This window comes from Cherax quadricarinatus, chromosome 35, assembly GCF_038502225.1.
Source record: "Cherax quadricarinatus isolate ZL_2023a chromosome 35, ASM3850222v1, whole genome shotgun sequence".
NCBI lineage: Eukaryota > Metazoa > Arthropoda > Malacostraca > Decapoda > Parastacidae > Cherax > Cherax quadricarinatus.
The window spans coordinates 10,522,436-10,666,614 of record NC_091326.1 but is presented as its reverse complement, the minus strand read 5'-3'; the positions used below and the strand labels follow the sequence as shown (position 1 = coordinate 10,666,614).

The following is a 144,179-nucleotide window of genomic DNA, read 5'->3' as shown; positions in this document are numbered from 1 at the left end:
TATTACCACCTCTATAGCTGGACTGGGGACCCTCATCCTCAGAGAAGACAATAAACGTACTTCAGGGAAAGCTCAAGGTTCTCCCTGGAGCTGTTTGAATATTTTCTTCTCCTACCACCCCCTATATATTTTATATTCTATGTGAACATTTATTAATAAACAGAATACATTTACAGAAAAAACAAACATGAATACAATGGCACAATGTATCAAAGATCATGAATTTCCTCGAGCTCCTCCAAGGCTGGATGCGAGCCAAGTATGCAGCAAGCATTTCCCCTCTGGATGGCTACTCTGAGGCGCTGGAACATGAAAGTGGCTGCCCTTGGGTCCCTGGTGGTGTCGATGAGTCTGGAACCCAATTCTTTAAGGAAACGTGTGGCATTTTTTCCCTATGATCCCAAGGTCTCTGATCTCACTGGGACAAATTGATACTGTTGGCTTATGTCTCTGTACTTTCTGATCTTGCAGCTCCTCCCTGTCACCCCACACTGTGATGGATATAGGTGTCAGCCAGTGTGGACACACAGGTATAGTCCCATGCTAAGAGCTTGTCATTCTTCCAAGGATAGATGGTGATCCCGTCGGGGCGGGTTGCTGAGTTGTGGGTAGTTGACTGCTAGTGATCGGGGCTCCCTCTCGGCTGGGCATCCAGCTGTAACAAGGGTTCTCTTGATGATGTCGTTGACCTCATTGTGTCTTGCATGCCAGCCCTTGGTTTTGGAACAGTTAAGACCATGTAGACCGTATTGGTCTGCTTGTGCTTCGCCGCAAATACACGTATTTTCTGTGTGAATTGGGGCAGCAAGGCGCAGAGCCACTGCAATAAGGAGGGTCTTAGGGTCGAGTTGCGTTCCCATTGCCGATATTGGAACTGTTTGGAGGAAGTCCCCGGAGTGAAGTGCGCTCACAGCCTGGAGACGGGCAATCTCCCTATCTGATGTTGCAGCCCTGAGCATGTTGGCAAGCACCTTTTCAGCGATCGGGCCATCCCAGCTTGAGTGTTTGTGAGCCAGTGCTGCACTAGGGTTTGGTGCTGGAGCAGCAAGAGTCTCCCATTCAGTGATGGCACTGGCATAGCTAGGGTCTTCTATTCCTGCTGAGTCGCTGAGGGTATCAGGAAGAATTTGTCTTATCAACTCGTTTGATGCTATGGAAGAGGATAGGAAAGCTGGTAGAGCAATCTGGGAGGATCTGCATACTCCCAGCCCTCCAAGCCTGACCGGAAGTGAGGCTTGCAACCACTGTCCATCTTCAAGGGAAAAATTCAATACACTCTCTAGCATGGTCTTAAGAAGTGAATCATATTCCTTGAGTTTTGGACTGCTGAAGGCTGGGGAGCATAGCCGAAGAGGCAGAATCTGCGATCTTGGCTTAATTAGCAACGTTCATCTTGCCATATAGGACATGTGAAAATTTGTGTATGCAATAATTTCGCCAAAATCATTCTGAACCTAACGAAAAAAATATATTTAACTGTGTTTAGTATTAAATTACTGTAAACAAATCTAAAATATAATTAGTTGAGTTAGGCTAAAATAAATTGCTCTTGTTATAATAAGGTTAGATAAGTTTTCTAAGATTCTTTTAGTGCAAAATTAAAAAAATTTACATTAATATTAATGAAAAATATATATCTTTAAACGTATAAGAAATTTTTTAGAAAGGGCTTAATTTTAAATGAGTTCTTGCTAACTGACCAGTTTTCCCTATTCGGCACGACATGTATATATATATATATATATATATATATATATATATATATATATATATATATATATATATATATATATATATATATATATATATATATATATATATATATATATATTATTTATTTATTTATTTACAACAAGTACATGTACAAGGTATACAGTCCTAGCTGACATCAATGACATACTACTATATAGAAAGCCCTTCGTTATGCAGAGCATTTCGGGCAAATTAGGTCAGTTTTGTCCCAGGATGCGACCCACATCAGTCAACTAATACCCAGGTACCCATTTTACTGATGGGTGAACATAGACAACGGTGTAAGAAAACACGTCCAATTTTTCCACCCCTTCGCCGGGAATCGAACCCGGAGAGCTTTTGCCACCAGGCCACGGGGCACCTTTCTCTCCCTTATTTCCTTTTTCTTTCTCTAGCACATGATATCCTGTTGGAAAAAAAAATATGTATCTGCTATCATCTCGGTATTGTCTCTGTGAAGGTTATGACGTCTGGGATGTCCTCGGCTATTCGTTCTTTCACGTCACTACTTTGGTTTAATATTTTGTCTGCATTCAAGTACAAAACTCCGAGCTTATTTTCTCTCACTGTTTGATTTATAATGCCCTGACTCCATGTTTCTTGTTCACATGTTACGGGAGGGGGGGGGGAGGTTGGTGAGGTAATGGCGGATGGGTGGGGGAGGTTCTGGAGACTGGGATGGGTTAGGTTATTGGTGCTAGGGTTCGAGATATGGGGAATAGGGATACCTGGAGTCTACCTGGAGGGTATTCCGGGGATCAACGCCCCCTCAGCCCGGTCCACGACCAGGCCTCAGGGTGGATCAGAGCCTGATCAATGAAGCTGTTATTGCTGGCCGTACGTAGTCCAACGTACGAACCACATCCCGGCTGACCCGACACTGACTTTAGGTATCTGTCCAGCTCCCTCTTGAAGACAACCAGAGGTCTATTGGTAATTCCCCTTATGGCTGGTGGGAGGCTGTTGAACAGTCTTGGGCCCCGGACACTTACTGTGTTTTCTCTTAGTGTACTAATGGCGCCCCTACTTTTCACTGGGAGTATGTTGTATCGCCTGCCAAGTCTTTTCGTAGGGAGTGATTTCTGTGTGCAGATTAGGGACCAGTCCCTCCAGGATCGTCCAGGTGTAGATTATGATATACATCTTTCGCCTGCGCTCCACTGAGTACAAGTCAAGTGCTTCCAAGCGTTCCCAGTCGTTAAGGTGTTTGATGGAACTTATATGTGCCGTAAAGGTTCTCTATACATTCTCTAGATCTGCAGTTTCACCTGCCTTGAATGGAGCTGTTAATGTAGAGCAGTATTCCAGCCTAGAGAGAACAAGTGATTTAAAAAGGAGCATCATTGGCTTAGCATCTCTTGTCTTGAATGTTCTCATTATCCACCCTATCAATTTCCTCGCAGATGTGATAGTGGCACTATTGTGATCCTTGAAGGTGAGATCCTCAGACATTACCACTCCCAGGTCCCTCACATTAATTTTCCGCTCTATTGTGCGATTAGAGTTTGTAGTATACTCAGTCCTAGTTATTATTTCCTCCAGTTTTCCATAACGGAGTAGTTGGAATTTGTCTTCATTGAACATCATATTGTTCTCCGTCGCCCAATAGAAAACTTGGTTTATATCTTCTTGGAGATTTTCCGTGTCCTCAATGGATGACACTCTCATGCAGATCCTAGTATCGTCTGCAAAGGATGATACGGTGCTGTGGTTTATATCTCTATGTCTGATGTGAAGATGAGGAACAGGATAGGGGCGAGTACTGTGCCTTGGAGGACAGAGCTCTTCACTATGGCAGCTTCCGATTTAACTCTGTTTACCACTACTCTTTATGTTCGATTGGTTATAAAGTTGAAGATCCGTCTACCTACTTTGCCAGTTATTCCTTTAGCACGCATCTTGTGTGCTATTACACCATGGTCGCACTTGCTCAAGGCTTTTGCAAATTCTGTGTATACTACATCTGCATTCTGTTTGTTTTCCAGAGCATGCAAGACCATATCATAGTGGTCCAGTAGTTGCGAGAGGCAGGAGCGACCTGCTTTGAACCCATGTTACCCTGGTTTGTGCAATTGTTGGGAGTCACGGTTGTTTGCAATCCTGCTTCATAGATTTTAATGATGTGGGACGTTAAAGCTATTGATCTATAGTTCTTAGCTATTGTTTTGCTGCTACCTTTATGGAGTGGGGCTATATCCATTGTTTTTAGTGACTGAAATCTCACCGTGTCTATGTTCCTTCTCCATAGCATACCTAGGGCCCGTGAGAGGAGTTTCTTGCATTTCTTAATGAACACAGAGTTCCACGAGTCTGGGCCTGGGGCTGAGTGCATGGGCATGTTGGAGTTAGGATTATGTCAGAAATTTGACATACATTGACAGAGTTTTGAGGCTCATTCATGAAAAAATTATTTGGGTTGTCTATCTTTAGACTGGTTAGTGGCTCGCTGAACACAGAGTCATATTGAGATTTCAGTATCTCACTCATTTCTTTATTGTCATCTGTGTAGGATCCATCTTGTCTGAGCAAGGGCCCCTTACTAGATGTGGTTTTTGCCTTGTTTTTGGTATATGAAAAGAAATATTTCGAATTTCTTTCAATTTCACTAATCGCTTTTAGCTCCCCTTGTCTCTCCTGGATCCTGTATGATCGTTTAACTTAAGTTCAATATTTTCTACTTCCTTGTGGTGGTGAGGTTATGGGGGCTGAAGTGGGTGGGGTTACAGCACAAGTCTTGTATTTAGTGTGTGCATATACAAGGGAAAATGTAGTATGTAATAGTAGTGGGGGGGGGAACGATGATAGTTTTGAGTTATTATGCTTGTCTGGGAGGGAGGGGAGAGACCTTGAGGTGGTCTAGCCGAGGGGGTAGTCAAGTGGGTGGGGGAGGTGATACAAGGAGAGGGGATTTCTGCTGGCTGGGTTTCCCCTCTTATCGTTCCCCTGTTTCTCCTTCCTGTGTTTGTCGATGATTTATTCGATTCAGTATGTGTGTGCACTCACCTATATGTGATTGCAGGGATAGAGTCACAGCTCCTGGCCCCGCCTCTTCGCTAATCGCTAATAGGTCCACTCTCTCCCTGCTCCAAGAGCTTTATCGTATCTCTTCTTAAAGCTGTGTATGGATCCTGTCTCTAATACTGTGTGTGTGTGTGTGTGTGTGTGTGTGTGTGTGTGTGTGTGTGTGTACTCACCTAATTGTGGTTGCAGGGGTCGATTCAGAGCTCCTGGCCCCGCCTCTTCACTGGTCGCCACAGGTCCACTCTCTCTCTGCTCTGTGTGTGTGTATGTGTGTGTTTGTGTGTGTGTGTGTGTGTGTGTGTGTGTGTGTGTGTGTGTGTGTGTGTGTGTGTGTGTGTTTGTGTGTGTTTGTGTGTGTTTGTGTGTGTGTTTGTGTGTGTTTGTGTGTGTTTGTGTGTGTGTGTATGTGTATGTGTGTGTGTTTGTACTCACCTAGTTGAAGTTGCAGGGGTCGAGTCCGAGCTCCTGTGTGTGTGTGTGTGTGTGTGTGTGTGTGTGTGTGTGTGTGTGTGTGTGTGTGTGTGTGTGTGTGTGTGTGTGTGTGTGTGTGTCTGTGTGTGTGTTTAGTGTTTGAGAAAAGTGAGAGATAAATACATCATAAAAATTTTTATGAACAATCTCACTGACTGACATGATGGTGACGTGATGGTGATGAATGATCACTCGTGACGTGATGGTGATGATCACTGGTGACGTGATGGTGATGATCACTGGTGACGTGATGGTGATGAATGATCACTCGTGACGTGATGGTGATGATCACTGGTGACGTGATGGTGATGAATGATCACTGGTGACGTGATGGTGATGATCACTGGTGACGTGATGGTGATGAATGATCACTGGTGACGTGATGGTGATGATCACTGGTGACGTGATGGTGATGAATGATCACTGGTGACGTGATGGTGATGAATGATCACTGGTGACGTGATGGTGATGAATGATCACTGGTGACGTGATGGTGATGAATGATCACTGGTGACGTGATGGTGATGAATGATCACTGGTGACGTGATGGTGATGAATGATCACTGGTGACGTGATGGTGATGAATGATCACTGGTGACGTAATGGTGATGAATGATCACTGGTGACGTGATGGTGATGATCACTGGTGACGTGATGGTGATGATCACTGGTGACGTGATGGTGATGAATGATCACTGGTGACGTGATGGTGATGAATGATCACTGGTGACGTGATGGTGATGAATGATCACTGGTGACGTGATGGTGATGAATGATCACTGGTGACGTAATGGTGATGAATGATCACTGGTGACGTGATGGTGATGATCACTGGTGACGTGATGGTGATGATCACTGGTGACGTGATGGTGATGAATGATCACTGGTGACGTAATGGTGATGAATGATCACTGGTGACGTGATGGTGATGAATGATCACTGGTGACGTGATGGTGATGAATGATCACTGGTGACGTAATGGTGATGAATGATCACTGGTGACGTGATGGTGATGAATGATCACTGGTGACGTGATGGTGATGAATGATCACTGGTGACGTGATGGTGATGAATGATCACTGGTGACGTGATGGTGATGAATGATCACTGGTGACGTAATGGTGATGAATGATCACTGGTGACGTGATGGTGATGAATGATCACTGGTGACGTGATGGTGATGAATGATCACTGGTGACGTGATGGTGATGAATGATCACTGGTGACGTGATGGTGATGAATGATCACTGGTGACGTGATGGTGATGAATGATCACTGGTGACGTGATGGTGATGAATGATCACTGGTGACGTGATGGTGATGAATGATCACTGGTGACGTGATGGTGATGAATGATCACTGGTGACGTAATGGTGATGAATGATCACTGGTGACGTGATGGTGATGAATGATCACTGGTGACGTGATGGTGATGAATGATCACTGGTGACGTGATGGTGATGAATGATCACTGGTGACGTGATGGTGATGATCACTGGTGACGTGATGGTGATGATCACTGGTGACGTGATGGTGATGATCACTGGTGACGTGATGGTGATGATCACTGGTGACGTGATGGTGATGATCACTGGTGACGTGATGGTGATGATCACTGGTGACGTGATGGTGATGATCACTGGTGACGTGATGGTGATGATCACTGGTGACGTGATGGTGATGATCACTGGTGACGTGATGGTGATGATCACTGGTGACGTGATGGTGATGATCACTGGTGACGTGATGGTGATGATCACTGGTGACGTGATGGTGATGATCACTGGTGACGTGATGGTGATGATCACGTAACAGTGTCGACCTTCCCGTATTTTTTGTATATTAACCCAAAACTCTACTTTGTACACAATAAGAAGAGTTAAAATTGACTCTTCCATCTAACTTACGTGACTTCTATCTTGCCTGACTATGCAGTACAGAAAGATAAAGATTATAAAAACAAAACTGAGAGCCAGAGATGTGTTTTCTCTGTCTCTGGACATGACCACAATACTGTAATATTCTATGTATTTTACTGGGCAGTACTCTTGGGTTTGCATAATAAAATCTTTGCCTCAAAACTTGTATAAACTTGTACCGTGGCCTGAAGGTAATGTATTATTATTATATTAGCATTATTACTATTATTACCGTTATTATTATTATTATATTCGTGGTGAAGCGCCTGAGAGATAATAATTTTTGATCCTAGGAAAGGAAGTGCAGCTCCAATTCCTTGGATCAAGAGCCCTTCACCAGCCTTAATAAAGCGTCCTGCTTGAAAGTCGCGGTGATAGCCCCTGAGATTCAGCAGGGAGTCAGCAGGCTGTCATTATTCCTCCGCTGTCATCACTTTTCACAACCTATCCTCGTTTTTACTTACGTCAATTCTTTGACGTTTAACTCAACATTAATTTCCTACAGATTCCATTTTTACTGTTATCTATATTTTAAGTTGAACTATAAAAAACTTATAAACTAAAAAAAAAAAGGCAATTTAAAAAATAGCCCGTGACAAGTCTGTCAACGAGGCGGCCTAAAATAAGCACTCAAAATTGAGATTCGTACGATTATCACTGGTGGAGAGAGAATGGATGCTTTTGGAGAGGTGATCATTGATGTGTCTCCAGCAGCGGTAACCAAACCTTCATCAGCCTCGGTGTGACCTAACTAGGATAGTGGAAACCCATGATGAACCGTTTAAAGCTAATATATTTAGTATAATTTTGTCTTAAAGCACTCATGATTAACACCCAGATTTATTATTATTATTGTTTTTGTACCGAGAAAAGCGCAAATATCCCCTAGATTAAAGCCCTGTCCTGCCTAGCATGGGCCACCAACCGGACTATGCTAGGCAGGTCCTAGTCACACTCATCACTAAGTTTATTCAGGTATACACAAATACAGTTACATAGATTATCATACATAGCAGCATATGTATAGAGAACCCAGGATAACCCAAAAAAGTAAAAATGACTTATTTCCATTGGGGTCCTTTTAAATTCCATTGAGGTTCTTACTCATGTATTTGTCTACCTTATTTTCAGAGCTACTTTAAGCATTTTGCTCAGTTAGACTACGTAACAACTCGTTCCACTCGTTTCTGTCCTATTATCAAAGCTTCGTTTCACTTTATCCTTTCTATATTCATCAAAAATAAATCCATAGTTCAGCTTTGTCACTGTTTTTTTTCTTTTCAGTACTTTATTTATATCCTCTTTATTTATTATTGCTTTTAATTTGTATTAGTCAATAATATTTTCTCCTTATCCTACGTCCCTCCAGAATCTAAAGAGTATAAATTTAATATTCCTAATCTCTCCTCACAAGAATTTATAATTATGTGTCGCCTGAGTGGCTGGTTCTTGGGCCCTCGCCAGCGGCAATTCATGGGGGAATCTCTAAACTTGTAGGGGCCATACAGGGTCTGGGGAATGAAAGGTAGTTAGGTTTAATCCGAGGAAAGGGAAGGGGGAAATCCATTTCCTTAGAGTATGAACTTTCCACCGCCCCGATCCGTTCCCTTGGAAGGGAACCACGTCACAAAAATAAAATGATTAGGTTAAATGATTTTTTGATCAGCTCGCACAGGTTAGGTTAGGTAAGATTTATCAGGAAACAGGACAAGTGTTTGCTGACGCGGGTCTTAGTTATATGATGACCCGCCACTGGAGCTTTTGGTCATCTGACTGAGACTTTTTGCTGGCTTACCGGTCCACCCCTTTAAAAGTTAAAGTTACAATGTAAAAGATCCAAGGGATATAGTTATAGTCTGAATATTACAATAATTTCATAGTTTTTTGTCCCCTTATATAGTTGCTAATCATCTAATTGTTACATTATGTGGATATTATTATATTCACAAAATAAGGCAGATACAATCTCAAGATTTCTGATATCTTATCACTGACACTGAAGTCATTAGGTAATTTCATAGATAACATAATTGTTGCATAGTAGTTATATCCAATTGATAGAAAAGGTGGATATAATCTCAAGAGTTCAGATAATAATAGTGATTTGCCTTTACGTGTATAAAGTTTTTTCGGATCTTTAGCTGGATGGATTATTGTGGATTATTGTGGATTATTGTGGATTATTGTGGATTATTGGTGGATTATTGGTGGATTATGTGGCTTTCTGTCCACACACTTAACATGAGCAGCAGTGATGAACGTAAGACCTGTAATCTTGACAATAAAAAAAAACACAAAACCATAAGAACATATAAGGTAAAATTAAGTAACAACAATATAAACTGCTAGTGCAAATAATAGCACATAAAAATACCGTCACACGGAGTTAAAATAATCAGTACAATTGTTTTTAATTCTCAATATTAAGAGAGTCTCGTGAACGTTCCCCAAGGTACCTACTGTCATCCCGGTAGTTAAAAACCACGACGTTACCCACAAAAAGGCCAAACCTGTGGACAAATATTTAAAATATGCTCCAGGGCTAGCTGCACGCCACAGGTCACACAGAGAGGAACAGAAACACCTGCAAACTGGTGCGCTTGGCAGTTTTCCTATGAGTATAACTTTTTCAGCCATTGAGGTCATCAGATAACCTGTCTTAAATTAAAGGTAGAGTCAGTAAGATTTTGTATTTTTAATCACAGGAGAGAGCTGAACCGGGAGGGTTGTATAGAGATTGGGAATTGGATTATTATACTTATGGGGAAGCGCTAAACCCGTAGGGGGTTAAGGAAAGTGAATCTTTCTAATTCCTTGGGTCAAGAGTTCTTCACCTGCGAACTTAAGGATGATTAAATTTGATCCAAGGAAGGTGATATGAGCTCTGATTTCTTGGATTAGGGAGATTCTTCACCAGTATCAGGTCGAGAACCTTCACCACCTTGAAGACGTGCTCTTAAGAGGCGCCGAGTTTCCCTGTCTCCTAATATCACGTTGATTTTCCCCTATAATCTATCTTGTCTATAGTTATTATTGCATATGCTTTGTCTGCTCTCGTAAGGTGAAGTCTAGGATCTTTACTTAATTCTACAACACAGTTGTCCTCAAAAATTTGTTATTTTATACCATGAATTAAGGAAAGATCCTAGACTTCACTTTACGAAAGTAGACAAAGCAAATGCGATAGTAATTACAAGGTAGATTATAGTGGAAAAATAACATTAGAAAACAGAGGAACTGACGTGTCCCTTAAGTCGTGTCACAGCTGGTTCTGCGAGGTCGAGATTATTATTATTATAATCAAGGGGGAAGCGCTAAACCCGAAGGATTATACAGCGCCTGGGGGGGGATGTGGAAGGCATTCAGGCTTAATTCGGGGAACTGGAGCACAGATCCAATTCCCTAAATCAAGAGCCCCTCACCAACATCAAGGAACCTTCCTTGAGGGGTGCGAGGTCGAGAGTTCCTTCCCCAATACTACTTTCGTGATTTCTAACTTCATGATACCGTATAAGACAGTATATTTATACCGACAGCAAACGAAAACACTTACACACACTGAGGAGACGTTTATGCCACAATCCGTGACGAAAACATTTGCTCAGTGACTTGAACTGTTCGTGTCTTTGTTTACATGCAGGTTGAGTTAAATTAGATTGGCCTAAAAAGGCAAAATTTAACGAATTATGACGCCAATAAATGCAATAATTGAATATGACAGAAACTTTTAAAGCATTAACAGAAAACGTGGATCTGCCCACAGTACATTACAATAGTCACATAACCACTTTTTAATCCTGTTGTTATAGTCACATCAGACTACCTAAGCCACAATAAAATACTTTGTCTAGGACGATGACCTGCGTATACAGACACATTGTGTTAATTAGACCAACACAGTGTATAAGAGTAACCACTGACTACACAATGTCAAGTTAGCATATGTATTATATCCGTATGGATCATACTGTGCCTAATGAATTATAAGTAATCAAATTTTGATTCGAGGAAGGGGGTTATTATTTTCATATAAGGCGCTAAATCCTTAGGGTTCCAATTATTATTACAGTCACAGTAAGAACGCACAACCCGTAGGGATTATACAGCGCCTGGGGGAATAACAGGCAATCAGGTTCGAACCAGAGGGGGATAGATCCAGTTCCCTGGATCATGAACCTCTCACTGAGGAGGATCTTTTGATCTAGGAGGTTAAATCCACTTTCTTTGATCAAGAGCTTTTTTACATTATTATTATAATCAAGGGGGAAGCGCTAAACCCGGAGGATTATACAGCGCCTGGGGGGGGGGGATGTGGAAGGCATTCAGGCTTAATTCGGGGAACTCGAGCACAGATCCAATTCCCTAAATCAAGAGCCCCTCACCAACATCAAGGAACCTTCCTTGAGGGGAGAGCTTATTTTACAGCATCAAGGCACCCCCCCTAATCCTAGAAGTGGTTCATCTGTACTGTAGTGTGAGGTCACGTCTAGAAAGCATGACCTATGACCCAGCCTTTCTAAAATCAATAGCTAATCTCCCACCAAACTTATTCAAAATTCCGCCAACAACTTACACGATCAGACGCATTCGAGCCATTTTCTATATCTGAAAAGCTGAATTTACAAAAAAAACAAAAAAAGGTGCTTAAGGCGCCTGAGTTTCCCTCTCCTAATATCATATTTATTTTCCCCCTATAATCTACCTTACCTGGAGTTTACCTGGAGAGAGTTTCGGGGGTCAACGCCCCCGGGGCCCGGTCTGAGACCTGACTTCATGGTGGATCAGGGTCTGATCAACCAGGCTGTTACTACTGACCTTGCCCATAATTGCTGTGGCATTTACTTTGTCTGTTTCATATTTATACTCACACCTCTACCACACAACTGTACTCAAGATATGTTAAGTTATACCAGGAATTAAGTAAAGATCCTGGACTTCACCTTACGAAACAGACAAAGCAAATGCAATAATAATTACTGATAAGAAAGATTATTATTGTTATAAATACGGGGAGCTTTAAACCCGTAGGGGTATACAGCGCATGTGGGTGGGGGGGATGGAAGGTATTCAGGCTCGGTTCAGGGAACCGGAGCACAGATCCAATTCCCTAGATCAAGAGCCCCTCACCAGCGTCGAGGAACCTCCCTTGAGGGGGGACAAGGTAGATTATAGTGGATTATTATTATTATAATCAAGGGGGAAGCGCTAAACCCGGAGGATTATACAGCGCCTGGGGGGGGATGTGGAAGGCATTCAGGCTTAATTCGGGGAACTGGAGCACAGATCCAATTCCCTAAATCAAGAGCCCCTCACCAACATCAAGGAACCTTCCTTGAGGGTCAATTATTATTATAATCAAGGGGAAGCGCTAAACCCGGAGGATTATACAGCCCTTGAGGGTCAAGCACTGTACAACACCTACTTAATTTTATACTTTTAATTACTGATATCACTGTCTAGCCTATGTAATATATTCTAGCCATAACGAAAAGCTAAACTCTTAGGATTTGTTGTCTGATTATTATAGTCAAAAGGAAGCGCTAAACCACCAGGGTCATACAGCCTGAGAAATGGGAGATAATCAGGTTTAACCCGAGAAATAGTAGCTTAAAATAATTGGATCAAGAGCCCTTCATCAGCATAAAGGAACCTTCCCCCCTCTTCCCTGAAGCTACGCAACAAAAAAAAAATAAACTGCCGAGACGAATTTGAGACAAAAAAAAAAAAAAAAAGGTCGAACTATTACAAGAGGAATGAGAGGCAGGACGCCAAGTTGGTACACTTGTGAATACTGAGAAAGGGTTTAGACATGACTCCCAACACACACATGTCTCCCAGGTGATGGCCGCAGCCAAGAAGACAGATAAACACCCAGATTATGAAGAGTAAATATGTTAAAGAAGAGTAGAGAGAGAGGGAGGAGGAGAGCAACATTTAAAGTCCAGGTGATGGGAGGGTTGTGACAGCGGGAATGACACGGCTAGCTTAGCTAGCGACACACTAGATTAACCAGCTAGGCGGCTATACAGTTATGGTTACCACAATGGCGGCAAGGAACAGCAGCCAAGGGCATTCTTATAAGTAACAGATCGAGAACATTAAGTGGAATAATAGGAGGAAGGGCAGTAGCAGCAGCAGCGGCAGTCGACCCACACACCACCGCAGCGCTGCCGCTACTCCCTGCCTCTCTCTCGCCTCCCCCGATCAATATGGCCGTACACACCTCACAACTTCCCGAACACTTAAATTCGCGACCTCGCAACTCTCATTTTGTCTGCTGCAATATGCGCTCTCTAATTTTCCAAATGAGTCTTAGGTGTTATATACAAGTATATAATGGATATATCAAGAGCTTCTCAATTTCTTTGAAGACAGCTTTCTTTCCTTATTGATTCGCGTCCGAAGCACCTAAATTTCTACAATAAACTCACCCATTCTGAGCTGTTCCTTTTACCTCCCCGCGGCGTTGCCAAGCCTGCATAAAAATAGATACACAAAATTGTTTGATCTTCCATAAGTTTCTTAATCATAAACATAACAAAGCGAATTAGTAATATTTTAACAAGCTAGATATTATACAAAATTTTGATAAGAATAGTTACTCAATGCACATATGACGCAATTGAAATCAAAGTAATAGTGACAACAAGTCATATAATTTTGAGACTGGTAACCCATGTTTCAGTGGCTGGTCGTCTTGATGCGTGTAAATTTTGACTTTCTGAAATACACAAATTCATGTAATGTTATGATTTTTTGACGAGATAAACAACTGATGTACTATATAATGAAAACAAAGCAATAATTTATTTCTTTTCATAGGACCGTCTAGTATCCAAACTTTTCCTAAACTTTGTGAAAAATCTTCAAGTCGACCCAACTGGAACAAAAAAAACGCGTGAAAATCTCCCCAAAGCGGAGGAAAAATAAGAACTTCTATAACCAGTAAGGTGCAATTGTTTCTTAGTCCTGGGACAGTAAACCTTATTGAATATTTGGTAGGAAGTGTTACTTTCTTAAATATTTGGTTATTTACCTTGATCCTAACGACATTTAATATATAAGAAGCAAGTCTTGATAAATATATTAAATGAACAATGTGCAAACCATACAAACACAAGTAAATAGATAAAAAAAAAATGTCGAATTAAATTACCTCTCACTATTCCAAGTTTTTTCTCTTCTGTAGCTACAGGAACGGAGCTACAGCCTCAATGACGCCCCATAATACATATTTAATGTCCTACAGAAGCGCTCTAACATATATATATAGTACATATCAAGAGTAATAGATCTGCTGTGATCTATTCTTGGCATGAAGCAGTAGGTGAAGAGTCACACTAGCACAGGTTTTATTATCAAAATTTGATACCTTGATCGATATGATATTTTACGAGGTTTTAAAGTAAGAGTTATATCATGAAGTAGGAGGTCAGGTATACTGGTGTTGTATGTGGATTGTGGTTCTTATGACAGACCACCAGGTTAAAGGGTACAGTTTGTACAGCCGGGTGCAATGCTCTATTCCAGTATAATGCTTCAGGACACCAGCTGTGTAGCCCTACATCATGTTGCAGTTATAGAGGATGAAAACACGTGTAGCCCTGCATCATGTGGCAGTGGTTATAGAGGATGAAAACACATGTGTAGCCCTGCATCATGTTGCGGTTATAGAGGATGAAAACACTTGTGTAGCCCTGCATCATGTTGCAGTAGTTATACAGGATGAAAACGCTTGTGTAGCTCTGCATCATGTTGCAGTAGTTATACAGGATGAAAACACTTGTGTAGCCCTGCATCATGTTGCAGTAGTTATACAGGATGAAAACACGTGTAGCCCTGCATCATGTTGCAGTAGTTATAGAGGATGAAAACACGTGAAGCCCTGCATCATGTTGCAGTAGTTATACAGGATGAAAACACTTGTGTAGCCCTGCATCATGTTGCAGTAGTTATAGAGGATGAAAACACGTGTAGCCCTGCATCATGTTGCAGTAGTTATACAGGATGAAAACACTTGTGTAGCCCTGCATCATGTTGCAGTAGTTATACAGGATGAAAACGCTTGTGTAGCCCTGCATCATGTTGCAGTAGTTATAGAGGATGAAAACGCTTGTGTAGCCTTGCATCATGTGGCAGTGGTTGTAGACGATGAAAACACTTGTGTAGCCCTGCATCATGTTGCAGTAGTTATAGAGAATGAAAACACTTGTGTAGCCCTGCATCATGTTGCAGTAGTTATAGAGGATGAAAACGCTTGTGTAGCCCTGCACCATGTTGCAGTAGTTATAGAGGATGAAAACACTTGTGTAGCCCTGCATCATGTTGCAGTAGTTATACAGGATGAAAACACTTGTGTAGCCCTGCATCATGTGGCAGTGGTTGTAGACGATGAAAACACTTGTGTAGCTCTGCATCATGTTGCAGTAGTTATACAGGATGAAAACACTTGTGTAGCCCTGCATCATGTTGCAGTAGTTATACAGGATGAAAACACTTGTGTAGCTCTGCATCATGTTGCAGTAGTTATACAGGATGAAAACACTTGTGTAGCCCTGCATCATGTTGCATTAGTTATACAGGATGAAAACGCTTGTGTAGCCCTGCATCATGTTGCAGTAGTTATAGAGGATGAAAACACTTGTGTAGCCCTGCATCATGTTGCAGTAGTTATACAGGATGAAAACGCTTGTGTAGCCCTGCATCATGTTGCAGTAGTTATACAGGATGAAAACACTTGTGTAGCCCTGCATCATGTGGCAGTGGTTGTAGAGGATGAAAACACTTGTGTAACCCCACACCGTATGGCAGAGGTAGAATATGAAAACTTTCGTAGTCCACACTGTGTAACAGTGGTTGTGAATAAAGCAACATTTCTGAAAGATCATACAAAAGTGTATATTTTCTGGGAAGTTGAAAAAATTGGGGAACAGACGAGGAAGCCTTGTTCAACACCCACAGATGAGGAAGCCTTGTTCAACACCCACAGACGAGGAAGCAACCAGACCATGTATGTCATGTATTAAATGCTCTATGACAAACATATTCAGTCTAGACAAAAGACTCCCTCGGTGCTGATGAAAATACAAAATGATATGTTCGTGAAAATGTTATTTAGTAAAGATATATGGAGTAAAACTGTGGGGTGTTTTCAATGTGACTCTGACAATGCTCGCAGCTGAGGTTAGACTGACGAACATTTTGACTACGCTTTTTTCAAAACAATGCAGCGGCGAATCTCCTGTCCACTTGCACGTATTTTATCATTTTTCTAAAATAAAATAGTCAGTGATATATTTTATGCGTGATACATCCTATGAACTTTCGTAGACGCTTGTCAGGAAACATATTTCACAATTACATGTGGAGTGCAAATGTACAGGTGAAAAGGTTCAGTGATAAATAACCTAAATGCTCTAATTATTTTTTGATTGAGACAGGTTTTTGCTCTTTCGGATTCCTGGCAGAAGCGGACCAACTACTGCAGCAGTTGTGTATAACTCAGCCTTAAGATACTCACCAGGGTAAGAGGTAGATAACATAATATGGCATACTCGTGTCAGGGACATCAGCCCATGGCTTATCCAAGTCCCACTAGCTAAAGACGAGGCTGCGGCCATGCGGTTACCCATCCATTTATCGGCCAGATCCAACAGCGTTTAACCTGGCCGAGTGATGTGTACTCATGCACGGTTCCATGCCACTGTTTGCTCTCTCTCTCTCTCTCTCTCGCTCTCTCTCTCTCTCTCTCTCTCTCTCTCTCTCTCTCTCTCTCTCTCTCTCTCTCTCTCTCTCTCTCTAGGTAAAGCGCTGGACCTGTCAATTTCGGGACTAAGGTTCGAGCCCTCCGTCGGCCTGTTTATATATATATATATATATATATATATATATATATATATATATATATATATATATATATATATATATATATATATATATACATATATAATATACATATATATATACATATATATATATATATATATATATATATATATATAGTATATATATATATATAATATATATATATATATATATATATATATATAGAATATATATATATATATATATATATATATATAATATATATATATATATATATATATATATACTATATTATATATATATAATATAGTATATATATATATATAATATATATATATATATATATAATATATATATATAAATATATAAATATATATATATATATATATATATATATATATATATATATATATATATATATATATATATATATATATATATAGTGCGTGTATATGTATGTAATAAGAACAAATGAGTAGTGTATAATGCATGAAAGACTAGAGAAAGAGAGAATGTACGTAGGTTAAGTTAGTAATATCATGAAGCCACTTGGCCTGCTTTCTCGTCTCCTGCCTTCAACAATTATCTCCGTTACCGAGGAGACTTATTATACTTTACCAACACAAGTATGGTATTGATCCACTCGTTGTCAGTCTGTCTGTCCCTGCTGCTCACTCTCTCTCTCTCTCTCTCTCTCTCTCTCTCTCTCTCTCTCTCTCTCTCTCTCTCTCTCTCTCATGCACTGCCACAGAGTTTCGCTCAGTTTCCCCTGAAGTTCACTCTCGCTCTCGCCTCTTTATCGCTCTCTGGCTCTCAGCATACCGTCCCGGAGGACCATGTATTGGTTCGCCCGCCCAGCTGTTGGTTTGTCAGCTTATCTATCGATCAAACGATCACAGTCGAACAGATACCTACCACCACCCACCCGCCGCCTCTCCACCCACACTTGTACCTTCCCTCCACTCACCCTCCTGTCCACCCACACTTGTACCTTCCCTCCACTCACCCTCCTGTCCACCCACACTTGTACCTTCCCTCCACTCACCCTCCTGTCCACCCACACTTGTACCTTCCCTCCACTCACCCTCCTGTCCACCCACACTTGTACCTTCCCTCCACTCACCCTCCTGTCCACCCACACTTGTAACTTCCTTCCACTCACCCTCCTGTCCACCCACACTTTCCTTCCTTCCACTCACCCTCCTGTCCACCCACACTTGTACCTTCCCTCCACTCACCCTCCTGTCCACCCACACTTGTACCTTCCCTCCACTCACCCTCCTGTCCACCCACACTTGTACCTTCCCTCCACTCACCCTCCTGTCCACCCACACTTGTACCTTCCTTCCACTCACCCTCCTGTCCACCCACACTTGTACCTTCCTTCCACTCACCCTCCTGTCCACCCACACTTGTACCTTCCTTCCACTCACCCTCCTGTCCACCCACACTTGTACCTTCCTTCCACTCACCCTCCTGTCCACCCACACTTGTACCTTCCTTCCACTCACCCTCCTGTCCACCCACACTTGTACCTTCCCTCCACTCACCCTCCTGTCCACCCACACTTGTACTTTCCTTCCACTCACCCTCCTGTCCACCCACACTTGTAACTTCACCTCTTCTGATCACCCACCCACCGACTCTACACCAACACCTGTACCTTGTCTTCGCTCAAACCCCGCCCACTGTTCCTCATGACCACTTACTTTCACCCAATGGAATTAGAAATAATTTTGCTTTGACCTTTTTGGGTTATCCTAGGTAATTTACACATAAGTTAAACTATGTGTATGATGATTGTACCTATGTGTACCTATACCTAAACAGACTTACTTCCATGCCTACCGAGTGACCTTGACCAACCATCCGACCTACCAGATTACATTGTCAAACCTTGTACCATCTTTACCTTAAGGATCAAACATAAAAGATAGTTTTCCCTCTAGTTAGTACTAGGAACAATGCGAGAGACCTACAACGTGTGGTAGATCTAACTTCTTACCTGTGTAGTATCCTTCACATTATGTTTAAATCTACCTAATGTATTTATTCGGTGACTACTCGGCAGTTTATGTGAAGCCATATTGACAATCTACATTTTAATCCACCGTTGAGTGTTCTATTCTTGTCATATATTCTCAGCACCTTTCTTTGTTTTCTCTTTTGTATATATATATATATATATATATATATATATATATATATATATATATATATATATATAAACACCGATCTCTGGCTGAAGGAGACTCGAACCTACGAACCTTGGAACAAGGTACGTATTGCTTTACCAATCTACCCACACTGGACCAATACCTTGGAGTTCAGCTTGCTGGACTCCAAGGTATTGGTCCAGTGTGGGTAGACTGGTAAAGCACTGCGTACCTTGTTCCAAGGTTCGTAGGCTCGAGTCTCCTTCAGCCAGAGATCAGTGTTTGTTTATATATATATATATATATATATATATATATATATATATATATATATATATATATATATATATATATATATATATATATTAGTCATTTTCCCCTACCCTTTATTTTACATTTTGTGCAGGGGACTCAATCGGTGTGTGTGTGTGTGGGTGTGTGTGTGTGTGTGTGTGTGTGGGTGTGTGTGTGTGTCGCTATATATATATATATATATATATATATATATATATATATATATATATATATATATATATATATATATGTTGTAAATCATATATATAACGGTGACAAAATGATGGTACGTTACAAGGTGTCAGAGTGGGCGCCTGTGATGAGCGGGGTTCCACAAGGACCAGTCCTTGTGCCAGTGCTGTTTCTAGTACATGTGAATTACGTAACAGAAGGGTTAGATTCAGAGGCGTCCCTATTCGCAGACGATGTGAAGCTAATGCGGAGAATTCAAACAGATGAGGATCAGGCAGAGGTACAAAAGGATCTCGACAGACTGCAAATCTGGTCCAACAACTGGGTCCTGGAGTTTAACTCCAGGAAGTGCAAAGTCATGAAGATTAAGGGAGGTCAAAGAAGACCGCAGACAGAGTACAGGCTAGGGGGCCCAAAGACTGCAAACGTCACTCAAGGAAAAGGATCTTGGGGTGAGTATAATTCCAGACACATCCCCTGAGGCACACATCAACCAAATAACTGCTGCAGCATGTGAACGCCTGGCAAACCTAAGAATAACATTTCGACACCTGAGTAAGTAGTCATTCAAGACACTGTACACCGTGTACGTTAGGCCCATATTGGCGTATGCAGCACCAATATAGAACCCATGCCTGATTAAGGACGTCAGTAAATTAGAGAAAGCGCAAACGTTTGCAACAAGAATAGCCCCGGAGCTAAGGGATTTGTCCTACGAAAAGAGGTTAAGGAAATTAACCTGACGACACTGGAGGACAGGAGGGATAAGGGGGACATGATAGCGACATATGAAATACTGAGAAGAATTGACAAGGTGGATAGGGACAAACTATTTCAGAGATAGGACACAACAACAAGGGGTCACAATTGGAAGCTGGAAACTCATATGAGTTACAGGGATGTTAGGAAGTATTTCTTCAGTCATAGAGTTATCAGGAAGTGGAACAATCTGGAGAGTGATGTAGTGGAGGAAGGATCTATACATAGCTTTAAGAAGATACGAGAAAGGTCATAGAGCAGAAAGAGAGAGTGGATCTAGTAGCGACCAGTGAAGAGCCTGGGCCAGGAGCTGTGAATCGACCCCTGCAACCACAAATAGGTGAGTACACATACACTGACCTATGGGCAAGGACCAGGAATCCAGGAGCCCATGAACCTGAGCACAGTAATGGAAAGGAAGCTGAAGATATGGTACAACAATGTAGATGGAGTAACAAGAATAAGAAATAGCATGAACGAATTATGGAGGCATCCCCAGACATTATAGCACTCACAGAGACAAAGCTTACTGAGATAACAGATGCACTCTTCCCCATTGGCTATCAGATTTTGAGGAAAGGCCAAGGAAACAGAGGGACAGGAGCACTGCTTTTCATAAACCCTTGGAGATTTGGGATGGAAAGACTGGACAGAGAAGCGGAGGACTACATAGCAGACACAATGAAGACCGGAGATACCAAGGTGGTGTTAGCAGTGATGTACAAAATCCTGCTAATCAGCAAATGCTAAGACAAGAATACGATGAAAGCAATAGAGTAGTGGAGGATGCACTAGCTGAAGGGGCCAGAGGGGCTTACATGAACAAGGCAAAGCTACTGGTCATGGGGGACTTTAACCACAGGGAGACTGACTAGGAGAAAATAGAGCTACAGGGGGATTAGACATGTGGAGGATTAAGATGCTGGAGGTGGTAATGGAAAAACTTCATGCACCAATATGTTAGGGATGCAACCAGAGAGAGAGAGAGAGAGAGAGAGAGAGATGATAAACCAGTAAGGCTAATCCTTTTATTCACTCTGAGTGGTTCCAACATAGGGGATATTAAATATGAAAGATCCCTTGGCGCTAGCAATTACACAGTCGTTAGTATGGAATACCTTTTGGAGTTCACAGTGGAGAGCGAAGCAGCACAGAAAGGAGGTAAGAAACTAAACTTCTGAAGAGTGGACTACACAGCCATGACGAAATTCCTGTATGATGTTCAGTGGGAATAAGAACTAGAGGGAAAGACAGCGAACATGATGATGAAGTATGTGGCTAGAAAGTGCAGGGAAGCGGAGGAGTTCGTACCCAGGAGCAATAGAAACAATGGGATGTCCAGAGTGAGCCCAGGGAAACAAGGAGTTGAGCCGAAGAGCCAGAAACGAGTATATATGGATAAGAAGGGAGGCTCAAACGTAATTTGAAAATGACATAGCACTGAAAGGCAAATCCAACCCAAAGTTGATATATAGTCGCATCTGCATTGTTAAGGTCGTCTGTTTTGGATTAAAATTAAGTCCTTTTTAAAATTTTCTCTTATATGTTTAATGATATATTTTTTTTTCATTTATGATAATGTAAAAATTAATAATTTTGTACCAAAAGAACATTAAAAAAAATAACCTAACCTTATCATAACAAGCACTATTTAATTTAGCCTAATCCGACTAAATATATTTTAGATAAGTTTACAGTAATTGAATAAGTGAGGCTGAGCTTGCTACCATCTGCAGCTCATAAGACTGCCATCCCCACGAGCCCATTTGAGGCGGGGTAGATGGCAGACCAGAGGCCTAGCTTCTCCCTACGAGCCCCGGGAGGCGGGGAATGTGGCTAGGCCTGGGGACACTTGGTCCCAAAGATGAGGAGGTACTGTACCTCCTCCCATGGGAGACTTAAGTCTCGAGACACCCCCCAGATAGGGAGCCAAGGCCGGGTCACCACTACTTGGAAAAGACCCGGGCCGGTAGAATACCGGCGAATAAAAAAAAAAAAAAAAAAAAGTAATTGAATAATAAACAAACACAATGAAATATATTTTTTTCGTTAGGTTCAGAATGATTTTTTGCGAAATTATTGCATACACAAATTTTCGCTTGACATTCGGCAAGAAGTGAGTTGCTATTTAAGCCAAAATCGCAAGTTTTACCTATTCGGCACGACATGAATATATTATGCAAATATCGCGAACAAGCGATACAAGATGCAAAACACCCACGAAGGGGGGGGGGAGTTGAATGATAGATCTAAACCTTTTGTGTTGCAGTCAACACATAGACCCTTGGTTGCCTTCAAGAGGGAGCTGGACAGATGCTTAAAGTCGGCGCCGGATCAGCCGGGCTGTGGTTCGTATGCTGGACTACGTGCGGCCAGCAGTAATAGGCTGGTTGATCAGGCCCTGATCCACCGGGAGGCCTGGTCGTGGGCCGCGCCGCGGGGGCGTTGATCTCCGGAATACCCTCCAGGTAGACTCATCAGGAGCTTGAATGATGCAGAGAAGAGGACGAGGTCCAAGCAGATGCTGTCACGGGAACGCAAGAGCGTGTGTGTGTACTCATCTATATGTACTCACCTATATGTACTCACTTATATGTGGTTGCAGGGTCGATTCATAAGTCCTGGCCCTGCCTCTTCGCTGTCACTACTAGATCCACTCTCTCCTGGCTCCAAGAGCCTTATGTACCTCTTCTTAAAGCTATATATGGATCCTGCTTCCACTGCTTCGCTCTCCAGATTGTTCCACTTCTTGATAACCCTAAAGCTGAAGAAATACTTCCTAACATCCCTTTGACTCATCTGAGTTTTCAGCATCCAGTTGTGCCCTTTTGTTCCTGTATCTCATCTCTGAAACATTCTGTCCCTGTTCACCTTGTCAATTCCTCTTAATATTTGTATGTCGTTATCATATCCCCCCTATCCCTCCTGTGTGTTTGGGGAAGGGGAGGGGGAGGGGACTCGCGTATGTATTTATGCATCTCGTAATATAAAGAGCAGAACCTGTACTGCATAATCTGAGTCCTTATCAACTACATAAAGTTGTAAAATGACTCCTAATACTTATACACTACCTTCACTGTGAAAACTTATGTTGTTGACATCTTTGCAGATTTCTTCAGACCACAACTTTGAAGTCATTTTTCACATCCGGTTTGAGTGAATTTTATACTATTTACCTAACAGGTTCTATTATTTTCCTTCCAAAGAATTATGACCTCACATTTGTCTATGTTGAACTGCATCTGTCACTTTTCGACAACAACACTGAACCCAATGATTCAGAAGCTTTATCGTGACCTTCTCACAGTTTACTTCTTTTGGAATGGTTTTGAACTCAGCAAATTTATGTTGGTATTTAATCTCTAATGTAAGTCGTTAATGTAGATTCTGAACAATAAGGCGGAACGCTGCTTGTAAGTAGTTTACCTTATACCATTTATACAGATCCTTGTTAATTAACTAAACCTCGTTTTAAGTGCTAACCTCTCTGATCAATACTGGAAGCTGTCACTTAGTTGTTGCCATTGCTTTCTTTTAGTATAGGTCGCCTTTATCATAATCGAAAACTTCAAATATCTTGGCTAAAAAATAGCAAATTTGTTAGGCAAGAACGCATAGTCTGTTTTGCATGATAGCCTAATCAATCTCCACTACCCGTTGTATATGATGAACCATCCTGAGAGACGGTCACGTCCACGTAAGAGTAACTCCAGCTCGGCTGGAATGAAACCTTTAAAGCTGCCTTAGCTACTGAACCCATAGTGGAATTTTACTTGATGATATCCTCATCGCCCTACTGAAGTCTCCAAGCTCAGGCTGTCACATTACATGTAAGAAAAACCCATCCTGTATGATGGAATGTGACGAGGAAACACCGTTTGCTCCCACAACCTAACACAGTGAATGTATGCAAGTGTGTAAAAAAAAATTCTCAACGACCGCCTGTAACCTATCTTTACAAGCAACTACCGACTTTTTTCCCTTCCTTTCCATCAACCTTCCGACATTTTCCCATCTCTTGCCTCCTTCATTTTTTTTTTTTTTGTTGGGTGAGGGGAGGATTGAATCCACTGGGTAGATTTCACTTCAAAATCAAAATCAGAAACTATAAAGCGTGACTGTAACATCAGGATGATGCATCCACTGTTTACCTACCTAGCTTTTAGCTCCCTTTCCATCCACCCAATGACCTTTTTTTCCCCCATGGACCTCTCCGCCTACTCACCGACCTTACCCTTCCTTTTCCTTTCATCCACCGACCACTCCACCCCACTGACCTTTCTGCTCCCCCCCTTACCCCATCGACATTCTCCCTGCTTTTACACCCGCCCATCGCCCTCTTCACCCACCCACCCACTGATTGCTCTTTCCACCCACCCACTGACCTACCTTTCTGCCTACCCACCAACCTCCCTACTTATTCGTCCTTTCTGGCCGTATCAATCATTCATGAAGACAATGCTCAGGAGATCACACTATGAAACACGAGTTGAGACTTGGCCACACTGACCTCCACACCCTAGGACTCCACTTAGGTCATGTTGAAACTGGAATGACTGAGCTCTTAACAAGGAGCCAGCGGCGCTTCGCACATCGGAATGTCATCCACATGAAGAGGAAGCACATTCTCACGGGCCAAGAAAAGGACAATTAAACAGGTCTGGACACTAATACCTAAAATATTTAGGTATACCTTAAGAAATCTGATAAAGATCAACTTTGACTTCAGCAATCATTTTTTTTACGCTACTGCTCATAGTATGAGAATGGGATACAAAATAAATTTAACTATTCAGGCGGCACCAAATGGTGTTATAAACAACTAGAGAAGCATGGCAACGCACCAGGAAATATGGTGTAGTAAAGTGTTGAAACACTGCCTTGTGTGATGGAGCCCAAGTGTAGGAACTCCAGGCTTCATGGAAGTATTTAAGTTGAACCTGCAAACACTGCAACGAAATCTGTGTGAGGGACTCTCCTGCCCGGAGTTTACCTGGAGAGAGTTCCGGGGGTCAACGCCCCCGCGGCCCGGTCTGTGACCAGGCCTCCTGGTGGATCAGAGCCTGATCAACCAGGCTGTTAGCGTGTTAATATTCTTTATTTAAAAAAACAAATTATACATAACCGTTAAAGATTTTTAAAAAATCACAGTATCTCCAGCTCTGGATTTAACCATATAGACGTTATATAAGTCAAGGTCACCGCACCGTAAGGCGTATCCAGGGCCGGATTTCCACACACTAAAAAAAAAAAAAAAAAAAAATCCCCTCCCCATACCTTATAATTATCTATTTCGACTTTCGATTTTTTTGAGGCGCCTTAACCTTGACATAGTTCAAGATCTCAAAGGGTCAAAGTCCGTTCGTGGGCGTATTCATTTTTTTTTGACATTAGGAGAAGAAAACTATCCCTTTGATACCGGAAAGGGGTTCTTGATCCAAGGATGCAGACCTGCTCTTCCCTTCTGAGAATCGAACCTGATTGTTTCCTATTTTCCCAGGAGCTGTATGCCCTATGGATTTAGCGTTTCCCTCTAAATATACTAGAAGTAATCGTAGTATTAGTATTAGTAGTAGTAGTAGTAGTAGTAGTAGTAGTAGTAGTAGTAGTAGTAGTAGTAGTAGTAGTAGTAGTAGTAGTAGTAGTAGTAGTAGTAATAGTAGTAGTAATAATATAGTATAGCCATGTCTCGGTTTTTGGGGAGGTAATATCCAAATTTAGAAGGTAATGAGAGAGAGAAAAGCAAAACGTCCCAAACTGGAAAGAAGGACCACCTGGCTTAACCCGGCAGAGCGAGATATTCAAACCCAACCTGAGTCAGTGACTGGGCTTTTCCATCTACTGAACAAGTATAAATTAGCAGGAAAAAAAAATAGGTGCAGCTGTTTACGGGCGCGACCAATGCGTCCGGCGGCAAAAGAATGAGGCAAATTAGTAACTGATGCTGAGGACAGAAGAGAAACGTCCACCCACCACCAAGGTCAACGCATAAGAAAACTAACCAAATTTGTCTTACATCAGTCACGTTATATGACGGACACTTTATATTAAGTGTCTAAACATACAACCTCTCAGAGGCACCTCCAAATCTCTGCATTGTTAATGATATTTGAAATCTTGAGAATATATCGACATTTTGTGTCGACGAGATGAATGAACTTATTTTAATAATAATAATACCTTTATTTACTACAAGTACATGTACAAGGTATACAGTCCTAGCTGACATTGACATACTACTATATAGAAAGCCGCTTGTTATGCTGAGCATTTCGGGTAAATTAGGTCAGTTTTGACCCACACCAGTCGACTAACACCCAGGTACCCATTATTACTGATGGGTGAACATGGATAACCGGTGTAAGGAAACACGCCCACTGTTTCCATCCTTTACCGGGAATCGAACCCAGACCCCTCACCGTGTGAAGAGAAAGCTTTTGCTACCAGGCCACAGGCCACCGTGGATGAGACTGTAATCCAGTAATGACCGAAATGTTTTATTGGCAATAAGTTGTTTTAGAGATTGCATCTCCACACTCTATTGTTTACATAAGCTATGAGAAATAATTGTAACATGTGAAATGACTAATATTTTTTTGTGATGTAACCATACTCAGTGGGCTTTGATAAAGGCCCATTACGACCTCTATAATCTTTTTTTTTTTTGAGCTGCCGCTCACAGGATGAGCATAAAGTGCACAATACTCTAGTTGGTTAGGCAGAACAATACACTCTGTGTAAGCGTTATTGGAGTGCAGACGTCTCGCTCTAATAATAATAATAATAATAATAATAATAATAATAATAATAATAATAATAATAATAATAATAATAATAATAATAATAATAATATCTTTATTTCTACAAGTACATATACAGTCCTAGCTGACATCAGTGACACTACTATATAGAAAGCCATTGGTTATGCTGAACATTTTGGACAAATTAAGTCAGTTTTGTCCCAGGATGCGACCCACACCAGTCCACTAACACCCAGGTACCCATTTAACTGATGGGTGAACAGGGACAGCAGGTGTCTTATGGAAACACGTCCCTAATGTTTTCTAGCCGTACTGGAGGAGATTCGAACCCCGGACCTCAGTGTGTGAGCTGAGTGCGCTAGCGATCGTGTTCCGGGACTTGAGCATCGGTGGCAAATTCCCTCGTTCCCTTCCCCGAACGTTTGTCCTCATCATACAAAGCCTGCTGTGCAATTGGTCTGGGACGCCATTCATCAGGTTCTCTTTTTTTTCCGCTCTGCGGATTTCCAAGTCTTGCGCTACCGTCCACAGGATGGATATGGGGTGCACAGTAAACTAGCCACTTCGGTGGTAAAATCTAAAATCCAAGGCTTGGGGGAGGCCTGTTCGCCGACTCGGAGAGGAGGGATGGGGGAGTGTCTGCCTCTGCTAGTGTTTAGACATTGGTTCCACCTGTTCCACTGTTCTGGCTGCGATGAAATGAGGACTTCTCGTTCTGCCCTTGCTTTGAGCATCAGTGACAAGGTTTCCATTTTCTTTACAGAGATGTTTGTCCTCATCATGCCCTTTGGGCAATCAGTTGGGGCACCAAACATCAGCTCGTGGTTAAAGACACATGAACAAACATTTAGACATTTTATTATGGACCACTACCCTACCTTTCTCATAATCAATCTAGGTAAATTACCCCAAGACACTACTAAAGTAACCTTCAGACTTCACAATGAGGCAGCCAATAATAACTTCACAACAACAATGACAAACATTGACTGGCACACTGAGCTAGAAATCTATACAGATACTGATGAATGTATTAATAATTTTCTAAAAAAACCCAATGCCTCTGTAACAAGCACTGCCCTAAAAAAAAAACTAAACAGATCATAGCTAAGAGACTGAACAGTCCCTGGCTAACACGCAGCATCCTCAAATCCATAAATATAAAGCACCTATATGAAAAACAGTACAGAATGGGTCAAATAACCAGAGACCAAACAAAACGTTACTCGTCAGTCCTAACCAGCCTGATAAGAAGGGCAAAAAAAATGTATTATGAGAATAGATTATCCAACTTAAAAGGTGATATAAAAAAGACCTGGGAAACCCTATCTGAAATTCTAGGAACAAAGAAGATACCAGGAAACAGAACAATCAAACTAACAAAACCAGATGAACCCCAACTCCCTCCTACTGAAACAGCAAACAGACTCAATGTTTTCTTCTCCACCATAGGAAAAAACCTGGCGGAAAAAATCCCAAGCTCAAATACCTCACCCAATGACTACCTCACTGGCACCTACCCGAACACTCTGTTCCTAGCTCCGACCAACACTGGCACCTACCCGAACACTCTGTTCCTAGCTCCGACCAACACTGGCACCTACCCGAACACTGTTCCTAGCTCCGACCAACACTGGCACCTACCCGAACACTGTTCCTAGCTCCGACCAACCCAACAGAAGTCTCCCTTATTATCAACACACTAAAGAATAAGGCAGGAGATTTAAATACCTTACCACTCTTTATATACAAAAAAGCTTCACAAGTACTGTCACCAATCATTGCAACACTCTTTAACAAATCCATCGAATCCTCTACCTTCCCTACAGTTCTCAAAATAGCAAGGGTCACCCCGATACATAGAGGAGGAGATCAAACAGAGTTGAATAACTATAGGCCAATATCCAACTTACCACTTCTCTCTAAATTCTTTGAAAAAACAATTCATAAGCGAATTTATTCCTACCTCATCTCCCACAACATACTCAACCCCTGTCAGTTTGGGTTCAGGCCTAATAAAAATACAAATGATGCTATTATACACATGCTAGAACAAATATACACTGCACTCGAGAAAAAAGAAGTCCCATTGGGGATCTTCATTGATTTACGTAAAGCTTTCGGTCCAAGTCGGACCGAAACGTCGTCGTAAGCTTCTGTCTTTTATGTGCGGGTTATTTGAGTATCGTTCCAGTCACGGTATTGTGCCTTTTTGTTATTTATTCAATTGACCATGATTTGTTGCACATAAATTTATCACAATATGGTATAAGAGGGCACTCCCTCAACTACCTCAAGTCTTACCTCAGCAACAGAAGCCAATATGTGTACACAAATGGAGCAAACTCTTCCACACAACCAATTACAGTTGGCATCCCACAGGGAAGTGTCCTTGGCCCTCTTCTCTTTCTCATTTACATAACCTACCAAATGCATTGCAACTACTCAAACCCACACAATTTGCAGATAACATTACATACGTCTTCTCTCACCCAAACCCAGTCATACTAGCCAATACCGTAAATACTGAATTACAGAAAATATCTACCTGGATGATGATCAACAAGCTTACTCTCAATATTGACAAAACCTACTTCATTCAGTTTGGGAACAGAACTACAGATGTTCCTCTTAACACAATGATAAACGGATCTCCTATCACAAAACTCACAGAGGGAAAATTCATAGGAATCCACCCTGATAATAGACTCAAATTTCAAACACATATACAACAAATTTCCGAGAAAATCTCCAAGAGCGTAGGCATACTATCGAGGATACGGTACTATGTTCCACAATCAGCCCTCCTGGCCCTATATCACTCACTCATTTACCCCTATCTCACCTATGGAATCTGTGCATGGGGCTCAACAACAATAAATCATCTCAGACCATTAATTACCCAACAAAAGGCTGCAGTCAGAATGATAACAAATTCCCACTCCAGGCAGCACACTCCACCAATATTCAAAAGTCTAAACTTACTCACTGTACAAAACATCCATACTTATTATTGAGCCTACTACATACATAGAACAATAAACTCGGATATTAACCCTCCCCTCAAACGTCTCCTTGCCAACCTCAACAGAACACATGACCATAACACAAGGCACAGATCACTCTTTGATGTTCCCCGTGTCCATCTCACACTATGTAACAACTCAATTCACATAAAAGGCCCAAAAATCTGGAATTCATTACCTGTGAATACAAAAGAAATACTGTATGTTTATCAATTCAAGACTCTTCTTAAAAACCACTTATTCACCCACAACTAAAATACTGAATAACTGTATTTCATAAAAGTGTAACCTGTGACCCTATCAAACTGTTTTTTTAATTACATTACCTAATAGAATAATCCATTCTCTTGAATGCGCAGTAACTTATTTAATGACCATATGACCTGTTTCTGCACTTCATATAGTGTATTGATCATTTTGTTATATTATACATTGTTATGCTACAAATTTGTACAACTATAATGCCTCTAAATTGAAATGTTAAAATTTCATTGTTTAAATTACTCATTTGTACTTCACGTTGTAATTTTTTTACTGTAATTTTTACAACTGAATATATCATTGCTTAGTTAATCTTAAGTTAATTTTAAGCTACCCATAATGCTCTGCATACAAGGGGCTTTTGGCATGTACACCCAACTATAATTCCTTGTACAACTATGTATCATGTCCAAATAAAGTATTGTATTGTATTGTAATGTTTCGGCCATTACGTACCAGGCTCTCACCAATCATCAGCTACGTCTAGGCCCAATGAAAGCCTGTTATTTTCGACTCGAATTTTTTTTGGGGGAGGGGAGGGAGAAAGAGTGAGGTTTTGCCTGGGTTTAGGCGAGGGGATTCATTGACCTAATTTGGAGTTAATATTCCCGTTTATCTTTCCGGAGGAAACTTTGTTTCCTTTATAATTCCCACCAGTGGAGTGCGGAGGGAAAGGGGCGAAGGGGCGGTGGCCCCGGGCACCCAAATGGGAGGGCATCCAATTAAAGAGGGAAATGAGATAGTGATTTTGAAATTTCAGCGGTGATAAATCAATTTTTGAAGGTTTACCGCACTACAGAGGCAGTGGGTAGCCCTTTATTCCTTCAACACGGTGTACCCTTTGTGCCCAGAGAAAATGGTGCCCCCAATTGAAGATGAACAAGAAAGAGAGATCGATACCATGCCTAACCCTTCTAGGGTAGGGCAGGTGCCTGAGCCCGAGCCTTTAGTTCATAAGACTGTCATTCCCATTTGCCCCCTTGGGGCGGGGATGGCAGACCAGAGAGGCCTAGCTTGTGGCTAGGCCTGGGGACAGTTGGTCCCAAAGATGAGGAGGTACTTGTGCCTCCTCCCATGGGAGACTTAGGTCTCAGACACTCCCTAAAGAGGGAGCCAAGGCCGGGCCACCACTTGGACAAGGCCCGGGCCGGGAGAATACTGGCGAATCTTTAATAATAAGAAGAAGAAAGAGAGAAATTAAAAAAAAGAAAAAAGAATGTTCAGACTTTGCAAAATGATTATGATAATGATGTGGCAAACATTCAATTATATGACGAAAATACTGATTTTGTGATGCTCCTTCGAGCTGGCGGGACCAGAATTCCCCGCTGATTCTAAAGATGTTGTGGAGTCTTTACTGCAGTATGGGAGGGATGTCTCTCCCACGCTGTGTGTGTCATACACATTACTGCTTACAATCACATTTTCAGTCGCTAGTTGTGAAAGGTCATTTTCAAAACTGAAATTAATAAAAACATATCTTAAGTCTTGAATATCACAAGAGCGACTGACCAACCTGGCTTTAATAAACACTGAAAAAGAATTTCTCACAGTTGATGTAAAAAGTGAAGTAGTTCAAGTGGAGGAATTATTTGGAGAAAGAACTTAATGAATTTCGTTGATTTATATTTAAATCGAATAAAATGTTTATTTCATGTTTCATTTGTCTTTACATATTCAAAATGTCTCCCTTTCTCATAATATTTCTCAGTATTAGACCTTATACTTGAGTCTTTGGGGCATACAATCAAGGAGTTGGCCCCGGGCATCACCAGACCTCTGCACGCCACTGAAATTTCCCACCCAGATTCGGGCAACATTTTTCCATGACTATTGGGAAGCAGTGCTCAATAAGGCATAAGCTTTAGTGACCCTTAACAACCCCGACCCCAAAAAACAACGTAATATATTAACATGTAAACAAATGATAGGGTAATAATAATAATAATGTCTTTATTTCTAAAAGTACATGTACAATGTATACAGGCCTAGCTGACATCAATGACATACTACTATATAGAAAGTCGCTTGTTATGCGGATCATTTCGGGCAAATTAGGTCAATTTTGTCCAAGGGTGCGACCCAAACCAGTCGAATAACACCCAGGTACCCATTTTACTGATGGGAAACATAGACAACCGGTGTAAAGAAACACACCTAATGTTTCTACCCTCGCTGGGAATCGAACCCAGACCCTCGCTGTGTGAAGCGAGAGCTTCAGCCACCAGGCCATGGGGTTAAAGGGATTTCCTCGCCAGCCTTCGTGGCGTGTGGACGTTATGTTCTTGCCTAAGCATCTGTGACAAAATGTTCCCATTCTCTCTAGGACATGTGTCGTAACCTTATTGTGCCCGCTGGGCATATTAAAAGAGGGTTTTTATTTATCAGGTCCATTTTCCCGCTCTGCGGATATTTTACGGTTTTAACAAGAAGCCGGTAACTAAACTCGTGTGAGCAATTTTTTTTGGAGTGACGCGTGAGCGGCTAGTTTACTGTTCACCCCATGCATTAAGACCACACTAGTAGAAACTAAATATATCGGTTGATTCAAGTTCAGTAGTAATAAAAATCATCCCATAAATAAATGAGAGCACTTGGCAGAAGACGCTGAGGGCTGTTCCTGTGAGCGGTAGCGCAAAAAAAAACATGAGGTCACAACTAGTCATTATCGGACCTCCACCGAGCATAGATACATCACGATAAAATATATTACCGTCAATTCATATAATACGCTTTCTTCATATAACTAATGAACAAGGTGCACTATGGACTTGTGGTGGGGGTGTCCTCGAGTGAACCTGAATGTAGCATGCTGGTGTATGAAGCTGGCACAGATATATATATATATATATATATATATATATATATATATATATATATATATATATATATATATATATATATATATATATATATATATATATATATATATAAATTATTAGGAAAGAAATTACAGTTAATATTTTGTGTATTTCCTCTCACATAAGACTGCAGAAGCATAACAAAGTTGGTGAATTATCTAAACAAGCATTAAGTACAGAGAATGTTGAGAACAATTTTGATATTTAAGCTGAAGTTTACGAATCATTGTCAGGGAAAAACTAGCAAACGAACCTGAAGACAGTAGAATAGTACAGCTAGGAACTAACATATCCATTATCTATCATAATGAAATATGTTACGTTAAACCCATCTATTGGAGAAAGTAAAAAGGAAATTTTTTACATAATTTCTTAAATGTAGAACATATTAATGAATAATACAATAATTGTGTTATAAAATATGATGCTATTTGGACCCTTCGAGAAATTTTAAGTGAAGGGGTGTGTAGAATAGCCATTAGGGATGTCGTGAGATACGCCATTTTGAATGTGTGAACACTAATTATAGTGAGAAATTCTGTTAATAATCGGGCGTTCTCGGAGGCCAAATGGGGTGTATCAGCCTCAACTCCTAATTTAGAAATTGCTGACAAGTTTCTGCTGAAAAATTGGGACAGGAAATTTGCGGGACCGCAAGAACTGCGTGTGGAGGACGAAAATGTAGGACTTTAATGAATCCTTCCCAACAACACACCTTAGCTAAGTGCCTACCCATAATGTACAGTAGTTTTTGCGTTGGCCATCGTAAATTGTAACTGCCAGGGGTTAGGTTAGGGCGTGTTCCATCAGCATTAAGTGTCTTCCAGTAATTAAATGGTAAATGAAAATACAAAGTTCTTTCTACTAATATGGTTATAAATTTGTGTACCCAGCAAGTAAACCAAAATACCATACAGTCCACTAAACTTCAATGTACTAGAGTAGCTGGTTTTAATATTATAATTTTTAATTTAATGTCAGGTCTAGCTTTTTGTAAGAGTGGTGAAGTGGGCAGTCGAAGGATTTGCAGTTCAGTGACCTACTGTGACTAAGTCCAACTTACCTCACCCAAATTACTTGCAGGTAATAATTCAGGTAATGCCCTATAAATTTACTCACATAATAATAATAATTTTCACACTATATCTCTGGCAGTACAGAATATGGCAAAAACCTCATTGTTAATGATATCTGAAATCTTGAGGTTGCATCCACATTCTGCATCGATTACATGACTGAACTGTTTTTGTAGAGGAGATAACCTAATTATGATAAAAAATTTTAGTAGTAACAAGATATCAGTTATTTTTAGATTATATTCCATATTATATTGTGTTCATTAATTAGTTGTATGAAGTAACTGTGAAATATGAAATGACTAATATTTCTTCTTTACTGATGTAAAAAATGACCAGAGGTGTCCGATAAAAACCCATTGTGACGGCTATAATCCTGCTTTTTGAGCTTAAGGGGCACAACTAACTCTATTGGAAACTGTTCATGTTTTTGTTTTCAAAGGGAACTCCTCCCCCCCGTTTTTTATTGCCCAGCTTTTGGAAATATTTCTTTCCCTTACATCTGGAAACGGCTCAATACGGCGAAAGCTTTCAGTGGTCCTTTAAAACCCCAAACACAAAAGACTTCAGCACCGCAGTAGGTGGAATGCAAACACACTTTCAGGGAGTGGATCTGCCGGTGTTTAAGCCTGGAATTCTTCTGACATAAGGACGTCTACGCTAGCCTTGGTAGAGTGCTGATGTCTTGCTCTAGGCCTGACTTAAACATCAATGATATTTTTCTTCCCTGGGGTGTCTGTCCTCGTCATTAGCCATCTGGCCCTTCAAGGGAGGTTCCTTGATGCTGGTGAGGGGCTCTTGATCTAGGGAATTGGATCTGTGCTCCAGTACCCTGAATTGAGTCTGAATGCCCTCCAACCCCCTCCCCCCACATGCGCTATATAATCCTATGGGTTTAGTGCTCCCCATGATTATAATTATAATAATTATAATTAGCCATCTGGGCAATTGATCGAGGCTCTGGTGGCTAAAGTTCTCGCTTCACACGGTGAGGGTCCGGGTTCGATTCCCAGCCAGGGTAGAAACACTGGGCGTGTATCTTTACACCTGTTGTCTATGTTCACCCATCAGTAAATGGGTATCTGGGTGTCGGTCTACTGGTGTGGGTCACATCCTGGGACACTGACCTAATTTGCCCGAAATCCTCAACATAACAAGCGGCTTTATATGTAGTAGTATGTCATTGATGTCAGCTAGGCCTGTATGTATACCTTGTACATGTACTTGTAGTAAATAAAGATTTTATTTTTTTTATTATCACACTGGCCGATTCCCACCAAGGCAGGGTGGCCCGAAAAATAAAAACTTTCACCATCATTCACTCCATCACTGTCTTGCCAGAAGGGTGCTTTACACTACAGTTTTTAAACTGCAACATTAACACCCCTCCTTCTTTATTTATTATTATTATTACCTCCTAGGCCACGGGGAAAGCCTGTTGCTGTTCCTATTTCTCTGTCGGGAGGAAACTTATTTCCTTTATAATTCCCGCCTATATTTGGGGAATATATTTTCCCGGACTTTTGGGAGGCGGGGTTAAAAAAGGCGTAAGTTTAGTGGCCCTTAAAACCCCAACAACATGTTGGAGCCGTTGCGGCCCTTAACAACCACAACCACAGAAGATTTGTGTCGGCGTTAGTAAGTTTATTTAAGCACAGGTATACATAAGCACAGTTGTCATATATAGTGTAAATTGGTTTAGAAAGACACGTAAGCAAACACTATGACATATTTATTAGAAAACGTTTCTGTCCTGGGACCGAAACTCTCCGCCTATATATGTCTTTCTACCTCTATGTTAGAAGTGATCAAGGTCCCAGGACCGAAACGTTTTCTAATAATTATGTCATAGTGTTTGCTTGCGTGTCTTTCTAAACCAACTTATCGGTATTTATTACCAAGGTTTATACCAAAGTGTAAATTACCTGGGATACTGCACTCGACCGCTATCGCACTCAGCTCACACACTGAGATCTGGGGTTCGAACCTCCGGTACGGCTGGAAAACATTAGGGACGTGTTTCCATAAGAGACCTGGATGTTAGTCGACTGGTGTGGGTTGCATCCTGGGACAAAACTGACCTAATTTGCCCGAAATACTCTGCATAACAAGCGGCTTTCTATATAGTATTATGTCATTGATGTCAGCTAGGACTGTATACCTTGTATATGTAGTAAATAAAGATATTATTATTATTATTATTATTAAAGTTTTTTATTACTCCTAAACATGATCCACTGACGTCTTGTTTTTTACTTGTGTGGATTCTATGCTTCATTTGTTGAAAACAGTCTGTATGACCCTTGTAGGTTTAGCGCTTCTTTTTGATTATAATAATAATGTTGAAAACAGTAGTCAAGATGGGTAGCTACGTACAAAATATGTGAAAAGCTGGATGAGTTAACGTGTCTTTGTATGTATTTAGTTGCATTTAATTTATTTATTTATTTATTTATTAATTTGAACATGATACATAGAAGTACAAAGAAATACAGTGGTTAAGTGTAACATGCTAAAGCCCCTTGTATGCAGACCATTACGGGCAGGCTTAAAATTAACTTAAGATTAACTAAGCAATGATATATTCATTGATAGACATTGTTGTAAAAAAATAACAATTAAGCACAAATGAGTATTTCAAAGACAGGTCATATGGTCATTTACTGTGTTGCTGTGCATTCAGTAGAATGGAGTATTCTGTTAGGCAATGTAATTAAAAATAACAAAGTTTAATTGGGTCACAGGTTAAACATGTATGAGATACAATTATTCAGTATTTATTTAGTTATGGTGTGTAAGTGATTTTGAATTTGTAAACAGACAGTGTTTCTTTTATATTCACAGGTAATGAATTCCAGATTTTTGGGCCTTTTATGTGCATTGAGTTTTTGCATAGTGTGAGATGGACACGAGGAACATCAAAGAGTGATCTGTGCCTTGTGTTATGGTCATGTGTTCTGTTGAGGTTGGCAAGGAGATGTTTGAGGGGAGGGTTAATATCAGAGTTAAGTGTTCTTTGTATGTAATAAGTGCAATAATAAGTATGGATGTTTTGTATGGTGAGTAGGTTGAGTGTTTTGAATATTGGTGGAGTGTGTTGCCTGTAGTGAGAATTTGTTATCATTCTAACTGCAGCCTTTTGTTGGGTAATTAGTGGTCTGAGATGGTTAATTGTTGTTGAGCCCCATGCACAAATTCCATAGGTGAGATAGGGGTAAATAAGAGAGTGATATAGGGCCAGGAGGGCTGACTGTGGAACATAGTACCGTATCTTCGATAGTATGCCTATGGTTTTGGAAATTTGTTGTACACGTGTTTGAAATTTGAGTCTATTATCAAGGTGGATTCCTATGAATTTTCCCTCTGTGAGCTTTGTGATGGGTGATCCGTTTATCATTATGTTAAGAGGGACATCTGTAGCTCTGTTACCAAACTGAATGAAGTAGGTTTTGTCGATGTTGAGAGTAAGTTTGTTAGTCATCATCCAGGTAGATATTCTGTAATTCGGTATTCACAGTATTGGCTAGCATGACTGGGCTCGGGTGAGAGAAGACTTATGTAGTGTCATCTGCAAATAGTGTGTGTTTGAGTAGTTGCGATGCATTTGGTAGGTCATTTATGTAAACAAGAAAGAGAAGAGGGCCAAGGACACTTCCCTTTTGACTATTTTTAAATCTGCTCCTACTTGTTGCACATATTTTAATGGTGGGTGGACTTTTGCAGAGTTGCCCTTTTACTTGACTATTTTTAACAAGACATTGTTTTTTGACACATTGTAATAACTCTTAATATGCATTATTGTATCCCATATGCTGAATCTTTCATTTCTTTCTTTTTTTAAATAGCAGTAAAAAAAAAAAAATACCCATTTCAGCTTCCCTTTTCCATAAATCTTGTGTATTCTGTAAATTTAATTATAAATATGTAATTTAAGATGTATTGGTAGTTCTATATACATAACACAATGTTGGTTCCAAAATGAATCATTGTGGTACTTAAATTATTTTGTTAGTTGTTGGCAAATTCTATTCCTTTTCTAATGAATTTGTTTCCTATGTTTGAATCATTGTTTTATCTATTACAGAGTATTACCAGTGGTCCCATAGCTGTGGGTTTATGGAGTCAGTATTTGTATAACATTTTTCCAGTTGCCTTTAAAAAGTTCACATAGCTCATCAACTGGAAAGTCTTGGTCAGTATAGTTGGTAACTGTTTCAGGATATGTGAACTAAGTTCTTGTGCAAGATTTGTTTTTCATAAATATAATGGTTTTATTACCGAATTGTTCAGTGGGAGATAGTCGACAGTTGCTTCTCTCAAGACGTAATGCTCGAGGAGTTGGCAGATATAGGTGGTAAGTTTTATCTGGTGTTTATACTTCTGCTTAAAGATTGGGTTGCTGTATGAACTTCCAGTCTTACTTGGTGCTTGAGCCAGAATTACCCTAAAGTATATACTGCATTTAACTTTTAATTGATATTTCCTTTCATTGAATTTCAGATCATTCATCCCTTTACACTATTAATTTGTTTTTTGCACTACAGTAATCACTGAAGTAATCACTAAAAATTTGCTTTTAAAACTTCAACATAATTTTGTTAACTTTTTATTTCTTGTAATATTGTGTTGCAGTTCATATCATTATGCTGATACTATTATTTTTTTAAAATGTACCTACAAGTTCAATATTTTTAAAATGTCTGAATTATTGTAACTCAATTTCACCTAGTTATCTGTTCTGGTAACTACTATATCTAATAAGCTTTAAATATAATTATAATATTGGTTATACTAGGTAATCCTCCTACTTTATAAGTACTGTGCATAACTTAGTATCAACTCAATGATGTCAAGTAACCTTTAATTTTTTAGGTTATTTTTTATTTTTATTATCACACTGGCCGATTCCCACCAAGGCAGGGTGGCCCGAAAAAGAAAAACTTTCACCATCATTCACTCCATCACTGTCTTGCCAGAAGGGTGCTTTACACTACAGTTTTTAAACTGCAACATTAACACCCCTCCTTCAGAGTGCAGGCACTGTACTTCCCATCTCCAGGACTCAAGTCCGGCCTGCCGGTTTCCCTGAACCCCTTCATAAATGTTACTTTGCTCACACTCCAACAGCACGTCAAGTATTAAAAACCATTTGTCTCCATTCACTCCTATCAAACACGCTCACGCATGCCTGCTGGAAGTCCAAGCCCCTCGCACACAAAACCTCCTTTACCCCCTCTCTCCAACCTTTCCTAGGCCGACCCCTACCTCGCCTTCCTTCCACTACAGACTGATACACTCTTGAAGTCATTCTGTTTCGCTCCATTCTCTCTACATGTCCGAACCACCTCAACAACCCTTCCTCAGCCCTCTGGACAACAGTTTTGGTAATCCCGCACCTCCTCCTAACTTCCAAACTACGAATTCTCTGCATTATATTCACACCACACATTGCCCTCAGACATGACATCTCCACTGCCTCCAGCCTTCTCCTCGCTGCAACATTCATCACCCATGCTTCACACCCATATAAGAGCGTTGGTAAAACTATACTCTCATACATTCCCCTCTTTGCCTCCAAGGACAAAGTTCTTTGTCTCCACAGACTCCTAAGTGCACCACTCACTCTTTTCCCCTCATCAATTCTCTGATTCACCTCATCTTTCATAGACCCATCCGCTGACACGTCCACTCCCAAATATCTGAATACATTCACCTCCTCCATACTCTCTCCCTCCAATCTGATATTCAATCTTTCATCACCTAATCTTTTTGTTATCCTCAGAACCTTACTCTTTCCTGTATTCACCTTTAATTTTCTTCTTTTGCACACCCTACCAAATTCATCCACCAATCTCTGCAACTTCTCTTCAGAATCTCCCAAGAGCACAGTGTCATCAGCAAAGAGCAGCTGTGACAACTCCCACTTTGTGTGTGATTCTTTATCTTTTAACTCCACACCTCTTGCCAAGACCCTCGCATTTACTTCTCTTACAACCCCATCTATAAATATATTAAACAACCACGGTGACATCACACATCCTTGTCTAAGGCCTACTTTTACTGGGAAAAAATTTCCCTCTTTCCTACATACTCTAACTTGAGCCTCACTATCCTCGTAAAAACTCTTCACTGCTTTCAGTAACCTACCTCCTACACCATACACTTGCAACATCTGCCACATTGCCCCCCTATCCACCCTGTCATACGCCTTTTCCAAATCCATAAATGCCACAAAGACCTCTTTAGCCTTATCTAAATACTGTTCACTTATATGTTTCACTGTAAACACATTTTTTAGGTACCTGTATATATTTTATACTTGCCTGAAATGGAATTTGCAATATGGACTTTGCAATGAATAGTGCTATTTGCTGTAATTACACTCCTGTAATAGAGTATATTAATATATAGCACTAGTGACCCTGCACAAGGTAACCAAATACAGTGGACCCCCGGTTAACGATATTTTTTCACTCCAGAAGTATGTTCAGGTGCCAGTACTGACCGAATTTGTTCCCATAAGAAATATTGTGAAGTAGATTAGTCCATTTCAGACCCCCAAACATACACGTACAAATGCACTTACATAAATATACTTACATAATTGGTCGCATTCGGAGGTAATCGTTATGCGGGGGTCCACTGTATCTTAATCTGGTGAGCAGGTCAAGGCATTCACAGATGTATTACCTGTGCATGTATAGTAAGTCCTCATTTAGTGTCATTATAACGATGATGAGAAAATTTTTTTATTCCCAGCCAGGGCCACTGTCTGTGTGGAATTCGCACATTCTCCCCATGTCTATGCGGGTTTCCTCCCACATCCCAAGGCTGTGTATGTTAGGTTAATTGATGTGTCTAAATTGTCCCAGTATGGGTGAGTGTGGGTGTGTGAGTGCTCCCTGTGATGGAATGGTGTCCTGTCCAGGGACACTAAGAAGGTGCTCCTTATGTTAAGGAGGTGCACTTTACAATTTTTTGCTTTGCAGACATTTATTCCTTGATTTAACCCTGTCACAATGCTAAAGGTGCATTGTGCACCCCTGATATTTATATCAATTAGCATATGGTAAAACATGTTTCGTTATACGTAGTTCACTTATAGTCAGTTTCCAAGAATCTATTGACAATGTTAAGCGAGGACTTACTGTATTTGATTTATGCAGCATCAGACTGATATATTGCACCCCTATTTTTTTTACCATAACCATTTCGCACTAAGGAGAGGTGACCCTAAGAAGGAAACACTCTCGTTAACACTCATTCAATAGCTATTTTGTCAGCTCTTGGATGAGTTAATATTTCAAATTTATGCTCATTTTTTTATCGTGTTGATTTTAATTCCTGACACTTTCAGATTTTTGGCAAGTGTGAACACAGGTTGTTTGCAGTTTTATAGTATATATGTTGGTAGAATTACTGACAATATGTAAAGTAAAAGGTCACAAGTGCAACTAATGTGACATTTTATTGTGGCAACGATTTGCTCTCCAGGAGCTTTGATTTAATTTTAACTGTTTTGTGACTGAATATTAGCTTTGTAACAGTCAAAAATGTATGAATCATAACCTTGTCATAGCATCTTTGAGTCAAACTCGTTAATGGTATAAATAAAAGTGCCCAACTGTATATGCATACTGATACTAGTCAGACATCATTTGTATTTCTCATTATTTAGGTCCCTAGGTTTTTTTTTTTTTAGATACTTCAAAAAACCTAAGCAATAATTTATTTATTTAAATAATAAAAACTTTGAATTATGTCATTGGCAAAATATTGCTATAGATGTATACATTGGTGTATCAAGCCAAACACTGAGTCAGGTCAAGACTGGGTCATTAACCATATGAAAACAGCTTGAAAACAGTGTATACCCAAAGATTATAAAGCCCTGCTTGAAATAAGATAATACGGCGTATAAATTTGCAGCAAAAGGGATAAACACTACCATGACTAAAATCTGGGTCATGGTAGCGTATGCCTTATCTGTAAGTTAGGTTCAGAGCTCCATAAAAAAGTATGGTAATCTAAGCTTCATAGATCCTATCTCGCTCATGCCTGCATGTCAGGAAAGAATAACCTACACATGCCCAAATTACATTCTACAGGAAAACCAATACCACACTGGCCTCATGGACACAGCACAGATCATGTGTTCATCAAAAGAAAATTATACATTATCTTGATAGTAAAAAATTGTATAAGGTCATTAAAAGTCAATCTTCAGTTGTCAAATACCACCATGCAAACTAGGCCAGTGTACAAATTCTAATGAACCTGGGGCTTTTGCAATTCTGAATCTAAGAATGTCAGGTTTGAAAAGTTTGGTTTAATGTGGCCTACTCACTACTGTGGTGGTCTTGCATGAGTGAGGTCACTGGATCACTCATCACTTACTACAAGGTGCTTGTATACAGTACCAAGGGTCTAGGTTGTCACTTGGAGCTTAGTGCTCAGTCAAAAGTGCCACATTATGTTTCACAGGCAGGTAAGGTATACATTGCTGTACTTTAAAATATTTGGGGGGAAGGTTAACTTTGAGATGAAGGAAAGTAATTTTTCTCTTGTATTCAGTTTGTTTGGTGCATTTTTAGTATTCACACAGATTTTCAGAGATGTACCTTGCTCAGCTAATGAGAATCTTTATTTTTTAAGACATCGGATATGTAAATTATAGGAAAAGATAATTTAAGCATTATACCAGTACAATACGAATTGCTATAATGCAAGAAATACCTATTATGGCTTTATGTTGATTCATTATGTAAAAAATAAACGTCTTAAAATGTACAACATATTGTTTTAGTATTCACACAGATTTTCAGAGATGTACCTTGCTCAGCTAATGAGAATCTTTATTTTTTAAGACATCGGATATGTAAATTATAGGAAAAGATAATTTAAGCATTATACCAGTACAATACGAATTGCTATAATGCAAGAAATACCTATTATGGCTTTATGTTGATTCATTATGTAAAAAATAAACGTCTTAAAATGTACAACATATTGTTTGAGGATTGTCCTTTTATATATATTATTTGGTGATAATGATACTGAAAATACAAAAGGGAACTCTAAATAAGCTGCCACAGTCAGAGTTGTAGTGGACGATTTTTCCTTTGTGGGAACGAAGGGTATTCTTAACTCAAAGTGTGACTGAAGTGAACAACCTTGAGTCTGACACAAACAAGTTAAGATCAGTTTGAGCCCACATTATAGTAACCACAAAATGAGCAAACTCAAGTGAGCAGTTATGGGATGTGTAGGAAATGAGTGGGAAGCAAAAGAATATTAAAAAATCCAGATTTGGTTAACATATTATACTGTATAGTGTAACCTTGGTTTTCGTAAACCCCAATTTTCGTAGGATTCAGTTTTCGACGACTCTTTCTGTCGAAATTTTGTCCTAGTTTTCATACATCACCTTGGTTTTCATAGAGTTGAATGGTCCATACCGAATGCGTCCACCTGCCCGTGTGTGATGTGGAAGGCTAACAATAAGGCATGGGTCCCAATTAAATTCCTCTTCAAGAGGGGCTCCTTGGGGCAGTGAAGAGACTCTTGGTCTGAAGAATTAGACCTCTTGGTCTCCTTCCTCAGACCAAACCTAATTACCCCCCAATCCCTCCTTCCCTGGCCCATCCTCCCCATCCCCCCTTTTCCCTTTCCTCCTCTCCCCATCCCTCCCCTATCCCCTCCCTATTTTCAGTCTTTGGAATTTTTCCCACAGGCAATTTAGTTCCTAGGTATGGGGAAATGAGGAAATGGTCTCAGTTACCCATCACAATGTTCTTCACAAGGAAGCCTGCCACTACCCCTACCGCCTCACCTGAACCTCAACCCGTGGCAAAATCTGATTCTGTTGCTAACTGACTCGAGCGATGTCAGTGAAGAGTTATAATCCACACACTAGACTCATCATGCCATGCAGTTATACTCCATATAATAACCTCCATTCAACTGTCATCAGTAACTGCATGGCTAACTATCATCATCATCACAAGTCATCAGGGTTCGTCTGCCTAACCTTACGAGTGGTGTTATATTTGTCAATATTTATTAAACCATAACATGTATATACAGTATTTTATGTTTTCATGTGTTTTATGATTGTTCGTGGTTCAATAGGTTAAGGAAGCAGTATGTTAGGCTTAGTAATTTTTTTTTTTTTTTTTTTTTTTTTCAACAAGTTGGTCGTCTCCCACCGAGGCAGGGTGACCCAAAAAAGAAAGAAAATCCCCAAAAAGAAAATACTTTCATCATCATTCAACACTTTCACCACACTCACACATTATCACTGCTTTTGCAGAGGTGCTCAGAATACAACAGTTTAGAAGCATATACGTACAGTGGACCCCCGCATAACGATTACCTCCGAATGCGACCAATTATGTAAGTGTATTTATGTAAGTGCGTTTGTACGTGTATGTTTGGGGGTCTGAAAGGAATAATCTACTTCACAATATTCCTTATGGGAATAAATTCGGTCAGTACTGGCACCTGAACATACTTATGGAGTGAAAAAATATCGTTAACCGGGGGTCCACTGTATAAAGATACACAACATATCCCTCCAAACTGCCAGTAAATGCTATTGTTATATTTCCCCACAATATATTTGCACATCAAGACATTTGTGAACGCTACAGTACAGTATTATTATATTACCCTACATATTTGCACACCAAGCATCTGTGAATTTTCAAGATTCGTGAGGTTCTTGATCCCCTAACCCTCGTGAATGGGGAGGGCCTCCTGTACAACATCCTTTAACTCTGAAACACTTGAAGCTATTTCCGAATATATTGAGAAGACTAGACCATTGATGGACACTGATCCACCTTCTGTTCCTCTTCACTCTTCAACATCTATTAAGAAGACTAGACCATTGATGGACACTGATCCACCTTCTGTTCCTCCTCTTCACTCTTCAACTTCTGCACAGCTCCTTTCTTCGCAGTGTCCCAATCCTTCGCTGCTTGTGCATTTTTCGTTGCCTCCACATGTGGACTTTTCTAACCCTTCTAGTCCATAGATACCTCTACCTTCAGATTTCTTGCATCTTACTCTTTGCAAATCATGGCTTATTTACAGCTGAATATCTGTGGCCTCAGAGGAAACTGGGGTGAGCTTCAGGTGTTGCTCTCCTAGTTTTCCCCTGTTTGTGTTTGTTTACAAGAACTCAAATTACACTCCACTGTTATCCAACCCATCTTGGGCTATGTTTTATTATATTCATCGGATCCTTTTCCTGATGGAATCTTTAATGAAAGTGCACTTCTTATATGCACTGATATTCCATATCATCAGCTCTTTGTTCATACTTTGCTGCATTACACTGTAGCTAGCATCCAACTGAATAAGTGGTATACAATCTGTTCTTTGTATCTCCTCGAGCATTATCTATCCCAGATGTTGCATTCTTAGTTTCTTCATTACCGCCACCACTTCTGTTACTTGGCAAGTTTAATGGTCACCATTTCCTCTGGGGGTCTCACTGTGACTCCTGCAGCATTCAGTTGGAGGCTTTTCTCGCTTCTCTCCCCCTCCACGTTTTAAATATGGGTACTCCCACCCATTTTGATCCTCATACTCATTCTCTGGAGTTTACCTGGAGAGAGTTCTGGGGATCAACGGCCCAGCGGCCCGGTCTGTGACCAGGCCTCCTGGTGGATCAGAGCCTGATCAACCAGGCTGTTACTGCTGGCTGCACGCAATCCAACGTACGAGTCACAGCCCAGCTGGCCAGGTACCGACTTTAGGTGCTTGTCCAGTGCCTACTTGAAGACAGCCAGGGGTCTATTGGTAATCCCCCTTATGCATGCTGGGAGGCAGTTGAACAGTCTCGGGCCTCTGACACTTATTGTATTGTCTCTTAACGTGCTAGTGACCCCTGCTTTTCATTGGGGGATGTTGCATCGTCTGCCGAGTCTTGCTTTCATTGTGAGTGATTTTCGTGTGCAAGTTCAGTACTAGTCCCTCTAGGATTTTCCAGGTGTATATAATCATGTATCTCTCCCGCCTGCATTCCAGGGAGTATAGGTTCAGGAACTTCAAGCGCTCCCGGTTTCGTCTTCCTCAACTGTACTAAACTTTACCTGGTCTGTCCTCCTGGACTTGCATGACAGTGGTCATTTTCCAATCATCCTTACTTCTTTGTATTCACCACCTTGTAGTCCATGCTGGCAATTTGACCGAGGGAGTTATGGCCTTTACTCACAACAAACTGCTTTTAGTGAGGATCCTTCTTCGTCCTCCATTGATGAGCTTTTACACCTCGACCTCGGTTTTAACTGCATTTTCACATTGTACACCCTAAACCTCTGGCAGGCATTCTCAGAGGTGCATGCCTTAATGGTCTCCTGCTTGTGCTCAGGCAGTATGTTTGGAATGTGCTGCATGGGGTAGGCTAGCTGGTCCAGTGGCTAACGCAACAGTCTGGAGTTTTGAGACTCTCTGATCGTGGGTTCTATCCCCGCCCGTGGTATGGCAGGTATGATTATGTTTCTACCATCACTTTGGCTTCATCTATGAGTGCAGTCTGGAAAAAAAGTATGGAAATTGAGTGGTAAATACTCCTGACCCGGCTCCCATTCTTTGGGTTGCCAATGTCGCTGTTGCAAGCCCTCTTGACGTTGCCACCGAAATTGGTAATCATCTTGTTTGTATCTCTCAGGGGCTCCATATATGCCCCTCGTTTCTTTCCTCCAAATCTGCCAGAGAGTTAGAACCCTTAAACTTTTCTTCTATCAGATAAGAATCTTATAATGTGCCTTTTACACTTCTGGAACTGGAGGCAATGCTCTCCGCTTGCCGATCATCGGCAGCTGGGCCTGACGTCATTCATATTCGTATGCTATAGCATTTACATCAATCAGCCCTTGCTGTCCTCTTACGACTCTTTAATCTTATTTGGTCGCAAGGAGTTCTTCCCCAGCTGTGGAAATCTGCCATTATTCTCCCTTTCCGCAAACCGGGTACTATGGGATATGGTGCCTCCCATTATCGTCCCATTACTCTTAACAGTGCAGTTTGCAAGGTGATGGAACGTCTGGTAAATAGACGTTTGATGTGGTATTTAGAAAGACACAATAGTCTCTGCACTAATCAATATGGCTTTTGTAAGGGCCGTTCTACCACTGACCCCTTACTACACTTGGTTACGTATGCAACCAAGTGTAGTGTTCGTAATGCATTTGCTAATAACCACTCAGCTGTATAGCCCTTGTGGCTTAGCGCTTCTTTTTGATAATAATAATAATAATAATAACCACTCAGTTATCGCCTTTTATGACCTTTTGAAGGCATATAACACAATTGGGACGTATAACATCTTGGCCCAGGCCCACTCCTTAGGCTTCCGAGGCAATCTACTATTTTTCCTTAAGAATTTCTTAACTGAGAGATTTCCGTGTTTGGGTTAATATAATACGCTTTCCCCGGCCTTTGTCTAAGCTGAAGGTGTTCCCCAGGATGTATTCTGAGCACAACACTTTTCTACATGCTATAAATGATCTGGCATCTGTTCTTCCATCTAATATTTGGTCATCACTCTATGCTGATGACTTTGCTATAGCTTGTGCAGGCGCTGACTGTCAAGCCATTGCAGTTTCTCTCCAGCATGCGGTCAGCTGTGCTTCCAATTGGGCCACTACTCATTGGTTTAAATTTTCTAGTACTAAAACTCACCAAATTACTTTCACTAGACGTTCTGTCGTCTCTGATCATCCATTGTACCTATATGATTTGCGTATCTCAGAACGTGATACGGTCAGGTTTCTCGGCTTTCTGTTTGACCGTAGGTTAACCTGGAAACCTCACATTACCTACTTGAATGGAACTTGTCATAGCCGGCTGAACCTCCTTAAAACCCTGGCTCATTTTTCATGGGGGGGGAGGGGCTGATCGTAGAACTCTCCTCGACTACATCATTCAGCTCTGTGCAGGCGAAGAGTTTCTACAATAAAGATGTCTGAATGTGTCTTACTCATCAGCATAGGGAATGGGAGTAATCACAGAGTTGATCCAATCCAAGGAGCGGGCATACCCAATTTCTCGGATCAAGAGCCCTTCAACATCAAGGCACCATATCAGGAAGGGCATTACTGATAAAATTAATTTCATCGTAATTTCAAATTCGAATTGAGTTTTTTAAGCAGCTTTACATTCTAAATGACTCGTGAATATGGAGCTGTATGACCAGTACATAGTAACATATTCATAACCAAGCGCTAAACCCACAGGGGTGACCAATACATAATAATCACGAATATAGAACACTAAATTCTTTGTGACAATTATACCCTAAGGGGAGTTTCCTTTATGCCCATGGGCTCGAACCTGAATGCCTTTTTTTTTTCTCAGGCGTTGTATGACCACAGGGTTAGTAACTAATTTATTTAGGCACAAGTACACATAAGTACAATTATCATACATAGTGTAAATTACCTAAAAATAAGCCAAGTGATTTTATTTTCATTAGGGGCCTTGGTTAACGCTCACCCCATAAATATAATAATAACGTACCAATTATGAGGAAAACTAAGATTTTGCAGACTAAGGCAAAACATCAACAAAACTAATGTGTATTCAATATTGTTACTAAATTGCACGAGAAAGGAATGACAAAGAGGAAATACCGTTATATGAACTTTGTCTCCCGTAAAGCACACTTAATAGGAAAGATTAAAACATACTATTACATATTTGATTGTTTATCATAAAACGCTAGTCAGTTGGTGGTAAAATATACGGTAAGGTATTGAAGATAAAGATGAATTTAATTAAGGTAGAACATAACAGTACATAGAGCGAGGGTCACGCGTCCTGCACCAAAGTTTGTTGACACGAGTGTCTCCGTTCTCTCTTAGATCCTCGTACTATAGACGACACAACATCTCCTCCTATTAGAATCCAATCCTTCATTTTGCACTTATAAAAATTACGATAAAGTTGTCAAGACGTTCTGAGTTGCGATATGATTCTTTTATATTATTTAAAGGGAAAAGGTAAGGGAAATGAAGTATTAGTCGATGCTTATTTCGATGCGATGCAAAGCAAAACATTGAGACATCTGTGCAGATGAGGCACAATGGTGAGTCGAGGTGGAATTTCTTGGTCTTAAAGACTCAGGAGTGCTGTTTCATAATGTCTCGCATATTGTGTTTAACACGAAGGTCAAAAATTAATACTTTGTTAATCTTAAAAGAAGAATTTTTTTTTTAAATTTGGGTTAATAGGTAATTATCAGATATCTGCAATGCTGGTAAAATACGAGGTCAAGATGACCTTTAAAAGTATGATGCAGCTGATCTAAATCCATAAATTATCAGTTCCTGTTTGCAGTACTTGGTAAGTTCTGTGGTTTCAATATTTTGTCATGTTCCTGATGCATCAAATTGTTGATATTACATGTAAGCTAATGATGCAAAATGAAAGTAGAAGAGGTAATGAAGTTGCATAGTGTAGCAATAAGCTGCATGGTTATTGTATCACTCATAAATGCTATTATTAGTCCACTTCATTACACTGACTGTTGCATTCAAGCACAAGCAACTTAATAAAGTAAACCTATTAATATGTTTATTTTATGTATTTGCAAAATATATGTATATTACTGTTTTTACAAAATAAATACATTTAGGCTAACCTTAGGTTGGGTACGGATAAGCTATAACCATTACATTTTTTTTTTCAATGTTAGGCTAAATTATCAAGTTTATTTTAGTGTACAATGACAAATTTGTATACCATATAAATTCATGTGACTATACTATGAATTCTGAATTATTATTATTATTATTATAATCAAGGGGGAAGTGCTAAACCTGGAGGATTATACAGCGCCTGGGGGGGGGGTGTGAAAGTCATTCAGGCTTAATTCGGGGAACTGGAGCACAGATCCAATTCCCTAAATCAAGAGCCCCTCACCAACATCAAGGAATCTTCCTTGAGGGGTATGAATTCTGAAGAAAATAAATTTTTGAGAATGTGTTGTTTTCTCATAAGTATTTTACTTATTTCCATTCAAGTTCAAATTACTTGTCAAATACTGTATTTATTATTTACTTGAGAAAATGTAGAAATCTATGCAGAACATAACTGATACACCATTTATTTTTACAGGCGAGAAATTAAAGTTCAGTTATATGGCCCAGCCTAAGCACAAAATGAAGCCAAACTTTCGGTGGAAGGAGAGTGAAACGAAGAAAGCAGCATCACCAGAATGTAACACTGCCAGATCAGGGCGACAAGAAACTGTACAAACCAATGCATCTGAAAGATTTACTGCAGCTGCTGCTCTGCCAAATAACTTATCAATAATATTAACAACAGTACCTAAAGACAGTTCAGAATCGGAGAAGAGAAATATAACGTGTTCATGTAGTTCAAAAATAGTGAATTTAAGGACTCGAGATGGAAGAGATTGGTGGACTCCCAGGTGGAGGGTGAAGTGGTGGCATGACTGGAGGATTACTTTAGGATTATTGTTATTTTTGTGTGTTTTAAGTAGAGCAACTCATAGGACACTTGATACTACCTCCATTAATAGTGGTGATACCTTTGACAGTGAAGACAATTTAATGTTTGTGGCAAGAAGACTTAGTAGTGTAAATGAAGTTGATTACATGAGTGATGTATATCAGGAATCCACATTGAAAAGTAATGGAAATGATGATTCAGATAAGTTAAACAACAGACCAACAGAAAGACCATGTGGCAGAAGTCAAGGCCAACAAGTTAAAATCCAATACTCATCTAGCATTGTGGAAAATGGTAAATAAAGTAAATACTTTGTATGTATCAATGAGAATAGATTAGCAGTAATTATGCAGTGTGTAAGTCAAAGCTTATCAAAATTTTTACCTGAACAGTAACACTGCTCTAAAAGTACTGATTCTTTGTCATCAGAGTACTGCACAATATTTCTGATAAATACTGTAGTAACTTATAAATTTTAATGTCAACTACCATTAACATTATCGTTTTTTCTTCTTTTGAAATAAAATTATAAATAAATGCAGTGTAATCCTGTGCAATTGCAATTCACAATTTTTAAAAGCCCTGTTGCTTATTAAATTTGAAATGTGTATGTGTGACTATTATATGTCACAGAGTTAATCAAAATTGGTCAATCTCATAGAAAGAAAATAAGATGGGTGGGCTCATGTATAGATGTGCAAATAATTTTCCACATACATACATACATACATACAAACAATCGAAACCAAAACCCACACACTGTACCCTCTGCTCCCATCCCCCTCATCACAAACCCTACTCCCACAGTAACCCCCCATAGGACCACTGCCCCCACTCTCCACACCACAAACTCTACCCCCACAGCAACCCCCCTATAGGCCCCTGCCAGGGCTCCTGCTCCCCAAACCCACCATTCTCCCTGGACCACAGTTTTAGAAAAGAAGTTGAAGGCTTGGTACACGAACGCGGATGGAATAACGAACAAATGTGAGGAGTGGCATGAAAGAATCAAAGAGACACCCCTAGACATCATAGCAGTCGCAGAAACAAAATTCACTGGGACAGTAACAGACACAATCTTCCCACCTGGATATCAGATCCTGAGGAAAGATAGAAAGAGCAGAGGGGGAGGAGGGGTTGCACTGCTCATTAAAAATTGATGGGGATTTCAGGAAATTGAAGGAATGGATGAGATTGGAGAGAGGGATTACATAGTAGGTACAATTCAGTCTGGGGGACATAAAATAGTCATTGCAGTGATATATAACCTGCCACAGAACTGCAGGAGGCCAAGAGAGGAATATGAAGAGAGCAACAGAACAGTGGTGGACACACTAGCTGAGGTGGCCAGAAGAGTTCACTCAGGTAGAACAAAGTTACTGGTTATGGGCAATTTCAAACCACAGGGAGATTGATTGGGAGAACCTGAAGTCACATGGGGGTCCTTAAACATGGAGAGCCAAGATGATGGATGTGGTACTGGAAAACCTCATTCACCAACATGTTAGGGACACTACCAGAGAGAGAGAGAGAGAGAGAGGGGGGGATGAACCAGCAAGACTGGACCTTGTGTTCACCCTGAGTAGCTCAGACATTGAGGACATCATATATGAAGGCCCCTTGGAGCTAGTGATCATGTGGTTCTGAGCTTTGAATACATAGTAGAGTTACATGTGGAGAGGGTAACAGGAGTAGAAAGGGAAAAGCCAGACTATGAAAGGGGGGGACTACACAGGTATGAGGAACTTCCTGCAGGAGGTACAGTGGAAAAGAGAATTGGTAGGAAAGTTGGTAAACGAAATGATGGACTATGTAACAGCAAAATGCAAGGAGGCAGAGGAAAGGCTTGTCCCCAAGGGCAACGGAAATAATGGGAAGACCAGAATGAGCCCTTGGTTTACCCAAAGGGGTAGGGAGGCAAAAACAAGTGCACTAGAGAATGGAAAAAGTACAGAAGGCAAAGGACCCAGGAAAATAAAGAGATTTGTCGACGAGCCAGAAACGAGTATGCACAGATAAGGAAGGAGGCCCAGCAACAGTACGAAAACAACGTAGCATCAAAAGTCGAGGCTGACCAGAAACTGTTTTATAGCCACATCAGGAGGAAGACAACAGTCAAGGACCAGGTAATCAGGCTGAGGAAAAAAGGTGGGGAGTTCACAAGAAACGACCAAGAGGTATTTGAGGAGCTCAATAGATGCATTAGTTCCAACAGAGATGTCCGTCTCTGTTGGAACGAGTGCATCTAATTTGTAAGAATTAGTAACATGTCTCCATGGGGAAGCAGAAAAGAATCTTCCTTCCATAAGCCATGTGTGTCATAAGAGGTCACTAAAATGCCAGGAGCAAGTGGCTAGGAGGTGGAGTTACTAATTAGGGAGTCATACACTGCCTGGGGAATGGGAGTTAATCAGACTTTATCCAAGGAAAAGGGCAACTTTAATTTCCTGGATCACTGGTATTAATAAATGCTTTATTTCCTACCATATAAGTGCATTACTTCACACAAATAAAAATGAGAGTACACAATGAGAGCTCAGAATAAAACAGACTGGCAATAAAATGTTAACATTTCAGCTTTAAATAAAAATGATCAAAATACATTATTAAAGATTGTGACTTTAGAACACTTTAATTAATGTTACTTTTAAAATATCAATGATACCATTATTTACAGTGGAACCTCAAAAATCGAACGTATCACATGTCGAACGTTTCGAAAATAGGACCATTTTTTCGGACAAACTGTGTCCCTATTATCGAACGCGCCCCTATTTTCAGACCGCCGGGTATGTCTGCCACCCCGCTCTGTTCGCGTCCCCGCGCAGGCACCGTGAGCAGTCTAGCTTTTTTTATGCTTGAGTGAACACTAACCTGCGCTCTCATTCACGCATTTTACGATTATTTTGTTGTGTTTAGTGCTTGTGGGACTGTGAAATAAGCTGCCATGGGCCCAAAGAAACTTGCTAGTGGTACCCCTGTGGTAAAGAAAGTGAGAAACACCATAGATGTGAAGAAGGAAATAATACAGAAGTATGAGAGTGGTGTGAGACTTGTTGAGCTTGCCAGGATGTATGGGAAAAACAAGTCAACCATCGGTTCTATCCTGTCAAAGAAAGAACAAATCAAGGAAGCTGATCTTGCGAAAGGTGTTAATGTGTATAGGGAGTGGATGAGGTGCCTTCTTCAAAGATTAAGGAGATTTGTGCCAAGTGGAATGATGTCCAAATGTTTGTGCAGAAGTACCACCCTGAGCAAGCTGAAACAAGCCATCTTTGCAACAAGTTCAGTGACAGAACCATGTCCCATTTTAGGGAAATGTTAACGAGGCACCAGAAACAGAGGACTGTGGACAGTTATTTTGTGAGACGGGTCCAGTGACTCTCAAGCTGGTCCTAGTGGCATTAAAAGACAGAGAAGGGAAGTAACCCCAGCGAGGGCTTTACCTGAAGTCCTCATGGAGGGGGATTCTCCTTCCAAACACTAACCCCAACTTCCTCTCTCCTCCTCCCTATCTTCCAGAAGCCATCACCAATCTTCAATAAAGGTAAGTAAAAATGCTATTTTATATGTATTACTATACATAATTAAATACTATAGTATTTGTATGTAAAACTGTAATTAATCTCTATAAAATGTATTTTTTGTGTGAATATTTTTGGGTTTCTGGAATGGATTAATTGTATTTCCATTATTCCTTATGGGAAATATTGCTTCGAATTTCAGACTTTTCGAATTTAGAACTAGCTCCTGGAACGGATTAAGTTCGATGTTTGAGGTTCCACTGTACTATGAATTTGTAATACATACATTGATTTCAAAAGTACAGTGGTACCTTGACTTACGAGTGCCCCAACTTATGAGTTTTCAGAGTTATGAGCTGTTACTCGGTCAATTTTTTGCTTTGAGTTGCAAGCCAAAACCTGAGTTACAAGCGAGCTTCAGATGCACTGGTACTAGTTGGCAGCGTATCTGAAGTCAAGTCCAACTCTGTACCCAAGGAATGTCGGTTACTTCGTCCCATCCCACATGCTCTTCCAAGACATAACTGGAAGGATAATACTCCCACATTGATCCCAGATTGTAGTGAGGCACCTTGTCCCTTGTTTGGTTCTCATATAAATATGGGGAAGAGGTAACCTCCATTTCAACACAAGAGTTTTTCCAGAAACATTAATTAAGGTGGGTGGAGTACTGATAGTGGTGGGTGGATTGGTCATGGTGGTTGGAGTAGTAGTGATGGTGGTGGGGGGAGTAGTCATGGTGGTGGGTGGAGTACTGATAGTGGTGGGTGGATTGGTCATGGTGGTCGGTGGAGTAGTCATGGTGGTGGGGGGAGTACTGATAGTGGTGGGTGGATTGGTCATGGTGGTTGGTGGAGTAGTGATGGTGGTGGGGGAGTAGTCATGGTGGTGGGGGGAGTACTGATAGTGGTGGGTGGATTGGTCATGGTGGTCGGTGGAGTAGCCATGGTGGTGGGGGGAGTACTGATAGTGGTGGGTGGATTGGTCATGGTGGTCGGTGGAGTAGTGATGGTGGTGGGGGGAGTAGTCATGGTGGTGGGTGGAGTACTGATAGTGGTGGGTGGATTGGTCATGGTGGTCTGTGGAGTAGTCATAGTGGTGGGTGGATTGGTCATGGTGGTCGGTGGAGTAGTGATGGGGGTGGGGGGAGTAGTCATGGTGGTGGGGGGAGTACTGATAGTGGTGGGTGGATTAGTCATGGTGGTCGGTGGAGTAGTGATGGTGGTGGGGGGAGTAGTCATGGTGGTGGGGGGAGTACTGATAGTGGTGGGTGGATTAGTCATGGTGGTTGGTGGAGTAGTGATGGTGGTGGGGGGAGTACTGATAGTGGTGGGTGGATTAGTCATGGTGGTGGGTGGAGTAGTGATGGTGGTGGGGGGAGTACTGATAGTGGTGGGTGGATTAGTCATGGTGGTCGGTGGAGTAGTGATGGTGGTGGGGGGAGTACTGATAGTGGTGGGTGGATTAGTCATGGTGGTCGGTGGAGTAGTGATGGTGGTGGGGGGAGTAGTCACGGTGATCAGTGGAGTAGTGATGGTGGTGGATGGAGTAGTGATAATGGTGAGTGGAGTAGATATGGTGGTGAGTGAAGTAGTGAGGGTGGTGGGTGTAGTAGATATGGTGGTAGGTGGAGTAGAGATGGTGGTGGGTGGAGTAGTGAATGCGGTGGGTGTAGTAGAAATGTTGGTGGGTGGAGCAGTGAAGGTGGTGAGTGGAGTAGTGAGGGTGGTGGGTGGAGTAGTGAGGGTGGCAGGTGGAGTAGTGAGGGTGGTGGGTGGAGTAGTGAGGGTGGAGTAGTGAGGGTGGTGGGTGGAGTAGTGAGGATGGCGGGTGGAGTAGTGAGGGTGGTGGGTGGAGTAGTGAGGGTGGCGGGTGGAGTAGTGAGGGTGGCGGGTGGAGTAGTGAGGGTGGCGGGTGGAGTAGTGAGGGTGGCGGGTGGAGTAGTGAGGGTGGCAGGTGGAGTAGTGAGGGTGGCAGGTGGAGTAGTGAGGGTGGTGGGTGGAGTATACAATATTTCTTATTTATGAATACATTTTTCTTATTTAAAAACCCACAACAAAAAAATTGGGGTGGTTTTCTGGGGTCTGGAATGGATTAATGACAGTTCAATTAATTTCAGTGAAGAAAATTGATTTGATATACTCTATGAGCAAATTGAGTTACAAGCTTGGTCACAGAACGAATTAAACTCTTAAGTCAAGGTACCACTGTATTTAAATTCTTTACTCTTATTACAGCATACAGGGTGCCCCGTGGCCTGGTGGCAAAAGCTCTTGCTTCATACGATGAGGGTCTGGGTTCGATTCCCGGTGAAGGGGGTGGAAACATTGGACATGTTTCTTTTCACTGGTCCAGTGTTCATCCATCAGTAAAATGGGTACCTGGGTGCTAGTCGACTGGTGTGGGTCACATCCTGGGACAAAACTGATTTAATTTGCCTGAAATGCTGTGCATAACAAGCGGCTTTCTATACGTATAGTAGTACAGTGGTCCCTCGATAATCGTAAGGCTCGATAGTTGTAATTTTCGAAAATCTTGACGATATTTTCGTCAAAACATTGGCTCGCTAATCGTAGTTTGACTCGCGAATAGTCATTCGTCTGGAACGCATACTCAAACTCTGAGCCGCCCCGGCCTCCCTTCCCAGCCAGTGTGCCATTGTTTACCAGTGAGCGACGGTCCCCTCACTTGCTCATATGAAATATTTCATAATATTCCATTCATTTTAGTGCTTGCAACTACTAAATAAGCTACCATGGCTCCAAAGAAAGCTCCTAGTGCCAAGCCTTTGGTAAAGAAGGTGAGAAATACGATTGAATTTAAGAAAAACATCATTGAACAATATGAAATTGGCGTACGTGTGGCTGAACTGGCCAGGATGTATAACAAACCCCATACAACCATAGCTTCCATTGTGGCCAAGAAAAAGGAAATCAAGGAAGCTGTTGTTGCAAAGTGGGTAAATATGCTGACAAAAATGAGATCACCTGTACTCGAAGATTTGAGAAGTTATTGGTGTGGATAAACGAGAAACAATTAGAAGGAGATAGTCTTATGACGTCAATTATTTGTGAAAAAGCTAGGCAGTTGCACAACGATCTGGTAAAGAAATTGTCTGCAACGAGTACTGATATTTGTGAATTTAAGGCCAGCAAAGGTTGGTTTGAGAGATTTAAGAACCACAGTGGCATACACTGTGGTAAGGCATGGTGAGGCTGCCAGTTCGGACCAAAAAGCGGCTGAAAAATATGTGCATGAATTCAAGGAGTACATAGAGGCTGAAGGACTGAAACCTGAACAAGTGTTCAATTGTGATGAAACAGGCCTCTTTTGGAAGAAAATGGCAAAGAGGACCTACATTACTCAGGAGGAAAAGGGACTGCCAGGACACAAGCCTATGAAAGACAGGCTGACGCTCATGTTCTGTGCTAATGCTAGTGGGGATTTCAGAGTGAAGCCGTTACTAGTGTACCATTCTGAAAATCCCAGAGTGTTCAGGAAAAAAATGTTATGAAGAGTAAATTGTGTGTGTTTTGGAAATCTAATAGTAAGGCATGGGTCACGAGGGAAATTTTCGTCGAGTGGTTCAATGAAGTGTTTGGCCCTAGTGTGAAGAATTACCTCCTGGAAAAGAAATTGGATCTCAAGTGCCTCCTAGTGATGGACAGTGCACCTGCTTATCCTCCAAACTTGGATGACCTAATTTTGGAGGAGTTTGGGTCCATCACAGTAAAGTTCTTGCCCCCGAATACCACTCCTCTCCTCCAGCCCATGGACCAGCAGGTCATTGCAAACTTAAAAAAACTCTACACCAAAGCAATGTTTCAAAGGTTGCTTTAATGTGACCTCAGACACTCACTTGACCCTAAGAGATTTTTGGAAAGAACTCTTCAGCATCCTCCATTGCATAAGCCTTATAGGTAAGGCTTGGGAGGGAGTGACTACCAGCACTTTGAACTCTGCTTGGAGAAAATTGTGGCCAGATTGTGTCCACAAGAGGGATTTTGAAGGGTTTGGGGCTGACCCTGATGAGCCTATGTCAGTTGTTAAATTCATTGTGGCACTGGGGAGTTCCATGGGGTTGGATGTGAGTTTGGAGGATGTGGAAGAGTTGGTGGAAGACCACAACGAAGAGCTCACCACTGAGGAGCTGCAAGAGCTTCAGCAGGAAGAGCAACAGATTGCAGCTCAGAATCTTGCTGCAGAGGAGGAGGAAGAGAGATGGAAGAAGGTGCCTTTTTCAGAAATTAAGGAGATTTTTGAAATGTGGGGTAAGATGGAAAGATTTATGGAGAAACATCACCCTGACAAGGCTATTGCAAGCCATGTTGGCAACATGTACAGTGACAAAGTCTTGGCCCATTTTAGGGAGGTGTTAAAGAGACACCAGAAACAGAGCTCTCTGGACAGTTATTTTGCTAGACAGGACTCCAGTGACTCTCAAGCTGGTTCTAGTGGCATTAAGAAACAGAGAAGAGAAGTAACCCCAGAAAAGCACTTGATACCTGAGGTGTTGATGGAAGGGGATTCCCCTTCCAAACAGTAATTCAATCTCCTCCTCCAGTCTTCCATACACTAAGAAGAATCGCCAATAAAGGTAAGTGTTATGCTGTTAATGTTTCATTCATCATATCCCATTGTATTGTTTATGTACTACATCTATATTTCACGTAAAAAATTTTTTGTTTTAGTACTTGCACACGAAAATCACTCAGTACGAAAGCAAAAGACTTGGCAGACGATGCACCATCCCCCCAATGAAAAGCAGGGGTGTCACTAGCACGTTAAGAGACCATACAATAAGTGTCAGGGGCCCGAGACTGTTCAACTGCCTCCCAGCATACATAAGGGGGATTACCAACAGACCCCTGGCAGTCTTCAAGCTGGCACTGGACAAGCACCTAAAGTCGGTTCCTGACCAGCCGGGCTTTGGCTCGTACGTTGGTTTGCGTGCAGCCAGCAGCAACAGCCTGGTTGATCAGGCTCTGATCCACCAGGAGGCCTGGTCACAGACCGGGCCGCGGGGGCGTTGACCCCCGGAACTCTCTCCAGGTAAACTCCAGGTAAACTTCTGGGTGTCAGGAATGGATTAATTGTATTTACATTATTTCTTATGAGGAAAATTGATTCGAAAATCGTAAATTTCGATAATAGTCACACTTCCAGGAACGGATTCATTACGAAAAACGAGGGACCACTGTATGTCATTAATGTCAGGTAGGACTGTATACCTTGTACATGCACTTGTAGTAAGTAAAGATATAAAGGGATTTTTTTTTAATTAAAAATTCATGGTATTTCACCCATAGAATACATCGTAGCTTTTAAGGGATACTACAGGCAAGAGGCACGTGAACGTTTTATTGAGGCTGCACTAAATGAATCCAGTGTGGTTCGGTGGGAGGTGCTGCCACGTGACAATCCAGCTAGTGACTACCCAAGTGACTTTGATGTCGTTCAGGTAATATGATGATTCAAGGAATTAAACATTCCAGATTTTAATATATTTCCTGATATCACTGGTTACTGTTTAAGGTTGACTATAAAATTACATAATTTTTTTTTATAATACTCTATATGTAGCTTCTCTGTGTAAAATTTTCCATTAAACCAGAGATGACATGTACAAATAAATACCTTACTGTATGTACATGTACAGTAGTAACTTTTCATTGTCTTAATATTATAGTCCTCTGCATATTTAAAAATATTAAGCAACCTTCAATTGTTATTAATAATGTTAACTTTTTTTCCTAGATAACATGTTTATCAAAATATCTATAGAAATGTTGAATGCTTTAACTGTTTTTTTTTTAATCATGTTCTCAAGACTTTAAATGTCTTCAGAATTTGAATTTTTTTTTGAGGGAACACTTGAAACATTTTATCAGAGAATTCTACATATTAAAAATAGTGATGAAGAACCAACAAAATTGTAAGAAATGAATACAATATGATCACAGCCAAAGAAAAGCTATCTTTGTTTTATCTTCTAGATTCAAGAGGTGGGTAAAAATGGTGGATTAGATGCTCTTAAAGATCATCCAGCTGTAAAGAGAGTGACTGCACAACGCATGGTTGTACGACACCTTCATTATGTCAACGATACAGAGGAGGCTAATGCTGATATGTGGGAAGAAATCCTTTTTGCAAATACCTCAGAGACTGATGAGAGATTGATAATGTACAATATCAGTGAAACAGATATGAGAACGGTCACAGATGTTGAATCTGATTCAGATAGCGAGGCAGAGGTGGACGACACAGACGAAATAGAAACAGATGTAAATTATAATAGCTATTTGTCAGAAATTAATTCTGACAAGATTGAAGTCAAACAGAGTAAGAAAAATAAACCATGCAGTGGGACTGAATGTGGCCAAGAAGAAGATGAGAATGGTACTTGGCCTGCCTCGAGGCCTCTACGACGTTCTTCCTTAACATTAGTAAGTTGTACTTCTGCAGTACAGTGGACCCCCGCATAACGATGGCATCACATAGCGATTTTTCCGCATACCGATTACTTTTATCGCAAAATTTTTGCCGCGCATACCGATTAAAAACCCGCTTACCGATTTTCGTCCGAGACGCGTCCAATGTGCCCTCACATGTGCCGGCCGTCCCATTGTTTACCAGCCAGCCTCCGCGGTAACATCCAAGCATACACTCGGAATATTTCGTATTATTACAGTGTTTTCGGTGCTGTTTCTGGAAAATAAGTGACCATGGGCCCCAAGAAAGCTTCTAGTGCCAACCCTGTGGTAAAAAGGGTGAGAATTAGTATGGAAATTAAGAAAGATTTTGAAGGGTTTGGGGCTAACCCTGAGAAGCCTATGCCAGTTGTGGAATCCATTGTGCCTACTTCAAAGATTAAGGAAATGTGTGCACAGTGGGTTGAACTGCAAACCTTTATAGATGAAAATCACCCTGACACAGCTGTTGCAAGCCGTGCTGGTGACTATTTCAATGACAATGTTATGGCCCATTTTAGGAAAGTCTTGAAGGAACGGGAGGTACAGAGCTCTATGGACAGATTTGTTGTGCGACAGAGGTCCAGTGACTCTCAAGCTGGTCCTAGTGGCATTAAAAGAAGAAGGGAAGTAACCCCAGAAAAGGACTTGCTACCTCAAGTCCTAATGGAAGGGGATTCCCCTTCTAAACAGTAAGAAGATAATGCTCTCCCCTCCTCCCATCCCATCAATCATCACCAGATCTTCAATAAAAGTAAGTGTCATTTAATTGTGCATGCCTTTTTCAGTTTGTGTGTATTAAAATTAACATTTCATGTGGTAAAAAAAAATTTTTTTCATACTTTTGGGCGTCTTGCACGGATTAATTTTATTTCCATTATTTCTTATGGGGAAAATTCATTCGCATAACGATTATTTCGCATAACGATGAGCCCTCTTGCACGGATTAAAATCGTTAACCGGGGGTCCACTGTATTTGTATACAAAATTCTTGACTATAATACTTTTCTATAAATTAAAATAAATATAATTCATAATTTCATTTCATATAATTATGACAACACAAAATCTTATGTTTAATATTCATTACAGTATAAGTTTTCATTATTTAGGGGACAGCGTTCTGGCAGACAACAGGCCGCCATTCTAGCCGTCGTCTCCTACGTACGATACCAAGGCAAATTACATCTACGTTACAGGCTGATGTGCTATGGAGTATGGGTATCACAGGTGAGATATAGTATCTTGAATTGTATGTGAAGCATAATACTGTACTTGCATAGCTTAGAATTTAACTTTTAAAATGATAGTGTTAGTCAATAGATTATCAGTTAAGCATGTATACATTTCTTCATACAGTGCTTGTAGAGAAACCGTAAATCGTAACTTTGTAGTACCATCATTACTAAAGCAGTAAAATTTTCCACTGTAAATGTTTCTTAACCCTTTGGCTGTTTTGGTCGTATATACACGTCTTACGAGCCACCGTTTTTGACATATATACAGGTACCATCCGACTTACGACCGAGTTCGGTTCCGACAAACCGGTCGTAAGTCGAAATGGACGTAAGTCGAACCTTGCTACTGAATATCAACATCACATTTTTGTAATGACTTTATTTTATTGTTTTATTTTGGTATTTCATTTTTTCCTTTTTATGCTGTTAGTACTGTATTTTATACTGTAAGGTTTAGGATAAACACTGTGTACAACACAAACAGTTGTTTATTTCCCAGAAATTGGGCATAGAAAACACAGTCGTAAGTCGAATGGTCGTATGTCAAGCAGGTCGTAAGTCGGATGGTAGGTGTACTCATAAATTCTAGCAGCTTCAAATCAAGCAGGAGAAAGCTGGTAGGCCCACATGTGAGAGAATGGGTCTGTGTGGTCAGTGTGCACCATGTAAAAAAAATCCTGCAGCACGCAGTGCATAATAAGAAAAAAAAAAAAAGTTTTTTTTTTTAATTAAAATGCCGACTTTGTGGTCTTTTTTTGTGTAGTATTTATGGTTGTATTCTCGTTTTCTTTGTCTCATTTGATAGAATGGAAAACGTATTATAGAAATAGAGGTGATTTTGATTGGTTTTACTATGAAAAGATCCTTGAAATGGAGCTCAAAGTAGGGGAAATGTTTGATTTTTGCCGATGTTCAAAAGTAAACAAATTATGTCATTTTCCAATAAATGTCCAAGTAGCCATTCTAATATGCAGTCATCAATGGGTTGACATTATTTATACAATTATTACAATATTGCAGTAGTCTGCATAACAGTAAATCTTTTATTTTTTGTTTGAATAAAAATTCAGAATAGAATGCAAGAGTAATATCAGAGGGGCCTGGAGACATGACTGATGAACATAGAAAATGTTATTTTAGAGCCAGGAATATCTGCATTGTTCATTCTGAACTCTATTTTGAAATTGTCATATTTTTTTAATTTTCATGAAATTGGCCAAATTGCAAATTTCTGACCACGTTATTGGGTGGTTGAAATCGGTAAATGGGCGGTTTCTTGTACTCAGTTGATAGAAAAAAATGGAGTTCTAAATAAATAGCTATGAGTTTGGTAGACTGGAACAATGGAATTAGCCGAAAATAGGGCTCAAAGTAGGCGAAATCGCCGATTCGTAAATATCACCAAGGTCATTAACTTCACGAGAGTGTAATTCCGTCAGTTTTCCATCAAATTTTGTTCTTTTGGTGTCATTACAATCGGGAAAAGATTCTCTATCTTTTCATAAGAAAAAATAATTTTTTTTTTGGGGGGGGGGGGGGGGGGGAATTTTGCAACACCAGGAGACACCTCAGGATTTGGGGTTGCGACAGTCAAGGGGTTAATCACATTTCATTCAGTTTTGTAGAAATAGTGAGTAATCATTTTTTTAAATAGAAGGGAGTATGGGTTTTGATTTTTAACATTACAGTGAGTAGGAGGTTGGAGGCAATGGAGATATTGTATTTCAGGGCGATATGTGGTGTGAATATTAGGCAGGTAATTCAAAGGCTAGAACTTTAATGGTGTGAGGGTACCAAAGGTATAATTCAGAGGGTTGAGGAGGGGTTGTAGAGATAGTTTGGGCATTTATATAGAGGATTGAGTAGAATAAGATGACCAAAAGGGTGTATAAATTGGTGGTGGTAGAGTTGGAGAGAGAGGATAAAAGGAGTTTCAAGTTCTAAGAGCTTGAACATCCAGCAGGCTTGTGTGAGAATATTAGATCAGAATGGAAGCAAGGGTTTTTATGGCATGACTTGTTATTGGAATGGTAGCAAGGTATTATTTATGAAGGGATTCAGGAAAACCTGTTAGTCCAGGCTCAAATCCTGGAAGTGGGAAGTACAGTGCCTGCACGCTGAGGAAGGGGTGGGGATGTTGCAGTTGAGAGGGCCAATTGAATTGTTATGCCTACAGACTTCTGGCACAACAGCAATTGAATGAATAATGGTGAGAGCATTTTCTTCTCTATGTCACCCTACCTTGGTGAGAGATGGCTGGTGTTTTTGAAAAATAAAATGATCACATTATCAAAACATTGATAATGGATCCTTGTGTAGCAGATTTCAGATATAACCAATGAAATATTTAGCAAATAAATGTTTGATACAAAGGACTAAGTCTGCTGCATCATGATTTTGTCTTTTAACAGTAGTAGTGTGTGCATCTGGTACACTCACCATGCAAGGGACCAAGTATGCAGCATCGAGATTTTGTCCATTAGCGGTAGTTTGTATCCAGCAGGCTTCCAATACAATGGACCAAGTCTGCATTGAGATTTTATGTTAGCGGTAGTGTCAACAGTGATACTTGTGTAGTACAGCCTCTTCTCACTTAACGACATTTACTGACGACTTGGATTTAGGACGGGCTCTCTGACCAGTATGCATACCTAAATAATGTATATTAGAGATATTTCCTCTATTCCGTTTATTGCAATATACAGTACAGTACTGTATAACATTTAAAAAGGTGGCATTAAAACAATATCAAAGATGGTTGACACAAACCCACTACGTACAGTGGAACCCTGAGTTTCGGCCGTAATCCGTTCCAGGAGCTAGGCCTAAAGTCGAAATGGCCTAAAATCGAAGCAACAGTTCCCGTAAGAAATACAGTGGACCCTCAGCTAACGATATTAATCCATTCCTGAGAGCTCATCGTTAGACAAAATTATTGTTGACTGAATTATTAATTTTCCCCATAAGAAATAATGGAAATCAGATTAATCCGTTCCTGACACCCCAAAGTATGAAAAAATTTTTTTTACAACATGAAATATACATTTTCCTACACACAAAAAGAAGACATGCACAATTACTACTGTACTAAATAAAGAATACATGACACTTACCTTTATTGAAGATTTGGTGGTGATTGATGGGATGGGAAGAGGGGAGATAGTGGAAGTTATTGTTTGGAAGGGGAATCCCCTTCCATGAGGACTTGAGGTAGCAAGTCCTCTTCCGGGGTTACTTCCCTTCTTTTAGTGCCACTAGGACTAGCTTGAGAATCACTGGACCTCTGTCGCACAACAAATCTGTCCATAGAGCTCTGTACCTCGCGTTCCTTTAAGATTTGCCTAAAATGGGCCACAATATTGTCATTGTAATAGTCACAAGCATGGCTTGCAATAGCTGTGTGCAGGGTGATTTTCATCCATAAAGGTTTGCAGTTCAACCCACTTTGCACACATTTCCTTAATCTTTGAAGTAGGCAACTTCTTCAATTTCTCTCTCCTCTCCTCTGAAGCACTTTCCTCAGGTCTGGCCTTTTGCTGTTGCAGATGCTCTTGCAGCTCATCAGTGGTTAGTTCTTCATCATCCTCCTCCACCAACTCTTCCACATCCTCCCCACTAACCTCCAACCCCAAGGACTTCCCCAATGCCACAGTAGATTCCGCAACTGGCATAGGTTTCTCTTTTCTACACATTCTGGCCACAATTTCCTCCAAGCAGAGTTCAAGGTCCTCTTAGTCACTCCCTCCCAAGCCTTACCTATAAGGTTTATACAACTGAGGACACTAAAGTGATCTTTCCAAAACTCTTAGGGTCAATTGAGTGTCTGAGGTCACTTCAAAGCACTTTTGAAACATAGCTTTTGTGTAGAGTTTTTTGAAGTTTGAAATGATCTGCTGGTCCATGGGCTGCAGGAAAGGGGTGGCATTAGGAGGCAAAAACTTCACTTTGATATAGCTCATGTCCCTAGAAATTCGCTCTGCCAAGTTTTGAAGGATGACCAGGAGCATTGTCTAATACCAGGAGGCACTTAAGGCCCAATTTATTTTCCAGGAGGTAATTTTTCACAGTGGGGGCAAACACATGGTGAAACCAGTCATAGAAAAGTCCCTAGTGACCCATGCCTTAGTGTTTGCCCTCCACATCATACACAAATTAGCCGTGAGGACATTGTTTTTCCTGAACACACTGGGAGTGTCAGAGTGATACACCAATAAAAGCTTCACTTTGCAATCACCACTAGCATTACCAAACAACAAAAGAGTAAGCCTGTCTTTCATAGGCTTATGTCCTGGGAGTGCCTTTTTCTCCTGAGTAATGTAGGTCCTGTTTGGCATTTTCTTCCAAAACAGGCCTGTTTTGTCACAAACACTTGTTGGGATTTCAATTCTTCAGCCTCTATGTACTCCTTGAATTTCTGCACATATTTTTCAGTCGCTTTTTGGTTCGAACCGGCAGCCTCACCATGCCTTATCACACTGTGTATGCCACTACAATTCTTAAATCTCTCAAACCAATCTTTGTTAGCCTTAAATTCACTCTCATCACCACTAGTTGCAGGCATTTTTTTTAATTAAATCGTCATGCAACTTCCTAGACTTTTCACATATGATCGCGTGAGAGATGCTATCTCCTGATATCTGTTTTTTGTTTATCCACACCAATAACAGTCTCTCAACATCTTCGAGTACTTGTGATCTCTGTTTCGAAAACAAGCTTGCACCTTTTGCAAGAACGGCTTCTTTGATTTCCGCTTTGTTGGCCAAGATAGTAGCGATGGTTAATTCTGGTTTGATATACAACCTGGCCAGTTCCGAGACATGCACTCCACTTTTGTTCTTTGCAATTATCTCTTTCTTCATTTCCATAATAATTCTCACCCTTTTTACCACAGGGTTGGCACTAGAAGCTTTTTTGGGGCCCATGGTGACTTACTTGGCAGTTACAAGCACTAAAAACACTGTGATAATATGAAATGTACTGAATGTATGCGTAGATGTGACTGCACTGGCTAGCTTGTAAACACTGGCACACAAGGGGCAACTGAGGTGCGCTCAGGCCACACTTGGACGTGTACCAGATGAATCACGTTGGGCGAGTTTTTTATCGTTAGCCAGGCCAAAATTTTTACACTCAAATGCTTCATTGGGCAGATTTAACGTTATGCGATGTGTTCGTTAGGCGAGGGTCCACTGTAATATAAATCCAATTAATCCGTTCCACCCAAAAATATTCACAAAAAATATTTTTTTTTAAAGAATAAATGCTATAGTTTTACATGCAGAAAACAATGAGAAATAAATATAAAGCACTAATTTTAATGGATAAATGAAGATATGATGGATATGAGAGAGGCAGGAGAGTTTGGAGGCAGGACAAGATAGTCCTTCAATACTAATATCAACTCTACAGCTTATTTATCTATCACAATTCATCTAATATGACATAATAAACAATATTAATAACATAGAAATATGACATATACTCTAGAATGAATAAAATATGTTATTACATATGTCATGACTGGTGTTATGTTGTGTTGATGTTGGGTGTATAAGGGCCACTGAGAGCATAAGCATAAGCGGCAGCAGAGGCGGCGGTGTTTTCAGTCGCCCTATATACATCAAACAACAGTGGAGGAGTTAAGTTTCATGTCATCATTTTTCTATTGCTTAATCGCTTAACTTACTTGCTACACTGTTAATGCTACACTTTATCGCTGTCTGGTGCTATAGCCTTTATTGACTCATGCTGCTTTAGTATCGTACATATCGCAGAATCACTGAAGAAGGCACATTCTCCCCTCTCTCTTCCTCCTCCACTTTAGTACTTTGCTACAATTTCTTTCTTCAATTCTATCATGTTTCTCACTTTCTTTATCAAAGAGCTGCCACTAGGAAGTTATGAATTTATTGTTAAATGTTTGGATGAGCGTGCAGGGTAATATTTACTCAAGGATAAACAAAGCTAGACTGGCTCATGATGTCTGTCCGGGCAGGCACACAGGCGCGGGCAGGCAGACAGGTCTGGCACGCTGGCCGAAACACGGGACACGGTGAAACTTGGGACAAAATTTAGCTGAAAAAAAGCAGTCTACTCGAAGCAGCTGAAACTTGGGGTTCCACTGTACCATTATAGTATGCTCCTTGCTTAGCAACAAATTCATTTACCGACGTGGTCTTAGGAACGGAACTCTGTCGTTAAGTGAGGAGAGGCTGTATATAGATAATTCTAATACAGGTTGGCCATCACTAATCCCACAATCAGTAATCCAGTTCCATCAGTAATCCGGCACTAATTTCGGCTAGTATAACTTCAAATTTCTGGGGTTGCCACACGAACCTGCCGCTAGTGTTTGGTGGCTCTTCCTGCTGCATAAGTCATTCCAATTTCTTTTTCTCCATTTACTGTCATAACCTGCTCACTTTTAGCCCTAGCCATGGTTCCAAACGAATAAAAGACATGCTTCTCGTTGTGTAAAGCGCATACACCATACATTGTTCATAAAATATAAGGTGGCTTTGAAGCCACTGTTGGTCACCATGAGCTCAGCTCACTCAAATAAGCTGTGACCAGCAAATTTGGGCCTACATATGAGAGAATAGGTCTGTGTGGTAAGTGTGCACTAAATAAAAAAAAGTCCTACAGCATGCAATGCATGATGATAAATAAATTGCAACTGTGTTTATGTTGTAAACTAGTCTTTGCGGTGTACATATTTTTATATGATTTGTGTGGTTATATTCTTGTTTTTTGGTCTCATGTGATAGAATGGAAGATATATTACAGAAATGCATATACAGTGGACCTTCAACCAGCGATATTAATCCGTTCCTGAGAGCTCATCGTTAATCGAAGTAATCGTTAGTCAAGTTAATTTTCCCTATAAGAAATAATGGAAATCAAATTAATCCGTGCAAGACACCCCAAAGTATTGAAAAAATTTTTTTACCACATGAAATATTAATTTTAATACACACAAACTGAAGAAGACATGCACAGTTACATGACACTTACCTTTATTGAAGATCTGGTGATGATTGATGGGATGGGAGGAGGGGAGACCGTTGATCTTCTTAGTGTTTAGAAGGGGAATCCCCTTCCATTAGCACTTGAGGTAGCAAGTCTTTTTCTGGGGTTACTTCCCTTGTTCTTTGAATGCCACTAGGACCAGCTTCAGAGTCACTGGACTTCTGTCGCACAACATATCTGTCCATAGATACCTGTACCTCTTGTTCCTTTAGTGGTTAAAGTGGTTCACAACATTGTCAGTGTACAGGTTGCCAACATGGCTTGCAGTAGCTGTGTCAGGGTGATTTTCATCAAAAAAGGCTTGCACTTCAAGCCACTTTGCACACATTTCCTTAATCTTAGAAGTAGGCAACTTCAATTTCTCTATCCCCTCCTCCGAAGCAGTTTCCTCAGGTCTGCCCTCTTGCTGTTCAAGATGATCTAGCAGCTCATCAGTGGTTAGTTCTTCATTGTCCTCCTCCACCAGCTCTTCCACATCCTCTCCACTAACCTCCAACCCCAAGGACTTCTCCAGTGCCACAGTGGATTCCTCAACTGGCATAGGATTCTCAGGGTTAGCCTCAAACCCTTCACAATCCCTTTTGTCTACACATTCTGGCCACAGTTTTTTCCAAGCAGAGTTCAAGGTCCTCTTAGTCACTTCCTCCCAAGCCTTACCTATAATGTTTACACAATTGAGGATGGTAAAATGATCTTTCCAAAACTCTCTTAGAGTCAGCTGAGTTTCTGAGGTCACTACAAAGCACCTTTCAAACATAGCTTTTGTGTACAGTTTCTTGAAGTTGGAAATGACCTGCTGGTCCATGGGCTGCAGGAGAGGAGTGGTATCAGGAGGCAAAAACTTCACCTTAATGAAGCTCATGTCCCTAGAAAGTCGCTCTGCCAAGTCTGAAGGATGACCAGGAGCATTGTCTAATACTGGGAGGCACTTAAGGTCTAATTTCTTTTCAGTTAGGTAATTTTTCACATTGGGGGCAAGTGCATGGTGTAACCAGTCATAGAAAAAGTCCCTAGTGACCCATGCCTTACTGTTTGCCCTCCACAGCACACACAAATTAGCCTTGACGACATTGTTTTTCCTGAACACTCTGGGAGTTTCAGAGTGATACACCAATAAAGGCTTCACTTTGCAATCACCACTAGCATTGGCACACATCAACAGAGTAAGCCGGTCTTTCATAGGCTTTTGTCCTGGGAGTGCCTTTTCCTCCTGAGTAATGTACGTCCTGCTTGGCATTTTCTTCCAAAACAGGCCTGTTTCATCACAATTAAACACTTGTCCAGGTTTCAGTCCTTCACTGTCTATGAACTCCTTGAATTCCTGCACATATTTTTCAGCCACTTTGTGGTCCGAACTGGCAGCCTCACCATGCCTTATCACACTATGAATGCCACTACGCTTCTTAACCCTTTGAGGGTCGACAGGCCCTCTCCGAAACTCGTTCTCAGGGTCGGCCAAATTTAAAAAAAAAAAAAAATTATTTTCTCTTATGAAAAGATAGAGAATCTTTTCCCGATCATAAAGACACCAAAAGTTTGAAATTTGATAGAAAACTTACGGAATTATGCTCTCGCAAAGTTAGCGGTCTCGGCGATGTTTACGCATCGGCGATTTTGCCCACTTTGAGCCCCATTTTCGGCCAATTTCACTGTACTAGTCGACAAAAAACATGAATATTTCGCTAGAACTCCATTTTTTCTATCGAATGGATGCAAGAAACCACTCATTTATGAAATTCAACTATCCAGTACAGTGGTCAGAATTTAGCAATTTTGCCAATTTCACACAAATTTCAAAAGATGCCAATTTCGGAATAGGGTCCAGAATAAACAAGAAAGACATTCCTGGCACTAAAATGACATTTCCTCTAGTCATTAGTCATGTCTCAAGTCCCCTCTTATATTCTTTTGCTTTCCACTTTGAATTTTTATTTTCACAAAAAATATAAGATTTACTGTTATGCAGACTACTGCATTAGTGTAAAAAATGGTATAAATATTATTGGTGCACTTGTGAAAGAATATTAGACTCGCCAATTGACGTGTATTGCACGCCTGGCACGATTTGTTTACTTTTGAAGTTTGGTAAAAATCGAACATTTCTGCTACTTTGAGCTCAATTTCAAGGCACCTTTCTTTGTAAAACCAGTCAAAATCATCTCAATTTCTGTAATATGTCTTCCATTCTATAAAATGAGACCAAGAAAACTAGAATACAACAATAAATACCATACGAAAATACACTGCAAAGTCGCTGATTTATTAAAAAAAAATGGTCAAAGTTTTTTTTTTCTCATTATGCACTGTGTGCTGCAGGATTTTTTTTAGACTGTGCACACTGACCACATAGACCCATTCTTTCATATGAAGGCCTACCAGCTTTCTCCCACTAGATTTGAGGCCGCTAGAATTTATGAGTACTAGTACATCAAAAACCCCTACGCGTAAAACGTACTAGTACGACGAAAACCCTCAAAGGGTTAAATCTCTCAAACCAACCTTTGCTGGCCTTAAATTCACTCACATCACTAGTTGCAGGCATTTTTTTAATTAAATCGTCATGCAACTTCCTAGCCTTTTCACATATGATCGCTTGAGAGATGCTATCTCCTGCTATCTGTTTCTCATTTATCCACACCAATAAGAGTCTCTCAACATCTTCTACCGCTTGCGATCTCGGTTTCGAAAACATAGTTGCACCTTTGGCAAGAACAGCTTCCTTGATTGCCGTTTTCTTGCCCACAATAGTAGCGATGGTTGATTGGGGTTTATTATACAACCTGACCAGCTTAGAGACACGCACTCCACTTTCATACTTAGCAATGATCTCTTTCTTCATCTCCATAGTAATTTTCACCCTTTTTGCTGTAGGGTTGGCACTAGAAGCTTCCTTGGGGCCCATGGTGACTTATTTTGCAGGTGCAATCACTACAAAGGCTGTGATAATATGAAATGTTCCAGTTGTATGTTTGGAAGCGACCACGGTGGATGGCTTGTAAACACTGGCACCCACGATACAAGTGAGGTGCGCTCAGGCCAAAGTGGACGCGTCTCATATGGAACAAATAGCGCTGGTTGGGTTTTTAAGCGCTAGTCGAGGCAAAATTTTTGCGTTAAAATGTATCGCTAGTCAGATTTATTGTTAATCGATGCCATCGCTGGTTGAGGGTCCACTGTAATTTTTATTGGTTTCATGCCAGAATGTACCTTAAAATTGAGCTCAGATTAGTGGAAATGTTCGATTTTTGCTGATGTTCAAGAGTAAACAAATGACGTTACTGTCCAATACATGTCCAACTGGCCGGTCTAATACACAGTCACAAATGAGTTGATATTATTTATACTATTACGTATCACAAGAATGCAGTAGTCTGTATTACAGTAAATCTATTTTTTGTGTGTATAAAAATTCAAAATGGGAAGCAAATGTAATATGAGGGGCCTAGAGATGTGACTAGTGAACAGAGAAGATGTTATTTTAGTGCTAAGAATGTCTGCATTGTTTATTGGACCCTATTTTGAAATTGGCATCTTTTGAAATACAGTATGTGTGAAATTGGCCAAATCACCAATTTCTGACCATTTTATTGGGTAGTTGAAATAGGTGAATGGGCAGTTTCTTGTACTCAGTTGACAGAATAGAAGGAATACTAGTGAAATAGTTATGAGTTTGGTAGACTGGACCAATGGAATGGCCAAAAATAGGGCATAAAGTGGGTAAAATCGCCAATGCGTAAATATCGCCGTTGGGTTAAGTGTATTCTAATATTCTAACCTAACCACTCTGTAATCCAGCAAAATCACTAATCTGGCACCCTACAGGTCTCGATGATGCTGGATTAGTGATGTCCAACCTGTACATTTATAGCAGGGCTCCCTGGCCATGCTGACGTCACGGACTCTCCCCCCCCCCCCACACACACCCACACACATAGGCCAAGATGTTGCAGTTCAGTAGGCTCCTCATACAACAAACCATGTCTGTAGACCTATGCAGTCAGTACTCAACACCATACATTTTTAAGGTTGGCAACAAATATTTGCTAATCATTAATTACTTATGTTTGTATTTTATTTCATCCATTTGCAGTTGATAGATATGTCTAAATTGAGCATATGAGACAAACTATATACATGTACTGTAGTTTTAAAAAAATACATTGTTTACAGGAAAAGAGAATTAATGGTAGGGGTCAGAGTTAATATTGCTAGCTTCTGTGTTAGATTTTTAAAAATAACACCAATGCTGATGAAGAGCTCTTGATCCTAGGCATTGGAACTACCCTTTCTGTTCAGATATCAGATCTGATTACCTTCCATTTTGCAACTGCTGTATGATGACCCCTTTGGGTTCAGTACTTATTCATGAATATAATAATAATAATAATAATAATAATAATAATAATAATAATAATAATAATAATTAAAATTAGCAAAAGTTTAAGACTGCATGTGTCTACTTTGGGCACTTTGCTGAACACTAATACCTGACAAATTGCTAGGGTTATTCTGGCATAAGGCTGTAAAATGCAAATTACCAAATTGTGAATATAGAGCAGTTTTAAATAGAAAAAATTGAGTTACAGTTTTCTAGCAGCACATGATCATGTGGCACAGACCATTTTAGTATTATTGATACCTTTATTTGTAGATTTTTTTATATAACTTATTCATTAGCATTGCCATGTGACACTGCTATTTCCTCATTCTCCAGCCTTTGAATTATCTCAAGCTTGCAGTCTTAACCCGTAAACGGTCCAAGCAGATCTACGTTCACATGTGTAGTGCTACTAAAGTAGATGTAGGTTTTTTTACATATTTTCAAATATAACAAAAAAAAAAAAGTAGATCAAAGTTTTTTTTACACATTTTCAAATGTAAAAAAACAAAAAGAAAATCTACTTTTTGTACATACTTTCAAATGTTGAAAGTATGTTTGGACCGTTTACAGGTTAACCCTTAAACGGTCCAAACGTATATATACGTTCACGCGCGTAGCGCCCAAAACGTATATATACATTTTCTTTGTCATTCATTCAACATTACCACAATAAGCCTGAGTCACCTAGACATGAGAGAATGGGTGTGCGCATTCACTGTGTGCCATATTAAAATAATTGGGGATGCCTGGGTACCATATGCTCTTCTTTCCTTTTAAAAAAAGTTTTTTTTCTCTCAAAAAATTTGGGGCGCTACGCGAGTGAACGTATATATATGTTTGGACCGTTTAAGGATTAATAAATGAATTTGTTTTTTGTGGTCCTACTCATACTTGAAGGACTTGAACCATCTTTCAGATGTGCCATGATGCAAGAGATAATCCAGATAGTACAACAACACTTGTATATTGAGAAAAGAATTGTAGAAGATAAAGCTCTGTATGTGGACCTACAAATATTAATTTTTTATGTTTGTCATCCCTGTATTGCCATAATGTTCTTTACTACCCACACAGCCTCACACTACCCAAAATGACCCATATTACCTCTAACTCCTTGCAGCTAGTGCCATAACATCAGCTCCACATTAGCAAAATAAAATGCTTGGTGACTGAGTTTCACATTGTATAGATGGAGTGAATCCTCTTAATGAGCCTTTAGATTGTGAGGGAGGGGTGCATAGTATGTTTTATTTCTTTATCACTGCAATTTTATATGATTGTCCTATTAACATTTATTATTTTTTTTTATTAACACATTGGCCGTTTCTCACCAAGGTAGGGTGGCCCGAAAAAGAAAAATGTTCATCATCATTCACTCCATCACTGTCTTGCCAGAGGCATGCCTACACTATGGTTATAAAACTGCAACATTAACACCCCTCCTTCAGAGTGCTGGAACTGTGCTTCCCATCTCCAGGAATCAAGTCCGGCCTGCTAGTTTCCCTGAATCCCTTTGTTCCTATCTAACACGCTCACGCACACTTGCTGGAAGTCCAAGCCCCTTGCACACAAAAACCCTCTTTCCCCCTCTCTCCCTCCAACCTTTCCTAGGCCAACCCTTAACCCCACCGTCCCTCCACTACAGATTTATATACTCTCGAAGTCATTCTGTTTCGTTCCAGCCTCTCTACATGTCCAAACCATCTCAATAACCCCTCCTCAGCTCTCTGGATTATAGTTTTGGTAATCCTGCACCTCCTCCTAATCTCCAAACTACAGATTCTCTGCATTATATTCACACCACACATTGCCCTCAGACATGACATCTCCACTGGCTCCAGTCTTCTCCTTGTTGCAACATTCACCACCCATGCCTCACACCCATACAAGAGTGTTGGTATAACTACTCTCATACATTCCCCTCTTTGCTTTCATGGATAAAGTTCTCTGTCTCCACAGACTCCTCAGTGCACCTCTCACCTTTTTCCCCTCATCAATTCTATGATTCACCTCATCTTTCATGGAGCCATCTGCTGACACGTCCACTCCCAGATATCTGAATACATTCACCTCCTCCATACTCTCTCCCTCCAATCTGATATCCAGTCTTCTGTTACCTAAATTTTTGGTTATCCTCATCACCTTACTTTTTCCTACATTCACTTTTAATTTCCTTGTTTTACATACCCTACCAGACTCATCAACCAACCTCTGCAACTTCTCTTCAGAATCTCCCAAAAGCACAGTGTCATCAATAAAGAGCAACTGTGACTACTCCCACTTTGTGTTAGATTCTTTAGCTTTTAACCCCACACCTCTTGCCAACACCCGAGCATTCGCTTCTCTTACTATTCCATCTATAAATATATTGAAAACCATGGTGACATCACACATCCCTGTCTAAGGCATACTTTTACTGGGAAATAATCTCCCTCTCACCTGCATACTCTAACATGAGTCTCACTATGCTTTCAATAACCTACCTCCTATTCCATACATTTGCAACCTCTGCCACATTTCCCCCCTATCATATGCCTTTAACAAATCCATAAATGCCACAAACACCTCTTTACCCTTATCTAAATACTGTTCACCTATATGTTTCACTGCAAACACTTGTCTACACACCCCCTACCTTTCCTAAGCTTCCTTGCTCATCTTCTATCCTGCTCTCCATCTTACTCTTAATTCTTTCAGTAATAACTCTATCATACACTTACCAGGTATACTCAACGGACTTTTTTCTTTCTTTCAAAGTACCAGCCATATCCCACTGAGGTGGGGTGGCCCAAAAGGAAAAACAAAAGTTTTGCCTTTTAAATTTAGTAATATATACTACAGGAGAAGGGGTTACTAGCCCCTTGCTCCCGGCATTTTAGTCGCCTCTTACGACACGCATGGCTTACGGAGGAAGAATTCTGCTCCACTTCCCCATGGAGATAAGAGGAAATAGACAAGAACAAGAACTAGAAAGAAAATAGAAGAAAACCGAGGGGTATGTTTATACGTATATGCTTGTACATGTATGTGTAGTGTGACCTAAGTGTAAGTAGAAGTAGCAAGACATACCTGAAATCTTGCATGTTTATGAAACAGAAAAAAGGACACCAGCAATCCTACCATCATGTAAAACAATTACAGGCTTTTGTTTTACACTCACTTGGCAGGGCGGTAGTACCTCCCTGGGTGGTTGCTGTCTACCAACCTACTACACTACACACAACGGACCTCTTTCTTTCTTTCTTTCAACGCACTGGCAGTATCCTACCGAGGTGGGGTGGCCCAAAAGGAAAAACGAAAGTTTCTCCTTTTACATTTAGTAATATATACAGGAGAAGGGGTTACTAGCTCCTTGCTCCTGGCATTTTAGCCGCCTCTTAAAACACTCGTGGCTTACGGAGGAAGAATTCTGTTCCACTTCCCCATGGAGGTAAGAGGAAATAAACAAGAACAAGAACTATTAAGAAAATATTAGAAAACCAGAGGGGTGTGTATGTATATGCTTGTACATGTATGTGTAGTGTGACCCAAGTGTAAGTAGAAGTAGCAAGACGTACCTGAAATCTTGCATGTTTATGAGACAGCAAAATGGACACCAGCAATCCTACCATCATGTAAAACAATTACAGGCTTTCGTTTTACACTCAATTGGCAGGACGTTAGTACCTCCCTGGGTGGTTGCTGTCTACCAACCTACTACCTATAACTCAACGGACTTATTCCCTTATAATTTTTACACTCTCTTTTGTTTCCTTTGCCTTTATACAAGGGAACTATGCATGCTCTCTGCCAGTCTCTAGGTACCTTACCCTCTTCCATACATTTATTAAATAAAAGCACTAGCCATTCAAAAACTATATCCCCACATTTACATTTTGTGCAATTTTTTCTTAACCCTTTGACTGTTTCGGTCGTATATATACATCATACGAGGTACCGTGTTTGACGTATATATAGTACTCATAAATTCTAGCGGCTTCAAATCAAGCAGGAGAAAGCTGGTAGGCCCACATGTGAGAGAATGGGTCTGTGTGGTCAGTGTGCACCATATAAAAAAAATTCTGGAGCATGCAGTGCATAATGAGAAAAAAAAACTCCGACTGTTTTTTTAATTAAAATGCTGACTTTGTGGTTTGTTTTCGTATAGTATTTATGGCTGTATTCTCATTTTCTTGGTCTCATTTGATAGAATGGAAAACATATTATAGAAATAGAGGTGATTTTGATTGGTTTTACTACAAAAAGAGCCTTGAAATGGAGCTCAAAGTAGGGGAAATGTTTGATTTTTGCCAATGTTCAAAAGTAAACAAATGATGTCATTGTCCAATAAATGTCCAACTAGCCATTCTAATATGCAGTCATGAATGGGTTGACATTATTTGTACAATTATTACAGTATTGCAGTAGTCTGCATAACAGTAAATCTTCTATTTTTTGTTTGAATAAAAATTCAAAATAGAAAGCAAGAGTAATATCAGAGGGGCCTGAAAATGTGACTGATGAACAAAGAAAATGTTATTTTAGAGCCAGGAATGTCTGCATTGTTCATTCTGGACCTTATTTTGAAATTGTCATATTTTTTATTTTTCGTGAAATTGGCCAAATTGCAAATTTCTGACCACGGTATTGGGTGGTTGAAATCGATAGAAAAAATGGAGTTCTAAAGAAATAGCTATGAGTTTGGTCAACTGGAACAACAGAATTAGCCAAAAATAGGGCTCACAGTGAACAAAATCGCCAATTTTTAAATATTGCCGAGGTCGCTAACTGCGCGAGAGTGTAATTCCGTCAGTTTTCCATCAAATATCATTTTTTTTTGTGTCATTGCAATTGGGAAAAGATTCTCTTATCATTTCATAAGAAAAAATAATTTTTTTTTTTAATTTTTGCGACACCAGGAGGGTTGCGACAGTCAAGGGGTTAAATACTCCATGGGGAAGTGGAACATAATTCTTCCTCCATAAGCCATGTCTTGTAAGAAGCAACTAAAATGCTGGGAGCAAGGGGCTAGTAACCCCTTCTGTATACATTACTTAAGTTGTGAAGAGAAACTTTTGTTTTTCATTTTGGGCCACCCTGCCTCAGTGGGATACGGCTGGTTTGTTGAAAGAAGATTTCCTAAGTGTGAAATGTAGTAAACATAGTAAATGTACATACATGGTTTGAAATAAGCAAGCTATAACATTAGTTTGTTTCTTAAATTTTTCTTTGTCAGGTGCTGGGGTGAGAGTAGCTGTATTTGATACTGGACTCTCCAAATCTCACCCTCACTTCAAGCGCATAAAGGAACGTACTAATTGGACCAATGAAAAAACTTTAGATGATGGGCTGGGTCATGGTACATTTGTGGCTGGGGTGATAGCATCGAGTGGAAAAACGTGTCTTGGGTTTGCTCCTGATGCGGAGTTGCACGTATATCGTGTATTTACTAATAATCAGGTGAGGCAGGATATGAGCTATGCTAATATTTTGTGTACATTTTAGGGCCTTGATTCTTTTATAACCATTTCTTCATATAGTATATTGTGTAAATGAGACTAGGGGTCTATCAAAAGATAGGAACCATGTTAATTATATAATTCTGGTTATAGCAATTGTTTGTGTGGACATTTTGTATATTCATTATGAGTTCACTGGCTTCTTTTGTCACTATAACACACCAGTTTTATGAAGCTGTTCAAATGTATTTTCTTTTACATGTGTTTATACTGCTTTGGTGTAAAATGCCTTACAATTTTGATAAAGTTGGAATGTGTCATTTTTAATTCAGTATATTACTTCTAAAACGAAATTAGAAGATATGCAATGTACATATACGTACTGTATATCTTTTAGGTTTCATACACATCTTGGTTCCTGGATGCTTTCAACTATGCTATCCTAAAGAAGGTAGATGTGCTGAATCTAAGCATTGGAGGGCCAGATTTTATGGATCATCCCTTTGTTGATAAAGTATGGGAGTTGACTGCCAATCGAGTCATTATGGTTTCAGCTATTGGGAATGATGGACCATTGTATGGGTAGGTAAATTGCATCAGTCAGCATTGCAATTGTTTAAAATTATGATGTTTAAGCCAGTAAATCAAAGATTTACACGGCTTCAATATTTCATGATCATATTGTTTTTTATGATGATTCCTAAATGTGAAATTTTGCATTGTTTTACTGATTTCATGTACAGTATGTCAATTTATTTAGCGATTACGAGGTATTCTTTACCTTAATTTTGATTACTGTAGTTGCCACAATTCTTGACTGATATTTTCTGAGTTTCATGGAGTATGTGGAATTTGTTACAGGACCCTTAACAATCCAGCAGATCAGATGGATGTGATTGGGGTTGGGGGAATCAATTTTGAGGATCAAATAGCACGCTTTTCATCCCGTGGCATGACAACTTGGGAGCTGCCCCAGGGGTAAGTATAAGCTAATTCTCTTCTATATAGCTCAACTTTGCAGTAGTTACTGGGGAACTGGTTGGTTTCTTATTAAATTTAATGCATTATAAGTTCATTATTAAATTTTCTCCAATTCAAACAAGTTGTTACAGTATTGTATGGATGAAATCTTGGGGGTATTCATATGAAATGCATGTACAGTATATACAGATAATAAACAAAATTTGAATTATTTTAGTGTGTTGCATTTAGGTAAATCTTCGACTCACTTGAGCTACACATTCAAATGTAACTAAAAGTAACAATCAGTTCTATATTTTTTCCATTTTCATAATGTGCCAAATACTATTAGATTTCTATCTCATTCTCTTTTTATTTTTTTTTTTATTATCACACTGGCCGATTCCCACCAAGGCAGGGTGGCCCGAAAAAGAAAAACTTTCACCATCATTCACTCCATCACTGTCTTGCCAGAAGGGTGCTTTACACTACAGTTTTTAAACTGCAACATTAGCACCCCTCAACATTAACATCCCTTCTCTTTTTAAACTACAAATATTTGTTGATAAACAAGGTAAAGAGTTTTTATGAGGATAGTGACGCTCGGGTTAGGGTGTGTTGAAGAGAGGGAGACTACTTCCCGGTAAAAGTAGGTCTTAGACAGGGATGTGTAATGTCACCATGGTTGTTTAATATATATATATATTTAGATATATAGAATTGACACAGTTACTTTTGCTGATGATACTGTGCTTATGGGAGATTCTAAAGAAAAATTGCAAAGGTTAGTGGATGAGTTTGGGAATGTGTGTAAAGGTAGAAAGTTGAAAGTGAACATAGAAAAGAGTAAGGTGATGAGGGTATCAAATGATTTAGATAAAGAAAAATTGGATATCAAATTGGGGAGGAGGAGTATGGAAGAAGTGAATGTTTTCAGATACTTGGGAGTTGACGTGTCGGCGGATGGATTTATGAAGGATGAGGTTAATCATAGAATTGATGAGGGAAAAAAGGTGAGTGGTGCGTTGAGGTATATGTGGAGTCAAAAAACGTTATCTATGGAGGCAAAGAAGGGAATGTATGAAAGTATAGTAGTACCAACACTCTTATATGGGTGTGAAGCTTGGGTGGTAAATGCAGCAGCGAGGAGACGGTTGGAGGCAGTGGAGATGTCCTGTCTAAGGGCAATGTGTGGTGTAAATATTATGCAGAAAATTCGGAGTGTGGAAATTAGGAGAAGGTGTGGAGTTAATAAAAGTATTAGTCAGAAGGTAGAAGAGGGGTTGTTGAGGTGGTTTGGTCATTTAGAGAGAATGGATCAAAGTAGAATGACATGGAAAGCATATAAATCTATAGGGGAAGGAAGGCGGGGTAGGGGTCGTCCTCGAAAGGGTTGGAGAGAGGGGGTAAAGGAGGTTTTGTGGGCGAGGGGCTTGGACTTCGAGCAAGCGTGCGTGAGTGTGTTAGATAGGAGTGAATGGAGACGAATGGTACTTGGGACCTGATGATCTGTTGGAGTGTGAGCAGGGTAATATTTAGTGAAGGGATTTTGGCAGTTTGGAGGGATATGTTGTGTATCTTTATATGTGTATGCTTCTAGACTGTTGTATTCTGAGCACCTCTGCAAAAACAGCGATAATGTGCGAGTGTGGTGAAAGTGTTGAATGATGATGAAAGTATTTTCTTTTTGGGGATTTTCTTTCTTTTTTGGGTCACCCTGCCTTGGTGGGAGACGGCCGACTTGTTGAAAAAAAAAAATAAAAAAAAATTCAGGGAAACCGGTTATTTTCATATAGTCGGACTTGAGTCCTGGAAATGGGAAGTACAATGCCTGCACTTTAAAGGAGGGGTTTGGGATATTGGTAGTTTGGAGGGATATGTTGTGTATCTTTATATGTGTATGCTTCTAGACTGTTGTATTCTGAGCACCTCTGTAAAAACAGTGATAATGTGCGAGTGTGGTGAAAATGTTGAATGATGATGAAAGTATTTTCTTTTTGGGGATTTTCTTTCTTTTTTGGGTCACCCTGCCTCGGTGGGAGACGGCCGACTTGTTGAAAAAAAAAAAAATATGTAGATGGGGTTGTAAAAGAAGTAAATGCTAGGGTGTTAGAGAGAGGGGTGGGATTAAATTATGGGGAATCAAATACAAAATGGGAATTGACACAGTTATGTTTTGCTGATGATACTGTGCTTATGGGAGTTTCTAAAGAAAAATTGCAAAAGTTAGTGGATGAGTTTGGGAGTGTGTGTAAAGGTAGAAAGTTGAAAGTGGACATAGAAAAGAGTAAGGTGATGAGTGTATCAAATGATTTAGATATAGAAAAATTGGATGTCATATTGGAGAGGAGGAATATGGAAGAAGTGAATGTTTTCAGACATTTGGGAGTTGACGTGTCAGCGGATGGATTTATGAAGGATGAGGTTAATCATAGAATTGACGAAGGAAAAAAAGGTGAGTTGTGCGTTGAGGTACTTATATGTGGAGTCAAAGAACGTTACCTATGGAGGCAAAGAAGGGACTGTATGAAAGTATAGTAGTACCAACACTCTTATATGGGTGTGAAACTTGGGTGGTAAATGCAATAGCAAGGAGACAGTTGGAGGCAGTGGAGATATCCTGTCTAATGGCAATGTGTGGTGTAAATATTATGCAGAAAATTCAGAATGTGGACATTAGAAGGTGTGGAGGTAATAAAAGTATTAGTCAGAGGGCTGAAGAGGGGTTGTTGAGGTGGTTTGGTCATTTAGAGAGAATGGATCAAAGTAGAATGACATGGAAAGCATATAAAAATATAGGGGAAGGAAGGCGGGGTAGGGGTCGTCCTCGAAAGGGTTGGAGAGGGGGGTAAAGGAGGTTATGTGGGCGAGGGGCTTGGACTTCCAGCAAGCGTGCGTGAGCGTGGTAGATAGGAGTGAATGGAGACGAATGGTACTTGGGACCTGACGATCTGTTGGAGTGTGAGCAGGGTAATATTTAGTGAAAGGATCCAGGGAAACCTGTTATTTTTATATAGACTTGAGTCCTAGAAATGAGAAGTACAATGCCTGCACTTTAAAGGAGGGGTTTGGGATATTGGCAGTTTGGAGGGATATGTTGTGTATCTTTATACGTATATGCTTCTAAATTGTTGTGTTATGAGCAAATCTGCAAAAACAGTGATTATGTGTGAGTGTGGTGAAAGTGTTGAATGATGATGAAAGTATTTTCTTTTTGGGGATTTTTTCTTTTTGGGCCACCCTGCCTTGGTGGGAGACGGCCGACTTGTTGAAAAAAGAAAGAAAGAAAAAAAAAAAAGGTACCCAATTATACTGCTATATTAATCATGTTTAGTCGTTATTCTTTTTTTTTTTCTTACAGGTATGGTCGCGTCAAACCAGACATTGTTACATATGGCTCTTTAGTGCAGGGTTCAAGCATGGAAGGAAAGTGCCGGCAGTTGTCTGGCACTTCAGTAGCATCTCCAGTGGTGGCTGGAGCTGTTACCCTTCTTGCTAGGTGGGATAATTTTTAGAACATTGTTTTACACAGCCATATGCACTCATAATACAGTGTATGAATATGAAAAGTGAGTTTATTCTTGCATGAGGCATTATTTTTAAGTTTATGAAATTTTTTGAATGAGATGTTTATGAAAGCACTGTGAGGTATGCATACAACATCTGTCTAACTGTTGTTATAATATTATTCAGGAGATGGGACAGGTTTCTCCTGACACTGGTCTTAATCATATAGATGACATGTTAAAGTAATTATGTCTGATGACTCTTAAAGTATATGCCTTTTTATCATCCTCTGTATGAAGTTACTGTGAGGCAATTACCTCTTTGCATATACAGGAGCAGAGCTATGGTGGAAAATGAGAAAGAGTTTGAGGTAATGTCCCTCAGCCTGGAGATGTGTTCAGTACATCAGTCTTGATAAAAATACATAACCTACTTCCAATAGTGGATTTTTCCACAGTGACGTTGCCTACAATTGCTTTGCCTCCCCTGTCTACAGTATAAAAGCCCCATCTCTGTGTATATGCTGTACTTTTATCAAGATTGATGGACTGAACACATTATCTCCAGGATGAGTGACTGCTTATCTCAAACTCTTTGTTTTCCACCGTTCTTCCCTGTATTGGACTGATGAAGCCACTGGCTGGTAGAACGTTTCCACAGTAAAGATACCCAAATGTTTCACAAGTGTCTCATTCTTCAACTTGTCTGTATTCTAAACCATTTATATATCTGTCAGACAGTAATATCTTGGGATCAGGGAATTCTTCAAAGCTTGCCTAACCTATAGACATGACCTACTTCCACTAGTGGATTTTTCCACTATTCTGTGCTTCACTTTATCTTTCATAGACCTATCTGCTGACATGGCCACTCCTCATTATCTAAATACATCCACTTCTTCCATAACTCCCTCCCTTCAATCTGATAATCAGTATCATTGCTAAGGCTTTTTGTTAATCTCATCACCTTGCTCTTTTTCTATTTTCACTTTAAATTTCTTGTTACATACCTTCCCACACTCATTCACCAACCTTTGTAATTTTCCTTTAGGATCCTGTAAAAACTATCATCAGCAAACTTTTTTTTTTTTCAACAAACCGGTTGTATTCCACCAAGGCGGAGTGACCCAAAAAGAAAAACGAAAGTTTCTCTATTTAAATTTAGTAATTTATACAAGAGAAGGGGTTACTAACCCCTTGTTCCTGGCATTTTAGTCACCTCTAATGACAAGCATTGATCAGCAGACTTCTTTCAACATTAAATTCTGTCATTTTATCACTCCACTTGTTTACTCTAGCTAAGTTTTGTGGGAGGTCTTTACACATATTATTATCTTAGATTTTATCTAACTCAAAAATATACTGTGTATAGTACTGCATTAACCCTTTGACTGTCGCAAGCCCCTTTCTGAAACTGTCATTCTATGTAGCAAAATTTTTGGAAAAAAAATTATTATTTTTTCTTATGAAATGATAGAGAATCTTTTCCCGATGGTAATGACACCAAAAGTACGAATTTTGGTTGAAAACTCACGGAATTACGCTCCCGTGAAATTAGCAGTCTCGGCGACGTATATGCATCGGTGATTTAGTCGACTTTGAGCCCTGTTTTTGGCCAATTCCGTTGTTCCAGTTGACTAATCTCATAGCTATTTCTTTAGAACTCCATTTTTTCTATCAGTTGAGTACAAGAAACTGCCCATTTACCGATTTGAACTACCCAATAAAGTGGTCAGAAATTGGCAATTTGGCCAATTTCACGCAAATTAAAAAAGATGCCAATTTCAAAATAGGGTCCAGAATAAACAATGTAGACATTCTTGGCACTAAAATAACATATCCTCTGTTCATTAGTCACATCTCTAGGCCCCTCTTATATTACTATTGCTTTCTAATTTGATTTTTTATTTATACAAAAAATACAAAATTTACTGTTATGCAGACTACTGCATTATTGTAAAAATGGTATAAATAATATCATTGCACTAGTGAAAGAATATTAGACTCTCCAGTTGACTTGTATTGGATGTGTGGTGTGATTTGCTTACTCCTGAACATTGGTAAAAATCAAACATTTCCGCTACTTTGAGCTCAATTTCAAGGTCGTTTTCATCGTGAAACTAATCAAAATCATCTCTATTTCTGTAATATGTTTTCCATTTTATCACGTGAGACCATGAAAACGAGAATACAATGATAAATACTATACGAAAATACACCTCAAAGTCGGCGTTTTAATCCAAAAAAACGGTCAGAGTTTTTTTTTCTCATTATGCACTGCGTGCTGCAGGATTTTTTTTATGTGGTGCACACTGACCACACAGACCCATTCTGTCACATGTGGGCCTACCAGCTCTCTCCTGCTTGATTTGAAGCCGCTAGAATTTGTGTGTTAATACGTCCAAAACACTGGCTCATAAGACGTATATATACGACCAAAACAGTCAAAGGGTTAAATTAATATTCAAATATTCAGATTTTGATGTTACTGTAAATAACAAATATATCTGAAGAATGGTTTTTGGGACCTGACGAGCTGTTGGAGTGTGAGTAGGGTAATATTTTATGAAGGGATTCAGGGAAACTGGTTAGCCAGACTTGAATCCTGAAAATGGGAAGTACAATGCCTGCACTTTACAGGAGGGATTTGGGATGTTGGCAGTTTGGAGGGACATCTAAACTTTCGTATCTGGGCGCCTCTGCAAAGACAGTAATTATGTATGAGTGACGGTGAAAGTGTTGAATGATGGTGAAAGTTTTTTCTTCCTTTTTGGGTTTTTCTTTTTAGGCTACCCTGCCTTGGTAGGAAACGGCTGACGTGTTAAAAAAATCTGAAGAAATTAAATTAATTGGAACAACATGTTGGTTATATGTCTTTAGCAAGGGTTTCAAATGTTATCTGAAGTCTAGGAATGATTTTTCACAGTATTATTTCCTCAAGGAAGGTAGTTAACAAAAAAGGACAAAGGTATTAAACAATATTACAGTGGAATTTCTAAATTTTTTGAATGCAATGAATTCTGTCTTTCATGGACAGTAAACTAGCTGTGATTTGCTGTCCGTGTTTCCATGAATAGAAAGGCATGACATGATAAATTAATGAAATTTCAGTGGTGTCTTGCATCGAGGAGGCATCATTAATCCAGCCAGCATGAAGCAAGCATTGATGGCCTCAGCTCGTAGGTTGCCAGGTGTCAACATGTTTGAGCAAGGACATGGCAAGCTAGATTTAGTAAAAGCATATCAAGTCCTATCGAAATACAAACCACAAGCATCTTTGAGTCCCAGCTATATAGATCTTACTGAGTGTCAGTATATGTGGCCATACTGCACACAACCATTATACTATGGTGCTATGCCAGTCATTGTGAATGTCACAATTCTGAACGGCATGGGAGTTTCTGGACGAATTGTTGAAAAGCCAGTATGGCATCCGTATACACCTCAATATGGCCATCATCTTGACATTGCTTTTACCTACTCTGAGGTGAGTATACTTTGAAAAATTTACCTTACTAGATACAATAGTCACAATTTTCTCTACTTTTTTATATTTTTCTGCCACTTTGTAAACAATATCTTGAGTAACCATCTTTGCACTGATTTGAACTTTAATGAATAAGTGTAACATCACCAGACTCACTACACATATTCATTAATATCAGATGAAGAACTGAATAGTCTCAGTTAAAAGTGTACGCCTAGAAGCTTGTTGCCAATTTTATAAGATTTTAGGCTTTTTCATTTTTTTTTTTTTGCCACTTTTACAATGGTTGAAGATAATCTTTTCAAGTTTATAAAATTGGTACTTTAATTATGCATTGTATAAATTTTCATCTTTGCAAAACTCAACAGCGATTTTTATAATTAATTAATTTGTATTCATATACAGTATGTGGAAGAGGGTGTTGGTTTTGATGCAGTGGATTTTATATAAACTGTCTCTAATTCTTCCCATTGCACTCATCTTGATGCAGTGAAAATTTTCATTAAGACCATTTACACTGATGTGGCCATTTGCCTTGCTGCCCCTATACTCATAGAACACAGGCATATCCGCATTAATGAACCAACAGACCAGTACACTGTACTGGTATAGAGACCGAGGATAATCTCTTGATTGACCTAATGTTATTTAATCATATCTAATTATTAATTTGTTATTCTTCACTACAGTACCAAATGCTCCATGCGAAGTATATTGCATAAGAAAGAAAAACAGTTCTCCACAACACCGTCACTGTTCTATTAGTGTTGGTAAAATATTTATGCAGTAAAAATTTTCATTATAGAACAGATAATATTAATAAAGAGTATGAAATGCGTCTGCAAAACTTTAATTGAACTAACAGATAGCTTTACATTGCAGGTATTATGGCCATGGTCAGGTCATCTTGCAGTATGGATTACTGTTGCAGAAAGTGGCAAGGAATGGGAAGGGTTTGCTCGTGGCCACATTTCTGTTACCATTGAGTCTCCTCCAGAAGAGGGGGAGACACAGCCAAGAACCTCTCATGTCAAGCTTCCTGTTAAGGCTAAAATGATACCAACACCACCACGACACAAGCGTGTGCTCTGGGATCAATTTCACAATCTACGTTATCCACCAGGTTATTTTCCAAGAGACAATTTACGAATGACTAATGATCCCCTCGACTGGAATGCTGATCATATTCATACTAATTTTAAGGATATGTACCAGCACTTGCGTAATAGTGGTTATTACATCGAAGTTTTGGGTTCTCCATTTACCTGTTTTGATGCCAGCAAGTATGGGACATTAATGATTGTTGATCCAGAAGAAGAATATTTTCCAGAGGAAGTGACAAAATTGCGGCTTGATGTGGAGAAAGGATTATCTGTTATAGTTTTTGCAGATTGGTACAATGTGAATGTTATGAAGAAAGTAAAGTTTTATGATGAAAACACTAAGTAAGTATTGTTGCTAAATGTATTCCTAATTTATATTTCTATGATTTGTGAATTCACAATTTAGTGTAGGTGGTAATGCTTAGTAATTGTTGCTTTATATAATTTATTTCAATATGTATATATTTAACCCTTTCAGGGTTTCCGACGGACTAGTACGGCTTACGCACCAGGGTTACTGACGTACTAGTACGCCTAAATTCTAGTGCCTTCAAATCTAGTGAGAGAAAGCTGGTAGGCCTGCATATGAAAGAATGGGTCTATGTGGTCAGTGTGCACAGTATAAAAAAAATCCTGCAGCACACAGTGCATGAGAAAAAAACAAACTCCGACTGTGTTTTTGGTTTAAAACAGTGACTTTGCAGTGTATTTTCATATGGTATTTATGGTTGTATTTCAGTTTTCCTGGTCTCATTTTATAGAATGGAAAACATCTTTCTTTCTTTCTTTCAACACACCGGCCGTATCCCACCGAGGCGGGGTGGCCCAAAAGAAAAAAACAAAGTTTCTCCTTTCAAATTTAGTAATATATACAGGAGAAGGGGTTACTAGCCCCTTGCTCCTGGCATTTTAGTCGCCTCTTACAACACGCATGGCCTACGGAGGAAGAATTCTGTTCCACTTCCCCATGGAGATAAGAGGAAATAAACAAGAACAAGAACTAGAAAGAAAATAGAAGAAAACCCAGAGGGGTATGTATATATACGGTTGTACATGTATGTGTAGTGTGACCTGAGTGTAAGTAGAAGTAGCAAGACGTACCTGAAATTTTGCATGTTCATGAGACAGAAAAAAGGACACCAGCAATCCTACCATCATGTAAAACAATTACAGGCTTTCGTTTTTCACTCACTTGGCAGGACGGTAGTACCTCCCTGGGCGGTTGCTGTCTACCAACCTACTACCTAGGAATGGAAGACATATTACAGAAATTGAGATGATTTTGATTGGTTTCATAATGAAAAGTACCTTGAAATTGAGCTAAAAGTAGCAGAAATGTTCACTTTTTACCAAAGTTCAAAAGTAAACAAATCATGGCAAGCGTCCAATACACGTCAACTGGTGAGTCTAATATTCTTTCACAAGTGCGCTGATATTATTTATGCCATTTCTACACCATTTCTACACTAATGCAATAGTCTGCATAACAGTAAATCTTCTATTTTTTGTGAGAATAAAAATTCAAAGTGGAAAACAAAAGAGATGTAAGAGGGGCCTGGGGATGTGACTAATGAACAAAGAAAATGTTATTTTAGTGCCAGGAATGTCTGTCTTGTTTATTCTGGACCCTATTTGGAAATTGGCATCTTTTGAAATTTGTGTGAAATTGGCAAAATTGCTAATTTCTGACCAATTTATTGGATAGTTGAAGTTGGTAAATGGGTGGTTTCTTGTACTCATTTGATAGAAAAAACGGAGTTCTAGCGAAATAGATACGATTTTTGTCGCCTAGTACACTGGAATTGGCCGAAAATAGGGCTCAAAGTGGGCGAAATCGCCAATGCGTAAACATCGTTGAGACCGCTAACTTTATGAGAGCATAATTCTGTAAGTTTTCCATCAAATTTCATACTTTTGGTGTCATTATGATTGGGAAAAGATTCTCTATCATTTCATTAGAAAAAAATAATTTTTTTTTTTCAGAAAAATTTCTGACCCTGAGAACGAGTTTAGGAGAGGGCCTCTCAACCCTGAAAGGGTTAAAAGAAGTTGGAAATATTCATATGCTATTTTGCTTCTGCAGCTATTTTGTGATGTTCCATGAATTTATTTGAGAAACAACCTTTGCTCAGTGGTGTGTGCGATTTTGCAGGCAATTGTGGATGCCAGTGACAGGTGGAAGCAACATACCTGCTCTCAACTATCTTCTGGCCTCCTGGGGTGTGGCTTTAAGTGATGGAGTGTTTGAAGGTGATTTTACTTTAGGTGATCGCGACATGTACTATGCTACTGGTACTTCACTAGCACAGTTTCCTCGAGAAGGCACAGTCGTTCGTAAGGCTCTCAATGATCATGCCAAGGAGATGCTGGAAGCAGAAAGTGAGAGTGTTCCAGGTAAGTAAAGAACGATTTATCAAAGAATTGGTAAAAACTGCATGAAAGATACTGTTTTGATAGTGAGGTAAAGATAGAGGCTAGGATTTCATCTTATAAGAACATAAGAAAGGAGGAACACTGCAGTAGGCCTGTTGGCCCATACTGGGCAGGTTATTCACAAATCCAACCCACTAACAGAATATTTGCCCAACCCACTTTAGTTCTGCCCTAACAATAAGCTCTGATAAATCCACTAAATCATGTGGAAGTCCCACTCAGATCCAACTCCTCTCACTTATATTTATCCAACCTAAATTTGAAACTACCCAAGGTTTTAGCTTCAATAACCCTACCAGGAATAGGTAGTAGGTTGGTAGACAGCAACCGCCCAGGGAGGTACTACCGTCCTGCCAAGTGAATGTAAAACGAAAGCCTGTAATTGTTTTATATGATGGTAGGGTTGCTGGTGTCCTTTTTTCTGTCTCATGAAAATGCAAGATTTCAGGTATGTCTTGCTACTCCTACTTACACTTAGGTCACACTACACATACATGTACAAGCATATATATACACACCCCTCTGGGTTTTCTTCTATTTTCTTTCTAGTTCTTATTCTTGTTTATTTCCTCTTATCTCCATGGGGAAGTGGAACAGAAGTCTTCCTCCGTAAGCCATACGTGTTGTAAGAGGCGACTAAAATGCCGAGAGCAAGGGGCTAATAACCTCTTCTCCTGTATATATTACTAAATGTAAAAGGAGAAACTTTTGTTTTTCCTTTTGGGCCACCCCGCCTCGGTGGGATACGGCTGGTGTGTTGAAAGAAAGAAGAACCCTACTAGGAAGACTGTTATACTCATCAACTACCCTTTTTCCAAACCAGTACTTTCCTATATCCTTTCTAAATCTAAAGTTATCATATTCACGTAAAAACCTAAATTTACAAATAGGTAATAAAGTAAATGTCCATAATTCTTGCAGATTATGTTCCTGAAAGGAATATAACCTGCACTGCCAATGACTTTCATGACTACCTAGCTTTCCTTCATGAATATTACCCTGCTTATGTCACCACAGCATATCAAATGCCATAGACCAAGTGCCTCTACTTTGTTCTGATTTGCATTTGTCTGCTGAATGTTCAAGTTCCTGTCTTTCAGCACCTCTTTCTTATCCTCCTTTCAACTCTTTCTTGGATGTTTCAAACAAGGTATATAATTCAGCACTGACAAGTGCCTGTGACTTTCTCCTTTATCCTGTACCACATAGAGGTAACTAAAGTCAGTTTTAAAAAGTTACTGGGCAAAGTTTTTAAACTCAATGAAAGGAATGGTAGCAAACATTATTTGAACATCTACTTTATGCTACCACTTTCATTTGGGAAGAAATTACAGAATCAAATTAATGAAAAGGAGTTAAGCCAGTGACTATTTTTTTTTTAACACTGGCCATCTAACATTGAGGTAGGGTGACCCAAAAATAAAACTCTTTCAGCATGATTCACTTCATCACTGTCTTCCCAGAGGAGCACTAATACCACAGTTCAGATGCCATAGAACTATGTGAGGGACCCTGGCATTAATGATGTACAACTACTTGGCAGCCACTCAGATGAGGCATATTCAAGTTTTCAGCAATAAATTACACCATTTTATAAGTAAAATTGGCACTTTTGCTCCTACATACTCCAATAATAATTCCAGCCTTCTATGTAAGATACAGAAGGATTGAATGTTTAAAGCCAATCAGAAAAGTCTTCTCCAGTTGCTGCATGGAAACCAAAATTGGTAATTATTTTTTTATTAATACATCAGCCATTTCCCACCGAGGCATGGTGACTAGAAAAAGAAGAAGCACTTTATCATTCATTCCATTATTGTCTTACCAGAGTTGTGCCTATACTACAATTAAAAAACTGCAACATATCAACAACCCTTCATCAGAGTGCAGGCACTGTACTTCCCACCTCCAGGACTCAAGTCCGGCTAACCAGTTTCCTTGAATCCCTTCATAAATATTACTTTGCTCACACTCCAACAGCATGTCAGGTCACAAAAATCATTTGTCTCCAATTACTCCTATGTATCTAACACACTCATGCATGATTGCTGGAAGTTCAGGCCCCTTGTACACAAAACCTCCTTTACCCCTCCAACCTTTCCTAGGATGACCCCTACCCCACCTTCCTTCCACTACAGATTTGTATGCCTTCCAAGTCATTCTGTTTTTGTTCCATCATCTCTAAATGTCCAAACCACCTCAACACCCCTTGCTCTGCCCTCTGGATAATACTTTTGGAAATCCTGCACCTCCTAATCTCCGAGCTACAGAGTCTCTGCATTATATTCACACTGCACATTGCCCTTAGACACAACATCTCCTCTACCTTCAACCTTCTTGTTACAACATACATCACCCATGCTTCACACCCATATAAGAGTGTTGGTACGACTATATTCTCATACATTCCTCTCTTTGCTTCCATGGATAACATTCTTTGTCTCCACAGACTTCTCAGTGCTCCACTCACCTTTTTTCCCCCTCGTCAATTCTATGATTCACCGCGTCTTTCATAGACCCATCTGATGATAAGTCCACTCCCAAATATCTGAATACATTCACTTCCTCCATACTCCCTCCCTCTAATCTGATATCCAATCTTTCATTACCTAAATTTTTTGCTATCCTCCTCATCTTGCTTTTTCTACGTTCGCTTTTAATTTCCTTCTATGACATACCCTTCCAAACTCATTCACCAACCTCTGCAACTTCTCTTCAGAATCTCCCAAAACCACAGTGTCATCAGCAAAAATCAACTGTGACAACTCCTACTCTGTGGTAGATTATTTCTCTCTTAATCTCTCACTTTTTGCCAACACTCTGGCATTCACTTCTCTTACAACCCCATCAACAATCATGGTGACATCACACATTCCTGTCTAAGGCCTACTTTTACTGAGAAATAATCTTCCTTACTCCTACATACTCTAACCTGAGCATCACTATCCTTTTACAAACTTAACTGCTTTCAATAACCTACCACCTATTCCATACATTTGCAACATCTGCCCGTTGCTCTCCTATCCACCCTATCATATGCCTTTTCCAAATCCACAAATGCAATGAAAACCTCTTTACCCTTACCTAAATGTTGTTTACATATATGCTTCATTGTAAACACTTGATCTACACACCCCCACCCTATTCTAAAGACTCCTTGTTCATCTGTGATCCTGCTTTCCATCTTAATATTGATTCTTTCAATAATAACTCTACCATGCATTTTACCAGGTATATTCAACAAGCTTATTTCCCTATACTCTCTCTTGTATACCCTTTTGCCTATGCATGTTCTCTGCTATTCCTTAGATACCTTCCCCTCTTCCATACATTTATTAAATAAAAGCACCAACCATTCCAAAACTATAGCCCTACCTGCTCTTAATATTTCTGTCTTTATCCCATCAATCCCAGCTGCTTTATGCCCTTTCATTCTGTCCACTGCCTAATGCACATTCCCTACACTCACAACTGGCTCTTCCTTATTCCTACAAGATGTTATACCTCCCTGCCAAATGCATGAAATCACAGCTTACCTATCTTCATCAACATTTAGCAGTTCCTCAAAATATTCCCTCCAACTTCATGATACTTCCAGTTCTCCATCTAATAAATCTCCTCTTCTATTTTTAACTGTCAAATCCGTTCATTTCTCTAGGCTTTCTTATTAATCTCACTCCAAAACTTTTTCTTATTCCCAGAAATTTTTTTTTGATAGTATCTCACCCACTCTCTCATATGCTTTCCTTTTACATTCCTTCACCACTCTCATAACCTCTCTACTCTCCATATACTCCTCCCTCCTTACATCACTTCTACTTTGTTAAACTTCTCATATGCTAACTTTTTCTCTTATCTCATCATTCCACCAGTTGTTTTCTTCTTTCCTGCACCCCTTTAGGGATACCCAACAAGAAAGGATACCCTGAAAGAAAAGTTGGGTGTGGAAAAGCTATTAAGTACATTTTAAATGAAATCCTGTGGTGTTTTTAGATGAGGCCCAAGATTATGTGCACCTACCATCCGACTTACGACCTGCTAGACATACGATCACTCGACTTACGACCAGGTTTTTTTATGCCAAATTTCTGGGAAATAAACAGCTGTTTGTGTTGTACACAGTGTTTATACCTTACAGTATAAAATAGAGCACTAACAGCATAAAAAGTAAAGGAAAAAATGAAATACCAAAATAAAACAATAAAATAAATTCATTACAAAAGTGTGATGTTGATATTCAGTTCCGACTGGTTGGTCGGAACTGAATATCAACCAAGCTTGGTCGCAAGTCAGATGGTACCTGTACTAAAAAGGGGACTACAATATACAGTGGACCCCCGCATAACGATCACCTCCGAATGCGACCAATTATGTAAGTGTATTTATGTAAGTGCGTTTGTACGTGTATGTTTGGGGGTCTGAAATGGACTAATCTACTTCACAATATTCCTTATGGGAACAAATTCGGTCAGTACTGGCACCTGAACATACTTCTGGAGTGAAAAAATATCGTTAACCGGGGGTCCACTGTGTACTTATAAATAACTGAGGCTATTTGGGAGATGCCCTCCAATAAAAAACACTGGATAAGCAGTGAGTGCAAATTATTAAACTCAGATTTTGGGGTTCAGCTCTATTCATTTGCTACATTGTCCTGTATTTATTTATTTTTCTTTTTCAAAACGCTGGCTGTCTCCCACTGAGGCAGGGTGACCCAGAAAAGAAACACTTTCACCATCATTTACACATAATCACCGCCTTTGCAGAGGCGTGCAGATACGACAGTTCAGATGTCATTCCAAACAACAAATATCCCAAACCCCTCCTTTAAAGTATAGGCATTGTACTTCACACCTCCAGGACACATGTCCGGCTAACCAGATCTCCATGGGGAAGTGGAATAAGAATCTTTACTCTGTAAGCCATGCATGTTGTAAAAGTCAACTAAAATGCTGGGATCAATGGGCTAGTAACTCCTTCTCCTGTATAGCTTGCTAAAAAATAAAAATAAAACCTTTAAGTATTTAATATGTTAATCAAATAATCTTAATTTCAGATGTTCCAATCTTAGGTCTACTTCAGACCAAGAGCAACACTAATGAAGATGTGGGTAATAATCAGCACCGTTGTGGCCGCTTAGTGGTATATGGCGACTCTAATTGCTTAGACAACAGCCATCTTCAGAAGGATTGTTTCTGGATGCTTGATGCTCTTCTTGAGTTTACCACCACAGGGCACTTGGCAGGAGTATTCACCTCAAGTGCTGGGATGCCAGTTCCTCCAACAACGGACTTACCCACCAAGATGGAAAACAGCAACTTACATAAGCATTCAAAGGTATATTCTGTGTCTTTTATGAGGAAATATGAGCAGCAGTATTTCTGTTAATTGAAGCAAAGTTGATATCCTATATCTTGATACATTTATAGAAGCGTGTCATTTTTTTTTTTGTTTTAATAATTTCCAGTAGTTGTAACACTTGCTACCACATGAATTTCATCATAGCAATCTATTACTTACTAAGTAATGTTTAGTAACTCAAAGTAAACATAATAAAAAAAACTTTCTGCACATTATTATTTGGAGAGAGAAATTCAAACTAGTTTCTTCATTTACTGCTGGCTAACTGGCTAACTGAACTAATAGGAAAACATCTAACATCAACAGGACAGTTCTAGAAATTGAATAATTTGGAATGATTGCTATTGCAGATACATTTTTTCTGCATATTTGCAATTGAATAATCATGGTTTTCAAGAAGAGTGCATGCTTCTCAATACAGTATTTTCTTGTGATTATAAACACAAAGGAGTACAGTGGAGCCCCGGTTAACGATATTTTTTCACTCCATAAGTATGTTCAGGTGCCAGTACTGTCCGAATTTATTCCCATAAGGAATATTGTGAAGTAGATTAGTCCATTTCAGACCCCCAAACATACACGTACAAACGCACTTACATAAATACACTTACATAATTGGTCGCATTCGGAGGTAATCGTTATGCGGGGGTGCACTGTATTATAACCTTCTTTTTAATGTTTTTACTTTAGCACAGGCATATTTTAAGACTTTTTTTTTTGTGGGTTGGTATTTCTGGTAGAGAGTAGCCACTTTAAAATGATAGTTCATAGATTCAGAATGATTAATATTTAACCTCCTGACTGTCGAAACCCCAAATCCTCAGGTGTCTCCTGGTGTCGAAAAATTTTTGAAAAAAAAAATAAAAATGTTTTTCTTATGAAATTATAGAGAATCTTTTCCCGATGGTAATGGCACTAAAAGAACGAAATTTGATGGAAAATTTACCGAATTACACTCTCGCGAAGTTAGCGACCTTGGCGATATTTTTGAATCTGCAATTTCACCCACTTTGAGCCCTATTTTCAGCTAATTCCATTGTTCCAGGCAACCAAACTCATAGCTATTTCTTTAGAACTCCATTTGTTCTTTCAATTGAGTACAAGAAACTGCCCATTTACCGATTTTAACTACCCAGTAACGTAGTCAGAAATTTGCAATTTGGCCAATTTCACGCAAATTAACCCGTAAACGGTCCAAATGTATATATACGTTTTTTCAACATTTGAAAGTATGTAAAAAAAGTAGATCTTCTTTTTTTATTTTTACATTTGAAAATGTGTAAAAAAACTTCGATCTACTTTTTTTTTTTTTGTTATATTTGAAAATATGTAAAAAAAGTAGATCTGCTTTTGGAGCACTACACATATGAACATGGATCTGCTTGGACCGTTTAAGGGTTAAAAAATATGCCAATTTCAAAATAGGATTCAGAATGAACAATGCACACATTCCTGGCTCTAAAATAACATTTTCTTTGTTCATCAGTCACGTCTCCAGGCCCCTCTGATATTACTCTTGCTTTCTATTTTGAATTTTTATTCAAACAAAAAATAGAGGATTTACTGTTATGCAGACTATTGCAATATTGTAATAATTGTATAAATAATATCAACCCATTCATGACTGCATATTAGAATGGCTAGTTGGACATTTATTGAACAATGACATCATTTGTTTACTTTTGAACATCGGCAAAAATCAAACATTTCCCCTACTTTGAGTTCCATTTCAAGGTTCTTTTTATAGTAAAACCAATCAAAATCACCTCTATTTCTATAATATGTTTTCCATTTTATCAAATGAGACTAAGAAAATGAGAATACAACCATAAATACTATATGAAAATGCGTACACCACAAAGTTGGCGTTTAAATCCAAAAAAACTGGTCGGAGTTTTTTTTTCTCATTTTGCACTGCGTGCTGCAAGATTTTTTTTATATGGTGCACACTGACCACACAGACCCATTCTCTCACATATGGGCCTACCAGCTTTCTCCTGCTTGATTTGAAGCCACTAGAATTTTTGAGTATATGTCAAACATGGTGGCTCGTAAGACATATATATACGACCGAAACAGTCAAAGGGTTAAACAATAATGATATGAATCATCTTATTTGGGTAGATATTTAAAGCAGTCCATTATGTAAGCAAAATTTTAGACAGTATATTCCTTACCGTTTCTTTAGGTTGTGTTTGGCATATTGGGTGCTGGGAAGTGCAACTGCTCTGTGTTTCTGTCAGCTGTACATCACACCTATGAAAAAATCCATTCTTGATTGTAGACTGGAAAATCAACTGTCTGTCACAAATATTTATCCAGCATGCTTACCTGTTACCTAATACTGAACCCCAAACCTACAGGTTATTGAGCATACATTAGGGATGGAACAAATGCGACCACTACCTGAGTGTCCATCTTTACTGCCTGTCACACCACAGCCCCTCAATGTCTCAAACAAAAAGTAGGTGACTGTATTATCAAATTGTTTGAACTTTTGATATGAAAAAAAGCAAAAGCATAATTAGGACAGTTGATCTTAACTCTCACTCACTCACTATTACGTAGTACGTTTTTATTATCCAGTCACTTACTCTCATTTATTTATGTTTTTCGTCTTCAAGTAATCTAAAATCCTTGAAGCGCAAAAAGCTTTCTCTTTAGAGGACTACATATCTTAAAAATACACCAAGTGACAACTAAATCGTTTAAGGGAAAAACTACTAAAATATTTAGTTTTATATAAAAATTGAGAATGAATGAATACCTAAGTATTTATAAATCTTTTGTTTGCACAAAATAGATCATTACATAATATTAAAAAAATAGAGCACTAAAGCTTAGCATTGCTTGCTTTCTTCAGTCTCAACATCCATGTGGGGCTTAAGTTACTATCTCAGCCAGAGATTGTGGCTGCAGTAAAAGTAGCACCAGTTGATGTTCAGCCATTGCCATTGGATGGACATGGTTTTAGCCAAGGAGATGCTGCTGCTGGCTCTTCCAATGCAGGTACTAGTGCTAAAAATTGCCCACCTAGGTTATGTATAGTAATGTATGTTTAAAACCATAGATTATTTATTTTTATTTGAATAATGAAGTTTTGCCAAGAAGATGGTTACCATACCAAACATTTTTGTTTAGTTGGTGAACCACTACTTATTGGTGGAGATGGGTTTATCATATCTGTCTGTCAGTTACTGCACGTGGAAGGTAGTTACAAAGGATGGAGGCCACTTTAGAATATAATTTTTTCTATAAAACTTTTAACATTCTTTCCAGGCAGATATCTCTCTATCCCATTAACCATGAGTGCTATCACTCTTGAATTTCCATCACCACCTGATAAAATTTATGATCGTAGATAACCGGTTCATGGGACCGACAGGTTGTTGAATTAAAACACTTATGCAACACTTGATTATGTGTGAGTGAGGTGAAAGTGTTGAATGATGATGAAAGTATTTTCTTTTTGGGGATTTTCTTTCTTTTTGGGTCACCCTGCCTTGGTGGGAGACGGCCGACTTGTTAAAAAAAAAAAAAAAATGCAACACTTGGGTATCTTTATTTTGGAAACAAAAATTTCACTAACCAGTGGCTTGGCAAAACATTTCCACAATGAACATACCAAAGTGTTGTGCAAGTGTCTACTTCGTCAAAATATATGATTTTTTTTTTTTTTTTTTTTTTTTTTTAAACAAGTCGGCCGTCTCCCACCGAGGCAGGGTGACCCAAAAAAGAAAGAAAACAATTTTCTTCTTATTCTTTTTAGTAATCTTTACAGGAAAAGGGGTTACTAGCCCATTGTTCCCGGCATTTTAGTTGACTTTTACAACACGCATGGCTTACGGAGGAAAGATTCTTATTCCACTTCCCCATGGATATAAAAGGAAAAGTAATAAGACCAAGAACTATTAAGATAAAATCAAAGAAAACTCAGATGAGTGTGTATAAATAAATGTGTACATGTATGTGTAGTGTGACCTAAGTGTAAGTAGAAGTAGCAAGACATACCTGTAATCTTGCATATTTATGAGACAGACAAAAGACATCAGCAATCCTACCATCATGTAAAACAATCACAGGCTTTCGTTTTACACTCACTTGGCAGGACGGTAGTACCTCCCTGGATGGTTGCTGTCTACCAACCTACTACCTACAAAATATATGATTATTTACTAGAAAAAAATTTATGTATGTATATCAAGACTGGCCTTCAATAATTGAGCTTTTACTTATTGTTATCAAATAGTTTTCTAAATGTAAACCCTGATCATAGTTACTAGAAAAGATGATTTATAATGTATTATAACTAAAGTGTAATTTTTTTTTTTTTTTTTTTTTTTTTCAACAAGTCGGTCGTCTCCCACCGAGGCAGGGTGACCCAAAACAGAAAGAAAATCCCCAAAAAGAAAATACTTTCATCATCATTCAACACTTTCACCACACTCACACATTATCACTGCTTTTGCAGAGGTGCTCAGAATACAACAGTTTAGAAGCATATACATATAAAGATACACAACATATCCCTCCAAACTGCCAATATCCCAAACCACTCCTTTAAAGTGCAGGCATTGTACTTCCCATTTCCAGGACTCAAGTCCGACTATATGAAAATAACCGGTTTCCCTGAATCCCTTCACTAAATATTACCCTGCTCACACTCCAACAGATCGTCAGGTCCCAAGTATCATTCGTCTCCATTCACTCCTATCTAACACGCTCATGCACGCTTGCTGGAAGTCCAAGCCCCTCGCCCACAAAACCTCCTTTACCCCCTCTTTCCAACCCTTTCGAGGACGACCCCTACCCCTCTTTCCTTCCCCTATAGATTTATATGCTTTCCATGTCATTCTACTTTGATCCATTCTCTCTAAATGACCAAACCACCTCAACAACCCCTCTTCTGCCCTCTGACTAATGCTTTTATTAACTCCACACCTTCTCCTAATTTCCACACTCCGAATTTTCTGCATAATATTTACACCACACTTTGCCCTTAGACAGGACATCTCCACTGCCTCCAACCGTCTCCTCGCTGCTGCATTTACCACCCAAGCTTCACATCCATATAAGAGTGTTGGTACTACTATACTTTCATACATTCCCTTCTTTGCCTCCATAGATAACGTTTTTTGACTCCACATATACCTCAGCGCACCACTCACCTTTTTTCCCTCATCAATTCTATGATTAACCTCATCCTTCATAAATCCATCCGCCGACACGTCAACTCCCAAGTATCTGAAAACATTCACTTCTTCCATACTCCTCCTCCCCAATTTGATATCCAATTTTTCTTTATCTAAATCATTTGATACCCTCATCACCTTACTCTTTTCTATGTTCACTTTCAACTTTCTACCTTTACACACATTCTCAAACTCATCCACTAACCTTTGCAATTTTTCTTTAGAATCTCCCATAAGCACAGTATCATCAGCAAAAAGTAACTGTGTCAATTCCCATTTTGAATTTGATTCCCCATAATTTAATCCCACCCCTCTCCCGAACACCCTAGCATTTACTTCTTTTACAACCCCATCTATAAATATATTAAACAACCATGGTGACATTTTGTGCAGGCCAAAATTTCAGTACTGAATGACATGTTAAGTTGAAATATGTTTATTTCAGATTAGACTGTATCTTATAATATTTATAGCAAGCTATTACCAAACTGAAATTAGAATCTCTGTATAAATAATTACCATAAAATATACAAGGTATATTTGTTAATGTATAAAGGTACTGTAGTAACATTAGTTGATTTTAAGACTTGTCAAAACACAAATATTTATATTATGTCCTTGCACTTTTGGGAAGACTGTCATTGAATGGATGATAGTGAATGTATTTCCTTCTTTGAGTCATCCTACCTTGGTGGGAAATAGCTGATGTGGCAAAAAAAGAAAATTATCTCTTGCTTTAATAAAAAGTTTTGTAATTTTTATGCACTCTGCTATCACATCTGATGCCAAAATTATGTATTACACCTACTGGTTATATCAGAATAGTTGGAAGAACAAGATGGAGTGAATGACTGGAAGATTATATGGCATGGCTTGCCCTCCTTTCAGCAGACTCCACAACATGGGATATTTTTGCATGCAATATAAGTTCATTTGTTGTTCAGAGAATCCCTGTGCCTTGATAGGTAAGGCCAAGTAGCATTTACCCTTTATTTGGTAGTCTAACAATATGAGACACTCGGCAGCTGGCTCTGGCGCTGGCTCTGGTGAAAGTGAAACCAAATAGATTTCAATGTGTATTACTTCACCACCTGTCTGAGTTACCTGTAAAATGTATAATTTTTATGATCTATTCATGATGGGCTGATAATGTGTTTAGTGGACAATGAGAAAGTCCTCAATCCCATCACATGCTCTTTTGTACCATAATGTGGTGTAGTTTACAGTCAGTCAGTCACTATTCAACTAAATGACAGGTGTTATTAGTCCTTTATGTAAAGATCATGACACATGAAAATTGTACAAACAAATTGAAGATGTGGTTCAGTTTTGGACAGTGAAATCTAAGAGGTTTCACATTCTCAGTAGGGAAAAGGCCAGAGCCACAGTTCCTCACGAATTTCCTGGACATTATCTCCCATACTTTTTTCATTATTATTTTTCTAGGTTGTTACTTTATCAGATGCTCTTCTCTTTGCTATGTGTTTATTGATGTAAGGGTGGCAGGTTCCTGGTACAGTACATTTGGCCAAGAAATGTGAATTAAAAAATTATAATTGTATTCATGCAAGGGGCTAATAACCCCTTCTGCTGTGTACATTACTAAAGATAAAAAGAGAAACTTTTGTTTTTCTTTTTGGGCTACCCTGCTTCGGTGGAATACGGCCGGTGCATTGAAAGAAAGAAAGAAAAATTGTATTCATACTGAGATGGTTAGAATATTTTTTTTTTTTTTTCAACAAGTCGGCCGTCTCCCACCGAGGCAGGGTGACCCAAAAAGGAAAGAAAATCCCCAAAAAGAAAATACTTTCATAATCATTCAACACTTTCACCACACTCACACATTATCACTGTTTTTGCAGAGGTGCTCAGAATACAACAGTTTAGAAGAATATACATATAAAGATACACAACATATCCCTCCAAACTGCCATTTATAACTCCATTTTTCTCCATGTAACTGGTTGCTTACTTTTTAATGCATTTGTATTTTATGCTCCTATTTTCGGTATATGGAATAGGTGGTAAGTTACTAAATGCTGTAAAGAGTTTTTATGAGGATAGTGAGGCTCAGGTTAAGGTGTGTAGAAGATAGGGAGACTACTTCCCAGTAAAAGTAGGTCTTAGACAGGGATGTGTAATGTCACCATGGTTGTTTAATATATTTATAGATGGGGTTGTAAAAGAAGTAAATGCTAGGGTGTTCGGGAGAGGGGTGGGGTTAAATTATGGGGAATTAAATACAAAATGGGAAGTGATGCAGTTACTTTTTGATGATGATACTGCACTTATGGGAGATTCTAAAGAAAAATTGCAAAAGTTAGTAGACGAATTTGGGAGTGTGTGTAAAGGTAGAAAGTTGAAAGTGAACATAGTAAAGAGTAAGGTGATGAGGGTATCAAATGATTTAGATAAAGAAAAATTGGATATCAAATTGGGGAGGAAGAGTATGGAAGAAGTGAATGTTTTCAGATATTTGGGAGTTGACATGTCAGCGGATGGATTTATGAAGGATGAGGTTAATCACAGAATTGACGAAGGAAAAAAGGTGAGTGGTGCATTGACATATATGTGGAGGCAAAAAATGTTATCTATGGAGGCAAAGAAGGGAATGTATGAAAGTATAGTAGTACTAACACTCTTATATGGGTGTGAAGCTTGAGTTGTAAATGCTGCAACGAGGAGGCGGTTGGAGGCAGTGGAGATGTCCTGTCTAAGGGCAATGTGTGGTGTAAATATTATGCAGAAAATTTGGAGTGTGGAAATTAGGAGAAGGTGTGGAGTTAATAAAAGTATTACTCAGAGGGCTGAAGAGGGTTTGTTGAGGTGGTTTGGTCATTTAGAGAGAATGGATCAAAGTAGAATGACATGGAGAGCATATAAATCTGTAGGGGAAGGAAGGCAGGGTAGGGGTCGTCCTCGAAAAGGTTGGAGGGAGGGGGTGAAGGAGGTGTTGTGGGCGAGGGGTTTGGACTTCCAGCAAGCGTGCGTGAGTGTGTTAGATAGGAGTGAATGGACACGAATGGTATTTGGGACCTGACGAGCTGTTGGAGTGTGAGCAGGGTAATATTTAGTGAAGGGATTCAGGGAAACCGGTTATTTTATATAATTGGACTTGAGCCCTGGAAATGGGAAGTACAGTGCCTGCACTCTAAAGGAGGGGTTTGGATATTGGCAGTTTGGAGGGATATATTGTGTATTTTTATACGTATATTTACTTCTAAACACTCCATGGGGAAGTGAAACAGAATTCTTCCTCCGTAAGCCATGCATGTCATAAGACGCGACTAAAATGCCGAGAGCAAGGGGCTAGTAACCCCTTCTCCTGTATATATTACTAAAATTAGAAGGAGAAACTTTCGTTTTTCCTTTTTGGCCACCCCACCTTGGTGGGATACGGCTGGTGCGTTGAAAGAAGACTTCTAAACTGTTGTATTCTGGGTACCTCTGCAAAAACAGTGATTGTGTGAGTGAGGTGAAAGTGTTGAATGATGATGAAAGTATTTTCTTTTTGGGGATTTTCTTTCTTTTTGGGTCACCCTGCCTCGGTGGGAGACGGCCGACTTGTTAAAAAAAAAAAATCAGGAACAACCTCTGATTTAAATAAGGATCTAATGTAATCTTAGATTTATATCTAATATTATAAGCCTTTTTTTTGGGCTTTGTAGCCATAGGGTAATGTAATTTTTTTTTTAATAATGATAAGGGTTGTGGGGCAATGGATTAATGGCAAAATTGGATTGTGTTTATGTTTTGGTGCTAACTGTTAAGATATAATAGTAGAAGTCCGCCATCACAAATCCAGCATCATTGGGACCTGTAGAGTGCCAGTTTATTGAGTTTGCCAGATTACAGAGTGGTTAGGTTAGAATACACTTAATAAAGTTAGCCAACTTGACTTACACGAGAAAGTTCATTGAACATCGGCAAAAATCGAACATTTCCGTTACTTTGAACTCAATTTTAATCATATCTGTTTCTGTAATTTATTTTCCATTCTATCAATGAGACCAAAAAAAACGAGAGTACAACCATAAAAACCATACGAATATTTACCGCTAAGAGGTGGCTAGTGGCTGAGAAGTGAACTCTGTTATTTATCGTCCAATTTTTTTCATTTTTGGTGTACGTTAAGAAGCATCTTTCCATCATACATTGCCCAAGTTTCAATAAGATAGCTCCACAAACAACTGAGAATTTTTTTTTTATTTTTATTTTATTAACACACTGGCCGATTCCCACCAAGGCAGGGTGGCCCAAAAAAGAAAAACTTTCACCATCATTCACTCCATCACTGCCTTGCCAGAAGGGTGCTTTACACTACAGTTTTTAAACTGCAACATTAACACCCCTCCTTCAGAGTGCAGGCACTGTACTTCCCATCTCCAGGACTCAAGTCCGGCCTGCCGGTTTCCCTGAATCCCTTCATAAACGTTACTTTGCTCACACTCCAACAGCACGTCAAGTATTAAATACCATTTGTCTCCATTCACTCCTATCAAACACACTCACGCATGCCTGCTGGAAGTCCAAGCCCCTCGCACACGAAACCTCCTTTACCCCCTCCCTCCAACCTTTCCTAGGCCGACCCCTACCCCGCCTTCCTTCCACTACAGACTGATACACTCTTGAAGTCATTCTGTTTCGCTCCATTCTTTCTACATGTCCGAACCACCTCAACAACCCTTCCTCAGCCCTCTGGACAACAGTTTTGGTAATCCCGTACCTCCTCCTAACTTCCAAACTATGAATTCTCTGCATTATATTCACACCACACATTGCCCTCAGACATGACATCTCCACTGCCTCCAGCCTTCTCCTCGCTGCAGCATTCATCACCCATGCTTCACACCCATATAAGAGCGTTGGTAAAACTATACTCTCATACATTCCCCTTTTTGCCTCCAAGGACAAAGTTCTTTGTCTCCACAGACTGCTAAGTGCACCGCTCACCCTTTTCCCCTCATCAATTCTATGATTCACCTCATCTTTCATAGACCCATCTACTGACACGTCCACTCTCAAATATCTGAATACATTCACCTCCTCCATACTCTCTCCCTCCAATCTGATATCCAATCTTTCATCACCTAATCTTTTTGTTATCCTCATAACCTTACTCTTTCCTGTATTCACTTTTAATTTTCTTCTTTTGCATACCCTACCAAATTCATCCTCCAACCTCTGCAACTTCTCTTCGGAATCTCCCAAGAGCACAGTGGCATCAGCAAAGAGCAACTGTGACAACTCCCACTTTGTGTGAGATTCTTTTTCTTTTAAATCCACGCCTCTTGCCATGACCCTCGCATTTACTTCTCTTACAACCCCATCTATAAATATATTAAACAACTATGGTGACATCACACATCCTTGTCTAAGGCCTACTTGTACTGGGAAATAATCTCCCTCTTTCCTACATACTCTAACTTGAGCCTCACTATCCTTGTAAAAACTCTTCACTGCTTTCAGTAACCTACCTCCTACACCATACACCTGCAACATTTGCCACATTGCCCCCCTATCCACCCTGTCATATGCCTTTTCCAGATCCATAAATGCCACGAAAACCTCTTTAGCCTTATCTAAATACTGTTCACTTATATGTTTCACTGTAAACACCTGGTCCACACACCCCGTACCTTTCCTAAAGCCTCCTTGTTCATCTGCTATCCTATTCTCCGTCTTACTCTTAATTCTTTCAATAATAACTCTACCATACACTTTACCAGGTTGTCATGTAGGGGGGCAATGATTAGGGGAATATGGGGGTAAGTGGAGGGATTTAGTAGGTGTGGGACTGGTGAGGCAGTAGGAGGGATGAGTGCGGATGTCGGTAGGTAATGTGAGGTCACTGGTGACTACAACTTCACCTCTCATTACTCTACCCGCCACACTACTCACCCTCTCACTACTTTAACTAAACATAAATAATGGAAATAAGAATAAATAACGGGGACAGTGATTATTACTATTCTACTCAAACACAGTTTATTATTAAGTCTTTGTACAATAATATATTTGGGAACAGAACATTACTGTGGTTTAGATAAATGGGGTGGTACACATAAGCAGTGAGACAGGGAATACAATCAACTTGACCAAAATGAATATAACTTACAATATAGTTCAGAGGACAGTTCACTACAGGAACTAAGCCACAGGTCCCAAGACCTACACAGCACGAGTACTGCGCCAAGCCAGTACTCTGCCCAATGCCTCCAACAGTCTCCTCCAGAGACTTCAGCAGCCTTCTCCCGAACCCTGCTCCCCAGCAGCAGCTCCGCTCGAAGTCTCTGCTCAGGAGCTCTGCACCCCAGCAGCAGCTCCGCTCGAATCTCCTGATCATGCTCTTCCTTGGGCTTTTATGGTGGTCCAAGCACCCTCCACAACCACGTGTACGACCTGACGCCTAGGTCTGACGCCGTCAAGAACAAAAGACCTCAGATGTGGGCGTGGCTACAGACGTTTGCCAAGGCAAGGTGTGACCATATAATTGGTTAAATTAGGTCTCCCCAGAGACCTCACAAGCCCAGCTGAACTACATCACAAGGTATACTCAACAGACTTATCCCCCTATAAATTTTGCACTCTCTTTTGTGTGCAAAAATCACATATGGCAAGCCCAAGCCAGGTACTGGAAACAAGTTACATTGTCTGACTTTTTTTGGGTTATCCTTGGTTCTTTATACATATGCTGCTATGTATGATTATCTATGTAACTGTATTTGTGTATACCTGAATAAACTTACTTCTGTTCTGTCGACTGAGTACAAGAAACCTCCCATTCACCTATTTCAACTACCCAATAAAGTGGTCAGAAATTCGCAATTTGGCCAATTTCACACAAATTTCAAAAGATGCTAATTTCAAAATAGGGTCCAGAATAAACTATGCAAACATTCCTGGCACTAAAATACCATTTTCTCTGTTTATTAGTTATGACTCCAGGCCCCTCTTGTATTACTCTTGCTTACCATTTGGAATTTTTATTCACACAAAAAATAGAAGATTTACTGTTATGTAGACTACTGCATTATTGTAATAATTGCATAAATAATGTCAACCCACTCATGACTGTGTATTGGAATTTGAACTGGCCAGTTGGACATGTATTGGATGGTGATGTCATTTGTTTACTCTTGAACATCGCCAAAGAATCAAACATTTCTGCTTCTTTGACCTCAATTTCAAGGTACTTTTCGTTGTGAAAGCAATCAAAATCATATGTATTTCTGTAATACAGTGGACCCCCGCATAACGATTACCTCCGAATGCGACCAATTATGTAAGTGTATTTATGTAAGTGCGTTTGTACGTGTATGTTTGGGGGTCTGAAATGGACTAATCTACTTCACAATATTTCTTATGGGAACAAATTCGGTCAGTACTGGCACCTGAACATACTTCTGGAGTGAAAAAATATCGTTAACCGGGGGTCCACTGTATATCTTCCATTCTATCAAATGAGACAAAAGAAACGAGAATGTTCTTTCTTTCAACACACCGGCCGTATCCCACCGAGGCGGGGTGGCCCAAAAGGAAAAACGAAAGTTTCCCCTTTAACATTTAGTAATATATACAGGAGAAGGGGTTACTAGCCCCTTGCTCCCATCATTTTAGTTGCCTCTTACAACACGCATTGCTTACGGAGGAAGAATTCTGTTCCACTTCCCCATGGAAGTAAGAGGAAATAAACAAGAACAAGAACTAGAAAGAAAATAGAAGAAAACCCAAAGGGGTGTGTATATATATATGCTTGTACATGTATGTGTAGTGTGGCCTAAGTGTAAGTAGAAGTAGCAAGACGTACCTGAAATCTTGCATGTGTATGAGACAGAAAAAAAAAGACACCAGCAATCCTACCATCGTGTAAAGCAATTACAGGCTTCAGGTTTACACTCACTTGGCAGGACGGTAGTACCTCCCTGGGCGGTTGCTGTTTACCAGCCTACTACCTAGGAGAAACGAGAATATAACCATAAAAACTATATGAAAATATACCGCTAAGGGGCAGCTAATGGTTGAGAAGTGAACTCCATTATTTATGGTCCAATTTCTTTCATTTTTGGTGTACGTTAAGAAGCATCTTTCCATTATACATTGCCCAAGTTTCAATAAGATAGCCCAGAAATAACTGAGAGAAAAAAAATAGGGAGCCTTTAATTGAGCTATGTGTAGAAAGAAATTTGGTAATAAGTAATACATATTTTATGAAAAAGAGGATAAATAAATATACAAGGTATGATGTAGCACGTAATGAAAGTAGTTTGTTAGATTATGTATTGGTGGATAAAAGGTTGATGGGTAGGCTTCAGGATGTACATGTTTATAGAGGGGCAACTGATATATCGGATCATTATTTAGTTGTAGCTACAGTTAGAGTAAGAGGTAGATGGGAAAAGAAGAAGGTGGCAACAACAAGTAAGAGGGAGGTGAAAGTGTATAAACTAAGGGAGGAGGAAGTTCGGGCGAGATATAAGCGAATATTGGCAGAAAGGTGGGCTAGTGCAAAGATGAGTAGTGGGGGGGTTGAAGAGGGTTGGAATAGTTTTAAAAATGCAGTATTAGAATGTGGGGCAGAAGTTTGTGGTTATAGGAGGGTGGGGGCAGGAGGAAAGAGGAGTGATTGGTGGAATGATGAAGTAAAGGGTGTGATAAAAGAGAAAAAGGTGGCTTACGAGAGGTTTTTACAAAGCAGAAGTGTTATAAGAAGAGCAGAGTATATGGAGAGTAAAAGAAAGGTGAAGAGAGTGGTGAGAGAGTGCAAAAGGAGAGCAGATGAAAGAGTGGGAGAGGCACTGTCAAGAAATTTTAATGAAAATAAGAAAAAATTTTGGAGTGAGTTAAACAAGTTAAGAAAGCCTAGGGAAAGTATGGATTTGTCAGTTAAAAACAGAGTAGGGGAGTTAGTAGATGGGGAGAGGGAGGTATTAGGTAGATGGCGAGAATATTTTGAGGAACTTTTAAATGTTAAGGAAGAAAGGGAGGCAGTAATTTCATGCACTGGCCAGGGAGGTATACCAACTTTTAGGAGTGAAGAAGAGCAGAATGTAAGTGTGGTGGAGGTACGTGAGGCATTACGTAGAATGAAAGGGGGTAAAGCAGCTGGAACTGATGGGATCATGACAGAAATGTTAAAAGCAGGGGGGGATATAGTGTTGGGGTGGTTGGTACTTTTGTTTAATAAATGTATGAAAGAGGGGAAGGTACCTAGGGATTGGCGGAGAGCATGTATAGTCCCTTTATATAAAGGGAAAGGGGACAAAAGAGATTGTAAAAATTATAGAGGAATAAGTTTACTGAGAATACCAGGAAAAGTATACGGTAGGGTTATAATTGAAAGAATTAGAGGTAAGACAGAATGTAGAATTGCGGACGAGCAAGGAGGCTTCAGAGTGGGTAGGGGATGTGTAGATCAAGTGTTTACATTGAAACACATATGTGAACAGTATTTAGATAAAGGTAGGGAAGTTTTTATTGCATTTATGGATTTAGAAAAGGCATATGATAGAGTGGATAGAGGAGCAATGTGGCAGATGTTGCAAGTATATGGAATAGGTGGTAAGTTACTAAATGCTGTAAAGAGCTTTTATGAGGATAGTGAGGCTCAGGTTAGGGTGTGTAGAAGAGAGGGAGAATACTTCCCGGTAAAAGTAGGTCTTAGACAGGGATGTGTAATGTCACCATGGTTGTTTAATATATTTATAGATGGGGTTGTAAAAGAAGTAAATGCTAGGGTGTTCGGGAGAGGGGTGGGATTAAATTATGGGGAATCAAATTCAAAATGGGAATTGACACAGTTACTTTTTGCTGATGATACTGTGCTTTTGGGAGATTCTAAAGAAAAATTACAAAGGTTAGTGGATGAGTTTGAGAATGTGTGTAAAGGTAGAAAGTTGAAAGTGAACATAGAAAAGAGTAAGGTGATGAGGGTATCAAATGATTTAGATAAAGAAAAATTGGATATCAAATTGGGGAGGAGGAGTATGGAAGAAGTGAATGTTTTCAGATACTTGGGAGTTGACGTGTCGGCGGATGGATTTATGAAGGATGAGGTTAATCATAGAATTGATGAGGGAAAAAAGGTGAGTGGTGCGTTGAGGTATATGTGGAGTCAAAAAACGTTATCTATGGAGGCAAAGAAGGGAATGTATGAAAGTATAGTAGTACCAACACTCTTATATGGATGTGAAGCTTGGGTGGTAAATGCAGCAGCGAGGAGACGGTTGGAGGCAGTGGAGATGTCCTGTCTAAGGGCAATGTGTGGTGTAAATATTATGCAGAAAATTCGGAGTGTGGAAATTAGGAGAAGGTGTGGAGTTAATAAAAGCATTAGTCAGAGGGCAGAAGAGGGGTTGTTGAGGTGGTTTGGTCATTTAGAGAGAATGGATCAAAGTAGAATGACATGGATAGCATATAAATCTATAGGGGAAGGAAAGAGGGGTAGGGGTCGTCCTCGAAAGGGTTGGAAAGAGGGGGTAAAGGAGGTTTTGTGGGTTAGGGGCTTGGACTTCCAGCAAGCATGCATGAGCGTGTTAGATAGGAGTGAATGGAGACGAATGATACTTGGGACCTGACGATCTGTTGGAGTGTGAGCAGGGTAATATTTAGTGAAGGGATTCAGGGAAACCGGTTATTTTCATATAGTCGGACTTGAGTCCTGGAAATGGGAAGTACAATGCCTGCACTTTAAAGGAGGGGTTTGGGATATTGGCAGTTTGGAGGGATATGTTGTGTATCTCTATACGTATATGCTTCTAAACTGTTGTATTCTGAGCACCTCTGCAAAAGCAGTGATAATGTGTGAGTGTGGTGAAAGTGTTGAATGATGATGAAAGTATTTTCTTTTTGGGGATTTTCTTTCTTTTTTTTTGGGTCACCCTGCCTCGGTGGGAGATGGCCGACTTGTTGAAAAAAAAAAAAAAAAAAAAAAATATTTACCAAAAATCATATATGGCAACCCTATGCCAGGTACTAGAAATAAGTCACTTTGTCTGACTTTTTTGAGTTATCCTAGGTTCTCTACACATATGCTGCTATGTATGATAGCAGCATATGTATGGTGCATTTTGAGTATATATCACAGCCCTGTTATAGCTAGTAGGTTGGTAGACAGCAACCGCCCAGGGAGGTACTACCGTCCTGCCAAGTGAGTGTAAAACGAAAGCCTGTAATTATTTTACATGATTTTAGGATTGCTGGTGCCCTTTTTTCTGTTTCATAAACATGCAAGATTTCAGGTACGTCTTGCTACTTCTACTTACACTTAGGCCACACTGCACATACATGTACAAGCATATGTATACATACCTCTCTGGGTTTTCTTCTATTTTATTTCTAGTTCTTGTTCTTGTCTATTTCCTCTTATCTCCATGGGGAAGTGGAACAGAATTCTTCCTCCATAAGCCATGTGTGTTGTAAGAGGCGACTAAAATGCCGGGAGCAAGGGGCTAGTAACCCCTTCTCCTGTATATATTACTAAATGTAAAAGGAGAAACTTTTGTTTTTCCTTTTGGGCCACCCCGCCTCAGTGGGATACGACCGGTGTGTTGAAAGAAAGAAAGATCACAGCCCTGTGCTATACTCTGTTTTCTCTAATAGTATAAGCCCCAAGACAGGGATAGGAGAATGGTACTTGTATCCCATGTCCTCTTCATACCTCCGTTGAACTGCTTGGTATTATGTCAAATATTATTTTATTCTGGAGTATTTAACATGTTTTTATATTATTTATATTATTTATTATGTCATATTAGATCAACTGTGATAGGCAAATAAGCTGTAGTGTTGATATTAGTGAAATAATAAAGAATGTTGCCCTGCATCACAAGACTGAACTCATAGCAACTGACAGTGGCTTCAAAGCCACTTTATCCTTTATGGACAATGTACTGTGTAGGTGCTTTACACAATGAAAATTATTTCTTTTAGTCATTGGAACTACGGCTAGGGCTAAAAGTAAGCAGGTTAAAACAATAAATGGAAAAAAAGAAATTGGAATGACTTATGCAGCAAGTAGCGCCACCAAACAGTACCAGCAGGTTGGTGTGGCGACCCTGGAAATTTGAAATTATTCTAGCCAAAATTAGTGCCGAATAACTGATGGAACTGGATGCCTGATTGCTGGATTTGTGATGGCGGACTTGTACAGCAAATACAAGTTGCTTTAGCTAGTATTTATTTGCTAGTTTTGTAGTACTGTAATTGATATTTATACAGTTTTTTGTAACAAGATATTTATACAGTTTTTTGTAACAAAATTAGATTAATGTTCTTCTTTGTTCTACAGGAGACTAAATTGAATCACAAAGCTATTTATGAATAAAAAAAAATGGCACTCTTGTTCCTTAGAAATATTTTATTTTTATTTTGAGCACATTAGATGCAAATTGAATTTTGTAATATTTTTAAAAAATTACATTTAAATGCTAAAATGAGGTAGTTTAGAAAAATATAATTTAAACTTTAGCATTTCAAAATTAAATTAATAAAAGTATTTATTAGTCAGAGGGCTGAAGAGGGGTTGTTGAAGTGGTTTGGTCATTTAGAGAGAATGGATCAAAGTAGAATGACAGGGAGAGTGTATAAATGTGTAGGGAAAGGAAGGCGGGGTAGGGATTGTCCTCGAAAAGGTTGGAGGGAGGGGGTAAAGGAGGTTTTGTGGGCGAGGGGCTTGGACTTCCAGCAAGCGTGCATGAGCGTGTTAGGAGTGAATGGAGACAATTGGGTTTTGGGACCTGACGAGCTGTTAGAGTGTGAGCAGGGTAATATTTAGTGAAGGGATTCAGGAAAACCAGTTATTTTTATATAGCCAGACTTGAGTCCTGGAAATGGGAAGTACAATGCCTTCATTTTAAAGGAGGGGTTTGGGATATTGGCAGTTTGGAGGGGTGTGTAATAGGACGGTACAGTGGACCCTCGGTTAACGATATTTTTTTCACTCCAGAAGTATGTTCAGGTGCCAGTACTGACCGAATTTGTTTCCATAAGAAATATTGTGGAGTAGATTAGTCCATTTCAGACCCCCAAACATACACGTACAAACGCACTTACATAAATACACTTACATAATTGGTCGCATTCGGAGGTAATCGTTATGCGGGGGTCCACTGTATATGTATAATTGGGGCCGTGATATTGAAATTATTTCAGGTCACTTTTTATATTGTATCTTTATATATGCTTGTTAACTGTTGTATCTGGGCACCTCTGCAAAGACAGTGATTATGTATGAGGTGAAAGTGTTGAATGATGAAAGTATTTTCGTTTTGGGTATTTTCTTTCGTTTTGGGTCACCCTACCTAGGTGGGAGACGGCCAACTTGTTGAAAAAAAAAAAAGAAACCAACTAGAAAAATAGTAGCATTAAGAACAGTGTTTTTAGAGAGTGAATTAATGGTAAGTCTGTAGCTAAAAGTGAAAATAAACAGTGCTTTTTGTTTCTGTGTGTTATTGAATATTGCATGCATAAAAAATGGTGATTAAAAATACTGTATCTATGGATGTGATAAAGAAATCAAAAGCTTGTAGAACAATTAACTATAAAAAAATAGGGATGCAAAAGTAAACAGAAAACAGAACACTGTCCTCTTTTAATGTTAAACATTATCATCCATCCAAAATGCCATCATTTGAACTTCATTGATCATAGTGCAGAGCTCAACCCAAAGGCAGATGTGACCACTCTTGAAGCTGCATGGCCTTACTTGCAATTGATATTTGAGTTGTTTTCAAGATTTCTAGAAACCCCAGACTTCAGCCATCTTCTGCCATATGTGTCAATGATCAAAAGCTTGTTCTCCAGCCGGAATGGTAACGTTCCAAGCAGATTGTATCGTGTTCATAATTTAGTGCCATGCAGTGGAAGGCGGAGTTACCTTCAGCTACTCCATCCCTTTGAAATTTAATTTGATACTTATACTACTACTACATAGGGAACTGGAACAGAATTCTTCCTCTGTAAGCCATGTATGTTGTAAGAGGCAACTAAAATGCTGGGAGCAAGGGGCTAGTAACCCCTTCTCCTGTATACATTACTAAAGTTACAAAGAGAAACTTAACGTTTTTCTTTTTGGGTCACCCTGCTTCGGTAGGATGTCGCCGGTGCATTGAAAGAAGACTTATACTACTGCTACACAATTAAAAAAATGTTTGTCAAATGTATAGATAGGAATAGTTGGGTGTGTATAAAACCTGCAAGCATGGACTAGTAGGCCTACTGCAGTGCTCCTCACTTATATACATAAACAGTGGTTTGGCAGTTGAGTTGTATATGAGTGGGAATACTGCTTGACTGAGAATGGAACCTGCTTAGCATGGGCCAGTAAACCTGAGCTGTTGCAGCACTCCTCTGTCTTTACATAAGAAAGCAGTTGTATGGCAGTAGAGCTATAACTGAGTGGGAATGATGGGATGGGCCAGTAGACCTAGCAGGGTGCTTCTCTATTCTTATGTAGGAAAGCAATTGTTTTGCAATAAAGCTGTCTATGAGTTTGAATAGTTGAAAAAAGTAAGACCTGTGTAGCATGGACTTGCTGAAGCTCTCCTCATTTTCTTATGTAGGAAAGCAGTAATTTGGCAATTTAGTTGCATATGAGTTACTACCCAATTTGCTCAATGATGCTACTTTGTCTCCATGAGTGGGAATAGTTGGATGACAGTAGGACTTGCATAGCATGGGCCTTTAGGTCTGTTGCAGTACCTCTTTGTTCTTACATAGGAAAACGTTGAAAGATTGAAACATGGAAAGAGTAAGACCTACTTAACATAACCAGTGCTTCTCTGTTTTTATCAGATTAAGACTACCATTGTTTTTTAAGGAGCAAGCTGTACTGCTCATTGTATCTCAATAGTGACTCCAATGCAACATCAGCTCTATTATATAGACTGGGTTTTCATTGTACATATACAGCCTCTCCTCACTTGGTGATATATGTACTTGTTTACCGACTACCCGGACTTATGACCAGCTCTTCAACTAGTATGCAAACCTAAGTAATGTATGTAAGAGCTGATTTCCTCTATTCTGTTTATTACAGTATACAGTACACTACTATGTAAACTTTTAAAAATATACTAAAAAATGTTCTAAATGGTGCAAAGATGACATTTAAAAAATATCTAAAGATGGTTGACACAAACCCACTACAGGTGTAGAATGCTCCTCGCTTAATGACCTACTGTTAGGAATGGAACACTGTCATTAATTGAGGAGAAGCTGTATGTAAATCGTTTTTTTAATGCAATGGCCATCTCCATACATAATTTTTAAGTATTAAACTAAATAAGAGAAAACAACAAATTTTGAGACAAATATTTTCTTTTCATTCTGGACAACATAATGCCAACACCCAGTACAGAACATCAGTTCTGAAGTGTTACTCTATTGTTCTTCAAAAACTAAAGTATAGTTTTTCATACATGAGATATGGTATATGAAACAGTAAAAAAAAAAAAAAAAAAAAGGCAAAGTTAGGAAGTCAACTTAAACATAAAGTTGGGATATAACTGAGTATGGTATATATGGGACAGTATTCCTGTATGATGTAATATATACTAACTGTGATAATAATGGCAGTATGCAGATTAATGTATTTTATTAGATGATGTTTCATCCCTGATGAATGAAGTGTCTTCTAATAAAATACCATAAACCACATATTGTGTCATTACAGATTCCTTTTCCTTTTACTTTATTTTAGATGAAATATTCTTTCGCATGATATATTAAGCGATTTTAGAGCTATGCACTTAATTATATAGAGAAATTTGTTTTAGTAGACTTAACTTTTCATAATGTTAATAAAACAAAGACCTCAGTTTAAGTGAATAACAGAATTTACCAATTTTTATGTAATTACATTATGCTCTTATGATGTGCATTACAGAAAGTGAAGATGGTACGATTCATGCAAGTTTGTAACAAGTTGATGGGAGAATGTTTATTAATGGTCTCTTTTTATAAACAGGTGAGTTAACAACTCAGAGGATATAATTACCAAATGAATCATTGGAGAAGTTTATGAGAATGTTCTAGCTGAAATTTTTACAGAATTAAAACTGAATTGACTTCAGTGTCAGCACGTCATTAGTCTTCTGCATATGTGCACTGATAGTAAGCCTGTGAATATCTTAATAACACCTAGTGCCAAGTAAAAGCATTTGTAAGTGCTGAGTTCTTGATATTGTGGAATCTCGTGCAATGAGATCATAAAGAATAATACCTTTTTGATATTTCTTCTTGCCAAAGAAAAGATCTGATAGGAATAGAAATACTCTAGGTGTCCTTGTGAGGACTCTAAAGAACATGCATACTGCCAGTGCATGAACATTAGGATGCATGAGTATCAGTATTTATCTATAGGAAATCTGTATATTTTTTGCCTCATAAATGCATGATAAAAAAATGAAGAATAACTTCCTTTTATATTGTTACCATTACTGGTAAATTTTTGGAGTTAGAAATGCATATAATGAGGCTGAAACTTGGAGAAGACATGAACTACCATAAGAGTAGTAGCAGGCTTACTTTACAATGAATGATTATGCAGCACTAGAAATCTGCCTTCTGGTACATAGAAAAGTCAGTTAATGATAAAGGCTTGAGAATAACTTTTATTCTGAGTCAGTGGAGTTGTAAAACTCCACCACAACCATCTACATTAAACTTATGAGCATAGTCTGTTAAGTTTGTCCTTGCTTCTATGGATATCAGGCACTGTTTGTGTCATAACACCATATTGCTCACATATCCATACCACTGAGATGCCAAACTCAACCCTCTTTTATTAGTTCAAGTTCCCTCTGAACACTGAGAGCCACATATTTCCTCTTGGCACCACCACTTGCTTTAGAAGTCAGTTAATTACACTTCACTTAATATGTTAATAAAGTTACACAAAATACTCTAAATGCAGGTAAAATTAAAGACTGATTGATGAGTGTATACACGAGTAAGCACAAAAAATAAACTGGTGTGGGTGGTTTAGAGATCAGGAAACAGTGAAAACAGACAGGTTCTGGATATGTCCTCTCTGGCCAGTACCAGACAAATGTTCAAGTCATCAGGCTTGGTCCAGTTCTTCAGAAAACAACCAGACACTAGCGCTATGCATGAAATCTGGAATTATGAACTTTTGTCTATTTTGTCCGATACTTTCAACATTTGTTTGGCCAGTTTTTTTGTGAACTGCTTAAATTCATTGATGAGAGGTTTCACTGTATTGTTATGGACATAAAGACTTTGTTTTTCAAAAATTTTGTATGTTTATTTGACATTTGTTGCTATAAAATAAGGTTTCGCTATACAGTGGACCCCCGCATAACGATCACCTCCGAATGCGACCAATTATGTAAGTGTATTTATGTAAGTGTGTTTGTATGTGTATGTTTTGGGGTCTGAAATGGACTAATCTACTTCACAATATTCCTTATGGGAACAAATTCGGTCAGTACTGGCACCTGAACATACTTCTGGAGTGAAAAAATATCGTTAACCGGGGGTACACTGTATAGTGATTCAGACTCAAATATGTAACCAGTTTCCCAGAATCCCTTCACTAAATATCACCCTGCTCACACTCCAACAGATTATTTTCTTATATCGTTATATCCCACCCCCTTCAGCTTTGTTTCACTTAAAGCCAGGACATCCAGCTTCTTCTCATTCATAACATCCACTATCATCTCTTTCTTATCATTTGCACAACATCCACGCACATTCAGACTTCCCACTTTGACAATTTTCTTCTTCTTATTCTTTATAGTAATTATTACAGGAAAAGGGCTTACTAGCCCATTGTTCCCAGCATTTTAGTTGACTTTTAACACGCATGGCTTACGGAGGAAAGATTCTTATTCCACTTCCCCATGGATATAAAAGGAAAAGTAATAAGACCAAGAACTATTAAGATAAAATCAAAGAAAACTCAGATGAGTGTGTATAACTAAACATGTACATGTATGTGTAGTGTGACCTAAGTGTAAGTAGAAGTAGCAAGACATACCTGTAATCTTGCATATTTATGAGACAGACAAAAGACACCAGTAATCCTACCATCATGTAAAACAATTACAGGCTTTCGTTTCACACTCACTTGGCAGGACAGTAGTACCCCCCTCGGTGGTTGCTGTGTACCATCATGGTCTACCAACCATATATGAATATATGATAAGTAAATAAATAACAATTGTCATTGAATAAGTAAATAAACAAATACCTACTGTAACTAAATACCAGTATTGAAAAGTAAATAAATGAATACAAAAACAGTAGTAGGTTGGTAGACAGCAGCCACCCAGGGGGGTACTACCTTGACTCACAAAATCGTAATGACACGATTGCAAACAAACCACACCCCGGCCGGGATTGAACCCGCGGTCAGAGAGTCTCAAAACTCCAGCCTGTCGTGTTAGCCACTAGACCAGCTAGCCACAATAAGATTCTTATTGTGGCTAGCTGGTCTAGTGGCTAACGCGACAGGCTGGAGTTTTGAGACACTCTGACTGCGGGTTCAATCCCAGTCGGGGTATGGTTTGGTGTACTACCTTCCTGCCAAGTGAGTGTGAAATGAAAGCCTGTAATTGTTTTACATGATGGTAGGATTGCTGGTGTCTTTTGTCTGTCTCATAAATATACAAGATTACAGGTATGTCTTGCTACTTCTACTTACACTTAGGTCACACTACACATACATGTACATGTTTAGTTATACACACTCATCTGAGTTTTCTTTGATTTTATCTTAATAGTTCTTGGTCTTATTACTTTTCCTTTTATATCCATGGGGAAGTGGAATAAGAATCTTTCCTCCATAAGCCATGCGTGTTGTAAAAGTCAACTAAAATGCTGGGAACAATGGGCTAGTAACCCCTTTTCCTGTAATAATTACTAAAAAGAATAATAAGAAAAGTGTCAAAGTGGGAAGTCTGAATGTGCGTGGATGTTGTGTAAATGATAAGAAAGAGATGATTGTGGATGTTATGAATGAGAAGAAGCTGGATGTCCTGGCTTTAAGTGAAACAAAGCTGAAGGGGGTGGGAGAGTTTCAGTGGAGAGGAATAAATGGGATTAGGTCAGGGGTTTCTAAGAGTTAGAGCTAAAGAAGGAGTAGCAATAATGTTGAAGGATAAGTTATGGCAGGAAAAGAGGGACTATAAATGTATTAATTCAAGGATTATGTGGAGTAAAATAAATTTTGGATGTGAAAAGTGGGTTATAGTAAGCGTATATGCACCTGGAGAAGAGAGAAGTGTAGAGGAGAGAGAGAGATTTTGGGAAATGTTGAGTGAATGCATGGGGAGTTTTGAACCAAGTGTGAGAGTAATGGTGGTTGGGGATTTCAATGCTAAAGTGGGCAAAAAGGTTGTGGAGGTAGTAGGTAAATTTAGGGTGCCAGGGGTAAATGAAAATAGGGAGTCTTTAATTGAGTTATGTGTAGAAAGAGGTTTGGCAATAAGTAATACATATTTTATGAAGAAGAGGATAAATAAATATACAAGGTATGGTATAGCACGTAATGAAAGTAGTTTGTTAGATTATGTATTGGTGGATAAAAGGCTGATGGGTAGGCACCAGGATGTACACGTTTATAGGGGGGCAACTAACATACCGGATCATTATTTAGTTGTACCTACAGTTAGAGTAAGAGGTAGATGGGAAAAGAGGAAAATGGCAACAACAAGCAAGAGGGAGGTGAAAGTGTATAAACTAAGGGAGGAGGAAGTTCAGGTGAGATATAAGCAACTATTGGCAGAAAGGTGGGCTGGTGCAAGTATGAGTAGTGGGGGGTTGAAGAGGGTTGGAAGAGTTTTAAAAATGCAGCATTAGCATGGAGGGCAGAAGTTTGTGGTTATACGAGGGTGGGTGCAGGAGGAAAGAGGAATAATTGGTGGAATGATGGAGTAAAGGGTGTGATAAAAGAGACAAAGTTAGCTTATGAGAGGTTTTCACAAAGCAGAAGTGTTATAAGAAGAGTCGAGTATATGGAGAGTAAAAGAAAGGTGAAGAGAGTGGTAAGAGAGTGCAAAAGGAGAGCAGATGATAGAGTGGGAGAGGCACTGTCAAGAAATTTTAATGAAAATAAGAAAAAATTTTGGAGTGAGTTAAACAAGTTAAGAAAGCCTAGAGAACGAATGGATTTGTCAGTTAAAAACAGAGTAGGGGAGTTAGTAGATGGGGAGATGGAGGTTTTGGGTAGATGGTGAGAATATTTTGAGGAACTTTTAAATGTTGATGAAGAAAGGGAAGCGGTAATATCATGCACTGACCAAGGAGGTATACCATCTTTTAGGAGTGAAGAAGAGCAGGATGTGAGTGTGGGGGAGGTGCGTGAGGCATTACGTAGAATGAAAGGGGGTAAAGCAGATGGAACTGGCGGGATCATGACAGAAATGTTAAAAGCAGGAGGGGATATAGTGTTGGAGTGGTTGGTATTTTTGTTTAATAAATGTATGAAAGAGGGGAAGGTACCTAGGAATTGGCAGAGAGCATGTATAGTCCCTTTATATAAAGGGAAGGGGGACAAGAGAGATTGTAAAAATTATAGAGGAATAAGTTTACTGAGTATACCAGGAAAAGTGTACGGTAGGGTTATAATTGAAAGAATTAGAGGTAAGACAGAATGTAGGATTGTGGATGAGCAAGGAGGTTTCAGAGTGGGTAGGGGATGTGTAGTTCAAGTGTTTACATTGAAGCATATATGTGAACAGTATTTAGATAAAGGTAGGGAAGTTTTTATTGCATTTATGGATTTAGAAAAGGCATATGATAGAGTGGATAGAGGAGCAATGTGGCAGATGTTGCAAGTTAGGGTGTGTAGAAGAGAGGGAGACTACTTCCCAGTAAAAGTAGGTCTTAGACAGGGATGTGTAATGTCACCATGGTTGTTTAATATATTTATAGATGGGGTTGTAAAAGAAGTAAATGCTAGGGTGTTGAGGAGAGGGGTGGGATTAAATTATGGGGAATTAAATACAAAATGGGAATTGACACAGTTGCTTTTTGCTGATGATACTGTGCTTATGGGAGATTCTAAAGAAAAATTGCAAAGATTAGTGGATGAGTTTGGGAGTGTGTGTAAAGGTAGAAAGTTGAAAGTGAACATAGAAAAGAGTAAGGTGATGAGGGTATCAAATGATTTAGATAAAGAAAAATTGGATATCAAATTGGGGAGGAGGAGTATGGAAGAAGTGAATGTTTTCAGATACTTGGGAGTTGACGTGTCGGCGGATGGATTTATGAAGGATGAGGTTAATCATAGAATTGACGAGGGAAAAAAGATGAGTGGTATATGTGGAGACAACAAACGTTATCTATGGAGGCAAAGAAGGGAATGTATGAAAGTATAGTAGTACCAACAGTCTTATGGGTTGTGAATGCAGCAGCAAGGAGGCGGTTGGAGGCAGTAGAGATGTCCTGTCTAAGGGCAATGTGTGGTGTGAATATTATGCAGAAAATTCGGAGTGTGGAAATTAGGAGAAGGTGTGGAGTTAATAAAAGTATTAGTCAGAGGGCTGAAGAGGGGTTGTTGAGGTGGTTTAGTCATTTAGAGAGAATGGATCAAAGTAGAATGACATGGAGAGCGTATAAATCTGTAGGGGAAGGAAGGCGGGGTAGAGGTCATCCTCAAAAAGGTTGGAAGGAAGGGGTAAGGGAGGTTTTGTGGACGAGGGGCTTGGACTTCCAACAGGCGTGCATGAGCATGTTCGATAGGAGTGAATGGAGACGAATGGTGTTTGGGACCTGACGATCTGTTGGAGTGTGAGCAGGGTAATATTTAGTGAAGGGATTCAGGGAAACTGGTTATTTTTATATAGCCAGACTTGAGTCCTGGAAATGGGAAGTACAATGCCTGCACTCTAAAGGAGGGGTTCGGGATATTAGCAGTTTGGAGGGATATGTTGTGTATCTTTATATGTATATGCTTCTATACTGTTGTGTTCAGAGCACCTCTGCAAAAACAGTGATTATGCGTGAGTGAGGTGAAAGTGTTGAATGATGATGAAAGTATTTTCTTTTTGGGGATTTTCTTTCTTTTTGGGTCACCCTGCTTCGGTGGGAGACAGCCGACTTGTTAAAAAAAAAAAAAATGGTATGGACTTGCCACCTTCATGCTGGATAATTATCTTAGGATTCGTCTTCAAAGTTATTGCTTTTGCACCTTCGTACAGTCGAAATATTGTAAGTTGAACCATTGTAAGTCGAGGAGCACCCATACATATTTTTTCATGCTGCTCCCAGTAGTAACATTCTTTTATTAATATTGGAGTGTGAATTACAAAATAGTGGAACTTTATTGTATAGCACCAAATACAAAATAAAAAAAAAGAAAAACCAGGTCTTGTGTCCTTAAGAATATTTTCAAAAAGCTATAACTTCATTGTAGATTACTGCTTGTGGAATTGGGCAGTGATCCTAATTATTATTACATTCATAGGAGGAGCACTATACTAATAGGGTCATACAGCACCTGGGGGAATGAGAGACATCAAAATTTGATCCAAGTAAGGGCAGGTCCAATTCTTTGGATCAAATGCCCTTCATTGGGAACATGTAATGAATGAATAAGAATGCAAGAGATGAACAAAATACGAGTAATGAGGAGAGACTGGATTAGACACTCAAAATCACGGATGGTGTGTCTTTCCTTTTTGTAGCAACAGATAGTTGTGAAAATTAGACACATGTGCAACATCTGGGTATCTTTATTGTAGATGTTTTGCCATCCAGTGGCTTTACCAATACTAATTCAAGGACACAATTGGAAGTTAAGAACTATATGCAAAAGATGAGGTAATCTGTCCCTCAGCCTTGGAATTGGTTTGAAGAGCACCATAGACATGAAGACTACGGTAGTTGTGAAGAGTACGGTGCTCTTCACACCAATTTCAAGACTGAGGGAGAGATTACCTCATCTTATAGTTCTTATCTTCCAATTTTGTCCTTGAATTTGTGCTGATAAAACCACTGGATTGTAAAATGTGTAGAATAAAGATATCCAGATGTTGCACATGTGTCTAATATTCATCTTGTCAGTATTGTATACCATTCATGTACAAGTTATGGTCATGCTGTCTCATCATCTTTATTTAATTTTACATAGTTACTATTTAAATTTTAAATAGTGGTTGTGCACAACAGCCTACTCAACTCTTTCCAACCACTGAATGTAACAGGTCACCCAACTTGCAAATGAGTTGCATCCCTGGTGTTCAGACTTACAAGAGAGTTTTATAGTAAGAAAGCATTACTGTAGTAAGAGGGATGGTTATGTTTCATAAATGTTTATACTGCATACCGACAGTAGCTTATGGGAGATTCTAAAGAAAAATTGCAAAGGTTAGTGGATGAGTTTGGGAGTGTGTATAATAGTTGAAAGTTGAAAGTGAACATAGAAAAGAGTAAGGTGATGAGGGTATCAAATGATTTAGATAAAGAAAAATTGGATATCAAATTGGGGAGGAGTAGTATGAAAGAGGTGAATGTTTTCAGATATTTGGGAGTTGATGTGTCAGCGGATGGATTTATGAAGGATGAGGTTAATCATAGAATTGATGAAGGAAAAAAGGCAAGTGGTGCGTTGAGGTATATGTGGAGATAAAAAACGTTACTTATGGAGGCAAAGAAGGGAATGTATGAAAGTATAGTAGTACCAACACTCTTATATGGGTGTGAAGCTTGGGTTGTAAATGTTGCAGTGAGGAGGCGGTTGGAGGCAATGGAGATGTCCTGTCTAAGGGCAATGTGTGGTGTGAATATTATGCAGAAAATTCGGAGTGTGGAAATTAGGAGAAGGTGTGGAGTTAGTAAAAGTATTAGTCAGAGGGCTGAAGAGGGTTTATTGAGGTGGTTTGGTCATTTAGAGAGAATGGATCAAAGTAGAATGACATGGAGAGCGTATAAATCTGTAGGGGAAGGAAGGCGGGGTAGGAGCCGTCCTCGAAAAGGTTGGAGGGAGGGAGTAAAGGAGGTTTAGTGGGTGAGGGGCTTGGACTTCCAGCAAGCGTGCGTGAGCGTGTTAGATAGTGAATGGAGACAAATGGTATTTGGGACCTGACGAGCTGTTGGAGTGTGAGCAGGGTAATATTTAGTGAAGGGATTCAGGGAAACCGGCTATTTTTATATAGCCAGACTTGAGTTCAGGAAATGTGAAGTACAATGCCTGCACTCTAAAGGAGGGGTTTGGGATATTGGCAGTTTGGAGGGATATGTTGTGTATCTTTATATGTATATGCTTCTAAACTGTTGTATTCTGAGCACCTCTGCAAAAACAGTGATTATGTGAGGGAGGTGAAAGTGTTGAATGATGATGAAAGTATTTTCTTTTTGGGGATTTTCTTTCTTTTTTGCATCACCCTGCCTTGGTGGGAGATGACCAACTTTTTGAAAAAAAAAAAAAATTGGTACTTAACCCTTAAATGGTCCAAATGTATATATATGTTTTTTGAACATCTGAAAGTATGTAAAAAAATGTAGATCTTCTTTTTTGTTTTACATTTGAAAACGTGTAAAAAACTTTTATCTACATTTTTTTTGTTATATTTGAAAATATGTAAAAAAAAGCAGATCTACTTTTGTAGCATTACGAATTTGAACGTCGATCTCTTTGGACTGTTTAAGGGTTAAGGCATTTGTAAGTTGTTTACTGGTGGTATTTGCAAAGAAGTATGTTCGGTACCTTATGTTATCTTTTTCAATAATTTATGATTGCTCTTGTTCATCCTTGTGTTAGTTCTCACAGATGTTCTATCTAGTATTTCACATCCTCTCTCTCTAACCTGCGAATGGTTATCAAATTGACTTGTTTATTTCTCATTTAAGGCAAATTAAACTTTTTTTAGTCTTCAGAATTTCTTTTTGTCAGTTGCATTACCCCTTTTCTTGCATAATTAAAAAATATGCAGTATTGTAATTACTGTACATCACTTAAAATACGTACAAGCATTCTACTGCATCTTCATACTCTTAATTTTGCTTGATATGTTTTGAACAATTTCTTTAGTATATGTCCATCCATAATATATTCTGTCTAAAGTTACTCACTGTTGCATATAAGTATTTAACTGCATATATGAGGTCTTGTGGTGATAAATTTATATGATGATTCCCAAGAATGCACAGAGTCATACTTTCCACTCAGTAACCAATCCCAAAGTGAAATCACTGAGCAAAATGGTATTTGTAATTAGGCTTAAAAGATTTCTTTTTGCCAAACTGCTGAAAATTCTCTTCAAACGGTTTATATAACTGTACAAAATTTTGGTTTACAATTTTCACTACCAGCACTTTAACCCGTAAACGGTCCAAGCAGATCTACGTTCACATATGTAGTGCTACAAAAGTAGATCTAAGTTTTTTTTACATATTTCCAAATATAACAAAAAAAAAAAGTAGATCAAAGTTTTTTTACACGTTCAAATGTAGAAAAAAAAAAGAAGATCTACTTTTTTACATACTTTCAAATGTTGAAAAAACGTATATATACGTTTGGACCGTTTACGGGTTAATTACTGATATATCATTTGTGGTGCTAAATAGCTCCATGTTACCTTATATAGAACCCCTGTATCCATGGGGGGATATGTTCCAAGGACCTGCTATGGATACTGAAACCATGGATAGTAGCAAACCCTATACAGCCTCTCCTCACTTAACGATGGAGCTGCGTTCCTAAGACCACGTCAGTAAATGATTTCGTCACTAAACGAGGAGCATATTATAATGGTAGTGGGTTTGTGTCAACCATCTTTGATATTGTTTTAATGTCACTTCTGCACCATTTATAACATTTTTAATATATTTTTCACTGTTTATAAAGTAGTGTACTGTATATTGTAATAAACAGACTAGAGGAAATCAGCTCTAATATACATTATTTAGGTATGCATACTGGTCGGAGAGCCCATCGTAAGTTCGAGTCGTCGGTAAACGAGTAAGTTTCTTAAGTGAGGAGAGGCTGTATATAATTCCTATACATGTACATACCTCCATTATAGGTAGTAAGTTGGTAGACAGCAACTGCCCAGGGAGGTACTACTATCTTGCCAGTGAGTGTGAAACAGAAGCCTGTAATTGTTTTACATGATGGTAGGATTGCTGGTGTCCTTTTTTTCTGTCTCATAAACATGCAAAATTTCAGGTACGTCTTATTACTTCTACTTAATAGCTTAGGTCACACTACACATGCATGTACAAACATATGTATACACACCCCTTTGGGTTTTATTCCATTTCCTTACTAGTTCTTGTTCTTGTTTATTTCCTCTTACCTCCATGGGGAAGTGGAACAGAATTCTTCCTTTGTAAGCTATGCGTGTTGTAAGAGGTGACTAGAATGCCAGGGGCAAGGGGCTAGTGACCCTTTCTCCTGTATAAAATACTAAATGTAAAAAGAGAAACTTTTGTTTTTCTTTTTGGGCCCCCTGCCTTAGTGGGATATGGCTGGTTTGTTGAAAAAAAAAATACTTATTATAAAGTTTAATTCATGAATTATGTACAATATGTGGAGAGTTATCACTTTTTCACTGATTGGAAGCACTTCACGGCTTCTCTTAGGTTTTGAAGAACTGCCAGCTTTTCTACTTTTGTGCTTTGGGGCCATTATTCTGGAAAATTAAAGAGGTATTTTTGGGCCACAGTAAACCATGGATAACTGAAACCGCAGATACCAAATCAGTGGATACAGGGGTTCTACTGTAGTTGTTTTTATTTGCATGAGGCAGTGTCCCATGATGCACTTTGTGAACTATGCCTAGTCTTAAACTTTTTTCCTTAGGAATGAGGAGGTGGATGGCAATCCAGACAATTAAGCTGAGGCGTAAAATAGCACCAGGCAGTACATTTGAAAGCATAAGGTGTATGTCAAACACAGTGTGGTTCCCTGATGTATTGGTGTATGCCAGACACTTAAGAGGTTATAAGAAGCACTAAATCCATGTAGCAATATATGGCACACATACAGTGCTACATTGGAAGTGGTGATGCATTAGGTAGGAGTTAGAGGAGAGGAGGGTTACTTCTAATGCTAAACAGGAGTCATGGTTGATGTAATAGGTTTCAGTTGTTATATAAAATTATTGATTTTTTTAAATGTGAGATTATTATTATTATAATCAAGGGGGAAGCACTAAACCCGGAGGATTATACAGCACCTGGGGGGGGGGATGTGGAAGGCATTCAGGCTTAATTTGGGGAACTGGAGCACAGATCCAATTCCCTAAATCAAGAGCCCCTCACCAACATCAAGGAACCTTCCTTGAGGGGTTTAAATGTGAGAGTTCAGAGCACATGCAGTGGTGTTAAACTATATACATATATACTTTTAGTAAAAACTGTATGGAAATTGGGATTTTTTTTTTTAGAAGTTACTAACAATTATAATATGCTGCAGTAACTCTGAAGCAACTCCCAGAGGAAGATATTATTTCTGAGCTTAAGTTCAGAAGCCACTGGTTTCTGGGCTTAAGCTACACTGATATGCTGTGAACATTCTACATGCCGTGGTGTAGTTTCTAAGCCAAGATGTACAGGTTTTTATTTTTGTGTCTTACAGCACCATTTTCTGCATATTGTTAGTTAATGGCACTCTGGTGTGTAAAGTAGAACTTCTAATCTCTCCCCCTTTTTTTTTTTCGGAGACACGCACACATTTATTTATAAATATTTGTGTGCATTTTTGTGACAATATATTTTATTTCCAGTTTATGAGTGGCTGTAATTCCCACCTCATCCCATTAATAACTGTTATCACCAAAACTAATTAATGATTAATTGTTTTTTATTTTCATAGGAGGTCCACTAGGAACTCTCCCATACTCAACTGAGAGGATTCCTGCATTTGCTGTTCTGTCCGTGTTGATGGTTGTGCTTCTGGTGTGCTACTGGTACAGATCCCGTCACCGTCCAAAGCGCCGACGCAATAAACTCCGTAAAGTGGTCATGGCTGCTATTAATGGTCGTCTGCCATCAGTGTGACCCTCCCATCTCCCAGTGTGTTTTAAGAATGTAAGCCTGCTTTGCAGTACTCTATCTTAATTTATAATAGAATGTAAAATACAGTGATTAATTGATTAAATTTCTTTATTTTATATTTTTACAAATTATTTATTACCCAATTTCTTATTAATATTATTGCAGTTGTTAGTGAAAGATAAGTTTTTTTTTTTTTAAATATTTATTGGCAGTTAGTTAAGTTTATAATAGAGTATTTAAATATATAATTGACTTTTCTTTACATTTAAAATAATAATACTGTATTTCAGTGTTTCTGTATCACCAAGTGTGAACAATTATGTAAATATAACACCACATAGGATTCAGAATCCATTTTACAGATGTTTCAATATATGTACAGTTCTGTTCAGTCTTATATACCAAAATGTGGTATTTTATTAATGTCTTTGTATAGCTCACTTGATAAATTCCATACTATTAGCCAGGTCTTTAGTAATGTAAATAGAGAATAATTCAAAGAAAATAATTGTACATAATTGTAATAAAAAAAACAGATATGATCAAGTCTGTTTTAGGCAACTAAAAAAAATTCTATCTACAGTTATGATGAAAAATGTTTTGTCCAAAAACATATTTTATTAGTATTTTATAGTATTTTAAGTGTGATAGTTGTGATAATTACAGTACTTTGTTAATAGTTGCAGGAAATATTGTTGAGTACTGGTTCAGTTAAGTGTCCTACTGTTGATATAAACAAAATGGGTCAGAGTCTTAGTAAATGATAAGTTTGTAAACTGTAGGATCACTTGGTGGCTAATTAATTGTGCAGAACAGTACAGTACAGTATTACTGTATATCTACTGGCACTGGATCAATTCTGTAGTGAAATATTTATCCATCATTTTTAAGGTTTATATAGTTTGTGATACGTGTAGGCATTATTTATGTGATTACCTATTCTAATGCAAGTCCACAGTTCTCAGTTAGTTCCATGATATGGCAGTGAATAATTAAACTAATTACTATAATTTGTCTGATGGATTATTAATTGGTCAACCACTAAACATATAACAGTACTGTAACTGTTTATTGTTGAATACTGTACTTACACCCATGGACAGGCATATTATAATGTTAAATTTTATCATAGATTTCCCTATTATTTTGCCATACACTTGAGATGCTGACAGAACACAAAATGCTAAAATTTTCAAATCTGTTAACATGTGATGCTGTCTAATTAATTGCAAAGTTAAACAGAAAAGGATAACCATCATGCTGTATGGTTGGTTAAGTAGATAATGTTCACTAGTCAAATGATAATTTTGTAGGCAAGGTTATGCTTGAATTAGTTTTATATGAACGGTATAATACATTAGCATCTTTGAATATGCTAAAATAAGTCAATAACATTTTTAATTTATGAATAAGGTTTGATGTTACTCTAAGTATAGTTGTCAGATGTGTGCATCATGTTCTGTTTTCTCTCTATCTGTGTGAATTATGTATTACAAGAACGTACCCTTAAATGTGAAGTCATTTTTAAATTGATAATGACATTAGTTTCTTGGTTTATTAGCTTTTAAATCCAGTGTGAGAGCCAGTAATGTATAAAAGATATTATACTTTGTTGGAAAATTCTTAGTAGTCAGTAGAAGTTTAATATAAAGTTTTGAATTCTTTTATTTGTTTCAGAGCTTTATACCCAAGTAATATGCTTTAATTTCAGTGAGACTGAAGTTGATAAAAACAGCGAAAAGTTACGAGTAATTTTGTAAAACTTCCAACTCGACTTGAAAAGTATTGTAGATTGTTAATTACTGTATATACCCTGGTTATGTTTGTGGTAGCTATGGTTTATAGGAGTTTGTTTTGTTTAGTAAATTAATAAAAACCAAAGAATTTTGTTTTGTAGACAAAAAAATTCCATATAGTTCAGTATTGAATTTAAAATTATCTTTGTTCTTGCATGCATTTATTTTGTATTGATGAGCAGCACACATTTTGTAAGTACTGGTTAGTTATTCTTTTCTTATTAATGTAAATTTTCATTTTTTTTTTTCTGTAGTGTCTTGGATTTTTATGTATTGCCCTTTCATTAAGTGGGAAAAAATATGCTCAAGATATTTAGAGTTTTTATCACTGAGAATGGGCTTAAAAAAAGCACTGCATGAACATAGCAGCAGTTTTTATAGAGGAAAATGTATATACCTTAGCTGTCATTCAATTTTAATGATCAAGTTATTGTATGGCACAAGTTAGTGTTATATTAGACCACATAGCTTGTATTTTATGTTTTACAATAATAGGTGTTTATTTTGGAGCAAGTATAAAAATTTTGATGTATTAGTATCAGTACTGATAGATTATGACTTTAACCCTTAAACTGTCCAAACAAATTTACGTTCACATGCGTAGTGCTCCAAAAGTAGATATACGTTTTTTTACATATTTTCAAATATAACAAAAAAAAAGTAGATCAAAGTTTTTTTTTACACATTTTCAAATGTAAAAAAAAGAAAAGATCTACTTTTTTTACATACTTTAAAATGTTGAAAAAACGTAGATCTACGTTTGGACAGTTTAAGGGTTAACTAATTACTAAACAGAAGTATATTTTCGTAGGTATTCTTTCATTTAAAGGGCTTTATTTAATAAGTCAAAGTAAGTATCAAAACTTAGTGGATATATTATATCCAAGATATTTATAAAATCATGTTACTTCAATAGCATATGCCTCAGACTCTTAAGAGGTTACAATTGGCTAATTTTTCAATACATATACTAGTTACTCCAAATATGAATAATGTGTGAAAAATTGATGAGGAATTATGATGAATATAACCTGTCTTATAAAGGGGGTCATCTTACTAGTGAGCTGCTTCCAGTAAAACCATGAGCTGGTAAGCACAATATTGTGGACTAAAACTAAGCTGTCAATTTTTTTTTTAATTCAAGCAAACTTTGCAGTATTATAAAAAGTAAAAACATCTTATGCTTTTCTCTCTAACATAGTGACTGATACTTTTTTATTAGAAGATTGAACTGATAAACAAAATTAACCATGTTCTCATGAAAGATTTAAATACATTTTTCTGAATCTGTTTTAAACACTGACTCCAAATCTGTTCTTATTTTTTCATTCATTTTTAATTTTGACTAGATCTAGGATGATGATGTAAGTCACATATTAGAATAATCACTCATAATTTAATACCTTTAGAACACGCTTATTGAAAGGAAGTGCAAAAGAACTTAAAAACATTCTCTTGTAAATTTTGTCTGGCTTGTTGCAGTACAACATCCAGCAGTAGTCTGCCATCATAATTTCATTCTGGAAACATTAGCAGCAATTTTTTGGCACCAGTACCTGTCAGTTAGTGTTCATTCTGTTTTAAGTGCTAATCAAGGGTCGACAAAGGCCTATGCAGGATTGCCTGTCGAGATACCTTAGTGGGTAACCCTTTATCTTTACTTTGACACTTAATTTGAGGTACTTGCAGTGCCCAAATAAATCTGAATGACCACTGTTCCCCAGGAGAGTCATTTTATTAATAGTTGGTGGAAAGGAAAGACTGGCCAGGTCCTTGTTTCTATCCACTTATAAGCCATAATGTTGGTGGTTCCGGCCCATTTCGTCGCTTAAAATCGTAGAAGCCACATTGTTAGCTGTTCTGGCCCATTTCTTCTTCTAAAATCAACTCAAATCTTACTCCCATATGCAACCCCAAATCCACATCATGTGTCAATTGGCAGCTGCACCATCGTTTCTTCCTTTGCAATAATCGACTCCATCAGGCTTTCTCATTGCCTACCAACTGTTGCTCACAAATATTTAAGCACACACAAACAATGCCATTTATTACTTAATTCAGGCAGCCAACAATGAATATGACCAGTTAAACAGACACCAACAGTAGATGCCAACCTTATCTAGGAAACAGACATAATATCCCTTTATTAAAGGCCAAAAAAGGCCAAAAAAATGATGAATAGTCTTATCTTGAAAACCATACCTGGTACATGGCAGAGAAAAACCAAAAACACATTCTGGAATCAGCACTGAAAAAGAAGTAGTACACCAAAAAAAATTCTGATGAAAATTCTTTGTTGACCATTGGGATTATTTTAAAGTTTGTCCATAAGGATCACTTTAAATTTTTCTCAAAAAATAGTAAATTTAGCAGTTTCTGTATAACCCTTTGTCAAGGAATTACTTTAAACTTGGACACATTGTGAATATCTTGGCTTACTTGGTGTAAGCAAGTTAATTTTATTTCTTGGCATACAGATGTACAGAAATATAAATTCGAATAAAATATGCTATGAAAGAAAATATCATTTGGAATAAAATTTTGCATTCAAGGTTATAACACTATTATTATTATAAGTAACAGTAGTAATTATTATTTTTTTTATTATAAGGAACTGTAGTACTGTACTGTAAACGGCAGGAAAGTGTTTGCAAAACTGGTTGATAACTTATGAAGTCACTGGTAAGAACACACATAAACTACCCCCATAAAATATTACCTCGATGCACAGGTTAAAACATTTTTTGCTTGAAAAAATATGATGTTCAATTAATGATTATTATTATTATTATTATCATCACAAAAAATGAAAAGCGTGAATGATCATCTAATTAATAAATGCTGTGTATAATGCATGTGAAGGATGTGATAAAACTTTGGCTTTCCTTGCAAACCCAGATAATTTCTACTACATCGTTATATTATTTTTTACATTTATGACTAGGATTTTTTATATTAATACTGCTTTGAGAGCACTGTGTAATCTGAACATGCAGAGAATTGACAACATAGAAATTTGAAGATTGTGTGTGGTTGTGAGAGATGTAATTCAGAGGCCAGAGGAGGGGTTGTTGAAATGGTTTGTCATTTAGAAAGGATGGAGCAGAAGAGGATGACCAAAAGGATGTATAAATCTTGAGTGGAAGAAAGTGGCAATAGGGGTGAAAGATGTATTAGATAGTCAGGGCTGGAGTATCCACGAGGCTTGTATGAGTGTGTTAGATCAGAGTGAGTAAAGACAAGTGGTTTTTATGATCTGATGTGCTGTTGGAGTGTGAACAGGGTAATATTTATGAAGGGACTTAAGGAAACTGGTTAGCCAGACTTGAGTTCCAGAGGCAGGAAGTACAGTGCATGCACCCTGAAGGAGGGGTCTTGATGTTCAGAGCTGCATTTGATATGTAATGTCTGTGCACTTCTGGCTAGACAGCTACTGCATGAATGATGGTGAATGTGTTTTTTTGTAGGGGGGGATCACCCTACTTTGGTAGGAGATGGCCTGTGTGGTAAAAAAAAAATTACTAATAGAAACTGGTGTCATTTTAGATATCAAAAAAGGTGTCACAAGAGGATCCTTAAAGTCTTGCTTAATACTTAAAAAGAAAAGGTTGCTGAAGTAATACCTAAGAAGTTAAATGCAAGATGGGCATTAAAGCTAAAATTAAAACAGTCTTGATGTGTAGAAGTGAAGTATGGGGACAAGCATGGGTGCAGGATGTAGATTTTATTTTTTTTTTTAACACGTTGGCCATCTCCCACCAAGGCAGGGTGACCTAAAAGAAAGAAAAACCCAAAAAGAAAGAAAAAACTTTCATAATCATTGTCTTTGTAGAGGCGCCCAGATACAACAATTTAGATAGTCGCTCCAAACTGCCAATATCTCATACCCCTCCTTTAAAGTGCAGGCATTGTACTTCCAATTTCCAGGACTCAAGTCTGGCTAACCAGTTTTCCTGAATCCCTTAACAAAATATTACCCTGAGCAGGATGTAGAAATTTTTTTTTTATTTATTATCACACCGGCCGATTCCCACCAAGGCAGGGTGGCCCGAAAAAGAAAAACTTTCACCATCATTCACTCCATCACTGTCTTGCCAGAAGGGTGCTTTACACTACAGTTTTTAAACTGCAACATTAACACCCCTCCTTCAGAGTGCAGGCACTGTACTTCCCATCTCCAGGACTCAAGTCCGGCCTGCCGGTTTCCCTGAATCCCTTCATAAATGTTACTTTGCTCACACTCCAACAGCACGTCAAGTATTAAAAACCATTTGTCTCCATTCACTCCTATCAAACACGCTCACACATGCCTGCTGGAAGTCCAAGCCCCTCGCACACAAAACCTCCTTTACCCCCTCCCTCCAACCCTTCCTAGGCCGACCCCTACCCCGCCTTCCTTCCACTACAGACTGATACACTCTTGAAGTCATTCTGTTTCGCTCCATTCTCTCTACATGTCCGAACCACCTCAACAACCCTTCCTCAGCCCTCTGGACAACAGTTTTGGTAATCCCGCACCTCCTCCTAACTTCCAAACTACGAATTCTCTTGGAAGTTAGGAGGAGGTGCGGGATTACCAAAACTGTTGTCCAGAGGGCTGAGGAAGGGTTGTTGAGGTGGTTCGGACATGTAGAGAGAATTACTATACATAGTATTACTATACATAGTATTACTATACATAGCAATGAGAAAATGGTATACATTAAGAATTTAAGAAAGGTAGGGGGTGTGTGGACCAGGTGTTTACAGTGAAACATATAAGTGAACAGTATTTAGATAAGGCTAAAGAGGTCTTTGTGGCATTTATGGATTTGGAAAAAGCGTATGACAGGGTGGATAGGGGGGCAATGTGGCAGATGTTGCAAGTGTATGGTGTAGGAGGTAGGTTACTGAAAGCAGTGAAGAGTTTTTACGAGGATAGTGAGGCTCAAGTTAGAGTATGTAGGAAAGAGGGAAATTTTTTCCCAGTAAAAGTAGGCCTTAGACAAGGATGTGTGATGTCACCGTGGTTGTTTAATATATTTATAGATGGGGTTGTAAGAGAAGTAAATGCGAGGGTCTTGGCAAGACGCGTGGAGTTAAAAGATAAAGAATCACACACAAAGTGGGAGTTGTCACAGCTGCTCTTTGCTGATGACACTGTGCTCTTGGGAGATTCTGAAGAGAAGTTGCAGAGATTGGTGGATGAATTTGGTAGGGTGTGCAAAAGAAGAAAATTAAAGGTGAATACAGGAAAGAGTAAGGTTATGAGGATAACAAAAAGATTAGGTGATGAAAGATTGAATATCAGATTGGAGGGAGAGAGTATGGAGGAGGTGAACGTATTCAGATATTTGGGAGTGGACGTGTCAGCAGATGGGTCTATGAAAGATGAGGTGAATCATAGAATTGATGAGGGAAAAAGAGTGAGTGGTGCACTTAGGAGTCTGTGGAGACAAAGAACTTTGTCCTTGGAGGCAAAGAGGGGAATGTATGAGAGTATAGTTTTACCAACGCTCTTATATGGGTGTGAAGCATGGGTGATGAATGTTGCAGCGAGGAGAAGGCTGGAGGCAGTGGAGATGTCATGTCTGAGGGCAATGTGTGGTGTGAATATAATGCAGAGAATTCGTAGTTTGGAAGTTAGGAGGAGGTGCGGGATTACCAAAACTGTTGTCCAGAGGGCTGAGGAAGGGTTGTTGAGGTGGTTCGGACATGTAGAGAGAATGGAGCGAAACAGAATGACTTCAAGAGTGTATCAGTCTGTAGTGGAAGGAAGGCGGGGTAGGGGTCGGCCTAGGAAAGGTTGGAGGGAGGGGGTAAAGGAGGTTTTGTGTGCGAGGGGCTTGGACTTCCAGCAGGCATGCGTGAGTGTGTTTGATAGGAGTGAATGGAGACAAATGGTTTTTAATACTTGACTTGCTGTTGGAGTGTGAGCAAAGTAACATTTATGAAGGGATTCAGGGAAACCGGCAGGCCGGACTTGAGTCCTGGAGATGGGAAGTACAGTGCCTGCACTCTGAAGGAGGGGTGTTAATGTTGCAGTTTAAAAACTGGAGTGTAAAGCACCCTTCTGGCAAGACAGTGATGGAGTGAATGATGGTGAAAGTTTTTCTTTTTTCGGGCCACCCTGCCTTGGTGGGAATCGGCCAGTGTGATAATAAAAAAAAAAAAAAAATATTAAGAATTGACAGTGGGGGTAAGTATGGACTAGAGACAAAGTGATTAAAAAAAGAAAAAAATTGTAAGATTTGAGTTTGGAATTATTGCAGGTGGAAAGGATAAAAAAAGTACGAGTTACATATAAATACGTATAAGGTTGTTACCAGGTAACAGAAAAGTATGCTTTTAGCCTTGAAAAGTCTCGAGTGATTACTGGTATACTGGGCAGGTCATACTTGGTATTACAGGGAATGTATCATTCAGGTGCATAAGGCAACACCAACTATTTAGTAACACACACACACACACACACACACACACACACACACACACACACACAGCATTCCGATACCTTAGTAAGGAATCATTCAAGACACTGTACACCGTGTATGTCAGGCCCATACTGGAGTATGCAGCACCTGTTTGGAACCCGCACTTGATAAAGCACGTCAAGAAACTAGAGAAAGTACAAAGGTTTGCGACAAGGTTAGTTCCAGAGCTAAGGGGAATGTCCTATGAGGAAAGATTAAGGGAAATCGGCCTGACCACACTGGAGGACAGGAGGGTCAGGGGAGACATGATAACGACATATAAAATACTGCGTGGAATAGACAAGGTGGACAAAGACAGGATGTTCCAGGGAGGGGACACAGAAACAAGAGGCCACAATTGGAAGTTGAAGACACAAATGAGTCAGAGAGATAGTAGGAAGTATTTCTTCAGTCATAGAGTTGTAAGGCAGTGGAATAGCCTAGAAAATGACGTAGTGGAGGCAGGAACCATACACAGTTTTAAGACGAGGTTTGATAAAGCTCATGGAGCGGGGAGAGAGAGGGCCTAGTAGCAACCGGTGAAGAGGCGGGGCCAGGAGCTAGGACTCGACCCCTGCAACCACAAATAGGTGAGTACAAATAGGTGAGTACACACACACACACACACACACACGCACGCGCACGCACGCGCGCGCACACACGCACGCACACACACACACACACACACACACACACACACACACACACACACACACACACACACACACACACACACACACACACACACACACACGCACACACACACACACACACGCACACACACACACACACACACACACACACACACACACACGCACGCACGCACACACACACACACACACACACACACACACACACACGCAAAAGAATCACATTGCCTTATAATATAAATTTATGATGCTCATATTCTGTTATAGAAAAGTGACAAGGGTGCTACTATTAGGAAGACACAAGGAAAGTTAATTACTCTGTCTTTTGTATATTATAGTAGGTTTTTAAATATTTCTTGTTGCATACAATACGTGTAAGGAAATATTACAGATGTCTAAAAAAATTAGTTGGAAGTACAGTACTATACTTGGGAAATTAAAAAAGTGTGGAAATTGGCTAACGCGATGGTCTGGAGTTTTGAGACTCTCTGATCGCGGGTTCTATCCCCGCCCGTGGTATGGTTTGTTTGCAATCGTGTCATTACGATTTCGTGAGTCATAAGGCAATCTACTAGCTGATGCCAGATTGGTATTTATTTATTTTATTTATTTATTTTATGTCTTTGCAAACAGTACATTGAGATTTTGTATTTACAATAGTGGGTTGCAAAGCAAAGAGAGCCTCTATTATGCTTAGGCATTATGGGCCAACTTAACATTATTGATCAGTATTCATAAGTGTTGTGACTGGGGAAAAAGATAAGTAAATACAGCCTCTCCTCACTTAACGATGGAGTTCCATTCACCATTTATAACATTTCTGGTATATTTTTAAATGTTTGTACAGTAGTGTACTGTATATTGTATTAAACAGAATAGAGGAAATCAGCTTTAATATGTATTATTTAGGTATGCATATTGGTCAGGGAGCCTGTTGTAAGTCCGAGTCATCGGTAAATGAGTACGTTGCTCAATGAGGAGAGGCTGTAATGATAATGAATAAGATTCATGTAATGAAACAAAATGCAGCCAAAGACCATCCAAAACTATTTTATATGCAATGGATTTATGTAATTTGTGAATAACATTACCAGTCGTTAGGTATCCACAATTATCATTTAAAAGCCTAAATAAGTGTGTATACCATATGAACAAAGATTACTAAAAGATTAATATTAAAGTCATTTGTATGTAGTACAGTTCTCTCAAAATTTCACTAATACATTAAGAGCTTCTAACAACAACCAATTCATATTTTATGTGTATAGTTTACTGTAGAGTACTCTTATTTTATTATTGTGCTGTGTATTTTAAAAATTTATTTGAGTAAATTACAGTGACTGCAACAGGTCAGACAGAATAAAGCCCTTTACATTTTTTTTTTTGATTTTGTCAATGTGGATTTCTGGAATGTGGAACTGAACACTAAATGCCCTTCCTTGTTTAAGTTATCATCATAATCTTAAATAAGGAGATAACGTCGTATAGTAATTCATTCGCTGCAAACCAAGGTCAGCTAATCTTTTGCCTTTGCTGGGTGTGTTTACATACTAAATGAATAGTACTACGTATTTTAATATTTACGTATGGCAAGATATTTTCTAAAATTTGTTGCAACTTGTTAGCCTAAAATTTTTTTTCTGGTCTATTTATTAGACTCATTTATTGTGGATTTGTCTTGAAAGTGATCCTTCTACCTAGATATTCTTTGCAAAGAAAAGTTTCTGAAAGTCTTCCAGAGCTTAAATTCTTGCTATAGAATATGCAGGTGTATGTATTATCCAAAATGTTCATTAAAATGCTTGATACAATCTTGTTTGTAACAGTTATACTGCATACTATCAATTATTAAATAAGGAATTATTGTCTCAAAATTATAAGAATAATGTATCAAGAGTAAGCTTGTAAATTTTAAAATTTATTTAAATACTCTTTATATTTCTTTATGGGAAAAGTTGCTAATGTGAAATATTGTTGAATACTCAAGGGAAGGTTACCTCATTATTTTTTCATGTTTCCCATGCTTGCTTGGTTTTTATATATGTATTTCCATTAATGCGAGAACTTATGTACGCCTCTTCATTAGGCATTTTTGTAAATAAATCTCCATTTCAAACACCATTAACACATTTGTTTTATTTTCACAGTTTGCCTGCTCTTCTCTCTGATGATTTAACCTTAAATGCAGACCAACCATGATTCCATAACAATTAGCTACATCATCTGCAGCTCCCTTTGTTTTCTGAAATGTCCTTCCCTCATTACCTCCATCTCCCTTCCACCACCTCTTTCATCTCTGTTGTGTAGCATTGAATTACCCTTTTGGGTTTAGTGTTTTTCATAAGTATACTGTACAGTACTAATAATAATCCAGATCTGTCAAAGTGGGGGCATTGACCCCAGGAACACCCTCCAGGAACACACCCTCCAGATATAGTGTTGAACAGTGTCGGTTATTGTATGCCACTTACAATAAAATCTATCACAGGTGGGCCAGCAGTTGCTGCTGCTGCCGTGGCCCACCACAGTAACACTTAGATAACTGAATCTAGCACAGGTAAGCTAGTGGCTGCTCCTGCAGTGGCCTTTGGTAAGCCAATACAGTTATTTTATCTCCACATATAGCCAAAGACAACAAGGTTTATTCTCACCTCCACCACAGTGTGACACCAGTCAACTGGTACTCCTATGACAAAGACTCGTATACCTTTGAAGAGTTTCAATACTCTTGGAGCCCGGTCATGGGCCAGGCTCGTCTGGTGCTTGTCTGGTCAACCAGGCTGTTGCTGCTGAAGGCCCGCTGCCCCACATATCCATCACAGCTTGGTTGATCTGGCACCTGGTGAAGATACTTGTCCAGTTTCCTCTAGACCCGGGTGGCAATGGTTATGGCTACCTCCAGATGGCAATGACTTGCTCTGGATGGCAATGGCTAGCAAAGGATGGCAATGGTTATAGCTAGCTTTGGATAGCAATGACCAGCTCTGGGTGGCAATGGTTATGGCTAAATCTGGTTGGCAAGGACTAGCTCTGGATGGGAATGGTTATGGCTAGTGCTGGATGGCAATGATTATGGCGAGCTCTGGATGGCAATGGCTAGCTCTGGACGGTAATGGTTATGGAGAGCTCTAGATGGCAATGATTATGGCTAGCTCTGCATGGCAATGGCTAGATCAGGATGGCTATTGCTCGAGCTGGTTGGCAATGGTTATGGCTAACTTTGAATGGCAATGCTTTGGATGGTAATGACTAGCTCTGGATGTCAATGGCTATGGCTAGTACTTGATCGCAATGACTAGCTCCGGGTGGCCAAGGTTATGGCTACCTCTCTCCTCACGGAAGGTTCCTTGATGTTGGTGAGGGGCTCTTGATTTAGGGAATTGGATCTGTGCTCCAGTTCCCCGAATTAAGCCTGAATGCCTTCCATATCCCCCCAGGCGCTGTATAATCCTACGGGTTTAGTGCTTCCCTTTGATTATAATAATAATATGGCAACCTCCAGATGGCAATGACTACCTCTGGATGGAAATGATTATGGCTAGCTCTGGTTGGCAATTGTCATGGCTAGCTCTGGATGGCAATGGCTAGCCCTGGATGGCTATGACAACCTCTGGGTGGCTATGACTACCTCTGGGTGGCTATGGCTAGCCCTGGATAGCTATCGCTACCTCTGGGTGGCTATGACTAGCTCGGGATGACAATGGTTATGACTAGCTCTGGATGACAATGGTTACGGCTAGCTCTGGATGACAATGATTATGGCTAGCTCTGGATGACAATGATTATGGCTAGCTGTGGATGACAATGGTTATGGCTAGCTCTGGATGGCAATGGTTATGGCTAGCTGTGGATGACAATGGTTATGGCTAGCTGTGGATGACAATGGTTATGGCTAACTCTGGATGACAATGGTTACGGCTAGCTCTGGATGACAATGATTATGGCTAGCTCTGGATGACAATGATTATGGCTAGCTGTGGATGACAATGGTTATGGCTAGCTCTGGATGGCAATGGTTATGGCTAGCTGTGGATGACAATGGTTATGGCTAGCTGTGGATGACAATGGTTATGGCTAGCTGTGGATGACAATGGTTATGGCTAGCTGTGGATGACAATGGTTATGGCTAGCTGTGGATGGCAATGGTTATGGCTAGCTGTGGATGACAATGATTATGGCTAGCTGTGGAAGGCAATGGTTATGGCTAGCTGTGGATGATAATGGTTATGGCTAGCTGTGGATGACAATGGTTATGGCTAGCTGTGGATGGCAATGGTTATGGCTAGCTCTGGATGGCAGCGACGGTTGCCAAGTGCAAGCGTCACTGTCTTCGCACTGGTCGTGAACGACTTCAAATATTGGATACTGAGAGCCGGACTGCTTGGGTGTAATGAGCCGCACAATCCTGGGTGTCAGGTGATTTTTCTCTGCGGATAGATGACCATTGTATTGCTCGAGTCTGTAAGTTGAAATCCCTCAAGGAAGGTTCCCCTCAAGGAAGGTTCCTTGATGTTGGTGAGGGGCTCTTGATTTAGGGAATTGGATCTGTGCTCCAGTTCCCCGAATTAAGCCTGAATGCCTTCCACATCCCCCCCCCCCCAGGCGCTGTATAATCCTCCGGGTTTAGCGCTTCCCCCTTGATTATAATAATAATAATAATCAAGGAAGGTTCCTTGACACTAGTGAGGGGCTCTTAATCTAGGGAATTGGATCTCTGCTCCAGTTCCCTGAATTAAGCATGAATACCTTCCATCTCCCTTACCCCTCCCAATAGGCGCTGTATAGTCCTACGAGTTTAGCGCTTCCCCATGATAATAATGTAAATTGAAACGCCAAAAAACACAAGTCTTGTAAGTTATGGGACGTTGTGGAAGTGGTTGGAGGGTCCCTCAACCCACCATCACACCAGTACCCTGGGAGAGAGGAAGCACAAAACAAAGGAGTACAGAGTCACAATGGCTCCTCATCACACCTCATTGGGAACAGCTTTATGTACTTCATGTTGACGAGCTCTTTCATGGATTAATTACATGTATATGGCTGGAGGAAAATCCTGTCTGGCCGCGAGATTGAAGTTTCTATTAGTGAACGCAAGATGGAGCTGAATAATCTACACGGGTTTAGCATTTCACATAAAAAAGCTGAAATAATTAATGCAAAGTGTAGATATAATCTCGGGATTTCCATATCGGAGTAATTGAAATTTCTCATCATTGAACTTCATATTGTTTTCTGCAGCCCATTTAAAGATTTGGTTGATGTCCGCCTGGAGCCTTGCAGTGTCTGCAATGGAAGACACTGTCATGCAAATTCGAGTGTCATCTGCAAAGTGAGACACGGCGCTGTGGCTGACATCTCTGTCTATGTCAGATATGAGGATGAGGAACAAGATGGGAGCGAGTACAGTGCCTTGTGGAACAGAGCTTTTCACTGTAGCCGCCTCAGACTTCACTGTTTACTACTACTCTTTGTGTTCTGTTAGGAAATTACAGATACATCTACCAATTTTTCCCGTTATTCCATTATCATGCATTTTGTGCGCATGATGACACTCTTCAGGTCACTTGTTCTATCTAGGCTGGAATATTGCTGCACACTAACAGCACCTTTCAAGGCAGGTGAAATTACTGACCTAAAAAATGTACAGAGAACCTTCACGGCGCGCATAACGGAGATAAAACACCTCAATTATTGGGAGCGCTTGAGGTTCCTGAACCTGTATTCCCTGGAACGCAGGAGGGAGAGATACATGATTATATACACCTGGAAAATCCTAGAGGGACTAGTACCGAACTTGCACACGAAAATCACTCACTACGAAAGCAAAAGACTTGGCAGACGATGCACCATCCCCCCAATGAAAAACAGGGGTGTCACTAGCACGTTAAGAGACCATACAATAAGTGTCAGGGGCCCGAGACTGTTCAACTGCCTCCCAGCACACATAAGGAGGATTACCAACAGACCCCTGGCAGTCTTCAAGCTGGCACTGGACAAGCACCTAAAGTCGGTTCCTGACCAGCCGGGCTGTGGCTCGTACGTTGGTTTGCGTGCAGCCAGCAGCAACAGCCTGGTTGATCAGGCTCTGATCCACCAGGAGGCCTGGTCACAGACCGGGCCGCGGGGGCGTTGACCCCCGAAACTCTCTCCAGGTAAACTCCAGGTCACACTTGTCAAAGGCTTTTGCAAAGTAATACAGGTAATATATATAAGCACATTTTATATGTAAGGTAAAGTTTGTAAGATATACATCCCATCTTACATGCTCATTACACAGAAAGAAAAGATCAGAAATCCTGCCAGAGTACAAACTGATTAATTAAGAAACTTC

At 39.4% G+C, this 144,179-nt stretch overlaps 1 protein-coding gene across 3 annotated transcripts; it reads left to right on the top strand.

The window, feature by feature from the left end:
• The first annotated feature begins 49,370 nt into the window (after positions 1-49,370).
• S1P (membrane-bound transcription factor site-1 protease) lies at positions 49,371-134,362 on the top strand. Of its 3 annotated transcripts, XM_053785607.2 has the most exons (17): positions 49,371-49,471; positions 50,503-51,153; positions 59,693-59,844; positions 60,380-60,829; positions 61,966-62,083; positions 78,717-78,940; positions 79,337-79,521; positions 79,801-79,917; positions 83,261-83,398; positions 86,517-86,892; positions 87,775-88,337; positions 90,148-90,389; positions 95,485-95,765; positions 98,153-98,253; positions 98,653-98,798; positions 116,868-116,948; positions 128,769-134,362. In XM_053785607.2, the coding sequence occupies exons 1-16, from the start codon at positions 49,459-49,461 to the stop codon at positions 116,900-116,902; spliced, it is 3,792 nt and encodes a 1,263-aa protein (XP_053641582.1). In that variant the 5' UTR covers positions 49,371-49,458; the 3' UTR covers positions 116,903-116,948; positions 128,769-134,362. The 3 variants fall into 3 exon arrangements, with proteins under 3 accessions (XP_053641582.1, XP_053641580.1, XP_053641581.1); XM_053785605.2 differs by lacking the exon at positions 116,868-116,948; XM_053785606.2 differs by lacking the exons at positions 49,371-49,471; positions 116,868-116,948 and adding an exon at positions 49,515-49,728.
• Positions 134,363-144,179: the final 9,817 nt, after the last annotated feature.

Excerpts from the sequence above, each read along its gene's own strand:
- S1P (XM_053785605.2), top strand. Across the intron at positions 59,845-60,379 it reads GTGACTTTGATGTCGTTCAG|ATTCAAGAGGTGGGTAAAAA; the intron begins GTAATATGATGA and ends TTTATCTTCTAG. Across the intron at positions 83,399-86,516 it reads GCTGTTACCCTTCTTGCTAG|TGGTGTCTTGCATCGAGGAG; the intron begins GTGGGATAATTT and ends ATGAAATTTCAG.